General features: G+C 40.1%; 2 long non-coding RNA genes and 2 pseudogenes across 9 annotated transcripts, besides 1 other annotated feature; 2 read left to right on the top strand and 2 right to left on the bottom strand.

Moving 5' to 3' along the window:
• The window catches only part of ASNSP4 (ASNS pseudogene 4), a 1,198-nt pseudogene extending 1,109 nt beyond the window's left edge, over positions 1–89 (bottom strand).
• LOC105375811 (uncharacterized) lies at positions 41,175–56,379 on the bottom strand. Of its 7 annotated transcripts, none has more exons than XR_928829.2 (5): positions 56,186–56,379; positions 51,070–51,116; positions 46,506–46,635; positions 45,077–45,258; positions 41,175–42,098 (listed from the first exon to the last, which is right to left on the bottom strand). It is a non-coding gene; the product is annotated as an uncharacterized LOC105375811 (long non-coding RNA). The 7 variants fall into 7 exon arrangements; XR_928828.2 differs by adding an exon at positions 55,862–56,150 and having other exon boundaries at positions 45,077–46,635; positions 56,260–56,379; XR_928827.2 differs by having other exon boundaries at positions 45,077–46,635.
• Positions 79,752–80,252: an enhancer, noted in NCBI's record as "H3K27ac hESC enhancer chr8:47529089-47529589 (GRCh37/hg19 assembly coordinates)". NCBI's record gives its function as "activates a minimal SCP1, AML or CMV promoter by ChIP-STARR-seq in primed H9 embryonic stem cells {active_cell/tissue: H9 hESC(primed)}" and the evidence as "EXISTENCE:reporter gene assay evidence [ECO:0000049][PMID:30033119]".
• On the top strand, positions 80,114–118,506 carry ASNSP1 (ASNS pseudogene 1; annotated as a pseudogene). Its single transcript, NR_146077.2, has 9 exons — positions 80,114–80,171; positions 82,545–82,580; positions 83,185–83,442; positions 101,492–101,677; positions 101,939–102,032; positions 102,478–102,604; positions 104,088–104,255; positions 117,482–117,637; positions 118,168–118,506. The product of NR_146077.2 is annotated as an ASNS pseudogene 1 (transcript).
• On the top strand, positions 80,285–80,934 carry LOC124901941 (uncharacterized). The gene is made up of 2 exons (XR_007060902.1): positions 80,285–80,555; positions 80,749–80,934. It is a non-coding gene; the product is annotated as an uncharacterized LOC124901941 (long non-coding RNA).
• Positions 118,507–144,179: the final 25,673 nt, after the last annotated feature.

Genomic DNA, 144,179 nt, shown 5'->3' with positions numbered 1-144,179 from the left:
TCACCTGCCTTTGGAATTCTCATTTCTGGTGTCAGAGAAAAGTAATAGGAAGAAAATTGATGATCTAGAAATGGGACTCTCAGTTCAAGGCTTAAAGGAGAAAAGAAGAAAATCTAAATTAAAGTAGGTGTTTAGTGCCCAACAGTTTAGCTTCTGATTCAGTTTCCCATCAATTCAACCATATCCTAAGAAATGTTAAGGTCATACAGTCACAAGCCTCTGAATGACTGCTCTACACTAACAAGTGAATACAAAAATATCTTCATTTAAAATAATATATGTATCATGTCATCTAAGGAGTAAAACTAACTGAGACTATTATCTTTACTTTCCTTTTTTAGGAATAGTTAAATGCATATTTCAAAAAGCAGAAAAAGTTACAAATCATGAGTGACCCAATCATTAAGAAAATACCTTGACTGGACCTTTCTACCTCAGTGTTTTCTAGGTGAGACCATCTCTTCTAACAATTGTGATGACAATACAGTTTTTTTTTTAACCACTGGTTAACAATTGACATACAATATGGAATATAAACCAGCTTTCCACTATATTTCATCAAATGCCATATCACTGGTTACCTGAAGCCTAGTGACTCCAGTTAAGACAAGCAGATAGGATAATAACCAGGTTCAGTTCATTCCCCAAACCCATATTTAATTATATCCTAATCTAAGTGTAATTCAGCAGAGATAACTGAAACATTTAATGTCAGTTGTTTATCCTATACAGTAAAAGTCTTCAGTTCCTCAACATAACTTTAGACAACCAGAAATGATACCAAAGAAACCCAGTTCTTTATAATGAAATCAAACCCCTTGCATCTTCACTACTAACAGGCACATGACCTGAGGTCAGGAGTTTGAGACAAGCCTGGCAAACTTGGTGAAACCCTGTCTCTACTAAAAATACAAAAGTTAACCAAGCATGGTGGCAGATGCCTGTAATCCCAGTTACTCGGGAGGCTGAGGCAGGAGAATCCTTTGAACCAGGGAGGCAGAGGTTGCAGTGAGCCAAAATCATGCCCACTGCACTCCAGTCTGGGAGAAAGAGTGAGACTCCAAAAAAAAAAAAGAGTTAAATATATAAATAAGTAAATAAATGAATAAATAAATAAAATAAAATAAAAGCAGAAAGCAAAGAAATAGGAAATACAGACAGATCTTAGAGAAAATTAAATAAGCAAAAATCTGCTGCTTTGGAAAGATTGATAAGATTGATAAACACCTAGCTAGACTAATAACAACACCCAAAATGGAAATTGCTCATAGCAGAAATGAGAGAATATCACTACAGACCACACAGATATCAAAATTATAACAGAATACTATAAACACATTTTGCCAAAGAATTTGAAATTACTCTTTTGCCAATAAACTTGAAAATAAATAAATTTCATTGAAAAAAAACAAGTTACAAAAATGACACAATGGGAAACAGGAAATCTAAATAGTCATATATCTACTGAAGAAATTGTAGTCAAAAACCTTTCTACAAAGAAATCTTCAGGCCCTGCTGGTTTCACTACTGAAGTCTATCAACAAGCAGTGAAAGAAAAATTCACACAAACTGTCTACAAAACAGAAGAGGGGGAATTTTTTCCAATGTATTTCATGAAGCCAGATATAATGTCAATATAAATGCCTTACAGGCTGGGCGTGGTGGCTCACGCCTGTAATCCCAGCACTTTGTGAGATCGTGGTGTGTGGATCACCTGAGGTCAGGAGTTCAAGACCAGCCTGACCAAAATGATGGAATCCTGTCTCTACTACATACAAAAAATTAGCCGGGTGTGGTGACACGTGCCTGTAATCCCAGCTACTTGGGAGACTGAGGGAAGAGAATCCCTTGAACCCAGGAGGCAGAGGTTGCAGTGAGCCGAGATTGCACCATGCACTCCAGCTTGGGTGACAGAGTGAGACTCCATACCCTTCCCCCCAAAAATAGCAAAGACATCACAAAAAGAAAACTATACATTAATTTCTGTCATGTGCATAGCTGCAAAAATTCTTTCTCACTACCATAATTAATTTTAAATGTACAACTAGTGAATGTGCAAATAAATTTTTCTTAACAACTGAAATATTGAAATGATAAATAATATTCCATTTGACTGTTCCCCACATCCCATCCCCTTCCTCTTTACTCTATTTTTATGATTCTAGACATTAAAAATACTTTTATATACACAAATATAGAGGTATTAAATTTCAGAAACACATACATAGCTGGGTGAGGTGGCTCACACCTATAATCCCCACACTTTGGGAGGATGAGGCAGGAGGATTACCTAAGGTCAGGAGTTCAAGACCAGCCTGGACATTGTAGTGAAACCCCATCTCTACTAAAAATACAAAAAAAAAAAAATAGCTGGGCATGGTGGCAGGCACCTGTAACTCCAGCTACTTGGGAGGTCCTGAGCTAGGAGAATCCCTTGAACCTGGGAGGCAGAGCTTGCAGTGAGCCGAGATCATGCCATTGGACTCCAGCCTGGGTGACAAGAGTGAAACTCTGTCTCAAAACAAAACAAAACAAAACAAAACACATAATTCTGCAACTTGCTTTTTTCTACTAAAAATTTATATAAGTTAATTAGTTTGCTTTATTGAGGAATAATTTATATATAATAAAATTCACCAACTTTATGTGCACAATGATTAATTTTAACAAATGTGTATAGTAATGTAATCACCATCATGATCACCATATAGAACATTTCTGACATTCTTAAAGCTTTCTCTCTTAACACTATTCAGTCAATTCACAACCCTCACTCCTCAGCCCTGGCAACCTCTCATCTGTTTTCAGATAGTATAGTTTTACCTTTTCTAGAATTTCATTTAGAAGAAATCATACTGCATGGTTTTTTTAATCATAGCAAAACATTACCAAATACAATTCACTTGTATATAAAAAAGTTAATAGATTAAAATGATTGGCATTTATTCCAGAAATGCAAGGTTAGTTCAGCACTCAAAAATAAATAAATGATAAACTATAAAATATTGATGCAAGAAATTGAAGAGGACACAAAATAATGAAAAGATATTCCATGTTCATGGGTTGACTCAATATTGTTAAAATGTTGGTACCATTGAAAGCAATCTACATATTCTGCTCAATCCAATGACATTCTCAACAGAAATAGAAAAAAAATCTTAAAATTTACATGTACCCCCAAAAGACCCAGAATACTCAAATGCTGAGTATTCTGAGTACACTGAAGGAATCATATTACTTGACTTTAAATTATAATATGGAACTACAGTAACCCAAATGGCATGGTACTGGCATAAAAACAGACACATAGAACAAGGGAACGAAATACAGAACACAGAAATAAATTCGGACATGTAAAGTGAACTCATTTTTGAGTAACATGCCAAGAGCATACAGTGGGGAAAGAAGAGTCTCTTCAATAAATGGTGCTGGGAAAATTGGATATCCACATACAGAGGAATGAAAACAGACTCCTATGTCTCACCATATATAAAAATCAAATAAATTGATCCCTTTACCATTATGTAATGGTCTTCTTTGTCTCTTTTGATCTTTGTTGGTTTAAAGTCTGTTTTATCAAAGACTAGGATTACAACCCCTGCCTTTTTTTGTTTTCCATTTGCTTGGTAGATCTTCCTCCAGCCCTTTACTTTGAGCCTATGTGTGTCTCTGCACATGAGATGGGTTTCCTGAATACAGCACACTGATGGGTCTTGACTTTTTATCCAATTTGCCAGTCTGTGTCTTTTAACTGGAGCATTTAGCCCATTTACATTTAAGGTTAGTATTGTTATGTGTGAATTTGATCCTGTCATTATGATGTTAGCTGGTTATTTTGCTCATTAGTTGATGCAGTTTCTTCCTAGCCTTGATGGTCTTTACAGTTTGGCATGTTTTTGCAGTGGCTGGTACCAGTTGTTCCTTTCCATGTTTAGTGCTTCCTTCAGGAGCTCTTGCAAGGCAGGCCTGGTGGTGACAAAGTCTCTCAGCATTTGCTTGTCTGCAAGGGATTTTATTTCTCCTTCACTTATGAAGCTTAGTTTGGCTGGATATGAAACTCTGGGTTGAAAATTCTTTTCTTTAAGAATGTTGAATATTGGCCCCCACTCTCTTCTGGCTTGTAGAGTTTCTGCCGAGAGATCTGCTGTTAGTCTGCTGAGTTTCCCTTTGTGGGTAACCTCACCTTTCTCTCTGGCTGCCCTTAACATTTTTTTCCTTCATTTCAACTTTGGTGAATCTGACAATTATGTGTCTTGGAGTCGCTCTTCTCAAGGAATATCTCTGTGGCATTCTCTGTATTTCCTGAATTTGAATGTTGGCCCGCATTGCTAGATTGGGGAAGTTCTCCTGTATAATATCCTGCAGAGTGTTTTCCAACTTGGTTCCATTCTCCCTGTCACTTTCAGGTACACCAATCAGATGTAGATTTGGTCTTTTCACATAGTCCCATATTTCTTGGAGGCTTTGTTCATTTCTTTTTATTCTTTTTTCTCTAAATTTCTCTTCTCACTTCATTTCATTCATTTGATCTTCCATCACTGACACCCTTTCTTCCAGTTGATCGAATCAGCTACTGAGGCTTGTGCATTCATCACATAGTTCACGTGCCTTGGTTTTCAGCTCCATCAGGTCCTTTAAGGACTTCCCTGCATTGGTTATTCTAGTTAGCTATTCATCTAATTTTTTCAAGATTTTTAACTTCTTTGCCATGGGTTCGAACTTCCTCCTCTAGCTCAGAGTAGTTCGATCGTCTGAGGCCTTCTTTTCTCAACTCATCAAAGTGATTCTCTGTCCAGCTTTGTTCCATTGCTGGTGAGGAGCTGTGTTCCTTTGGAGGAGGAGAGGTGCTCTGATTTTTAGAGTTTCCAGTTTTTCTGCTCTGTTTTTTCCCCATCTTTGTGGTTTTATCTATCTTTGGTCTTTGATGATGGTGATGTACAGATGGGGTTTTGGTGTGGATGTCCTTTCTCTTTGTTGGTTTTCCTTCTAACAGTCAGGACCCTCAGCTGCAGGTCTGTTGGAGTTTGCTGGAGGTCCACTCCAGACCCTGTTTGCCTGGGTATCAGCAGCGGAGGCTGTAGAACAGCATATATTGGTGAGCAGCAAATGTTGCTGCCTGATCGTTCCTCTGGAAGTTTTGTCTCAGAGGACTACCCGGCTGTGTGAGCTGTCAGTCTGCCCCTAATGGGGGTTGCCTCCCACTTACGCTACTCAGGGGTCAGGGATCCACTTGAGGAGGCAGTCTGTCCGGTCTCAGATCTCCAGCTGCATGCTGGGAGAACCACTACTCTCTTCAAAGCTGTCAGACAGCGACATTTAAGTCTGCAGAGGATTCTGCTGCCTTTTGTTTGGCTATGCCCTGCACCCAGAGGTGGAGTCTACAGAGGCAGGCAGGCCTCCTTGAGCTGTGGTGGGCCCCACCCAGTTCGAGCTTCCTGGCTGCTTTGTTTACCTACTCAAGCCTTGGCAATGGTGGGCGCCCCTCTGTCAGCCTTGCTGCCACCTTGCAGTTTGATCTCAGACTGCTGTGCTAGCAATGAGTGAGGCTTCGTGGGCGTAGGACCCTCCGAGCCAGGCATAGAATATCATCTCCTGGTGTGCCATTTGCTAAGACCATTGGAAAAGCACAGTATTAAGGTGGGAGTGACCTAATTTTCCAGGTGCTGTCTGTCATCCCTTTCTTTGACTAGGAAAGGGAATTCCCTGACCCCTTGCACTTCCTGGGTGAGGCAATGCCTTGCCCTGCTTTGGCTCACACTCGTTGCACTGCACCCACTGTCCTGTACCCACTTTCCAACACTCCCCAGTGAGATGAACCCAGTACCTCAGCTGGAAATGCAGAAATCACCAGTCTTCTGCACTGTTCACACTGGGGGCTGTAGACTGGAGCTGTTTTTATTTGGCCATCTTGGCATTTAGTAAATGGTGCTGGGAAAACTGGCTAGCCATATGTAGAAAGCTGAAACTGGATCCCTTCCTTACACCTTATACAAAAATTAATTCAAGATGGATTAAAGACTTAAACCATAAAACCATAAAAACCCAAAACCATAAAAACCCAAAACCATAAAAACCCTAGAAGAAAACCTAGGCAATACCATTCAGAACATAGGCATGGGCAAGGAATTCATGTCTAAAACACCAAAAGCAATGGCAACAAAAGCCAAAATTGACAAATTTGATCTAATTAAACTAAAGAGCTTCTGCACAGCAAAAGAAACTACCATCAGACTGAACAGGCAACCTACAGAATGGGAGAAAATTTTCACAATCTACTCATCTGACAAAGGGCTAATATCCAGAATCTACAATGAACTCAAACAAATTTACAAGAAAAAAAACAAACAACCCCATCAAAAAGTGTTCGAAGGATATGAACAGACACTTCTCAAAAGAAGACATTTATGCAGCCAAAAAATACATGAAAAAATGCTCACCATCACTGGCCATCAGAGAAATGCAAATCAAAACCACAATGAGATACCATCTCACACCAGTTAGGCGATCATTAAAAAGTCAGGAAACAACAGGTGCTGGAGTGGATGCGGAGAAATAGGAACACTTTTACACTGTTGGTGGGACTGTAAACTAGTTCAACCATTGTGGAAGTCAGTGTGGCGATTCCTCAGGGATCTAGATCTAGAAGTACCATTTGACCCAGCCATCCCATTACTGGGTATATACCCAAAGGACTATAAATCATGCTGCTATAAAGACACACGCACACATATGTTTATTGCGGCACTATTCACAAGAGCAAAGACTTGGAACCAACCCAAATATCCAACAATGATAGACTGAATTAAGAAAATGTGGCACATATACACCATGGAATACCATGCAGCCATAAAAAATGATGAGTTCATGTCCTTTGTAGGAACATGGATGAAGCTGGAAACCATCATTCTCAGCAAACTATTGCAGTTACAAAAAACCAAACACTGCATGTTCTCACTCGTAGGTGGGAATTGAACAATGAGAACACATGGACACAGGAACGGGAACATCACACACTGGGGCTTGTTGTGGGGTGGGGGGAGGGGGAGGGATAGCATTAGGAGATATACCTAATGTTAAATGATGAGTTAATGGATGCAGCACACCAACATGGCACATGTATACATATGCAACAAACCTGCACGTTGTGCACATGTACCCTAAAACTTAAAGTATAATAAAAAAAAGAAGAAAAAAATCAAATAAAAATGGATTAAAGACATAAATCTAAGTCATGAAACTATGAACCTACTAAAAGAACACATTATGGAAACTCTCCAGGACACTGACCTGGACAAATATTTCTTGGACAATGCCCCACAAGCACAAGAAACCAAAGCAAAAATGGACAAATGAGATCGTATCAAATTAAAAAGCTTTTGCACACCAAAGACAGCAGTCAACAAAGTGAGAAGACAACCCACTGAATGTGAGAAAATATTTGCAAACTATCCACCTGATAAGGGATTAATAACCAGAGTATATAAGAAGCTAAAATAGCTCAATAGGAAAAAATCTAATAATCCAATTAAAAACTGGCTAATGATCAGTATAGACATTTCTCAAAAGAAGACATACGAATGGCAAACAAGTATATAAAAAGTCAACATCACTAACCATCAGAGAAATTCCAATCAAACCTACAATGATATGTCATCTCACCTGAGTTAAAGTGGTTTTTACCCAAAAGACAGGCAATAACAAGTGCTGGTGAGAATGTAGAAAAAAGAGAACCATCTTACACTGTTGGAGAGAAGTGAATTCGTAAGAAGAAAACTAAAAATAGAACTACCATATGATCCCACAATCCCACTGCTAGGTATATACCCAAAAGAAATAAATTAGTATATCAAAGAGATATCTACACTCTCATGCTTATTGCAGCACTATTCACAATAGCCAAGATTTGGAAGCAACTGAAGTGTCCATCAACAGACAAATGGACAAAGAAAATGTGGTACATACACACAATGGTGTACTATTCAACCATTAAAAAGAATGAGATCCTGGCCGGGCCCGATGACTCATGCTTGTAATCCCAGCACTTTGGGAGGCCAAAGCAGGTGGATCACCGGAGGTCAGGAGTTTAAGACCAGCCTGACTAATATGGTAAAACCCTGTCTCTACAAGAAATACAAAATTAGCCAGATGTAGTGGCAGGTGCCTATAATCCCAGCTACTCAGGAGGCTCTGGCAGGAGAATCGCTTGAACCCAGGAGGCAGAGGTTGCAATGAGCTGAGATCACGCCATTGCACTCCAGCCTAGGCGACAGAGGGAGACTTTGTCTCAAAAAAATAAAAAAGAATGAGATCCTGTCATTTCCAATAACATGAATGGAACCTAACATTATGTTAAGTGAAATAAGCAAGGCACAGAAAGACAAACTTCACATGTTCTCACTTATTTGTTGAAGCTAAAATTAAAACAACTGAACTCATGGAGATAGAGAGTGGAAGGATGGTTACCGGAGGCTAAGAAGGGTAGTGGGGGTGGTGAGGGAATGGTTAATGGGTACAAGGACATAGTTAGATAGACTGAATAAGGCCCAGTATTTGATAGCACAACAGGGTGACTATAGTCAACAGTGAATTGTACATTGTAGAAGAATGAAGAGTACAATTGAAATGTTTGTAACACAAAGAAATGAAAAATACTTAAGGTAGTGGATACCCCATTTATTCTGATATGATTATTACACATTGGATGTCTATAAGAAAATATCTCATCTCCCCCTAAAATATACAGACCTACTATGTATCCATAAAAATTAAAAATTAGGGGCTGAGCATGGTGGTTCACGCCTGTAATCCCAGAACTTTGGAAGGCTGAGGCTAGGAGGTCACTTGAGCTCAGGAGTTTGAGACCAGCCTGGGCAACATAGTGAAACCTTGCCTGTACTGAAAATAAAAATTAAAAAAATAGCTGGATGTGGTGGTGCATGCTCATAGTCCCAGCTATTCTGAAGGCTGAGGTGGGAGGATCAGTTAATCCCAGGAGTTAGAGGTTGAGGTGAGCTATGATTGTGCCACTGCAGTGCAACCTGGGTAACAAAGTAAAACCTTGTCTCAAAAAAATTAAAAATTAATTAATAAATGTGTTTAACCATATTAATGGTATAAAGGAAAATCACCATATGACTGACTCAATAAATGAAAAATATTATATTTGACAAATTGAATTGAATACCCATTTGTGATTTTTAAAATCTATTAAAGAGAACTTCCTCAATCTGATAAAAACTATATTACAAAAAAATTTAAATCTAACGTCATACTTACTAGTAAATATCTGAGTACTTTCCTCACAATATTGAAAATAAAGCAGAAATGTCAGATCTTGACATTTTTATACATTGTACTGGAGGTTCTTACAGTCAATAGGGCAAATGAAAAGCATAAATATTCAAAAGAGTTTGTTATCTTATATTGGAAAAAAAGGTAGAAAGTATACAAGAATCTACAGAGCATCCAGCAGAACTACTGAGAATATATCAAAATTACAAGATATGAAGTCAATATACAAAAATCAGTTATATTCATTTCTAATTTCTACTCAGAGATGTGGAGACCAGAAAACAAGACATCACTACTAACACTACGGGAATAAAATAATGGACTAAGGTGAGGTCGCAACTTCTTTTTTAACTCATCCTAGTACTGATGTTTCAGGTCAACCAATTGTTCCAGAATCGATGGAGAGACAGGAACTCACAGGAAAAGACAAGATGGGAGTGTCAACATTTCTAGGCAAGAAACATGCAGACATCAGTAAGAAGAGTTCTAAAGTGAGGAGCAAATTGCTAGAACATGCCTTGGCAGAAGAGCAAAAACTTTGAGCCATAAAAAGAAATCATCTGTAGCTGCTTTTTTTGTTTTTTTTATCTGTCCTTATTTGGAAATTTGTAATTCTAACTAGAGAATACAGGGTATATTAATTATATTTTTTAATTTAGTAAGCTTTGATTTAATATGTGTATTTAATTTTTATTTGTAATTTCAACTTTTAGATTCAGGGCGTACATGTGCAGGAATACTGCCATGATACTGAGGTTTGGGGGTGTGAATGATCCCATCACCCAGGTACCAAGCATAATACTCAATAGGTAGATTTTCTGCCCTCAACCCCTCCCTCCCTCACCCTCTAGTAAGCCTCAGTGTCCACTGTTGCCATCTATGGCGTGAGTCTCATACTCATAAGTCTATGAGTACCCAATGTTTACCCCCACTTATGAATGAGAATATGTGGTATTTGGTTTTCTGTTCCTGCATTAATTTACTTAGGATAATGGCCCCCAGCAGCATCTGTGTTGTTGTAAATAACATATTTCATTTTTTATGGCTGCATAGTATTCCACAGTATATATGTACCACATTTTTAAATGTAATCTGCCGTTGATGGACACCTAGGTTGATTCCATGTCTTAGCTATTTAATATAGCACTGAGATAAAAACAAGTGCCGACCAGGTCCATGGTGGCTCATGCCCATAACCCCAACACTTTGGGAGGCTAAGGTGGGTGGATCACTTGAGGTCAGGAGTTTGAGACCAGCCTGACCAACATGGTGAAAACCAGTCTCTACTAAAAATACAAACATTAGCTGGGTATGGTGGTGAATGCCTGTAATAGCAGCTACTCAGCAGGCTGAGACCCAAGAATCACTTGAACCCAGGAGGCGGAGGTTGCAGTAAGCTGAGATTATGCCACTGCACTCCAGGCTGGGTGAGAGAGGAAAAACTCCATCTCAAATTTTTTTTTAAAAAAGCAAACAAGCGTGCATGTAGTTTTTTGTAGAACAAAATATAATCTTTAGCTCCTGGAAGAATTTTTCTCCTCAAACCCAACTAGACATTCAGTGAAAGATTGATAGAACTAACTCTGAAGAAAAAAATCTCTCCCAAGGTACAGAACTGGGAGATGCAACAGCAGCAATGCTGGCAAGAAGCTCCACTGAGACCTTTCTCCTCTACAGAATAAAAAAGCCTTCATCTGTGGGGAAAGAGCCAAGAAGCACTCTCTTAGGGTGCTGGTGAAAGTACATTACTGCTGGAAGTAGGGAACACACAAAAAATGCTTGAAGCCCTAGAAGATGTGCAGAAATTCACAATGGATTCAGAACCATGTCAGAAGAAGAGAAAGAGAAGTTCATACCCCTGGGGCCCAGAGGCAGAGAGCTTGCCTAAGACTGCCAACCAGATAAAAAAGTATTCTCACCTACCCCCCAGCATCAGGCTAACTGCTGTCAAGATACATATTATTTGCAAGAGATATTGCAAGAGACATGCTGTTTCTGAGGCATAGCACAAAAGGAAAACTTAAGGTTGAGGATGAAATCATCATCAGAGAAACATCCTCTGGCAAGCCAACCCCTACCCTCAACACAAGGTATCACCAGAGGCATTCAAAGCCCATAGGAGAGGCCAGGTGTGGTGGCTCATGCCTATGCCTGTAATCTCAGGACTTTGGGAGGACAAGGCAGGTTGATCACCTGAGGATGGAAGTTTGAGACCAGCCTGATCAACATAGAGAAACCCCATCTCTATGAAAAATACAAAATTAGCCAGGGGTGGTGGCACATGCCTGTAATCCCAGCAACTCAGGAGGCTGAGACAGGAGAATCACTTGAATTTGGGAAGCAGAGGTTGTGGTGAGCCAAGATTATGCCATTGCACTCCAGCCTGGGCAACAAGGGTGAAGCTCCACCTCAACAACAACAACAAAGAAAAAAAAAAGGAAAAAAAAAAAACCGGCCCATAGGGTAGTAAGAATCACACTATAGCAACATCAAATCTCAAACCCAGCTTTACTCAGAGAAACACAAACCTCTGTACTAAAGCCCTAGTCAAAGAAAATGCATCTCAGTTTTCAGACATAAAATCTACTTATCTCAGTTTCTTTGGTTCTACATAAGATGTCCAATTTTCAGCCCCAAAATTACAAAGCTTAAAAAGAGGGGAATAAAGATATCCTGGGAGACAAAAGAAGATAAAAATGAAAGCAGTTGTGAAAGCAGTTGTGAAACCAGGCTCACATGTGAAACAGATGTTGCAACAATCTTGTAAGGAACCTAAAATATCTATGATTAATATGTTAAAATCCTAATAGAAAATATGTACAATGTGCAAGAACAGATGACTAATTTCAGCAGAGACATGGAAACTATAAGAAAATCATGTGAAAATGCTAGAAATGAAATAAGTTGACAGATATAAATAATACCTTTTATGAGCTCATCAGTAGACTCAACTGCTTGAAAGTATCAGTGAACTTGAAGGTAAGTCTATAGAATTAGAAAAAAACCACACAGAATAGAAAGAGTGGAGAAAAAGACAGAGGAATTCTATTCTAAGATGGCTGATTGGAGGCAGTGTTAGCATGCCTCTTTCACTTGGAAGAACAGAATAGTGTGTAGAGATTCACACTGTGAATTTTCTTTCCAAGAACCAATGCAGGAACTTAATAGAAAAACTGAAAGAATCCATAGACCCTTTGAAAGAAGCAGCAGGTTGCAGCCTACTCCCTGAGAGAGGCAAAAAACTGTAAGTCCCTAGAGTGTGAGAAGAAGAGAGTCTGCCTCCAGTACACATCCCCACTGGGGAATCCGAAATTCCAGGCCATGGAAGAGGACTTTACCCTACCCAGAACTCGAATGGCTTCAGGGAGCAGTGTGAAATATAAAAGTAGAAGTAGCAGTTCAGCCTGGGCAACATGGTGAAACCATGTCTCTACAAAAAATACAAAAGTTAGCCAGGCAAAGTGGTTCATGACTGTAGTCCCAGCTACTCAGGAGGCTGAGGAAGGTCAATCACCTGAGTCCAGGAGGCAGAGGTTTCAGTGAGCTGAGATTGCACTATGGCACTCCAGCCTGGGTGACAAAGCAAGACCCTGTCTCAGAAAATAAAAGAAAAGAAAAGAGAAGAAAAGAAAAAAAAAAGAAAATAAAAGGAAAGAGAAGAAAAGAAAAAAAAAAGTAGAAGTGGCAGTGGGAAGTGCAATGCAGGCATTCCCAGTCTCCAGGATAAATGAAGGGAAGCCGTTCCTGACTGTATCTAACAGGAGCCATCAGGGAAATCAGCTAAGAAGCTCAGGGAGGGGTCACAGGGTGAAAGAAGCACCCAACAGAATTTTGTGGCATAATCTCCAATAGAGATAAACTCCTCTGATCAGAAAGCAGCAAAAGGGGGTTAGGGGTGAGTATTGAGCTGCAGCTACTAGTGCAGGAAGTAGGCACCTGGTTTTGTGGGCAGATGGGAAGGGGCATGGCCTAAACGCCATGCTTGCTATCTCTGTGGGGAAGCTTATGGCCTGGGGTAGGTCTGAGCTCTGTGCACAGACTACCTGGATCCAAACCCTGCATTATCATCAGAGCACTGTGGGAGTGAGATCAGCCTCGCCAACTGCATGGGAGCTGGGTGAGGCTTACTGACACCCACTACTCCCCACTCCCTTTGCCAACTCTGCAGTGTGGCAGAGACAGTATTACTCCCCTCTGGAACATTGCCCCAGCAGCCTGAGAATCACACTCCAACCATCACAGGGCTGAAGTCCTGCCCTGCCCAAGGAGAGTCAGAGCGTAGACCCACCTAACCCTGCCCCCAACCTGGTGGTACCCCTTCCCCCACCCTAGTATCTTAACACAAAGGACATAAACTTTTGGAAGCTTAATAGCCCTGCCCATCACCTAAGACATCAGAATACTTCCCCTGGACAACTTAGGACAAGCTCAAATCTCACCGCTACTACCACAGCTGGTGCTCTTTTGCAAGTGCCCCCTCCTGGCTGGAGGCCAACCAACACAATCCTTTACAGTCCCTCTAAGTAGACTAACACTGCATCAAGGAAGGAGACAATGGCTACGTGACCTCAGCTATCACCACTGGGTACAACACCCTGGCTAACCAGAGGTCCTGAGTCTATCCATGTGACAAGTTCATTACAACTTTAATCAGAATTCATGAAAGCCAGCACACTAAGCCTATCTACAACCAAGGAATCTCGGAGTCTACATCCCTGCCCTGACACCTCCATCAGAACTGGCACTGGTATCCACTGCCGGGAGACCTGAAGACAGGTCACATCAATGGATTCCTTGCAGACAGTCTCCAGCACAAGCCCAGAGTCTGGCAGCACCACTGGGTTGTTAGACCCAGAGGAGCAATAACAATCATTGTTGTCTGGCTCTCAGGAACTCCCATTCCTAGGAGAAGGGGGAGAGCACCATATTAAGGTACCACCCCATGGGATGAAAAAATCTGAATGGCAGGCCTTGAGTCCCAGATATTTTCACTGGTAAGAACGCTTTTACAGCAGAAACACAATTGCATTGCTGAGTGCAGTATTGAAAGTCTGCATCTCTACTCCAACAGGCAGGCAGCCTCTGTGATCATAAAGGGTCTGGGAGAAGGGGTCCTTGTTTGCCCCTGGTACACCACTGCAGACAAAGCTGGAGCTGCTCCCGTGGGAATACAGCACAGATACACCTATAGACAGCCTTCCTGAAACAATCTGGGGTGATTGCATCCCCACAGGAGGAGCACACCCCAGATTCAGGCTTGCACAAGAGGCAGAGCCACAATTCCTCCCTACTTGGAATATCAACATTCCTAGAGATGAAACATGGTGCCTGTCAGATCTGAATAGCTAGAACACTGGGAAAGGATAGCTTTCTGGAAGGAGAATTGAGGTAGCTCCCATCCTTTACCCTGATAAAACCTCCGCACATCTAATTGAGAGCTCCCCTAGCCACCTTCATCAAGGCTGGGACCTCTGCCCTCCGTTGTGTATTACATCTACCCACCTACTTTAGCTACAACCACTCCCTACCCAGGGATACCTCCCCTACTGGTCTGAAGCCTGAATCATCAACTCAGCAAATAAAATAATGGGGGAAAATTAAGTAAATTCAAAAAGTGTACACCATGGGAGAATAAGAACAGTTTCAAGAGATCCTTGACATTTCAAACCCATAGGAGGTAGTAAACTTGCCCACACACCAAGTACATTATCATCATCTAGGAAAGCCGGTGCACAAAGACTCTCTATAACTAAGGAACTCATATGGAGTCTTTACCCATAAAAGCACCAAGAACAATTTAGGCTATAAAAAACTACAAACATTAAAGTCAGATCCTTAAGAGGGAAAAATAATTTTTTTAAAAAACACAGTCAAATAAAAAATGAATTCAAGAACAATTTGAAGAAATCATCTACCCAAATGAGAAAAAGCCAGAAAAGTCAGTCTGGTAATATGACAAAACAGGGTTCTGTAACACCCCCAGAAGACCACATGAGCTCCCCAGCAATGGATTCAAACCAAGATTAAATCTTTGAAATACCAGACAAAGAATTCATAAGGTTGTTAAGCTACTTGAGGAGATACCAGGGAAAGGTGAAAACAACATAAAGAAATAAAAAAATCCAGAATATGAATGAAAAATTTTCCAGAGAGATAGGTATCATAAAGAAAAACCAATCAGACCTTATGGAAATGAAAGACACACTCAGAGAAATACCAAATGCAGTGAAAATTTCAACAATAGACTAGAACAAATAGAAAAAAGAATTTGAGAGCTCAAAGACAAGGCTTTCAAATTAGCCCAATCAGAAAAGATAAAGAAAAAGAATCAAAGGAAAACAGTCTCAAAGAATATAGGATTATGTAAAATGGCCAAACCTAAGAATAATTGGTGTTACTGAGGGAGAAGAGAAGCCTAAAGTTTGAAAAACTTATTTGAGGGAATAATTGAGAAAAACTTTTCTGGCCCTGCTAGAGATTTAGATATCCAAATACGAGAAGCTCCAAGAACTCCTGGGAAATTCATTGCAAGAAGATTATCACCAAGTCACGTAGTCATCAGGCTATCTAAAGTCAGAATGAAGATAATAGTTTTAAGAACTGAGACCAAAGCATCGGGTAACTTATAATGGAAAGCCTGTTGGACTAACAGCAGATTTATTAGCAGAAACCTTACAAGCCAGAAGAGATTAGGGTCCTATCTTTAGCCTCCTTAAACAAAATAATAGTCAGCCAAGAATTTTGCATCCAGCAAAATTAAGCTTCATAAATGAAGGAGAGATAAATTCTTTTTCAGACAAACAAATGCTGAGGGAATTTGTGACTGCCAAACCAGCACTATAAGAGATGGAAAAGGCTTCTAAATCTTGAAACAGAAGTTTGATATGCATCAGAATAGAACCTTCCTAAAGCATAAATTTCACAGGGCCTATAAAACAATAACACAATGAAAAAAGCAAAGTATCTAGGTAACAACTAATATGATGAATAAAACAGTACCCCACATTTCAATATTAACATTGAATGTAAATGGCCTAAATGCTCCACTCAGTAGATACAGAATGGTAGAATGGATGAAAAACTACCAACCAAATATCTGCTGTCTTCAAGAGACTCACCTAACACATAAGAATTCATAAACTTCAGGTAAAGGGCTGGAAAAACACATTCCACACAAATGGAAACCCAAAGCAAGCAGGAGTAGCTATTCTTATGTCACACAAAACAAATTTTAAAGCAACAAAAGTAAAAAATGACAAAGAAGGACAGTACATAATGATAAAAAGTTAGTCCAACAAGAAGATATTACAATCCTAGATTCATATGCACCCATATTTATATGAACCCTCAACTTATATGCATTGGGCTCTCAGATTTATAAAACAATTACTACTAGACCTAAGAAGTGAGATAGACAAAAGCACAATAATAATAATGGGGGACTTCAATACTCCACTGGCAGCACTAGAAAGATCATCAAGAGAGAAAATCAACAAAGAAACAATGAACTTAAACTATACCCTAGAACAAATGGACTTAACAGATATTTACAGAACATTGTCCCCAACAACAGCAGACTACATATTCTTCTCATCAGCACATGGAACATTCTCCAAGATAGAACATATGATAGGCCACGAAACAAGTCTCAATACATTAAAAAAACTGATATTATATCAAGAATCTTCTCAGACCACAGTGGAATAAAACTGGAAATCAACTCCAAAAGGAACCCTCAAACCTATATGAATATATGAAAATTAAATAATCTACTCCAGAATGATTTTTGTTATTTGAGATGGAGTTTTACTCTTGTTGCTCAGGCTGGAGTGCAATGGCATGATCTTAGCTCACTGCAACTTATGCCTCCTGGGTTCAAGTGATTCTCCTGCCTCTGCCTCCCGAGTAGCTGGGGTTACAGGTGCCTACGACCAAACCCAGCAAATTTTTTTGTATTTTTAGTAGAGATGGGGTTTCACCATGTTGGCCACACTGGTCTTGAAATCCTGACTTCAGGGATCCACCTGCCTTGGCCTCCCAAAGTGCTGGGATTACAACCATGAGCCACTGCACCCGGCCTAGAATGACTTTTGAGTTAGCAATGAAATCAAGATGGGAATTTAAAAATTCTTTGAAATGAATGATAGTAGTGACACAACTTATCAAGACCTCTGGGATACAGCAAAAGCAGTGCTAAGAAGAAGGTTCATAGCATTAAATGCCTACATCAAACAGTCTGAAAGAGCACAAATTGACAAGCTAATGTCACACCTCAAGGAACAAGAGAAACAAGAATAAACCCAGCAGAAGAAAAGAAGTAACAAAAATCAGAGCAGAACTAAATGAAATTGAAACAAAAAAATACAAAAGATAAATGAAACAAAAAAGCTTGTTATTTGAGAAGATAAACAAAAATGATACACTATTAGTGAGACTAACCAAGAAAAGAAGAGAGATCCAAATAAGCTCAGTTAGAAATGAAACTGAAGATATTATAACCAATACCACAGAAATACGAAAGATCATTCAAGGCTCCTATGAACACCTTTATACACACAAACTAGAAAAACTAGAGAAAATGGATAAATTCTTGGATATATGCAACCCTCCCAGATTAAATCAGGAAGAAATAGAAACCCTGAACAGACCAATAATAAGCAGCAAGGTTGAATCAGTAATTTAAAAATTACCAACAAAAAAAGTCAGGATCAGATGGATTCAGAGCTAAATTCTACAAGACATTAAAAAGGAATTTGTACCAATATTACTGAAACTATTCCAAAAGGTAGAGAAAGGGGAATTATCCCTAAATCACTCTAGTAGGCCAGGATAACTCTAATACCAAAACCAGGAAAGGACATAAGAAAAAAAAACCCACGAACCAGTAAACGTGCTGAATATAGATGCAAAAATCTTCAACAAAATACTAGCTAATCAAATCAAACAGCACATCAAAAAGATAATACATCCTGATCAGGTGGGTTTCATCTCAGGGATGCAGGGATAGTTCAACATACAAAAGTCAATAGATGGGATACATCACATAAACAATTAAAAACAAAAACCATATGATCATCCACAATAGATGCAGAAAAAGCATTTGCTAAAATCTAGCGTCCCTTTATGATAAAAAACCTCAAGAAAATGGGCATAGAAGGGACTTACCTCAAAGTAATAAAAGGCATATAAGACAAATTCACAGCCAACATCATACCAAATGGGAAAAAATTGAAAGCATTCCCCCTGAGAAATGGAATAAGACAAGGATGCCCACTTTTACCACTTCTATTCAACATAGTCCTGGAAGTCCTAGCCAGAGCAATCAGACAGAAAAAACAAATAAACGACATCAAAATTGGAAAAAAGGAAGTCAAACTGTCGCTGTTCGCTGACATGGTTATGTACCTAGAACACGCTCAAGACTCATCTAAAAAGCCCCTAGATCTGATAAATGGATTCAGTAAAGTCTCAGGTTACAAAATCAATGTACACAAATCAGTAGCATTGTTATACACCAACAAAAACCAAGCCAAGAATAAAATCAAGAATTCAATCCCCCTTACAATAGCTGCAAAAACAACAACAAAAATACCTAAATATACTTATCCAAGAAGGTGAAAGATCTCTACAAAGAAAACTACAAAAAACACTGCTAAAAGACATCATAGATGACATAAACAAAAGAAAACACATTCCATTCATGGGTGAGAAGAATCAATATTGTGGAAATGACCATACTGCCCAAAGCAATCTACAGATTCAATGCAATTCCCATGAAAATACCATCATCATTCTTCACAGAACTAGAAAAAACAATCTTAAAATTCATATGGAACAAAAAAAGAGCCCACATAGCCAAAGCAATACTAGGCAAAAATAACCAATCTGGAGGCATCACATTACCTGACTTCAAATTATACTACAAGTCTATAGTTATCAAAATAGCAAGGTATTGGTATAAAAATAGGCATGTAGACCAATGGAACAAAATAGGGAATTCAGAAATAAAGCCAAATACTTACAGCCAACTGATCTTTGACAAAGCATACAAAAACATAAATTGGGGAAAAGACATTCTATTCAATAAATAGTGCTGGGAAAACTGACACAAGTAGAAGAATGAAATAGGTTCCCCATCTCTCACCTTATATAAAAATCAACACAAGATGAATCAAAGACTTAAAACCATAAAAATTCCAGATGATAATGTCAGAAAAACTCTTCTGGACATTGGCTTAGGCAAAAAATTCATGACTAAGAGACCCACCCCCAAAGCAAATGCAACAAAAACAAAAATGAATAATGGGACCTAATTAAACTAAAAACCTTCTGCACAGCAAAAGAAATAATCAGCGGAGTAAACAGACAATCCACACAGTGGGAGAAAATATCCACAAACTTTGTATCTGACAAAGGACTAGTATCGAGAATCTATGAGGAATTCAAATCAGCAAGAACAAACAAACAAACAAACAACCCCATCCAAAAGTGGTCAAAGGACATGAATATCATGAATAGACATTTCTCAAAAGAAGATATACAAACAGCCAATAAACATGAAAAAAAGCTCAACATCACTAATCATCAGGGAAATGCAAATTAAAACTGCAAAGAGATACCACCTTACACCTGCAAGAATGGCCATAATTTAAAAGTCAAAAAACAATAGATGTTGGCATGGATGTGGCAAAAAGGGTACCCTTTTACACTGTTGGTGGGAATGTAAATTAATACAACCACTATGGAGAACAGTATGGAGATTTCTTAAAGAATTAAAAGTAGAACTACTATTTGATCCAGCAATTCCACTGCCAGGTATCTACTCAAATGAAAAGAAGTGATTCTATGAAAATGACACATGCACATACATGTTTACAGCAGCACAATTCACAATTGCAAAGATACGGAACCAACCTAAGTGCTTATCAACCAATGAGTGGATAAAGAATATATGGTATGTATACACCATGGAATACTACTCAGCCATCAAATGGAATGAAATAATGTCTTTTGCAGCTATTTAGATGGAGTTGAAGTAATTATTCTAAGTTAAGTAACTAAGGAATGGAAAACCAAATATCATATGTTCTCACTTATAAGTGGGAGCTAAGCTATGAGGATGCAAACGAATTAAAGTGATATAATGAACTTTTGGGAGAGGACATGTGGGGCGGTGAGGGCTAAAAGACTACACATTGTGTACATTGTACACTACTCAGGTGAGGGGTAAGCTAAAATCTCAGGAATCACCACTAAAGAACTTATTCAAGTAACAAAAAAACACCTGTATCCCAAAAACTATTGAAATAAAAAAAATTAAAAAAGAATAGAAAATGATGAGTTCATGTCCTTTGTAGGGACATGGATGAAGCTGGAAACCATCATTCTCAGAAAACTATTGTAAGGACAAAAAACCAAACACCGCATGTTCTCACTTATAGGTGGGAATTGAACAATGAGAACACATGGACACAGGAAGGGGAACATCACACACCAGGGACTGTTGTGGGGTGGAGGGAGGGGGGAGGGATAGCATTAGGTGACATAACTAATGCTAAATGATGAGTTAATGGGTGCAGCACACCAACATGGCACATGTATACATATGTAACTAACCTGCACGTTGTGTACATGTACCCTAAAACTTGAAGTATAATAATAATAAAAAAAAGAATAGAACACAATATCCAAGAGTTCTGTGATATAATCAAACATGCTAAGATAAGCATTGTTAGAATCTCAGAGGGAGAAAAGAGACAGAACAAGGCAGAAGAAATATTTGTAAATAATGATCAATAATTTAGGAAGGATTAATAACAAACACCAAACCACAAATACCAGTTCAGAGAAAATCAAATCAGGATGAATAAAAACAACAATAACAACAAAAGCAACAAGACACTATATTCAAACTGGTAAGACCAGAAGGCAAAGATAAAATGTTAAAGCTAAACGGAGAAAAAAAATATACATTAAATACGGAGGAGCAAAAATCATCATTACACTGTTTCTATTCAGAAATCTCCAAGCTAGAAGAAACTTGAGCAATGTATTTTTATTGTTAAATAATATTTATACATATTTATGGGGTACATGTGGTATTTTGTTACATGCATGGAAGGTGTAATGATCAAGTCAGGGTATTTGGGGTGTCCATCACCTCACGTGTTTCTCACTTCTAGTGTTGGGAACATTTCAAGTCCTCTCTTCTAGCTATTTTGAAATATACAATAAACTGTTATTAACTGTGATCTTCATGCTCTGCTATCCAACATTAGAACGCATTTCTTCCACCTAACTGTATGTTTGCACCCATTAACCAACCTCTCTTCATTCCCCCACCACCCTTCTCAGCCTCTGGTAGCTGTCATTCTACTCTCTACCTCCGCAAGATCAATTTTGATATCGTCCACATATGAGTGAGAACACGCGATATTTGCCTTTCTGCACCTGTTTTATTTCATTTAACATAATGACCTTCAGTTCCATTTATGTTGCTGCAAATGACATAATTCCATTCTTTTTGTAGCCAAGTAGTATTCCATTGTGTATACATACTTTTTAAAAAATCTATTTACCCATTGATGGACGCTTATGTTGATTCCGTATCTTTGCTATTGTGAATAGTGTCGCAATAAACATGAGGGTGCAGATATCTATTCTGTATACTGATTTTCTTTCCTTTGGATATAGACCCAGTAGTGGGATTTCTGTATTACATAATTGATAGTTCTATTTATAGTAGAAAAAAAAAAGAATGGGAGGAAGAGAGGAAGGGAGGGAGAGAGGGAGAAAAGAAGTGAAGGAAGGGACTCAAAGAAGAGTGACTAGGGTCATAACAGAACTTAAGTTAAAACATTATGTGAAAAAAATTAAAGATTTGGAGTTTCAGAAAAAAAGGCATTTTATACAAAAATCAGCTGGGCATGGTGGCATTCGCCTGTAATCCCAGCTACCTGGGAGGCTGAGGCACGAGAAACGCTTGAACCCAGGAGGTGAGGACTGCAGTGAGCTGAGATCATGCCACTGTACTCCAGCCTGAGCAACAGAGCAAGACTCTGTCTCAAAAAAAAAAAAAAAAAAAAAAAAAGAAAAGAAAAAAAAGAAAGAAAGAAAATATGGTGCATCTACATTAGGGAATACTATCTGGTCATAAAAAAGAATAAAATTATGTCATTTGCTGTTCAGAAACTTTTTAGTTTTACACAGTCCAATTTATTTATCTTTGCTTTTATAGCTTGAGCTCTTGGAGTTATATTCAAAAAATTATTACTGTTGGGCATGGTGGCTCATGCCTGTAATCCCAGCACTTTTGGAGGCCGAGGCAGGTGGACCACTTGAGGTCAGGAGTTCAAGACCAGCCTGATCAACATGGCAAAATCCCGTCTCTACTAAAAATACAAAAATTAGCCAGGCATGTTGGTGCATGTAATCCCAGCTACTCGGGAGGCTGAGGCAGGAGAATCACTTGAACCCGGGAGGTGGAGGTTGTGGTGAGCCAAGATTGGGCCACTGCACTCCAGCCTGGGCAACAAGAGTGAAACTTTGTTTTCAAAAAAAAAAAATTGTCAAGACCAATGTCAAGGATATTTTCCCCTATATTCTCTTCTCGGAATTTTATGGTTTCAGGTCTTACTTTTAGGTCTTTTATCTATTTTGAGTTGGCTTTTTGGTATAGTGTACGATAATGGTCCAATATCATTCTTTTGCATATAGAAATTCAGTTTTTCTGGAACCATTTAGTGAAGAGATTATTTTTTTCTCATTATGTCTTGGTGCCCTTTTCAAAAATTAGCTAACCATGAATGTTTGGATTTATTTCTGGGAGTTCTATTGTGTTTCACTGGTCTATGTTTCTGTTTCTATGATGGTACCATACTATATTGATTACTATAGCTTTGTAATATAATTTTAAATCAGGAAGTGTGATGCTCTGTGTTCATTGCAACATTATTTACAATAGCCAAGATATGGAAACTTAAGCTATATTATGATTCTATTCACTCTTTTTTCAATCCCTCCCTTCACTCTTTTATCCCTCTCTCCCTTCCTCCCTCTAGTTCTCTCATCCTTTATTTCCACTATAAATGGAACTACCATACGATCCAGCAATCCCATTACTGGGCATATACCCAAAGGAAAAAAAAATCAGTATATAGAAGAGATCTCTGCATCCCTGTGCTTATTGAAGCAGTATTCACCACAGCAAAAACATGGAATCAACCTAAGTGTCCATCAACAGATACATGCATTAAAAAGTTGTATGTATACACATTTAAATACTATTTGGAGCCAGGCACAGTGGCTCATGCCTGTAATCCCAGCACTTTGGGAGGCTGAGGTGGGTGGATCGCCTGAGGTCAGGAGTTTGAAACCAGCCTGGCCAACATGGCAAGACCCCATCTCTACTAAAAGTACAAAATTATCCAGGCCTGTAATCCCAGCTACTCAGGAGGCTGAGGCAGGAGAATCACTTGAACCTGGGAGGCAGAGGTCACAGTGAGCTGAGGTCACGCCACTGCACTCCAGCCTGAGCAACAGAGCCAGACTCTGTCTAAAAAAAAAAAAGAAAAGCAATGACAACAAGAGGGGAATTAAATGTGAATTTGAAACTGGCTGATTAAAAGTAAAGGTAGGTGGCTAGGAGCAGTGGCTCATGTCTGTAATCCCAGCACTTTGGGAGGCCAAGGCAGGTGGATGATCTGAGGTCAGGAGTTCAGGACCAGCCTGGCCAACATGGTGAAACCCTGTCTGTACTGAAAATACAAAATTAACCGGGCATGGTGACACATGACTATAATCCCAGCTACTCGGGAGGCTGAGGCAGGACCAGCCTGGACAACATGGTGGAACTCCGGGTTCAAGTGATTTTGCTTGAATCCGGGAGGTGGAGGTTGCAGTGAGCTGAGACTGTACCACTGCACTCCAGCCTGGGAAACAAGAGCAAAACTCCATCTAAATAAATAAATAAATAAACAAGTAAATAAAATTTAAACAATTTTTTTTAAAAAAAGTAAAGGTGAGATAAACTATTCACTCCAGAGGAGTAACAATGAGAAGAGGAAGAAAAACATATACAGTAGTTTGCTGATTCAAACTAATAAACAAAAAAATAAAATGCATCTGTGGAAGAACAGAAAACTACAAGAAAAAAGCCGTTATTTACTGACATAAACAAACACTATTTAACATAGCTGCATGTCAAATGTATATATACTGTAAAGAATTATGAAAGTTAAATTTCACCTATTCAAACATACTTCCCTCTTGCTTAATATGTATTCATGTGAATTACCATATTTTTTCTCTAGTACAGAGGCTAATCTTAAAATAAAACTTGGTCCAACCTAGGCTAGAGGCAGTAGCTCACGCCTGTAATCCTAACACTTTGGGAGGCTGAGAAGGGTGGGTCAGCTGAGATCAGGAGTCCGAGACCAGCCTGGTCAACATGGTGAAACCCCATCTCTTACTAAAAATACAAAAATTGGCCAGGCCTGATGGCACGTGCCTGTAATCCCAGCTACTAGGGAGGCTGAGGCAGGAGAATCACTTAAGCCCAGGAGGTGGAGGTTGCAGTGAGCTGAGATTGCACCACTGCACTCCAGCCTGGGTGACAGAGCAAGATTCCATCTAAAAAAAAAAAAAAAACAAAAAAAAAAACCTGGTCCAACTTCGCAGCCATCCAACCATTTGCTAAATAGCTTCACTAAAAAATTATTTGTTGTCAATGCATATGTTCTGAAAATATATCCATCAAAACAGTACTGTTGTTCTCACTGATTGGGAGATTCAGAAGTTTTACTTTGAGTATTTTTGGTGTTAAATAGAAATAGTCTTTTGCACTACTAACAAGGTTGTCAGACTCAAAAAACATGTAACCAATTATCTAAATCACCATTGATATTCTCCAATTAATATAAAAGCTAATTCATGCCCAAACATAACAAACGAGACCTCATCATCTATGCCTACATCAGTTTAACAAGTCAATATTTTGAAGGTATGTAATCTTGTTGAAGTACAAAATGCAGAGTTATATTTGAAAGATATACTTAACTGTATCTCCATCAGCAGGTATTTGTGTGGGCATATACATTGTTCTTTCTGCCATGCCACACTAAAAGAGCTGAAAATAAAAAAAAATGAACATTTTTAAAAATTACTTACAAAGACTATATTCTTGCTATAAAATTTAGATCAATTTGGGGGCATAATATAGGTATTTTTATAAGTTTTAGTTTTTAGTTCACACTATTGATCTGTTTTAAACTGTGCCTGTCTTGCTAGATGGGGTTCTATATAATGAATAATATGTAATATTCAACTTATAATGTAGAGTAATACATTTGTCCATAAGCACACAAAAAGCATCTTAAACTCTCTTTGGAAATCAAGAGGATAAGAGCACTCTTCTTCTTTAAATGACTCTTTGGTCATAAAAAAGGAAAGTAGAAATTTTTGCTTTAAAAATGGTTAAAAAAAAAAAAAGTAAGACACTCATAAGCACTTAACTTTCCAGAGTAGCATTCCAGAGGAGGCTTGGGTATTCGAGTCTACCCATTGAAAGGAAATTGTGAAAGCAGACCTTATACAATCTAAAAGGGTCCTATAGACACTGAACTAAAATAATGATAATTCTCACTTATGAAGCATCTATTATGCACCTAGCATTGTGCTAAGGGTTTATGTGCTTTATTTACCTCCACAAGTCCTCATAGTAGATCTGAGATATACGTATTTTCATTGCCATATGCCAGGTGAAAAAATTCAAACTCAGAATGATTAAGTAACTTACTTTCCCAGGGATTCAGCTGTGCAGCAGACACAGGTCCGAACTGATTCCAAGCTGGTCTCCTTTCCACTGTCCCAAGTTGTGGACCAAATAAATATTCACTGTGTTTGTAACAGTTGGGAACAGGGAGGAGAGGTACAAGACAGCGTGCTGTGCTCATCTCCAAGCAGAACTGCCTGAGAAGGCCATGCTACCCTACTTTTGAACACAGCGCAAAGATACTAAAAATATGAGGCATGTTTCAAAAGGAAATATTATATATTCATAAAACAAATATTTGAAATATTTGAGAAGCAAACAGAATCAAAGAATGGCTCTGTGCCATAATCTCTTCACTTGCTCTATCTTGAGGATTATTGCACTTTAGTATTCAAATGTATATCATTTTCCCTAAAATTAAACAAGGTTTCCTGATATAGACAGAGTTCTGTTTTGTTGTATGGTTTACTCTATTCCAGTATATACAAAGGTTTTTTAATTTATTTATCAGAAACTTAATGGTGGACATTGCAGTAATTTCCACCCTTTAATAGAAATCAGCAATAAGCATTGTTGATTTAAGTCAACAATGTTTGGCTGGGCACAGTGGCTCGTGCCTATAATCCCAGCACTTTGGGATGCCAAGGCAGGAAGATCACTTGAGGCCAGAAGTTTGAGACCAGACTGGCCAACAAAGCAAAATCCCGTCTCTACTAAAAATACAAAACTTAGCCGGGCATAGTGGCACAGGCCTGTAATCCCAGCTACTCAGGAGGCTGAGGCATGTGTATTGCTTGGACCCAGAAGGTGGAGGCTGCAGTGAGCCAAGATCTCACCATGCACTCCAGCCTGGGTGACAGAACAAGACTCTGACTCAAATAAATAAATAAATAAATAAATAAATAAATAAATAAATAAATAACAATGTTTATTTAAATCAACAATAATATTGTTTTTGAAATATTGTAGTAATTAGAAGTAAATTACTACAAATTCATAAGTCTCTATCTCTGTATAATGGCTGAATTTTTGGCAAATCTGCCAAAATTCATTTAGGAACTAGAGACACAACTTGTCTTGTATTTAAAAGCCTAATTAAATGTCTCAGACAAAGAGGGATTTATTTCTTTCACATAAGTCTAGAGCAGAAGTTCTCAAATTACGATCACTGGGCCTTGAGGATTCCTGAGACTCTTTTGGGGGGCCCATGGGTTCAATTTTTTTTTCTAATAACACTAGGGTTTTTTGTTTTTTTGCTTTCATTTTGAGATAGGGTCTCACTCTGTCACCAACGCTGGAGTGCAGAGGCGCAATCACAACTGACTGCAGTCTTGACCTCCCAAGCTCAAGTGATCCTCCCCACCTCAGCCTCCCAAGTAGATGGGATTACAGACATCTGCCATCACACCCTGCTAATTTTTGTATTTTTTGTAGAGACAGGGTTTTGCCATGTTGCCCAGGCTGATCTTGAACTCCTAAACTCAAGCAATTCTCCTGCCTAGCCTCCCAAATTGTTGTGATTACAGGTGTGAGTAGTATGCCCTCGGCACTTGGCCAATACTAGGGTTTAATTTGCCTTTCCACTCTGTTGATATTTACCCTGATGGTTCAAAAACAATGGGGGTTAAAACTACTGCTACCTTTGGCTGGGCACGTCGGCTCATGCCTGTAATCCCAGCACTTTGGGGGGCCGATGCAGGTGGATCGCCTAAGGTCAGGAGTTCGAGACCAGCCTGGCCAACATGGTGAAACCCCGTCTCTACTAAAAATAGAAAAAAATAGCTGGGCATGGTGGCAGGTACCTGTAATCCCAGCTACTCGGGAGGCTGAGGCAGGAGAATCGCTTGAGCCCGGGAGGCGGAGGTTGCAGTGAGCCGAGATGGCGCCACTGCACTCCAGCCTGGGCAACAAGAGCGAGACACTGTCTCAAAAACAAACAAACAAAAATCTACTGCTACCTTCATAAGAAAATGGCACCAAATTGTATTATTAGTTATTGCATTATTCACCTCACACATTCACAACAACAACAAAAAACAGTAAATAGCCATTAAGTATTTATACTGTATAGAAGTATGATGGTTGTCTTGAGGAAAACAAGTTCTGTGATTGATTGTGTTGTGAGAAATAGGAACTCCTTTTTTCATGGAACATTATTAATTTCAAGTACAATTGAAAAACACTGATTACTTAAGCTTGGGGATTTCTAAGACAGTTTCTTGAAAATGAATGAGGCGTGGTTTGTAACATTAAGAAAAATAACAAGGCGGGCCAGGCACGGTGGCTCACGCCTGTAAGCCCAGCACTTTGGGAGGCCAAGGCGGGCGGATCACGAGGTCAAGAGATCAAGACCATCCTGGCTAACACGGTGGAACCCCTCTCTACTGAAAATACAAAACATTAGCCGGGCGTGGTGGCAGGCGCCTGTAGTCCCAGCTACTCGGGAGGCTGAGGCAGGAGAATGGCGAGAACCCAGGAGGCAGAGCTTGCAGTGAGCCAAGATTGTACCACTGCACTCCAGCCTGGGCAACAGAGCGACATTCAGTCTCAAAAAAAAAAAAAAAAAGAAAAAGAACAAGAAAAAGAACGAGGTGGATCCTGTAATCCCAGCACTTTGGGAGGCTGAAGCAGGGGAACTGCTTGAGCCCGGGAGTCTGAAACCAGGCTGGTCCGCATAGTAAAAGCTGGTCTCCACAAAAGAAAAATTTAAAAATTAGCCAGGCATGGTAGTGTGTGTCTGTAGTCGCAGTTACTCAGCAGGCTGAGGCAGAAAGATTGCTGGAGCCCCAGAGTTTGAGGCTGCAGTGAGCTATGATTGCGCCACTGCACTCCAGCCAGGGCAACAGAGTGAGACCCTGTCCAAAAAAAAAAAAAAAAAGAATGAAAAGAAAACTAACCGAAAATGTACTTTTTAAATGATAAAATTTACATTTTTGTAGATTTTGTGATGTGAGGTTTACTCCTAAAATAGTTTTTAGAGAACTTGTATCAATCATCATGATCTTGATAGCTTTCCAACATTTAAAAACTTTTCTAAAAAGTTTTCTAAAAACATTGGTGGTGATATTAACAATGCAAATGTTTGATATTGCATAATGAAATGTGACAACATTAAATAGATTAAGTTTATTTAATTATTAACTGTTAATTATTAACAGTGTGGAAGTTTCCCAACCTCCACACTGTTAATATATTGGTCTGTATAATTCTTTGTTCTGAAGACTGTTTAATGCACTAGAGTGCTTAGCTGCATATCTGGTCTGTATCCACTAGATGTCACTAGCAACCCCCAAGTGTGGCAACTGACATCTCCAGACATTGGCCAAATTGGAGAGCAAAATAACTCTGAGCTAAGAACTACTAAATTAGATAACTCAGTAAACAGATGTTTTTCTTTCTTTCCTTCTTTCTTTTTTTTTTTTATTGAGATGGAGTCTCACTCTGTCGCCCAGGCTGGAGTGCAGTGGCTCAGTCTCAGCTCACTGAAACCTCCACCTCCTGGGTTCAAGCGATTCTCCTGCCTCAGCCTCCGGAGTAGCTGGGACTACAGTCATGCACCACCACACCCGGCTAATTTTTGTGTGTTTAGTAGAGATGGAGTTTCACCATTTTGGCCAGGCTGGTCTTGAACTCCTGACCTCAGCTGATCCACCCACCTGGGCCTCCCAAAGTGCTAAGATTGATTACAAGTGTGAGTCACTGCACCTGGCCAACAGATGTTTTTCGAGTGACCAATGCTTGACATTACAAAGGTATACATGAGTTCAGGATCCATTTGAAGAGTCAGACTAGATTTTTTTTTAAATTGTATTATACGTTGACAAATTATCATTGTATATATTTATGGGTACAAAGTGATGTCATAAATTTTTAGTATAATATGAAATAATTAAATTAATCAAATGAACATACTCATAACCTGAAATATTTGATTTTTTTGCTAAGAACATTTGAAATGTACTGTCTTAGTAATTTTGAAATGGACAGTGCACAATTATTAAGTATATTCACCAACCTGTGCAATAGATCTCAAAAAGTCCAAACATAATTTTGCTATTTAATTGAGGCCCTGTACCCTTCGATTATCATTTCCACACTCCCACCAGGATACACTCTGCTTCTGAGTATTAAACTCAGAAGTAAAACAATTAGTGTTTTACTTTCCACCTTTACATGAGAACATGTGGTATTTGTCTTTCGGAATTTGCCTTATTTCACTTAACAGAACATTCTCTGATGTCATCCATGTTGTGGGAAATGACAGAATCTCTTACTTTTTAAAGGCTGAATAGTATTCCATGGTGTATACATACATTTTCTCTCTCCATTTATACATTTATGGACACTTAAGATGATTCTATAACTTCATTTTGGAAATAGTGCTGCAATAAACATGGGCGTGCAGACTTGTCTTTGCCATATTAATTTAAATGTAACAAAAGTGTGTGAAAATAGTTTCAGATTTCACATTGCAACTAATCTTGTCCAATTTTGGTGGAGTATGAAGGAATAATATTCACAATCATGTTGGAAGATTACTAAGTGATTCCTTTTACCAACTATGAATCTGTATGAAGCCAGATTTTCTTCAGCAACATTAAGCAAAACAACATATTTCAGGAGACTAAATGTAGAAGCAGATGTAAGAATTCAGCTGTCTTTTTTTCTTTGTACTTTTTTATTGTGGTAAAATAGACATAACATAAAATGTGCCATCTTGATTTTTAAGGGAAAGTTCAGTGGCATTCTGTATATATTCACATTCTTGTGCAACCACCACCACCCTCCATGTCCAGAACTTTAAAAAATCTTCCCAAACTAAAACTTTATATCCATAAACAATAACTACCCTTCCTCCCCTATTTCTGGGACTCACAATTGTACTTTCTGTCTCTATGAACTTCACTACTTTAGGTACCTCATACAAATGGAACTATGTAATATTTGTCCCTTTGTGACTGAATTATTTCACTTAGCATAATGCCTTCAAGGTTCCTCTCTGTTGTAACATGTGTCAGAATTTCATTCCTTTTTAGTGCTAAATGATATTCCATTGTACATACATACCATATATTGCTTATCCATTCATTCATCAGTGGACAGTGGACATTTGGGTACTTCCACCTGTTGGCAATTGTGAATAATGCTGCTGTAAATGTAAGAGTGCAAATGTCTTTTCTAGAAGCTGCCTTCTATTCTTTTGGGCATATACCCTGAGGTGGAACTGGTTAATCATATAGCAATTCTATGTTTAATTTTGTTGCTGTTGTTGTAGTTTGAGACTGAATCTCATTCTGTCGCCCAGCCTGGAGTCCAATGGCGTGATCTTGGCTCACTGCAAACTCCACCTCCCAGGTTCAAGCGATTCTCCTGCCTCAGCCTCCCAAATAGCTGGGATTAGAGGCAGCCACCTCCATGCCCGGCTAATTTTTGTATTTTTGGTAGAGGCGGGGTTTTGCCATCTTGGCCAGGCTGGTTTCAAACTTCTGGCCTCAAATGATCCTCCTGCCTCAGCCTCCCTAAATGCTCGGATTACAGGCATGAGCCACCGCACCCAGCCTCTATGTTTAATTTTTGAAGAAAACCCAAACAGAGCAGCTGCACCATTTTACATTCCCACCAGTCACGCACAGGATGCCATCTTCTCCATGCCTTCACCAGCACGTGCTACTGTCCGGTTTTGGATAGCAGCCATCCTAATGTGTGTGTGAACCCAAAAGTATCTGAGACAGGTCTCAATCAATTTAGAAAGTTTATTTTGCCAAGGTTAATGAAGTTCCTGTGACACAGCATCAGGAGGTCCCAATGATATGTGCCCAAAGTGGTCAGGGGTACAGTTTGCCTTTTTTTTTTTTTTTGAGATGGAGTTTTGCCCAGCTGGAGTCCAATGGTGTCTTCTCAGCTCACTGCAACCTCCGCCTCCTGGGTTCAAGCGATTTTCCTCCCTCAGCCTCCTGAGTACCTGGGATTATAGGCACCTGCCACCACGCCCAGCTAATTATTTGTATTTTTAGTAGAGATGGGTTTCACCATGTTGGCCAGGATGGTCTCAAACTGACCTCAGGTGATCCACCTGCCTCAGCCTCCCAATGTGCTGGGATTACAGGTGTGAGCCACTGCACCCTGCCTACAGTTTGTTTTTGTATGTTAGAGAGACATAACATACATCAATCAATATGTGTAAGATTTACATTGGTTTGATCTGGAAGGGTCAGACAACTTGAAGTGGTGAGGGGAGGGGAGGTTCAAGGTCATAAGCAGATTTTTTTTTTTGAGACAGAGTTTTTCTCTTGTTGCCAAGACTGCAGTGCAATGGCACAATCTTGGCTCACTGCTTCCTCTGCCTACCAGGTTCAAGTGATTCTCCTGCCTCAGCATCCCCAGTAGCTGGGATTACAGGTATGTGCCATCACGCCTGGCTAATTTTTTATTTTTAGTAGAGACAGGGTTTCTCCATATTGGTCAGGCTGGTCTTGAACTCCCAACCTCAGGTAATCTGCCCACCTCAGCCTCCCAAAGTGCTGGAATTACAGGTGTGAGCTACCTCGCCTGTCATGGTCATAAGTAGATTTTTAAATATTCTGATTGGCATTCAGTTGAAAGAATTATTATCAATAGAAAGGAAAGTCTGGGTTACAATAAGGGGTTCTGGAGACCAAGGTTTTATCATGCAGATGAAGCCTCCAAGTAGCAGGCTTCAGAGAGAATAGATTGTAAATGTTTCTTATCAGATTTAAGGTCTGTGTTGATGTTAATGCAGATCAGTTTTTCCTAAATTCCAAAAAGGAGGAGGGTGTAATGAGGCATGTCTGACCTGAACTAGTTTTTCAGGTTAACTTTAAAATGCCCTTGGTTGAAAGGAGGGGTCCATTCAGATGGTTGGGAAGGCTTAGAATTTTGTTTTTGGTTTACAGGTGTGAAGTCTTATATCATTGTGGTTTTTTGTTTGTTTGTTTTGAGACAGGGTCTTACTCTGTCACCCAGGCTGGAGTGTGGTGGCCTGATCTCTGCCCCCAGGTTCAAGCGATTCTCCCACCTTAGCCTCCCACATAGCTGGGATTATAGGCATGTGCCACCATACCCAGCTAATTTTTGTATCTTTATTTTTATGTTTTTAGACTGAGTCTCACTCTGTCTGTGAGGCTGGAGTACAGTGGCGCAATCTTGGCTCACTGGAACTGCCACCTCCCAGGTTCAAATGATTCTCCTGCCTCAGCCTCCCAAGTAGCTGGGACTACAGACATGCACCACCACACCAGACTAATTTTTGCATTTTCTTAGTAGAGACGGTGTTTCACCATTTTGGCCAGGCTGGTCTCAAACTCCTGACCTCAGGTGATCCACCCACCTTGGCCTCCCAAAGCACTGGGATTACAGGCGTGAGCCACCATGCCCAGCCAATTTTTTTTATTTTTAGTAGAGGTGGGGTTTCACCATGTTGGCCAGGCTGGTCTCAAACTCCTGATCTCAGGAGATCTGCCCTGAGTGCTAGGATTACAGGTGTGAGCCACTGCACCTGGCCCCTATAAAAGTTTTGAAAAAACTTAAGGAGAAAAATTTCAGTACCTGGCACTGGTGAAAAATTCTTAGACTTGACAATAAAGACAATACATACAAGAAAAAAACTGGTAAATTAAATATCACCAAGACTTAAAAATTAAAAATATTTGCACATGAAAATTCTGTGTAAAGGGTGAAAAGACAGGCTACAGACTGGGGGAAATATTTTCAAACCACACATTTAACGCTGAACTTGAATCTAGATTACATAAATAACTTTTTGAAAACTAAAAAGTAGCCTGGAATTTGAGATTGCAGTGAGCTAGGATTGTGCCACTGCACTCCAGCCTTGGCAACAGAGAAAGACCGTGTCTCTAAAAAATTACAGAGCTGCTGGGAGAGCTGGCTAACCATATGCAGAAAATCGAAAATGGATGCCTTCCTTACACCATACACAAAAATCCATGCAAGATGGGTTACAGACTTAAATGTAAAACCCAAAGCTATAAAAACCCTAGAAGAAAACCTAGGCAATACCATTCAAGACATGGACATGGGCAAAGATTTCAGAACATAGAGGCCAGAGCAATTGCAACAAAAGTACTAATTGACAAATGGGATCGAATTAAACTAAAGAGCCTCTGCACAGTAAAAGAAATTATTAACATAATAAATAGAAAACCTAGACAATGGAAGAAAATTTTTGAAATCTATACATCTAACAAATGTCTGATATCCAGAATCTATAAGGACCTTAAACAACTGTACAAGAAAAAAACAAGACCATTAAAAAATGGGCAAAGGACATGAGCAGACACCTCTCAAAAGAAGGCACACAAGCACCCAGCAAATATATAGAAAAATGCCCAGCATCACTAATCATCAGAGAAATGCAAATCAAAACCACAATGAGATACCATCTCACACCAGTCAAAATAATGATTATTAAAAAGTCAAAAAACAACAGATGCTGGTGATGTTGTGGAGAAAAAGGAATACTTTTACACTGTTGGTGGGAGTGTAAATTAGTTCAGCCGTTGTGGAAGACAGTGTGATGATTCCTCAAAGATCTAGAGGCAGGAATACCATTTGACCCAGCAATCCCGTTGCTGGGTATATACTCGGAGGAATATAAATGATTCTATTGTAAAGATACATGCACTTGTATGATCACTGCAGCACTATTCACAATAACAGAATTAGCCTAAATGCCCATCAATAATAGATTGGATAAAGAAGATTTGGTATAGATATACCATGGAATACTACGCAGCCATAAAAAGGAACAAGATCATGTCCTTTGCAGGGACATGGATGGAGCTGGAAGCCATCATCTTCAGCAAACTAACACAGTAACAGAAAATCAAATACCATGTGTTCTCACTTACAAGTGTGAGCTGAATGATGAGAACATATGGACACATGGTGGGGAACAACACACACTGGGTCCTGTCAGAGGGTGGGAGGTGGGAGGAGGGAGAGCATCAGGAAGAACAGCTAATGGATGCTGGGCTGAATACCTAGGTAATGGGATGATCTGTGCAGCAAAACGCTGTGGCACACATTTACCTATAAAACAAACCTGCACATCCTGCACATGTACTTAAAATAAAAGTTGGAAATATAAAAAAAAAATTACAGAGCTGGCCATGAATGCAAATAGCTTCAAGAGGGCTCACATGTCCATTTAAAAACCTGCAGCAACACTGCACAGCCAAAAATGAATAATAAAATCACACAGAAAGAATTGCTGGGGAGATTGACATATCTGAGATGTCTGAGGGTGGCTAGGAACAAAGAAGGGCAGAAGCTATCAGTATCAGCCACAAATTGGGTTCCACCAGAACAGTGGCCTCTTCTGCAGAGGACACCAGCGTTGCCATTGAAGTAACTAAAAGCCATTGCCACCGCACAACTCCTGGAGAGAAAGCTGCTACTGTTCCCACCAGAAACCCACTGTCATACCACCCTGGCTGGAGTCATCAACACCCACAACCCTAACCATCTCCATACTAGAGATAAAGATGCCCCCTGTGTGCCCGCACTCCAGTCTCAAGCTCTGTGGCTGCACCATGCATACCCACAACCAAGGCATCAAAACTACAACCACAGCTGGCTAGCCCTACCCCAGCTCATGAAAGCATGGCCATTCTGCATATCTGTGCTCCAGAGTTCAGTTCCACCACTGCTCCATGAGTGCCCACCGTCTCAGACATCAGAACCACCTCTACAGTGAGCTAGCCTGCACTGTGGACCCTGGACTCATTGTCACTCCATGCACGCCTATGTTTTCTTTTTTGGATTCTTTTCTTTTTCTTTTCTTTTCTTTTTTCTTTTTTGGATGCAGAGTCTCACTCTGTCACCTAGGCTAGAGTGCTGTGGTGCAATCTTGACTTTGTACAACCTCCACCTCCCGGTTTCAAGAGATTCATGTGCCTCAGCCTCCCTAGTAGCTGGGATTATAGGCGTTTGTGACCCATGCCTGGCTATTTTTTTTGTATTTTTAGTAGAGATGGGGTTTCACCATATTGGCCAGACTGGTCTCGAACTCCTGACCTCAGGCGATCCGCCTGCCTCAGCCTCCCAAAGTGCTGGGACTACAGGTGTGAGCTACCATGCCTGGCCTTGCCTATGTTCTAGACCCCAGCTCTTCAGATACTCCATAAGTACATGTACAATTGACACTGGAGTTATCTGCTACAGCTGGTGTGTGTCTGCACTACAGTCCCAAGAGAAGCAGTAACTCTGTGCATGCCTGTGTTCCAGATCCTGTTTCCATATCCACTCTGTGAGCACCTACGCTTCACACACTTTTTTTTTGTTTTGACAGACTCTCACTCTGTCACCCAGACTGAAGTCCAGTGGCGTGTTCTTGGCTCACTGCAACCTCTGCTTCCCAGGTTCAAAGCAATTCTCCTTCTTCGGTCTCTCGAGTTGCTGGGATTACACGTGTGCACAACCATGCCCAGTTAATTTTTTTGTATTTTTAGTAGAGACGGGATTTCACCATGTTGGCCAGGTTGGTCTTGAACTCCTGACCTCATGTGATCTGCCTGCCTCAGCCTCCCAAAGTGCTGGGATTACAGGTGTGAGCTGTCACACCCAGCCCACACATTATTACCAATACAGCAACAAGGCCATTTGCACCTTGGGCACTGATGCCACTGCCATTATTACATACAGGTGTAAGTTAACCACAGTCATTTTTAGTCTCTTGTAGTCTACCAGTAGCTTTTTGTCTGACTCTGAAAGCACTTGTCATCAGCTACAGGCTGTGGCACTTCATCTTAAACAAAGAAGCACTATTGGCCAGGTATCATGGCTCATGCTTGTAATCCCAGCACTTTGGGAAGCTGAGGCTGGATGGATAACCTGAGGTCAGGAGTTTGAGACCAGCCTGACCAACATGGCGAAACCCCGTCTCTACTAAAACTACAAAAATTAGCCAGATGTGGTGGCACACACCTGTAATCCCAGCTACTTGGGAGGCTGAGGCAGGAGAATTGCTTGAGCCCAGGAGGCATAGGTTGCAGTGAGCCGAGATCATGCCACTGCACTCCCGCCTGTGTGACAGAGCAAGACACCATCTCAAAAAAAAAAAAAATGCATTGTCTCAGAGCTCAATGGAAAAGGATTATACCAGGTACTTTGGGGTACCAGCTTCTGACAGCATCACTTAAACAAATTTGAGACCCTACCAGTAAACCGAGTCACAAATTCCAGAATTCTAGTTAAGAAGCAGATTGGTTCTGCAGTCTACTAAATTCAAGATAGAGCTGAAGAAGAATTAATTACACAGTAATGAGTGAGCTGATGAGGAATGACTTTTGGACTATTGCTGATGTTCTAATGTTCTAGTTTTTGCATATATAAGAAACCTCCTTTTTCTCTTAAGATATCTATGACATATAAAAATTTAATAGTCTATGATTTTGTAAATAGAAGTGAAACATTTATTTTTCTTATCTTATTTTCCCTGCCTGGCTTCTCCAGAAATTGAAAACTCTTATTTTCATGGCCTTATAATTATCCGCATAGGTTCAATAAAAATCTATACGTGGCCAGATGTGGTGGCTCATACCTGTTTCCCAGCACTTTGGGAGGCTGAGGTGGGTTGATCACGAGGTCAGGAGGTCGAGACCAGCCTGGCCAACATAGTGAAACCCCATCTCTACTAAAAATACAGAAAATTAGCCAGGTGAGGTGGCAGGCGCCTGTAGTCCTAGCTACTCAGGAGGCTGAGGCAGGAGAATCACTTGAATCAGGGAGGTGGAAGTTGCAGCGAGCTGAGATCACGCCACTGCACACCAGCCTGGGCAGCAGTGTGAGACTCCGTCTCAAAAAATATATAAAAATAAAAAAAAAATAAAGAATCTGTACTCATTGTTACCACAGCATAGTTGGAAACTTCAGTTATTCTTAAATTTGACGTTATGGAGCCAATGTTTACTAGCTCAGTTTCTGGGTTATAGGATTCAGAGCTCGGCAGACAAAATAATGCCCATCACCCCCAAAGATGATCACATCTAAATCCCCAGAACCTATGAGTATTTTATCTTACCTGGCAAAAGACAGTTTGCAGATATGATTAAGGTTAAAGATCTTGAGCTGGGGAGATTATGATTAAGGTTAAAGATCTTGACTTGGGTAGCCTACACGGATACCATTGTTAGCAGATCCAGGCAAGCCAATTCTTGGCCCACAGGTGGCTTGCTTGAGCACAGACAGTGGCAGTGGTGGCCCAAGCAGGTGGGCAGGTCCTCGGGTCCCTGGGCAGCATGCTTGACATTGGCAGTAGAGGGGGTGAGCCAACCCTTGAGCTCACTGGCAGCAATCACTGGTGTTAGCTGCAGTGACAATGAGCTGGACAGGCACTCTGTAGGCCCCCAGGTGGCATGTGAGGGTGAGCGCCCACAGTGGGAGTGGTGGCAGGGTAGGCAGGCCTGTCTTCTGTCCCCTGATAGAAGTGCATAGATGCCAGAGGGGGTAGGCGTGGGAAGGCAATCCCCAGGCCCTTGGAAAGTGCACTTGGGCACAGGGGCAATGGCATCAGCTGTTGCAGGCCATTCCTCAGGCCCTGCTATGGTGCCCATGGGTGCAGACTATGGTGTGTGGGGCAGTGTGATCCCCGGGCTCTGGGACTGCATGCTCCAGCACCATCTGCAGGCCAGCCGGGTCAATTGTCAGACCTACTGATGGTGTGCACGTGTGCCCAGGGCAATAGATGGGTAAGCAACCCCTAGGTGGCCCCCAAGATGGTCTTCGGGTGGTGTGCTTGGGTGGCAACAGCTGCAGCTGTGGTAGGCAAATAGAGCCTGTCTTCTGAGCCTGGGATGGTATCTGTGCCTGCTGGTACCCCGGCTGTATGCTGTATGCTTTATGAAGTATGCAGCAGTTCTGTTGCAGGGGGTTGGGGAGCAGCGTTGCTGTCAGTGGCAGCACCCCCAGAAGCCAGCTTGGAGCGCATGCTTCAGCTGCCTGTGTCCCAAAGGCAGCCTCCCTCATTCCCTGAAGTGTAGTACACCGTATCGGCTACAGTATGGGCTACAGTGCTGGGGATCTGGCTGCACAGTTGGGTCCAGCTGGTGTTGCATCACTGCAGCTGTCCAGGAGGACATGAAGGGGATGTCAGTGGGGCTCCAGGGATGTGGAGGCCCCGGAGCTTTTGGGCCCTGGGGCAGGATGCAGTCTGGCAAGTGCTTGCTCTCAAAATGGTGCCCTTGGAGGCTGGGCATGGTGACCCACACCTGTAATCCCAGCACTTTGGGAGGCCAAGGCAGGTGGATCACTTGAGGTCAGGAGTTCAAGACCAGCCTGGCCAACATGGTGAAGCCCTATCTCTACTAAAAAAAAAAAAAATACAAAATTAGCCAACCATGGTGGTGGGTGCCTGTAATCCCAGCTACTCAGGAGCCTGAGGCAGGAGAATTGCTTGGACCAAGGAAGCAGAGATTCCAGTGAGCTGAGATTGTGCCACTGCACTTCAGCCTGGGCAACAGAGCAAGACTCCATCTCAAAAAAGAAAAAAATAAAAACAACTCTTCAGTAGTTTTGGGCTTTCTGGGGGAGTGTTGGGGATTCTGAGAGACAGTCTTACTGGGATTACAGGCACAGGACACCACACCTGGCTAATTTTATTATTTTTAGTAGAGACACGGTCTCATCATGTTGGCCATGCTGGTTTCAAACTCCTGGGCTAAGGCAATCCTCCTGCCTTGGCCTCCCATAGTGCTGAAATTACAGGCATGAGCCACCACACCTGGCCTCTGTTTAGTATTTTTAATTAACATGCAGTTACTATATAACCCAGAAATTACATTCCTAACTATCTATTCAATGTAAATGAAAGCATATGTCCACAAAAAGACATATAAGAATGTTAATAGCACCTTAATCAAAATAGCCTAAAAATAGAAACAACATGTCCAAGAAGAGGGTGATAAACAATCTGTGGTGTATTTATTCAAAGAATACTAGTCAGCAATGGAGAAGCAGTTACTTATACATGAAACAAAGTGGATGAATCTCAAAGTCAAGATACTGAGTAGAAAAAGCCAGACACAAAATTGTCTGTACTTTTTTATTTCATTCATGTGAAACTTAAGAATAGGCAAAGTTATTCCAGGGCAAGAGGAATTTGAACAGTGTTTTTCATTAGGATGAGAAAACCTACTTGAAAGGGGCCTGAGGAAACTTTCTGGATTTAAATGTTGGTAAAACTCATTAAAATCTCTGCATTTTCCTGTGTACATAATGTGTTGATTTTAAAATGATGTTACACAAAGATAAAGAATAATTTGCTTAACATATTACTTCTCAGAAACTCAGCAGCGCTTTTTGTAATCTGTTAATCTGTTTTCTCTTTTCTTTTTTTTTTTTTACATGGAGTTTTACTCTTTTATCCCAGGCTGGAGTGCAACGGCACGATCTCGGCTCACTGCAACCTCCGCCTCCCAGGTTCAAGTGATTCTCCTGCCTTAACCTCCCAAGTAGCTGGGATTACAGGCTTGCGCCACTACGCCCGGCTAATTCTGTATTTTTAATAGAGATGGGGTTTCACCATGTTGGCCAGGCTGGTCTTGAACTCCTGACCTCAGGTGATCTGCCCGCCTCGGCCTCCCAAAGTGCTGGGATTACAGGTGTGAGCCACCACACACAGCCTAAGCCTGCTTCTTTTCTTTCTTTTATTAAAAAGATTATTTATTATAGTTGAAGTTCTGGGATACATACACAGAACCTGCAGGTTTCTTATATAGGTATACAAGTGCCATGGTGGTTTGCTGCACCCATCAACCCGTCATCTACATCAGGTATTTCTCCTAATGCTATCTCTCCTCTAGCCCTTAAACCCCCAAAAGGCCCCAGTGTGTGATGTTTCCCTTCTTGTCTCCATGTGTTCTCCTTGTTCAACTCCCACTTATGAGTGAGAACATGTGGTGTTTGGTTTTCAGTTCCTACCTGGTCCAACCCACAGACACTGACCGAGTGACAGATGAAGAAATGCACTCAGACACAGATATCCAGTGAAACAGCGAGCTAACAGACCAGGCAGCTTACATACACTGAGGAGGGTGCCATAAAGAGTCAGCAGCCATGGCCCTGACATGCTGGCACTGCAGGCATTTATTCAGTATAAATTTAATAACAAAGGCTTTGAGTTAACACACTTGTGGATAATTAACATAGTCGCCCTCCCTGGAGAGCAGTCCTGCAGATGATTAAAGGCCAGGTTCCAAGGCCTAAGTAAACTAACTTACCTAGATCAGTTTCTTTATATCCCCTTGTTATCTAACTTAAGCTTTAAGGCACAGGATAAGAGAATCTGGCTGCCTTCAGCCAAATCCTATTCTGAAGCTTTTGTAAAACCTTCCAGCCTTCCAAGGTTTCATCTTTCTACAATTTTTCCCACCACCCTGACCAATCTCCTACATCTCCCCTCTTTTCTGTTTTTAGCATCAGGTTTTGTTAATTGGAGAGTACAGATATGTGCAGCAAGAGGTCTGTCAGGTGTGGTGGTCACTGCTTGTATTCTGGCTTTTCATCCTAGAATTAGTAAATAACATAAGACAAACATGAGTATTATTAGCAACATTATTTTCCAATCAAGGAGTGACCTGGTACCTTAGTCTGATGTGTGCCATTGCTACGGAACCCCACTGAAGGTATATTAATCCCTTTTAGCCAAGCCGTCACGTTGTTAGAAGCTGGGAAGTGGGTGTTTGTCTAAGTAACAGGGCAGAAGAAAGATGGATTTAAGAGATGAGCCCAATAGAGTGTAGCAGGTACCAGTTGTAGGCAGAGTGAGAGAATAAAAATGGAACAAATTATTTGGAGTGACAGGTATTTCGGCTTGGAGCAGGATTTGCTAAGCCTTCTGCTTCTTCAGCATAATGTCTGGGGCCTGTGTTGTCCAAGGAAGCCACAGCGTCCAGGGCTGTGGGTCCTGTAGGGTCATTTTCTTCATTTCTGGTACCAGGTTGGGTCCTAGCCATGTCATGGTACGGTTCGATGCATCATGCTGGAATTCAAAGAGAACCTGAGGGGGTGTGAACATAAGCATATCCTCTTCAATTCATTTGGCCCACACCATATATTACTGTTTACATCTTTCCAAAAAACTGCGAGTTTTATGTCTTAGAGGTTTTAGCAAAGTGCTTTTCAAAAACTGATTGAAATTTATCATCTAAATTTTAAAAAATTAAGGGTAAATAAGGCTTGTGCCAATAGTGTTGCAGAGTCCTTACTCATAGTCCCCTGTTTTTGTTTACTGAGAATATTTTTAAGGGTGGAGTGGACCCGTTCTACTATGGCCTGTCCTTGAGAGCTATACGGGATGCCTGTGGAATGTTGGATATTCCACGTGTGACAAAATTATTGAAATTGTGGGCTGGCATCAGCCAGACCATTATTAGTTTTAATTTTTGTGGGCTGCTCCATAAATGCAAAAGTTAGAAGAAGATGTTTAATGACATACAGGGTGAACTCTCCAGGAAGAGCTTGAGTGCTGTATTAAATGAGAATTGGTATCAACAGATACATGTACATATTTAGCCTTTCCAAATTCAGGGATGTGTGTAAAATCCATTTGCCATAAATGATTAGGTTCTAGTCCTCTAGGGTTAACACTTGTTGAAGGAGGGGATGTGCCTGTGAGCTGGCAATCTGGGCATTGTAGGATAATTTGTTTAGCTAGTCTTTGGGTAAGTTGAAATTGTTTAGATAATTTTCTCCAGTTTTGGTGGAAAAATTGATGTGATTGGGTAGCTTGGTCAAGCAGTGATGTCATAACCTGTCGGTCTGCTTGATCATTGCCATAAGCCAATGGGCCAGGCAGTGAGCTGTGGCCCTGAATGTGTGTAATAAAAATAGGATGTGTGCAATAAAAATAGGATGTGTGCATTGATCTAGCAATTTGCTGAAGTCGGAGAAAAGTGCACACAGGGTGGGCTCCAGAGTGGACTTAATGAGGGCTGTTTCAAGGTTCTGCAATAAATAGAGTAAGCAGAGTCACTAACAGTATTAACGGGCTGAGGGGAAAAAGTTTCCAAGGCAAAATATTAAGGCTCCAACCTCAGCTCTCTGAGTGCTAGTAAATCCAGAACGAGTGAGGGAATTACGTGGTCTCTACCAAACCGCTGCTTTTCCATGTTTACCAGAGACATTACTAAACAGTATTAAAAGGTAGGCTGGGCACAGTGGCTCACACCTGTGATCCCAGCACTTTGGGAGGCCGGGCGGGCAGATCACGAGGTCAGGAGATTGAGACCATCCTGGCTAACACGGTGAAACCCTGTCTCTACTAAAAATACAAAAAAAAAAAGCCTGGCGTGGTGGTGGGCGCCTGTGGTCCCAGCTACTCAGGAGGCTGAGGCAGGAGAATGGCGTAAACCCGGGAGATGGAGCTTGCAGTAAGCGGAGATCGCGCCACTGCACTCCAGCCTGGGCGACAGAGCGAGACCCCGTCTCAAAAAAAAAAAACTTTAGTTGTGGTGGATTGAACTATTTTTGTAGGCTAAACCACAGAAGTACAAGATAAGAACTTAAGGAGTTTGACAGCAGGGAGGGCATGCTCTGTATGGCCTGTGTAATCAGAGACTGCCATTTGCAGGTCCATAGATAAGGGCATCACTACTTCAAATTGCTTTTTACTTAAAGGAATTATGATGATATCAGGGTCAGATTGCATAATCCATGGCCTGAATAGATGACTTTACTGACTAACTGGATATAGGGAGAGAGTGTTTTAGTCCCAGTATGTGAGCAAAAAACCCATTCTAGAAAGCATAGCTCTGGGACCATCTGTCCTGTTAATCATGTAGGAGCGTGTTTAGTGGGAAAAATAAACAATTGAACTGAATACCACGGATCTATGCGATCTAGTTTCCTATGAGAAATAGTTTGCTCTATCTCTTCAATTTCCCTTTGTGCTGCAGGAGTTAAATGCCTAGGAGAATCTAGGGTAGCTTTGCCTTTTAAGACAGAAAACAGGTTCTGTACCTTATCAGTAGTTATGCCTAAGGTGGGGAAAAGCCAGTTAATATCACCTAGTAATTTCTGATAATCATTTAAGGTGTATAAGTTGCTGGTATTTAACCTTTTGAGGTCTTACTGATCGAGAAGTTAGTATGTACCCAAGATATTTCCAAGGAGAAGACATCTGTACTTTTTCAGGTGCTATGATTAAACTTCTTAACTGTGTATTCTTTACTACAGAGGCATGTAACTTTAAAAGTACTGGCTCTGTTGGGGCTGCTAGTAAAATATCATCCATAAAATGAATAATCTTGCAATTAAGAAATTATTTTCTACTGGGTAGCAAAGCCTGATTTACATGATACTGACACATGGTAGAACTGTTCAGCATTCTTTGAGGAAGCACTTTCTAATGAAATTGGTGAGCTGGCCTTTCATTATTGATAGCTGGTATTGTAAATGCAAATTTTTCTCTGTCCTCTTCTGCTAGGGGAATATTACAAAAGCAGTCTTTTAAGTTAATAACGATTATAGGCCAATCTCAAGGAATCACTGTGGGGGAGGGGAGTCCTTGCTGAAGGGGCCCCGAAACTTGCAAATTAGCATTAATGGTACATAAGTCATACAAAAGTCTCCATTTACCAGACTTTTTGGGAATGATGAAAATGGGTGAATTCCAAGGGCTGTTTGGTGGTTCTATATGGCTGGCTTTTAATTGCTCCTCAACTAACTCTTGGGCTCTTTGTAATTTCCCTACCTTTAAAGGCTACTGTTCTACCCAAATAGGATTTTGAGAGAGCCACAAGAGGGGTAGAGGAGGAAAAACAGTGGCCGTTATTAGAAAGAGGTTTGCTGTTGACATAATTCATCAATTTCTGCCCTCCAGAAGAGGTATTGACTGGTGTTTAAAGTTGTTTTAGTGAGCACTGACCAGTCCGTGGAGTCATACGGGAGTTATTTGCTATAGCTTTAATTAATCCTTTTTGTAAATGGGCTAGCAGCTTTGTTATCTTTAATGCTTTTCCTTATCTCTTTATGTACCTGATTGCCTTGTTGATCTTGCATTACCGGACAGGGTAAGAGCTCCCCTTCTAATGCCACTTGCCAAAGACAGGGTCCCATAGCTGTAGTGTATCCCTTGTCTTTTATTCAGTCTATTGGAGGAGCAGGCTCAGGCACAACCTCCATTTCCTCTTTGTTATTTTGGCCCAGTGATGGCGGGGCTGAGGGATAAGGAGGCAGTAAGGTAGGTGATGGTTCTTCCTCCCTTCCCTGTCTAGGCTCTTCTGTGTAGAGCAGGACCAGAACTGTTCTAAAGCCCATAACGTTAAAGATGTTACTGGGACCCATTGCCCTTGCACATGATGTTGTTTAAGATTTCTCCGCACCTGTTCCCAGAGCTCTACATCTAGCATACCTTCTTCCAGGAACCATGGGTTATGGGATACAACAGTTTGCATTAGGTCCCTTAATTGAGCTTGTGAAACCGAGGCTCCACTAGCTTTAAGCAGCTGTTTCAATACTTTTATATACTGCTTCTATTGTGCTGATAACTGCTGTCCCATGATGAAACCCCAGCCTGAACAATGCCCTCGAACTTGGAAATCCTGAGCGGGCACCAAAGACTGACTTACTGACTGTGCAGTCTATTTACCTTCATTTTTGAGAGTTCTGTGGTGATTTGTTGCAGTGTTCCTCACATGGGGCACCACCTTCTGGGTCTGACCCACAGACCCTGGCTGAACGACGTATGAAGGAATGCACTCAGACACAGGTATCCAGTGAAAGAGCACGCTAGGGGACCAGGCCACTTACAGACCCTGAGGAGGGTGCTGTAAAGAGTCAGCAGCCACAGCCCTCACAAGCTGGCACTGTGGGCATTTATGCAGTATAGATTTAATGACAAAGGCCTTGAGTCATCACACTTGGGGATAGTTAACATGGTTGCCCTCCCTGAAGAGAGCAGTTTTGCCAATGATTAAAGGCCAGGTTCCGAGGCCTAAGTAAACTAACTTATCTAGATCAGTTTCTTAACATCCCCTTGTTATCTAACTTAAGCTTTCAGGCACCGGATAAGAGAATCTGCCTGCTTCAAGCCAAATCCTATTCTGAAGGTTTTGTATAAAAACTTCTGGCCTTCAAAGAAGATTTGCATCTTTCTGCAGTTTTTTCCACCACCCTGACCAATCTCCTACACCGAGGCAGGAGAGGAGAGTTACATTACCTAGAAGCTAGTGTTAGTGATATTTCAAAATGTCATCTGGGGGCAGGGCACAGGCTGGAGAGACATATCACCTAGCTGTTAGGTCCAGAGATATGTGATAGTATCCCGTTGCAGGGCTCAGGCAGAAGAGTCACATTATTATAATTCTAATCCAGCAATATGACACTATCCCACATGTGGAAAAAACCCAGTCAAGTTATGAGAGCCAAAACATGTACATAACCAGCCCAAGATATTTCAAAATACCTTCGGTGGCTCCAGCACAGGCAGAAGAGTCACATCATAAGGGTGCTGGGCCCAGCAATATGAAATGTGCCATAATTTTCTTTTTATGAAGAACCCGGGCAGAAGAGTAATATCATCCGGGTGCTGTGCCCTGCAATGGTCAAAAGAGCTTTTTTTGTGGGAAAGGTTTGGAAAAAAGAGTAGAGTCACATATCCTGAGTGCTGGGCTCAGCAATGTGTCAAAATCCTCCTATGGTGAAGGCCCAGGCAGAAAAACAGTCACATCATTTAGGTCATGGGCTCAGAGATATGTTGCAATGACCCCAGTAGGCAGGGATCAGGCAGATGAAGAGAGTCATATCACCCAGATGCTTCCCTAGGAATATGTCACAATGTAACATGTGGGCAGAAATCAGGCAGAAGAGCCACAACACTTGGGTGCTGGGTCCTGAGATATGTCACAAGGCTCTCTTAGGACAACACCCAGCAAAAAGAGTTACAACACCTAGGTGCTGGCTCCTGAGACATGTCACAATGCCCTCCTTTGGGCATGGCTCTGGCAAAAGAGTACCCTCGACTGTGTGTCTGTACTTGCAAGATGTCACTACCCTTCCTTTGTGCAGGGCCCATTACAGAGAGGAGAGTTACAAAACCTATAAGGTGAACACAGAAATATGTCACGATAATTTTGGTGGGCATGGTGCAGGCAAGAATGTAACATCACCTGGGTGCTAGATCCAGTATTATGTCACATACAATCCTTACTGAGAGAAGGGCCCAGGCAGGAGAGTCACATGGCTACGAGGTTGTCCTAGGTGGATATCACAATCCCATATATGGGCTTGAACAAATCTGGAGAGTCAAATTACACAGATGCTTGGCAAAGATTTGTGTCACTATCACACTGTCAGAAAACTCCATAGGTGAGATTTACAATACCACACATGTCCTGTTTTCAGGTGTGATAGTTGTCTTCATCCATGTGAGATGATGACAGTTCTTACTGTCAGCTAGATGTTCATACAAGGCTCACAATTTCACCCGTGTGGTGAGCCCTGCTTTGACCCTGTATAATCCAAAGACTTTGTAAAATATTTGTGAGTGTTATAATCTTTTGTGACCTTTGTACAAGAAGGTGATGCAGGACATCATGCATGTCTCTAAACCTAGTTATAAGAGTCATAATATCCTCTATTGGCTGAGTCCACATATGAGAGCCATTATCATTCCTGTGAGCCATGCCTAGGTATATGTTACAATTCCCTCTGTAGTTACGAAGCAGGCAGAACAGCCACATCACCTAAATGCTAGACCGGAAATATTCCAATATTCTCTTTGTAGGCATGGTCCTGTCAGAAACATCACATAACTTGTGTGCTAGGTTCAGCTCTGTGACACAATATCCCGTGTGGGCAGTGTCCAGGCAGAGAGGAGAGTCATATCGCCTAAATGATGGGCCCAAAAATATGTCACAATGCTGCCTGTTGACAGGGCCCAGGCAAGAGAGTCATATCATTTGGTGCAGTGTTTAGAAATGTTACATTTACCAAAGGAAGAAGGGTACAGGCGAAAGAGGATAGCCATGTAACCTAGATAATGGGTCCAGCAATATGTTACAACCCCTCCTGAGGACATTGTTGAGATAGCACCATCAAATCATCAAGGTGCTTGGCCCAGATATTTGTCAAAATCTGATTTGTGGGTTATACTTAGGGAGAATTATTAAATCACTCAAGAGCTGGGCAAAGGTTTATGTCGAAATTACACTTGTGCAAAGTTTTAAGAATAAGAGTCACCATCCTGAACATGTCCTGGCTCTAGGCATAAGTTGTTATTAGGCTTTTGTTATGGTCTCAGGTATATGGCACAATATCACCTGTGGCCAGAGACAAGGCCATAAAGTCACATCACCCACGTGGGTGCAGGTCCAGTGAGATGTCACAACCCACCTTGTGGGCAGGACCCTGGCAGAAGAGTTACATTACCTGGATGTTGGTTTCAGTGACATGACAAATTCCTATGTGGGCAGAACTTTGGAAAGAGAGGAGACTCACTTCACCTAGGCAATTGGCCTAGGTATATGTGACAATGTCTCTTCTGCCCAGTACCAAAGCTGGAGACTGACCTCACATTGGTGCTGGACCCAGCAATATGTCACAATCTCCCCGTGGTCAGGGCACAGGCAAAGGCAAACAAACATCACCTAGATGTTGAGCCAAGTGATATGTTTCAGTGCTTTCTTTTGGCAGAACCCAAAAAGAAGAATCACATCACCTGGGTGCAGCGCCCAGTTTTGTGTCACAATGCACTGTAAGTGCAGGGCCAAGGCAACAGAAGGGACTCATATCACTTACATGACAGAACTAGATAGAAGACATAATTTTCTTTTTTTTTTCTTTCTTTCTTTCTTTCTTTCTTTCTTTCTTTCTTTCTTTCTTTCTTTCTTTTTCTTTCTTTCTTTTTTCTTTCATTCCTTCTTTCTCCTTTCTTTCTTTCTTTTTCTCTTTCTTTTCTCTTTCTTTCTTTCTTTCTTTCTTTCTTTCTTTCTTTCTTTCTTTCTTTCTCTTTCTTTCTTTCTTTCTCTTTCTTTCTTTCTGTCAGAAAATTCCATAGGTGAGATTTACAATACCACACATGTCCTGTTTTCAGGTGTGACAGTTGTCTTCATCCGTGTGAGATGATGACAGTTCCTACTGTCAGCTAGGTGTTCATACAAGGCTCACAATTTCACCTGTGTGGTGAGCCCTGCTTTGACCTTGTGTAACCCAAAGACTTTATAAAATATTTGTGAGTGTTATAATCTTTTGTGACCTCTGTACAAGAGTAAGTTCTAGGGTACATATACACAACGTGCGGGTTTGTTACATATGTATACATGTGCCATGTTGGTGTGCTGTACCCGTTAACTCCTTATTTACATTAGGTATATCTCCTAATGCTATCCCTCCTCCCTCCCCCCACCCCATGACAGGCCCCAGTGTGTGATATTCCCCACCCTGTGTCCAAGTGTTCACACTGTTCATTTCCCACCTATGAGTGAGAACATGTGGTGTTTGGTCTTCTGTCATTGCAATAGTTTGCTCAGAATGATGGTTTCCAGCTTTATCCATATCCCTACAAAGGACATGAACTCATCCTTTTTTATGGCTGCATAGTATTCTATGGTGTATATGTGCCACATTTTCTTAATCCAGCCTATCATTGATGGACATTTGGGTTGGTTCCAAGTCTTTGCTATTGTGAATAGTGCCACAATAAACATACGTGTGCATGTGTCTTTATGGCAGCCTGATTCTTAATCCTTTGGGTATATGCCCAGTAATGGGATGGCTGTGTCAAATGGTATTTCTAGTTCTAGATCCTTGAGGAATCACCACATTGTCTTCCACAATGGTTGAATTAGTTTACAGTCCCACCAACAGTGTAAAAGCTTTCCTATTTCTCCACATCCTCTCCAGCACCTGCTGTTTCCTGACTTTTTAATGATCGTCATTCTAACTGGTGTGAGATAGTATCTCACTGTGGTTTTGATTTGCTTTTCTCTGATGGCCAGTGATTAGCATTTTTTCATGTGTCTGTTGGCTGCATAAATGTAAAAGACATAATTTTCTTTTTAGGAAGGTTTTTTGCAGATAATTCCTATCACCTCGGTGATGGGTCCAGTGATATATGAAAGTGCTCTTTGTAGGCAAAGCCATGAAAGTGTTATATATTGCTTAGGTGCTTGTTCCAAACATGGCACAATTAAATCTATGGTCTGGGCCTAGAAAAGAGAGTCAAATTATTCATGTGCTGGGCAAAGTTACCTGTCCCAATCACACTCTGAAAAGTTCAGAAATAAGTTTCACATCCGACATGAGTCCTGGTTTCGTGTATGTGAGTCAACATTTTCTATGAGTTGGGTCGAAGTAGAGGAGTCACAGTCTCCACAATGGGCAAGTTCCATGTATAAGATGCCCAAACACACTTGAAGATTGTGTTCCATTAAGGGAGTCACAGCACCACAGGTGTGCTGAATCACGGTTCAAATGTTACCAAACCACCTGTGAATCAGATCCATGTATGAGAGAAATTATTTCAACCTTCGACTGCCTTTTATGTGTGAGATTTAGTACCTCATTCCAAGGCCCTGTTTATGTATGAAAATGACAATCACGTAAGCTAGGTGTGCATATAAAAGTCACACTCTCACCTCACTGCTGGTCTCTGTTATGACACTCTTTGTAATATTTACATATTTATATGATATACCTGAGTGTTATAATCCTTCGTGAACTTTATACAAGTGAATAACCCAGGACTTTACCCATGGCCTTGAGACAGGCTATGAGCATCAAAATATCTCTACTGGCTGGGTCCAGGTATGAGAGTTATTGTTGCACATGTGTGATTAACCCAGGTATATGTCACAATTTCACCTGTGAGCAGGGACAAGGCAGGAGAGTCACATCACCTGAGATTATACAGTATAATCTCATTTGTAGGCTGGGCCTAGTCAGAAGAGTCATATAACCTGGGTACAGCCTCAAACAGTATGTCACCAAGCCCCCCACAGACAAGAAGAAAAAGAGGAAAGTCACTCTACCTGGGTGCTGGGCTCTGCAGTATGTAATAATCCCCTTTTGGCAGAGTCTAGAAAATGAAAGAGAGTCACATCACCTAGGTTTTGCAGTCAGCGATATGTCACAATTTCTTTGGTGAGCAGGACCCAGGCAGGAGAGGAGAGTCACATGACCTAGATGTTAAGTCATGATATTTCACAATGTCGCAATGTCCTCTGGGGACAGGGCAGAGGCAGAAGAGACAAATTACCTAGCTAATAGGTCCAGAGATATGTGATAAAATCTCTCATTGGCAGTGTCCAGGCAGAAGAGTCACATTATTATGATTCTAACCCAGCGATATGCCACAATGCACCAATGGGAAAAAAATTTGAACCAAAAAGTCTCAACACCTGGGTGCTAGGCCTAATAATAGGCCAAATCTCCTTGTCTTTGAGGTTGACAACATTAACTGTGAGCTGGGTGTATATATGAGTCACAATCTCCCATGTTTCCTGGGCTGCTGTATGACACTCTAAAACATTCAAAAGCTTTATACAGCATACAGAAGAGTTGAAAACCACTCTGAGGCCTTCATGCTCATATGGATTCAAGATCTTACATATTGCCTTAAACCCAGGTATAATAGTCAACGTGTCTTTTGTAGGCTGGGTTCATGGTTGAGACCCATCATTATGCCTATGAGCTAGATCCAGAAATGAGTCACCACCCCACCTGTGGCCAGATCCACATATGAAGATCACAATTCCAACTTTTTACTGTACTCACTTGTTAGACTCAGGACCTTAACAGTGGGCTTTTGACATGTGGGATGGTGACAACATTTGCATTCACCTGGGAGTGTAATTGAGAGTCCCAGTCTGAACTTTTTGCTGGTCCCTGTCATGAAACTCTCTGTACCACCCAAGGAGTTTCTACATTATGAGTTAGTGTTGTAAAGTTCTGTAAGCTTGGTACAAATATGCAACCCAGGACCTTACCTATTGCCCTAAGCCTGGTGATGAAAGACAAAATATCTCCTGTTGGCTGAATCCCAGCATAAGTTTGACCATCATGCTTGTGAACTGTAGTAAGGTATATGTCATAGTCCCACTTGTGGGCAAAAATCTAGGCAGGAGGGTAACATCAGTTAGGTGCTGTGCCAAGCAACATGTCACAATGCCCTCTCTAGGCAGGGTATAAGAATTAGTGTCACGTTAACTAGGTGCTGCACTCAGCAATCGGACTCCATCCTACATGTGGAAAAAACCTAGCCAAGGGATGAGAGCCAAAACACCTACATAATGTGCCCAGGATATGTCAAAATACCTTTTGTGGTGTTGGGACAGGTATGAGATTCACATTATCAGGATGCTGGGCCCAGCAATATGCCATAATTCCTTCTATATGCAGGACCCACACAAAAGGGTAACATTATCTGGGTGCTGGGCCCTGCAATAGGTCAATATTTCTGTTCGTGGGCATGGTTTGAGAAAAAAAAGAGAGTCAAATAACCTGAGTGTTGGGCTTAGCAATATGGCACAATAACCCATTTTAAAGACCAAGCAGAAGAAGAGAGTCACTTCACTTAGGTCATGGGCTCAGTGATACATGCCAGTGTCCCCAGTAGGGAGGGCCAAGGCAGAAAAGGAGAGTCATATCACCTAGGTGCTTCCCTAGTTATATGTCACAATTTAACATGTGGGCAGAAACCAGACAGAAGGGCCACCTTACCTGGGTACAGCCTGAAGTAATGTGTCACCATGACCATTGTAGACAGGTTTGAAGAAGAAAAAGAGAATCACACCAGCTGGGTACTGGGCTCAGCAATACATAATAATTTCCTCTCTTGGCAGAGTTTAGGACAAAGAGAGTCATGTCACCTAGGTTTTCCACTCAGTGGTATTTCATAGTATTTTTAGTGGGCATGATCCAGGCAGGAGAGGAGAGTCACATTATCTAGATGCTATATCTAGCGATATGTCACAGTTTCCCCTGTGAGCAGGACACAGGGAGGAGAGACATATCACATAGCCTGTAGGCCCAGAGATACCTGAAAATATCCCGTTTGCAGGGCCCAGGCAGAAGAGTCTAATTATCGTGATTCTGACCCAGTGATATGTTAATAATGCCCTTATGGAAAGGAATTTAAACCAAAAAGTCTAAACACCGGGGTACTAGTCCGAAGGATATGACACAATCTTCTCATTAAAGGTGACACCATTAACTGTTAGCTAGTTGTGTATATGAGAGTCACAATCTCACATGTGTGCTGGCCATTGTATGATGCTTTCTACAACATCTGAGAACTTTATAAAACATGCATGGGAGCCGCAAACCTCTCTGAGGCCTACATGCTTATATGGACTCATGATCTTACATATTGTCCTAAACCCAGGTATGACGGTCAACAATTCTCTATAGGCTGGATTCAGGGATAAGATCACTATTATGCCTATGAGCTGGGTCCAGAAATGAGTCAGCATCGCACCTGTGGCCAGGTTCACTTATGAAAGTCACAATTCCAATTTTGTGCTGTATTCATTTGTTAGACTCAGGACTTCAACAATGGACTTTGTAAATGTAGGATGGTAACAACTTTTACTATCACTGGAGTGTGTAGTCAAGAGTAACAATCTTAACTTTTTGCTGGGCCCTGTTATGAAACTTTCTGTACCACCCAAGAAGTTTTTATGATATGAGTTATTGTTGTAACTTCTGTGAGCTTTGTACAAATACGGAATGAAGGACCTTATCTATTGACCTAAACCTACTGGTGAGAGGCAAAATATCTCCTATTGTCTGAATCCCAAAATAAGTTTGATCATCATGCCTTTGAACTGAAGCAAGTTATATGTCATAATCCCATTTGTGGCAAAAAAACAAGGCAGAAGGTTAACATTACTTAGGTGCTGTGCCAAGCAATATGTCACCATGCCCTCTCTAGGCAGGGCGTAGGAAAGAGGCTCACCTTAACTGATGGCCTGAGCCAGCAATATGATAAAACCATACGTGGAAGAAACCCAGCAAAATGATGAGAGCAAAAACAGCTACAGAATGGGCCAACAACATGTCAAAATACATTCTGTGGCTCTGGCACAAGCAGGAGAGTCACATCATTAGGATTCTTGGCCGAGAAAGGTGCTATAATTTCCTTTTTATGCATGACCTGGCAGAAGAGTGACATCATCCATGTGCTGGGCCCTGAAATATGGCAAAAGTGCTGTTCATAGGCATTGTTGAGCAACAAGACAAGAGTCACATGACCCAAATTATGGGCTCATCAATATGTCACAATCTTCCCATTGTAAAGGCCCAGACAGAAGAGAATCACATTACTTAGGCTATTGGCTCACAGATATTGTCCAATGTCACCAGTAGGCTGGGCTCAGGCAGAAAAAGAGAATCATATCACCTAGGTGCTTCTTTAGGTATATGTCAAAATTTAATATGTGGGCAGAAACCAGGCTGAAGAGCCACATCATTTGATCGTGGGTCCTGAGATATTCACAAGTCCCCCTTAGAAAATGACCCAGGCAAGAGAGTTACATCACCTAAGTTCAGGTTCCACCCTTATGTCACAATGCTCCATGTGGGCAGGGCCAAGCAGGAAGTCACATCACCTAGGTGATAGGCCCAGAGATATGTCACAAAGCCTTCCTTAAAGCATGGCCCTGGCAAAAGAGTACCATCACCTTTGTGGCTGGCTTAGCCATATGTCACTATTCAAGTGGGCATGTCCCAAGCAGAAGAGCCATATCACCTACATGATAGGCCCTGTGATATGTTAAAATGCCCTCTTCTGTGCATGGCTCTGGCAAAAGAGTATCATCACCTGTGTGCCTGGCCTAGGAATATGTCACTAACCTGCCCTGTGTGCAGGGCCCATTCCAGAGAGGAAAGTTACATCTTCTAATTGATGGACACAGTGATATGTTACAATGATATCTGTGAGCATGGTGCAGGCAGAATGTAATGTCACCTGGGTGCTGGATCTAGTGATGTCACAATTCTTACTGAGAGCAGGGCCCAGGCAGAAGAGTCACATCACTTCGAAGTTGACCCAGGTGGATATCAAAATGCCATACGTAGGCTGGAACCAGTCTGAAGAGTGAAATCACACAGGTGCTTAGCAAAAATTTATATCACAGTCACGATGCAATAAAGTTCTAGGGATTAGATTTACAAAACCACACATGTCCTGTTTTCATGTATGACATTTGCCTTTATCCATCCGTGATTGTGAAAGTCCTTACTGTCAGCTGGGTGTGCATACGATACAATTTCCTCTGTGTGCTAGGCCCTGTTATGACACTCCCTATACAACCCAAGGATGTTATAAAATATGTGTGAGTGTTGTAAGCTTCTGTGATCTTTTTGTCAGAAGGAGATCCTGGACATCACTCATGTCCCTAATCCTAGTTATAAGAGTCAAAATTTCTCCCATTAGTGGGGTCCACATATGAGAGTCATTATCATGCCTGTACCTAGGTATATGTCATGATCCCCTCTGTGGTTATTAAATAGGCATGACAAATATATCACCTAAATCCTAAGCAAGAAATAATCAAATATTCCCTTTGTAGGCAGGGCCCTAACAGAAAAGTCACAAAACTTGGGTGCTAGGCCCAGCTCAATGGCATAATGTCCCCTGTGGGGAGCGTCCAGGCAGGAGATGAGAGTCATATCATCTAAATGATGGGCCTAGATATATGTCACAATGCCTCCTGTTTAAAGGGCTCAGGCAAGAGTGTCATGTGATTTGAATGCAGTGCTTAGAAATGCTACACTCTTCACTGGAAGCAGGGTACAGGCAGGAGAGGAGAGTCACATTACCTAGACAATGGGTCCAGAGAAATGTTATGATCCCTTCTGAGGAGGCTGCTAAGAGAGGAGGGTCAAATCAGCAAGGTTCTTGGCCCAGGTATATGTCAAAATGTCATCTATATGCTGTAACTAGGCAGGATTATTAAATCACTCAGGAGTTGGGCAAAGGTATATGTCACAATAACACCTATGGAAAGGTTCAGGGATGAGAGTCACCATCCTGCACATGTCCTGGCTCCAGGTACAAGAGTTGTTATTAGGTCTTTGATATGGTCTCAGGTACATGGCAAAATATCACCTGTGGGCAGAGAGAAGAAAGGAAAGTCACATCACCTGAGTGGGTGCTGGTCCAGTGAAATGTCACAATCCTCCTTGTGGGCAGGACTCTGGAAGAAGAGTCACATCACCTGGAGGCTTGTTTCGGTGATACATCTAAATCCCCGCTGTAGAAAGGGCTTAGGCAAGAGAGGAGACAAACTTCACCTAGGCAATTGGCATGGCTATATGTCACAATGGCCCCTGCATGCAGGACCAAGGTAAGAGAGTGACCTCACCTTGGTGCTGGGTTCAACAATATGTCACAATCTCTCTCATGGTTAGGGCCCAGGCAAGAGAGAAGAAACATCACCTAGTTGCTGAGACAAGTGATATGTTACAAAGCTTCCTATTGGCAGAATCACTCCCCCACAAAAAAGAATCACATCTCCTGGGTGCAGTACCAAGTTACGTGTCACAGTGCACCATAAGTGCAGGGCCAAGGCAGTAGAAGGAAGTCACATCACTTATGTGATGGACCTAGATAAGACACAATGCTGTTTGTAGGCAGGGTTCAGGTCAAGATTTCACATTAGCTGGGTGCTGGTCCCAGTGATATGTAAAAGTGCACTTTGTCGCATTGCCAAAGAAGGTGTTACACATCACTTAGGTGCTTGGTGCACATATGTCACAATTTCAACTCTGAGCCTAGAAAGGAGAGTCAAAACACTCAGATGCTCGGCAAAGTCATACTTCTCAATCACACACTCAAAAATGTTCAGAAATAAGTTTCACAGTCCCACACAAGACCTGGCTTCAGGTATGAGAGTCAACACCTCCTATGAGTTGGGTCAAAACACAGGAGTCACAATCTCAACAATGGGAAAAATTCATGTATAAGAGCCCCAATCCCACTTGAAGATTGTGTTCCAGTAGGAGAGTCAAAGCCCAACAGGTTGGCTGAATCATGGCTCAAACATCACCAAACCACCTGTGGATCAGATTTATGTATGAGAGTAACAATTTCAAGTGTGAACTGCTTATATGCATGAGATTTAGCACCTCATTCATAGGCTCTGTTCATGTGTGAGAATGACAATCGTATAAGCTGGGTGTGCATCCAAGAGTCACAACAGTACCTGGTTTCTGGTGCATTTTATGACACTCTTCATACCACTCAGGCTTTATATGATATGCCTGAGTAGCATACTTTTCTGTGAATTCTTACAGGTGGGATATCTAGGACTTTACCCATGGTCATAGGACTGCCTGTGAGTTGAAATATCTCCCTGGCTGAGTCTATGTATGAGAGTTATTATTGTGCATATGAGCTGAATCCAGGTGTATGTCACAATTTCACTTTTGCATAGAGAAAAGACAGAAGAGTCACATCATCTGGGTGCTGAGCCAGGAATATATTATAATCTCCTCTGTAGACAGGACCCAGGCAGAAGAGTCGTATCACCTGGGTACAGTCTCAAATAATATGTCATCATGCCCAATGAAAACAGGGTTGAAAAAATAGTGGATAGTCACACCCCGCAGGTGCTGGGCTCAGCAATATGTAAAAATTCCCTCTCTTGGCAGAGTCCAGCACAAAGAGGAGGGTCACATCACCTAAGTTTTGCACTCAGTGGTATGTCACAAATTCTTCAGTGGGCAGGATCAAGGCAGGAGAGGAGAGTCTCGTTACCTAGATACTGTATCTAGTGATATGTCATAGTGTCCCCTGTAGGAGGGCACTGGGAAGAGAGACACATCACTTAGCTAATAGGATCAGAGACATGTGATAATATCCCCTGTTGACAGGGCCCAGGCAGAAGAGTTACAGTATTATGATTCTGACCCAGCGATATGTAACAATGCACCCATGGAAAGGAATTTGAGCCAAAAAGTCTCAACACCTGGGTACTAGGGCCCAGTGATATGACACAATCTCCTGATCTTTGAGGGTGACACCTTTAACTTTTAGTTGAGTGTGTATATTAGAGTCACAATCACACATATGTGCTGGGCCAATGTATGACACTGTCTACAATATCCAAGGGCTTTATAAAACCTGCTTGAGAGTTGCAAACCTCTCTGAGGCTTATGGACTCACAATTTACATATTTCCCTAAATCCAGGTTTGATAGTCAACGTCTCTCCTATAGGCAGGGTTAAGGGAGAAGACCCATTACTAAGCCTGTGGGCTGGGTCCAGAAATGAGTCACCATCCCACCTGTGGCCAGATCCACATATAAAAGTCAAAATTCCAACTTTTTGCTTTATTACTTTGTTAGACTCAGGACCTCAACAGCAGGCTTTGTAAATGTAGGATGGTGACAACTTTTAATTTCACCTGGGGGTGTAATCAAGAATCCCAATCTGAACTTTTTACTGTTTCCTGTTATGAAACTCTCTACCACAAAAGAGTTTATACAATATAAGTTAGTGGTGTAAGCTTCTGTGAGCTTGGTATAAATATGCAACCCAGGACCTCACCTATTGTCCTAAGTCTAGCAATTGAGGGAAAATATCTCCTGTTGGCTTAATCCCAATATAAGTTTGATCATCATGCCTGTGAACTGAAACAAGGTATATGTCATAATCTCATTTGTTGGCAAAAAACTAGGCAGGAGGATAACATCACTTAGGTGCTGTGACAAGCAATATGTCACAATGCCTACTCTAGGCAGGGCTGGGAAATTGGGCCACATTAACTGGGTGCTGGACCCAACAATATGACACCATTCCACATGAGGAAAAAACCCAGACAAGTTATGGGAGCCCCAAAACACCTACCCAATGGGCCCAAGAAATATAAAAATACCTTCAAGGGCTTCAGCATAGGAAAGTCACATCATAAGGGTGCTGGGCCCAGCAATATGAAATATGCCATAATTTTCTCTTTATGAAGAATTCAGGCAGAAGAGTAAAATCATCTGGGTGATGGGCCCTGCAATAGGTCAAAATTCCTTTTTTGTGGGCATGGTTTGGGAAAAAGAGGAGAGCCACATATCCTGAGTGCTGGGCTCAGCTATGTGTCAAAATCCTCCTATTGTGAAGGCCCAGGCAGAAAAACAGAGTCACATCACTTAGGTCATGGGCTCAGAGATATGCCCCAATGTCCCCACCAGGAAGGGCTCTGGCAGATGAAGAGAGTCATATCACCTAGGTGCTTCCCTAGGAATATGTCGCAATGAAACATGTTGGGCAGAAACCAGGCAGAAGAGCCACATCACTCGGGAGCTGGGTCCTGAGATATGTCACAAGGATCTCTTAGGACAACACCCAGGTAAGAGTGTTACATCACCTAGGTGCAGGTTATCTGCTTATGCCACAATTCACCATGTGGGAGGGCCCAAGGAGGGAGTCACTTCACCTAGGTGATAGGCCCAGAAATATGTCACAATGTCCTCTATGAAGCATAGCCCTGACAATGAGTACCATCACTTGTGTGCCTGACCTAGAAATATATCACTCTCTCGGTTTGCTGGGCCCAAGCAGGAGAGCCACATAACTTAGATGATAGGCCCAGAGATACATCACAATGCTCTCCTTTGGGCACGGCTCTGGAAAAAGGGTACCCTCACCTGTGTGCCTGGCCTTGCAATATTTCACTATCATTCCCTTATGCACAGCCCATTTCAGAGAGGAGAGTTACATCACCTATGAGATGAACACAGAAATATGTCATAATAATTTTGGTGGGAATGGCGCCCGTAAAAATGTAACATCACCTGGGCGCTAGATCCAGTGATATGTCACAATCCTTACTGAGTGAAGGGCCCAGGCAGGAGAGTCACATCACCTCGAGCTTGGGCTAGGTAGGTATCACAATCCCATGTATGGGCTGGAATAAGTCTGGAGAGTCAAATTACACAGGTGCTTGGCAAAAATTTATATCACAATCACACTGCCAGAAAATTCCAAAGATGAGATTTACAATACCGCATATGTCCTGTTTTCATGTGTGACAGTTGGCTTCATCCATGTGAGATGATGACAGTCCTTACTGTCAGCTGGGAGTGCGTACAAGACTCACAATTTCACCTGTATGCTGAGCACTGATTTAACTCTGTATAACCCAAAGACTTTGTAAAATATGTGTGAGTGTTGTATTCTTTTGTGGCATTTGCACAAGAAGGTGATCCAGGACATCACACATGTCCCTAAACCTAGTTATAAGAGTCACAATATCCTCTATTGGCTGAGTCCACATATGAAAGCCATTATCATTCCTGTGAGCTGTGCCTAGGTATATATTACAATTCCCTCTGTGGTTATGAAGCAGGCAGAACAGCCACATCACCTAAATGCTGGACCAGAAATATTCCAATATTCTCTTTGTAGGCTGGGTCCTGTCAGAAACATCACATAACTTGTGTGCTAGGTCCAGCTCTGTGGCACAATGTTCTTTGTGGGCAGTGTCTAGGCAGGAGAGGAGAGTCATATTACCTAATGACGGGCCAAAAAATATTTCACAATGCTGCCTGTTGACAGGGCCCAGGCAAGAGAGTCATATCATTTGGATGCAGTGTTTAGAAAGGCTACAATTGCCAAAGGAAGCAGGGTACAGGCAGGAGAGGAGTGTCATGTAACCTAGATGATGGGTCCGGCAATATGTTACAATCCCCCCAGAGGACACTGTTAAGATAGCACCATCAAATCACCAAGGTGCTTGGCCCAGGTACTTGTCAAAATCTCATTTGTGGGCTATACCTAGGCATAATTATTAAATCACTCAGGAGCTGGGCAAATATATATGTCACAATTACACTTGTGAAAAGGTTTAAGAATAAGAGTCACCATCCTGCACGTGTCCTGGCTTCAGGCATATGAGTTGTTATTAGGCTTTTGTTATGGTCTCAGGTATATGACAGAATATCACCTGTGGCCAGAGAGAAGGCAAGAAAGTCACATCACCTATGTGGGTTCAGGTCCAGTGAGATGTCACAATCCACCTTGTGGACAGGACACTGGCAGAAGAGTCACATAATCTGGATCCTGATTTCAGTGACATATCAAAACCTCCTTTATGGGCAGGACTTTGGCAAGAGACTCACTTCACCTATGCAATTGCCCTAGATATATGTCACAATGGTACTAATGGGCAATACCAAAGCTGGAGAGTGACCTCATGTTGTTGCTGGGCCCAGCAATATGTCACAATTTCCCTGTGGCCAGGACGCAGGCAAAAGTGAAAAAACATCACCCAGGTGCTGAGCCAAGTGATATGTTACAATGCTTCCTGTTGGCAGAACCCAAAAGGAGAATCACATCGCCTGGGTGAAGTACCCAGTTATGTGTCACAATGCATTGTAAATGCCTCGCCAATGCAGTAGAAGGGAGTTACATCACTTATGTGATGGACCTAGATATAAGACACAGTTCTCTTTGTAGGTAGGCTTTTCGCAGATAATTCACATCACCTGGGTGAGGTCCCAGTATATATAAAAGTGCCCTTTATAGGCAGAGCCAAGGAAGCCATTATATATTGCTTAGGTGCTTGTTCTATGTATGGCACAATTTTCTCTGTGGTCTGGGCCTAGAAAAGAGAGTGAAATTATTAATGTGCTGGGGAAAGTTACCTGTCCCAATCACACTCCCAGAAAGGTCTGGATATAAGTTTCGCATCCCACACAAGCCCTGGTTTCGTGCATGTGAGTCAACTCTTTCTATGAGTTGGGTCTAAGTAGAGGAGTCACAGTCTCAACAATGCACAAGATCCATGTATAACAGCCCCAATCCCACTTGAAGATTGTGTTCCAGTAGGGGAGTCACAGCACCACAGGTGTGCTGAATCATGGTTCAAATGTTACCAAGCCACCTGTGAACAAGATCCCTGTATGAAAGTAGTTATTTCAACCTTCAATTGCTTTATATGTGTGAGATTCAGTACCTCATTCCAAGGCCCTGTTCATGTGCAAGAATGACAATCGTGTCAGCTAGGTGTGCACATAAGACTCACATTCTCACCTGGTTGCTGGTCTCTGTTATGACACTCTTTGTAACATTACGGCTTTATATGATATACCTGAGTGCTATAATTCTTCGTGAACTTTATGCAAGTGAAAAATCCAGGACTTTACCCATAGCCATGAGACTGGCTATGAGAGTCAAAATACCGCTACTGACTGGATCCAGGTATGAGACTTATTATTGCACATGTGTGATTAACCCACATATATGTCACAATTTCACCTGTGAGCAGGGACAAGGCAGGAGAGTCACATCATCTGGGTGCTTAGCCAGTGATACAGCATAATCTCATATGCAGGCTGGGCCTAGTCAGAAGAGTCACATCACCTGGGTACAGCCTCAAATAGTATGTCACTAAGCCGACCATAGACAGGGAAGAAAAAAAAAGAGGAGAGCCACTCTACCTGAGTGCTAGGCTCTGCAATATGTAATAATCCCCTCTCCTGGAAGAACCTAGAATATGGATGAAAGTCACATCACCTAGATTTTGCAATTAGCGATATGTCACAATTTCTTTGGTGAGCAGGACCCAGGCAGGAGAGGAGAATCACATGACCTAGATGTTAAGTCAAATGATATTTCACAATGTCCTCTGGGGACAGGGCAGAGGCAGAAGAGACAAATCAACTAGCTTATAGGCCCACAGATACGTGATAATATTCCCTGTTGTCAGCGTCCAGGCAGAATAGTTACATTATTTTGATTCTAACCCAGCGATATGTCACAATGTACCCATGGTAAGGAATTTAACCCAAAAAGTCTCAACACCTGGGTGCTAAGCCTAGTAATAGGCCAAATTTCCTTGTCTTTGAGTGTGACACCATTAACTGTGAGCTGGATGTGTATATGAGAGTCACAATCTAACATGTTTCCTGGGCCATTGTATGACACTACAACATTTGAAGGATTTATACTGCATATATGAGAGTTGCAAGCCACTCTGAAGCCTACATGCTTCTTTGGATTCATAATCTTGCATATTGCCTTAAACCCAGTTATAACAGTCAACATGTCTTTTGTAGGCTGGGTTCAGGGATGAGGCTTATTATTATGCCTATGAGCTAGATCCAGAAATGAACCACCATCCCACCTGTGGCCAGATCCACATATGAAGATCACAATTCCAACTTTGCACTGTATTCACTTGTTAGACTCAGGCCCTTAACAGTAGGCTTTGGACACATGGGATGGTGACAACATTTGCTTCACCTGGGGGTGTAATAGAGTCCCAATATGAACTTTTTGCTGGTCCCTGTCATGAAACTCTCTCTACCACCCAAGGGTTTTTTTTTTTCAGTGTTTTAATTTTTATTTCAACTATCAGACAATTTTAAAAACTGAGAAGAGAAGCTTACTGCTTGTGCCCATGATTTTGCTTATAGTGTTTTTCCTTCCTTCTAATTTTCCAGGCTTCCTTCTTTTATCCTTTTCTTTCTGTTTAGAACTTCCTTTAGTCATTATTTTATTGTGGGTCTGCTGGGGACACATTTTCTTAGTTTTCCGTCTGAGAATGTCTTGATTTTTTTCCTTGTTCTGAAGGATCACTTTTACTGGATATTAAATTTTGAGTTAACTGTTCATTTCTTTCAGCACCTGAAAAACTGCCACTTCGTTCCAGTCTCTATGGCTTCCTTTTATTTTATTTTACTTTATTTTATTATTATCATACTTTAAGTTTTAGGGTACATGTGGACAATGTGCAGGTTAGTTACATATGTATACATGTGCCATGCTGGTGTGCTGCACACATTAACTCATCATTTAGCATTAGGTATATCACCTAATGCTATCCCTCCCCTCTTCCCCCACCACACAACAGTCCCCAGAGTGTGATGTTCCCCTTCCTGTGTCCATGTGTTCTCATTGTTCAATTCCCACTTATGAGTGAGAATATGCGGTGTTTAGTTTTTTGTCCTTGCGATAGTTTACAGAGAATGATGATTTCCAATTTCATCCATGTCCCTACAAAGGACATGAACTCATCATTTTTTATGGCTGCATAGTATTCCATGGTGTATATGTGCCACATTTTCTTAATCCAGTCTATCATCGTTGGACATTTGGGTTGGTTTGAAGTCTTTGCTATTGTGAATAGAGCCACAATAAACATACGTGTGCATGTGTCTTTATAGCAGCATAATTTATAGTCCTTTGGGTATATACCCAGTAATGGGATGGCTGGGTCAAATGGTATTTCTAGTTCTAGATCCCTGAGGAATCGCCACACTGACTTCCACAAGGGTTGAACTAGTTTACAGTCCCACCAACAGTGTAAAAGTGTTCTTATTTCTCCACATCCTATCCAGCACCTGTTGTTTCCTGACTCTTTAATGATTGCCATTCTAACTGGTGTGAGATGGTATCTCATTGTGGTTTTGATTTGCATTTCTCTGATGGCCAGTGATGGTGAGCATTTTTTCATGTGTTTTTTGGCTGCATAAATGTCTTCTTTTGAGAAGTGGCTGTTCATGTCCTTCACCCACTTTTTGATGGGGTTGTTTGTTTTTTTCTTGTAAACTTGTTTGAGTTCATTGTAAATTCTGGATATTAGCCCTTTGTCAGATGAGTAGATTGTGAAAATTTTCTCCCATTTTGTAGGTTGCCTGTTCACTCTGATGGTAGTTTCCTTTGCTGTGCAGAAGCTCTTTAGTTTAATTAGATCCCATTTGTCAATTTTGGCTTTTGTTGCCATTGCTTTTGGTGTTTTAGACATGAAGTCCTTGCCCATGCCTATGTCCTGAATGGTATTGCCTAGGTTTTCTTCTAGGGTTTTTATGGTTTTAGGTCTAACGTTTAAGTCTTTAATCCATCTTGAATTAATTTTTGTATAAGGTGTAAGGAAGGGATCCAGTCTTAGCTTTCTACATATGGCTAGCCAGTTTTCCCAGCACCATTTATTAAATAGGGAATCCTTTCCCCATTGCTTGTTTTTCTCAGGTTTGTCAAAGATCAGATAGTTGTAGATAAGCGGCGTTATTTCTGAGGGCTCTGTTCTGTTCCATTGATCTATATCTCTGTTTTGGAACCAGTACCATGCTGTTTTGGTTACTGTAGCATCGTAGTACAGTTTGAAGTCAGGTAGTGTGATGCCTCCAGCTTTGTTCTTTTGGCTTAGGATTGACTTGGTGATGCGGGCTCTTTTTTGGTTCCATATGAACTTTAAAGTAGTTTTTTCCAATTCTGTGAAGAAAGTCATTGGTAGCTTGATGTGGATGGCACTGAATCTATAAATTACCTTGGGCAGTATGGCCATTTTCATGATATTGATTCTTCCTACCCATGAGCATGGAATGTACTTCCATTTGTTTGTATCCTCTTTTATTTCATTGAGCAGTTGTTTGTAGTTCTCCTCGAAGAGGACCATCTAGGAGAACTTCCCCAATCTAGCAAGGCAGGCCAACATTCAGATTCAGGAAATACAGAGAACGCCACACAGATACTCCTCGAGAAGAGCAACTCCAAGACACATAGTTGTCAGATTCACCAAAGTTGAAATGAAGGAAAAAATGTTAAGGGCAGCCAGAGAGAAAGGTCGGGTTACCCACAAAGGGAAGCCCATCAGACTAACAGCTGATCTCTCAGCAGAAACTCTACAAGCCAGAAGAGAGTGGGGGCCAATATTCAACATTCTTAAAGAAAAGAATTTTCAACCCAGAATTTCATATCCAGCCAAACTAAGCTTCATAAGTGAAGGAGAAATAAAATACTTTACAGACAAGCAAATGCTGAGAGATTTTGTCACCACCAGGCCTGCCCTAAAAAAGCTCCTGAAGGAAGCACTAAACATGGAAAGGGATAACTGGTACCAGCCACTGCAAAATCATGCCAAATTGTAAAGACCATCGAGGCTAGGAAGAAACTGCATCAACTAACGAGCAAAATAACCAGCTAACATCATAATGACACGATCAAATTCACACATAACAATATTAACTTTAAATGTAAATGCACTAAATGCTCCAATTAAAAGACACAGACTGGCAAATTGGTTATAGAGTCAAGACCCATCAGTGTGCTGTATTCAGGAAACCCATCTCATGTGCAGAGACACACATAGGCTCAAAATAAAAGGATGAAGGAAGATCTACCAAGCAAATGGAAAACAAAAAAAGGCAGGGGTTGCAATCCTAGTCTCTGATAAAACAGACTTTAAACTAGCAAAGATCAAAAGAGACAAAGAAGGCCATTACATAATGCTAAAGGGATCAATTCAACAAGAAGAGCTAACTATCCTAAATATATATGCACCCAATACAGGAGCACCCAGATTCATAAAGCAAGTCCTGAGTGACCTACAAAGAGACTTAGACACCCACACAATAATAATGGGAGACTTTAACACCCTGCTGTCAACATTAGACAGATCAATGAGACAGAATGTTAACAAGGATACCCAGGAATTGAACTCAGCTCTGCACCAAGTGGACCTAGTAGACATCTACGGAACTCTCCACCCCAAATCAACAGAATATACATTTTTTTCAGCACCACAGCACACCTATTCCAAAATTGACCACATAGTTGGAAGGAAAGTACTCCTCAGCAAATGTAAAAGATCAGAAATTATAACAAACTGTCTCTCAGACCACAGTGCAATCAAACTAGAACTCAGGATTAAGAAACTCACTCAAAACTGCTCAACTACATAGAAACTGAACAACCTGCTTCTGAATGACTACTGGGTACATAACGAAATGAAGGCAGAAATAAAGATGTTCTTTGAAACCAACGAGATCAAAGACACAACATACCAGAATCTGTGGGACACATTCAAAGCAGTGTATAGAGGGAAATGTATAGCACTAAATGCCCACAGGAGAAAGCAGGAAAGATCCAAAATTGACACCCTAACATCACAATTAAAAGAACTAGAAAAGCAAGAGCAAACACATTCAAAAGCTAGCAGAAGGCAAGAAATAACTAAAATCAGTGCAGAACTGAAGGAAATGGAGACACAAAAAACCCTTCAAAAAATTAATGAATCCAGGAGCTGGTTTTTTGAAAGGATCAACAAAATTGATAGACCACTAGCAAGACTCATAAAGAAGAAAAGAGAGAAGAATCAAATAGATGCAATAAAAAATGATAAAGGGGATATCACCACCGATCCCACAGAAATACAAACTACCATCAGAGAATACCACAAACACCTCTACGCAAATAAACTACAAAATCTAGAAGAAATGGATAAATTCCTCAACACATACACCCTCCCAAGACTAAACCAGGAAGAAGTTGACTCTCTGAATAGACCAATAACAGGATCTGAAATTGTGGCAATAATCAATAGCTTACCAACCAAAAAGAGTCCAGGACCAGATGGATTCACAGCCGAATTCTACCAGAGGTACAAGGAGGAGCTGGTACCATTCCTTCTGAAACTATTCCAATCAATAGAAAAAGAGGGAATCCTCCCTAACTCATTTTATGAGGCCAGCATCATCCTGATACCAAAGCCGGGCAGAGACACAACCAAAAAAGAGAATTTTAGACCAATATCTTTGATGAGCATTGATGCAAAAATCCTTAATAAAATACTGGCAAACCGAATCCAGCAGCACATCAAAAAGCTTATCCACCATGATCAAGTGGGCTTCATCCCTGGGATGCAAGGCTGGTTGAATATATGCAAATCAATAAATATGATCCAGCATATGAACAGAACCAAAGACAAAAACCACATGATTATCTCAATAGATGCAGAAAAGGCCTTTGACAAAATTCAACAACCTTTCATGCTAAAAACTCTCAATAAATTAGGTATTGATGGGACGTATCTCAAAATAATAAGAGCTATCTATGACAAACCCACAGCCAATATCATACTGAATGAGCAAAAACTGGAAGCATTCCCTTTGAAAACTGGCAGAAGACAGGGATGCCCTCTCTCACAACTCCTATTCAACATAGTGTTGGAAGTTCTGGCCAGGGCAATTAGGCAGGAGAAAGAAATAAAGGGTATTCGATTAGGAAAAGAGGAAGTCAAATTGTCCCTGTTTGCAGATGACATGATTGTATATCTAGAAAACCCCATTGTCTCAGCCCAAAATCTCCTTAAGCTGATAAGCAACTTCAGCAAAGTCTCAGGATATAAAATCAATGTACAAAAATCACAAGCATTCTTATACACCAATAACAGACAAACAGAGAGCCAAATCATGAGTGAACTCCTATTCACAATTGCTTCAAAGAGAATAAAATACCTAGGAATCCAACTTTATTTTATTTTTTAAACCTTTATTTTAGGTTGAGGGGTACACATGCACGTTTGTTAAATAGGTAAATTATGTGTTGCAATGGAGGGGTGGTTGGTGTACAAATTATTTCATCACCCAGGTAATGAGCATAGTAACTGATAGGTAGTTTTTCAATTTTCACCCTCCTCTCACCCTCCACCCTCAAGTAGTTCCCGGTGTCTGTTTTTACTCTCTTTGTATTCATATGTACTCAGTGTTTAACTTCCACTTATAAGTGAGAACATGGGGTAATTGGTTTTCTGTCCCCGTCTGTGTTAGTTTGCTTAGGATAATGGCCTCCAGCTGCATCCATGTTGATCCATGTTGCTACAAAGAACATACTTCATTATTTTTATGGTTGCATAGTATTCCATGGTATATATGTACCACATTAGCTTTATACAGCCCATCATTGATGGACATTCAGGTTGATTCCATGCTTTTGCTATTGTGAATAGTGCTGCAATGAACATAGGTGTGCATATGTTTTTATGGTAGAATGATCTATATTCCTTTGGGTATATACCCAATAAGGAGATTGCTGGGTCAAATGGTAATTCTGATTTAAGTTCTTTGAGAAATCACCAAACTGCTTTCCACAGTGGCTGAACTAATTTAACTTCCCACCAACAATGTATAAGCATTCCCTTTTCTGTGTAGCTGCACAAGCATCTGTAGTTTTTTGGCTTTTTAGTAATAGCCGTTGCTGCTGGGCATGGCGGCTCATGCCTGTTATCTCAGCACTTTGGGAGGTCAAGGTGGGCAGATCACTTGAGGTCAGTAGTTGGAGACCAGCCTGCCAATGTGGCAAAACCCCATCTCTACTAAAAATACAAAAATTAGCCAGGTATGGTGGAACACACCTGTAGTCCCAGCAACTTAGGAGGCTGAGGGATGAGAATTGCTTGAACCTGGGAGGTGGAGGTTGCAGTGAGCCGAGATAGCACCACTGCACTCCGGCCTGGGTGACAGAGACTCTGTCTAAAAATAATGATAATAAAATAATAATAATAATAACCATTGTGATGGGTGTGAGATTGTATCTTATTGTAGTTTGATTTGCATTTCTCTAATGATTAGTAATGTTGAACATTTTTTCATATGCTCATTATCCACTTGAATGTCTTCTGTTGAAAAGTATTCATGTTATTTGCCTATTGATTTGTTTGAGCTCATCATAAATTCTGGATATTAGACCTTTGTTGGATGCATAGTTTGCAGATATTTTCTCCCATTCTGTCGGTTCTCTGTTTACTCTGTTGATAGTTTCTTTTGCTGTGCAGAAGCTCCTTAGTTTAACTAGGTCCCATTTATCAAATCTTGCTTTTGTTGAAATTGCTTTTGGTGTTGGGACCCTTTTGAATGGAAGACGTTCAACGTAGAGATGGGGTCTTGCTATGTTGCCCCAGCTTGTCTCATTGTCTCCTGGATGAGGAGAATCCAGGTGGTGCTATAGTGACCATGGTTTACAGAAAAGTGTAATTTACATAGTTAAATGCATTGGTCAAACCTTATCGTAGACTGGGCATGGTGGCTCACACCTATAATCCCAGCACTTTGGGAGGCTCAGGTGAGTGGATTGCTTGAGCCCATGAGTAATCTGCCCTGGATTCATAAGCCCAGCCTAGGCCACATGGTAAAACCCCATCTCTATAAAAATTAGAAAAAAAAAAAAAGCCAGGCATGGTGGTGTGTGGCTGTAGTCTCAGCTATTCCGGAGGCTGAGGTGAGAGAATTACCTGAGCCAAGGAGGTTGAGGCTGCTGTGAGCCAGGATCACACCACTGCACTGCAGCCTGGGAAATGAGAGTGAGACCTTGTCTCAAAAAAAAAAAAAAAAAGAAAAACCCAAAACAACAACAACAACAACAAGAAAACACAAACTTTATCATAACTCAAATAATAGAAATGATAGAGAAAAGAATGCCCCCAGAATCCAACCATCTTAGCCAGATAACATGTCTTTGTGTGTCTGTGTATGCAGTTTCTACTCTATTCATATCCTTTGCCCAATTTTGTGATATTTTAAATCATGAGTCATTGGTTCTCAACTCTGGCTCATGTGAATCTCTAAGGGAGTTTTTACAAGGCCGGGATGACCATGCTCTACCTTGACCTAGAGAATCAGAATCTCAAGAAACTTCTTAAAATGAATCCCAGGACAACATTCTATTTCTGGAGGCAACATCAGTCACTGTGCAGCAGCTACATTGTGTGAGGTAAATACCCGGGGTTCTTTATCTCACGCCAAGAAAATTTAGTACATGGACACACATGAGGAGTTTAGGAGTGGAGGTTTAATAGGCAAAAGAAAAAGAAATAAAGAGAAAGGAAAATAGCTCTCTCTCTAGTGAGAGATTGGGGACTTCTGAGGAAAAGATTTGCCTGTGGCAGATATGCTGGATTTTATAGACAGGCTTGAGGAGGCGGTGTTTAATTTACACAGGGCTCACAGATTGGCTCAAACAGGTATGACATGGGGGAGCTGGCTGCCCCACCCTAATCTTATTATGCAAATGAACTTTCCCATTGGTGGCACCATCTTGTCTGCTCCTTACTGTACACCTGGCTGACAAAGAGAAGGGAAGATGGAGCCACCATCTTGAACATGATTGGTATAAACTGGCAGCATCATCTGCAGCTTGATTTTACAGGCTGCTCTTTGTTAGAAAGGAAAATAATTTGGGGTTGCCTTTCATTAAAAGGAAAATGTTACCAAGGACTTCCGTACTCTCACTATGTGCCTAAGTAATTTCTTCCTAACTCTTGTATCAACCGCATTTAAACAATTTTTTAAATTGAGGTAAAATTCACCATTTTAAAGTGTACAATTCAGTGATATGTAATGCATCACAACATTGTGTGACTGAGGTATTCTCGTAAGAAATTTTCAGTTACATCTGCTTATATTGTGTAAAACTAGAAAGTTACATTTGCAAGAGATAAAATTAAACACTAAGAAAGTTAATTTTTTCAAACTATTATTTTCTAATGGTTTTTGTTATTTCCATCCCCAGTTCAGTGAGATAGAATTGTAGAAATCTCTCGGAATATTGGGAGTGTTCTGTTCACCTCTTCAGGTCTGAAAGAGTGAGCAAGGCTGCCTAGGGTTCAGCAAGAACTCCTTTCTGGATTAAATGCTATGAATTTGGAGGCCAAATATGAATATAGTCCAATGATAACAAAAGCTGATACATTTTGAAATTTTATTGTGTTCCAACTATCCTGCCAGTTTGCAAATCTTCACATTATTCCTAAATCTCCCAACAAGCCTGCCTAGTTCTTATCTTTTTTCCGCTTGGCAAGTGAAGAAACAGAATCTGAGGGGACTTGCTCAAGGTCATATAGTTTAAAAGTAATGTAGCTGAGGTTTCCATATTTGATCTGTATGATGCCATAGCCCAGATCCTCACTCCCTCAACTCTCTGGACTCCAGTTGGGTGTCCAAGCATTCAGTTCCATTCTAACCATTTACCTAGAGTAAGCATGAACCCCAAAGGTTAACGGCTCAGTCCCACAAGACTGCCCTCATTTCAGAAACGAATCCCAAGTCCCAGGCCTCCCATACTTCTGACTGATTGGTTGCAAACTCGGGTTCACAGGACTCCCTCTTCATGTTTGATAATTTGCTAGAATAGCTCACAGAACACAGAAAGTCACTTTACCTAATATTACCAATTTGTTTTAAAGGATATGACTCAGAAACAGCCAAATGGAAAAGATGCATAGTGTAAGGTATAGGGGTACATGGAGCTTCCATGCCCTCTCTAGGTGCACCACACTCTCAGTCCCTGGCTGTGTTTACCAATCCAGAGGTATTCTGGGACCCATAATTTAGGTGTTTTATGAAGGTTTCATTACATAGGCATGATTGATTAAACAATTGGCCATTGCTGATTAACTCAATCTCCAGCCCCACTCTCCTCCCAGGATGTTGAGGGGTGGAGCAGAAAGTTCCAACTCTCTAATCATTTCATTGGTTTCTAGAAAAAGGACTCCTTATGCTCCAAGAGTTACGTTGTTAGCATAAACTCAGATATGGTTGAAAGGTGCTTACTATGAGTAACAAAAGATGCTCCTATTACCCCTGTCACTCAGGGAATTCCAAGGGTTTTAGAACTCTGTCAGGAGTCAGCATGGTGGCAAGCACCTGTCATTTTAGCTACTCAGGATACTGAGGCAGGAGGATCACTTGGGCCCAGGAGTTTAAGGCTGCAGTGAACTATGATCATGCCACTGGTGAGACCATGTCTCTTAAAAATTATTATTATTATTATTTTAAAGCTCTGTGTGAGAAACCAAAGACAAAGACCAAGTACATATTTCTTACTATCACACTCCCAAAACACAGCATGAGAACTTGTGAGCCTAACATTAAGTAGAGAAGCTGATTCAAACACTAAGAGACAAGACTTCCAGGTGTCTGAACCCAATGCATGGAACCAGGGAGGCCAAAACAGAAAAGAGGCAGGGGCAGAATGCTAGCCAAAAAGTAGAGGTTGTGCTTGAAGTTTTGCTTGTTCACCTGGTAAACTCCTCTTCCTTTGGCAGGAAGAGTTTGCCTGAAGCAAGCTCAATGTGTCCACTGTGGGGAGCCCAGAATAGGTTTCCACCATCACTAGGTGACAGGCATCAAAAATAGGGTCAAGCTAAGAAGAGTGGTGAAATGTATTAGGAAGCCAGTGGTAGCAGTGCCTGTGGGAAAGTGTTTAGAGCATTCTCTGATGTTTTTGTGGGTTCTAGGTTACCCTCCTGGGTGTTCCTAAGCTGCCTGGCCTCTAGTTATTCACTTGGCAAGCATTTATTGGGTGCTTCCTATGTGCCAGGCATTGTGCTTGGCTTTGAAAGGTGTCAAGAGCAGCAGAGACCTGAAAAAGGGTAGAGGAGGAAATGATACCTTTCAGAGAAATGGCTATTCTGTAAGAGGAAAACAGCAATTTACTGATTCACTGTAGCCATTTCTATGTAGTCTGAGCAGGTAAAAGAACCAAGGTGTCTGGAGGGGTGTACCAGAAGGGCATCTGGTAATTGCATGGGCAGTTTTGAATGGCTTCTTGCAAAGTGTGGGCATCCATTGGAATGGAAGGTTGGAGGCTGACTGGCTGAATAGTCCATGAAGATGGGGAATCTCTTTAATGATTATGTAGTTTGCTTCAACCTGGGTGGTTGTTGGGTGGATGGAGGTGCAAGAGATCCCTTAATTTAAATATGGCAGGCAGTGCATCTGAAACGGAGGCCATGACAATTGGAGAGGCATTTAGAATTGGCAGTGGTGCTGCTACCTGGGCTGCTTCTTGTCTTGGTGGTAGGCATCAAAGGTCAAGCTAAAGAGTCATCAAGTGTATTAGTTTCCTAGGACTACTGTAATGAATTACCACAAACCGAGTGGCTTAAAACAACATAAGTTTATTTTCTTGAAGTTCTAGGGACCAGAAGTCTCTCTTCAGGGTGTCAGCAGAACCACATTTCCTAAGAAGCATCTAGGGAAGATACTTTCCTTGCCTTTTCCATCTTCTGGTGGCTCCAGATGTTCCTTGGCTTGTGACTGCATGACTCCAATCTCTACCTTCACATGGCCTTCTCCGTTTCCCTTCTGTGTGTCTCTTTAAGAACACTTGTCCTTGGATTTAAGGTCCAACTGAATAATCCAGGATGATCTCATCCTGAAGTCCTTCACTTAATTACATCTGCAAAAATGCTTTTTTCCAAATAAAGTCACAGTCACAGGTTCTGGGGCATGTGTATATATTTCTGGGGGGCCACCATTCAACTACTATATCAACTCCTCTACATACTATGTTCAGAGATATAAATGGACAGAGGTAGCCTCACAGAGAAGCCCAAATTTCAGACTGTTATTTGCTTGCTCTGATAAATTCCTCTCAGTCTTCTCACCTTTGTTCTGTCACCAGATATTCTGGATCACAGCCAAATGCTGTGGGGAGATGTGTTTTTCTGTCTATGCTGGGGCCTGATGGCTTAGACATGCCTGGTCTGAAGGATTTCCTGAGGTTGAGACTGACCGTGCCATACCCTGTGAGTTCAGCTTCTAAGACGGTTACTTAGCAGTAGACAAAAATAAATCACTTTGAAAAGGTGACCCAAAATGCTCTCAACAAACAGTATCTATGATTGTTATTTTGAGGTCTGCCACAATTGATCTGGACAGTCTGCATATAGCCTACATTAGGTGCCAGTTTTTTAAAGGAAGCATTCAGAACATAGAGGCAGCCTTGATATCTCATCACTTTTGCTCTCAGCTTTCTGCACTGCAGATATAGCAGTGAGTATAATTTGTATCTGCAGTCTTTGAAACCCTTCAGTACCTGCTAGGAAGCACTGGTCCCCATTATGGTGTTAAGAACCTAGCTTTGGAATATTGGGCTGGGTGCTGTCACGATGGCCAAATTAGGGTAAAAGTGAAATGAGTCTTCAGCTGCTTCAAGGATGTACTGATGGCTGGATTCCAGCAAGCCCTTTTCCCCTTTGGTGGGTGTTGTTTAGAGTAGTTATGACTGAGATGCAGTGGATGGGTTGGTCATATCTAACAAGCCTCAGGAATGACTAGATGATTCCCTTCTGAGGATCTTTCACTACAGCAATGCAGAATGTTTTTGTTTCATCCCAGAGAGATGTTCACAACATTTTATTCAATGAGAAAACCAAATAATAGCAGACTATTCAGACTATAGCAGACTATATAGGATATTACGTAATGCAATATCCGGGCCCCATTATAATATTTTCTCCTTTATTTTTCTCCATAGCACTTGTCTTCATTTATACATGTAATTTATGTGTCTCATTAATTTCTCCTGTTCCCCTGCACCATGAATGCAATAAGCTCCATGCCCCAGAACATAATACATGCTCAAAACATGTTGTTAGTTTAATGAAAAAATTAAACCCTTTGCCCTCTGACAATCCTAATCATAACCTCCAAAAGAAGGAAAAAGGGTTAGTCTGGTCTCTAGCCACAAGTGTAACTTTCAGCAGCTAAAAACCATGTTCACCTCTGCTTGTTGTGTTCAAGAACAGCCAAGAGATCAATATGACTGGGATGCAATGAACTAGGGAGAGGGAAGTAAGAGATACAGTTGGAAGACAAGGAAGGTGGATATTTGTTAAGCTTTTGGGCTCACAATTCGACTCTGATTTTGTTGGGGCCTGTTACTCCAGGGCTCCTGATTCCTAGTTCAGAAGCTATAAACAGTATCTATGACTGGACTGGGCATATCTGTGGCTGGACAGGCCATAACCTGGAAATGCTTAGGGGAATTCTGTTAGAGGAAGGCTTTTGTTTATTTAACACACATTATATTCAGGAACCTGGGCTCGATAATCTTACATTCACCATTTTATCTAATGCTATAAAATTATACATTCCTTGCCCATGAAAATGTCCAGTTCATCTGTCTTTTTCAGCCCTATACTTCTCTAGCCTGCAACCAAGCCTCTAATCATCAGCCCCTGTTACACTTTCAACAAATTAGGTCACTTCTGGCTTTACTTATTTCCCTTCCAACTTAAAATATTTAAGCTCTATTAGCCAGTTTAGATTGGGTTATGCTGCGGTTACAAATGACTCCCAAGTCTCAGACACATACACCCAGAAAAGTTTGTTTGCTTACTTCAGCTACATATTGATCATGGGTAGGCTGTGACCCTTCTCAACATAATTCTCATTCTGGGCCCTTGGTTGGTGGAGTTGCTCCTACCTGGAATGCTGGCAGAGGAAAAAGAGATGGTGTTGAGCTACATCATGGTTCTTATAATTTCTGCTTACAAGTGACACCTGTCACTTCTGCTCATGTTTCATTGGCAATAGCAAGTCACCTGGCTATGCTGATATCAATGGGTTAGATATAGTATAATCCTCCCCCAGAGAGGTGCATTGCATATTTTTGAGCAATAATAGAACATACCAAAAGTGTATCCCTGCAGAAGCACACTCACTGCACCTGTGCTCCTGAGCCCTCTTATCCTTCTTCCACACACACTCTTCCAAACACAGAACCTGGATCCATTCCCTCCATGTCTTGACACTGGCTCTCAGACTGCCCTGTGTTGTTGGAGGCTCTGCCCTCCCCGACGTCGCCAGTCCACATTCATGCTTGGGTTTTCCTCCTTTGCTGGACCACCATGATGCCCACCCATCTTTTCCTTTTCCCCTCATTAACTCTGATATTTGCCTGTTATTTTCAAGTTCACCCTCACAACATCTCAAACCCTTCAGTACCTGCAGAAGATGAGCCTCTTGTTTTTTATGAAAAACAGTGGCCTATAAGTATGAATTATTCTAAAACTTGTAAACTCTCCTTCGCATTTCTTTTCTCTTCTCAGCTGTTTTTCTCCACAGCACTTATTTATCATCATCGACATACTTAGCTTATAAATCTTGTATGATGGTAAATATTAGGTGTCAACTTGATTGGACTGAGAACTGCCTAGAGTATTGTTCCTGAGTGTGTTCGTGAGGGTGTTGCCAGAGGAGATTGACTTTTGTGTTGGTGGACTGGGAAGGAAGACCCACCCTCAAGGTGGGTGGGCACCAGTCAATCACATGTCAGAGCAGCTAGAACAAAGCAAGTGGAGGAAGCTGGGATAACTTTGCTAGCTGAGGCTTCTGGCTGTCCTTTTTCCTCCTTCCCATGCAGGATGCTTGCTTCTGTTCCTTCTGCCCTTAGACATCAGACTCCAGGTTCTTCTGCCTTTGGACTCTGGGACTTGCACCAGCAGCTTACCCAGGACTCTCAGGCCCTCAGCCTCAGACTGAAGACTGCACTGTGGACTTCCCTGGTTTTGAGGCTTCTGGACTTGGACTGAGCCACTACTAGCTTGTCTCTTTCCCCAGCTGGCAGACAACCTATTGTGAGACTTTGCCTTGTAATCGTGTGAGCCAATTCTCTCTAGTAAACTCCCTTTTACATATACGTGTATCCTATTGGTTCTGTCCCTCTGGAGAACCCTGACTAATACACCTCGTTTATTTTTTCCCCGCTGCCCTTTCCTTTTCTAGGTTTACCGAGACCACTACCATTCTTTCCCTCTTTTCTGTTCTAAAGTAAAAGTTATTTTTTCTCGCTAAATGCATGGTGTTCTGCCCATTTCCCATGGCTTCTCTCAGTCCTGCTCTGTTTATTCTTCTTGCTCTCTTAAGAAGAAATCCTTGCCCATTCCTTGGCTTTTTCCGCCTGGTCTACTTACTGGTTTCTGTTGTTCTCAGAGACACACTGAGACCTTTCACATCTCACTGTCACTTCTTGGAAGGGCTCTCTCTACCTGTTTTGCATGCTACGGAACCTCTTGGGAAGACACGGGCAGTCCTGAGTCACGGAACTTGAGTTGTTTGGTATTGGTATGTTAATTTATCTTCTTAGACCACTTACCACTTCCTTAACTTCACAAGAGAAGAATAATTATTATTTTCCACGGTTGATGTGAAGAGTGGAAATAACATATACAAAACGCACTGCAGTTAAGAGATAATAAATGACAGCAAATGTCCTTATTAGTGTTATTCTATCAGTCTCAGCTCAGATACCTTCTGCTCTGTGAGCTCTACTCTGAATCGTATCTAGTTCTTCTCTGGGTTCATTGTGCTCTATTCTTAAATACTTTAAAGCAGTAATTATTCTGATTCTAATTAGTGGTCTTTCCCAATAACATTTTAATGTTTTAGATCTCTTCCTCCAACCCCTGCCCCAGCCTAACCAGTGTTTTCTTTTGTGTGTGTGTGTGTGTGTGTGTGTGTGTGTGTGCAGGCTAAATCACTGGTCTTCGTTTATTTGTGGCTAAATAAATGTTTTGTTCAAAGAGTAAAGCGTTCCCAGTTCTATGGGATCTATAGTTCTCCAAAATGAATACATACGTAATCCATGTAAATATTTCACTTTTAAAACAAATTTCTAATTTTTAAATTAAATTTAATTTGTGCACGTATGTATGTGTGTGAGACCAGGGATGGGGGTGGGTCTCACTATGTTGCTCAGGCTGGTCTTGAACTCCTGGCCTCAGGCCACCCTCTTGCCTTGGGCTCCCAAAGTGCTGGAATTATAGGCGTGAAACACTGCACCCAGCCTCAATTTTGTTTTAACAGATCCTAGAGCGAGAAAGCAAGTAGCATTGTGATAGAGTAGCTGAATAGGAAGCAGTTCCTAAAATCTGAAGAAAAGGAGGTGTGGGAAGGGTCAGGTAACAGGAACTGTGGTCTTCTTGAGATGAGCTTTGACGTCAGGGAGCCAGGCGGCTAAATGTCCTGAGACTACTCCATCCCACCTTTTGCATCTCCTTGAAATGTCTTCTTTCACACACTCTCCCTGAAAGAGGAGGGCAAGGGAGCCAGGACAGAAAGTGAGGTGGAGAACAGTAGAGCTCTGGAGGGACAAGCAGGAGATAAGCAGCACAACCAACCACACCAGATAACACATGAAGTAGGAGAACCCATCTTCCACTACATAGGCAAGGTGCTACGGGAAATGGACACCTTGGAAATGGGTTTACACAGATTATGACACAATTCTTTATTGTTCTGAAACTGTGTTTGGATAAATCCCTCAACTTATCTGAGTCTTGTTTTCTCATCTTTAAATGTAGATAGAAGACCTACTTTCCCACATTGCTCTCAGGTTTAAAATACATCAATTAGGATACAGCAAAATCTGTTTGATGCTGAAAACTTTCCAGCAAGAATGAACCTTAGAACAAGTCATCTCTTATCTTTACTCTTGCCTATAACTACCAAAATCTACTCCATCTTCTGTGCTTAGGGATTTTATATCGTTGGCATTTTTTATTTAGTGGGGAATGCATTGTATGGGGATATCAAACCTGCATTCTCTCCAAGCATTGACTGTAGTCTGATCTTAGTAGGTCGTGCACATATAATTTTACTATTTCTCAATTTATTTTGGTGCTGATGTAATTAGTAAAATATGATTTAAGAGTGTTATGATACTTTTTAAAAATTGTGATGTCTTTTGTTCATCAAAGAGATACTTAAAAGCACATAATCATCTGTGGATGTAGGTTGACAAAATCCTTTTTGAGATTGTAAAAGGAATCTTTGTACTTAAAATGTTTAAGGACCACTGATGTGTTTTGGCTTCATGAATCAATTAGATTTAGATTTTCTTTTATTGTTTTAGAGATGGGAGTCTCACTTTGTCACCCTCGCTGGAGTGGAGCTCACCGCAGCCTCAAACTCTTGGGCTCAAGTTATCCTTCTGCCTCAGCCTTCTGAGTTGCTGGGACTAAAGGGTGTGCCACCATTTTTTTGTAGATGTGTGATCTCGCTGTGTTTCCCAGGCTGGTCTTGAACTCCTGGTTTCAAGTGATCCTCTTGCCTTGGCCTCGCAAAATGTTGGGATTATGGGCGTGAGCCACCACTCCTGACTCCGATTTATTAATATATTTTATAAGGACATTTTAGGCCTTACGCATCAGTTTCTGAGGACAAGCTTTTCTCTGCACTCCATAATAAATCAGACGGTAGTGCAACAAAAAACGGTGACGATTTCCCTAAGAACAAACCAAGTGCAGAAGACTCCCTAATTGTCAGAACAGCGGGTAACCTGGGCAGATCTCTGAGGCTGTCCTTTAACACGCGCACTGAGAAACAGAAGGCGATGGAAACAAAAGAATGCCTTCTTGCTGCCTCCCGCCGCCCCTCTTAGTCCCGCCCCGCCCCAGCCGCCCCGCGAGCCCCGCCTCTGCACGCGCTGGTTGATCCTCGCAGGCATGATGAAACTTCCCGCACGCATTACAGCAGCCCAGCCGGTATAAGCGCCAGCAGCCCCGCCGCCGGCATGCTGTCCACAGCCCTGGCCTCCACTGCCCACATCGCCCTGACCTGTTTGCGCCCTGGTGAGCCGACCCCCGCGTCCCGCGCAGCACCCTCCTCGCGTGCTCTGGGGCTGCCCCGGGAGGAAGGAGGCGAGGATGCGCTCTTCAGCTTGGCACCCGGCAGACGCGGCTTGGGGGCGAGGGCGGACGCTGTGGCTCCTGCGGTAGAGAGGGCGGGGCGGACGCCCAGCTATTGTTGCGCACCTGGCAGCAAGAGGGTGCGGAAGGACCTCTCTGTCCTGGTACACTGAGGCATGAAGGGAACCATGGCCGGGAGGCAGAGCTACTCCAGAGAGAAGGCAGCGGCGGCCTGAGCCCCTGTAAATGTTATATATGTACTTTTTTTACTATGTGGCATCGAAGCCTGTGGACATTTTCCCAGTCCAGAGCCTCTGTTTCGGACAGGTGGGAGCGTGCACATGGCTAGGGCACAGTCAGGTGTCTGTGGTCCTGATCTAGGAAGCAGAGACTCCGGCTTTATCACCACCTCGGTGTCTGTGCTTTCCCCTTAAACTGCCTCCCTCCTCACCTGGACTCCCTCACCATGCCTCCTTTCCTCTCACTCCTCTGCCACCCCGGTACCCACCCCTCTCTGTAGACTGCAAGACTCAACAAGTGACGTGCTGAGCAAACCCTGAGAGAAGAGGTCTGTTTAGGGACACAGGAAGCCAAGTACAGAAAAAGCAAAAGAATTAGCATGGCTTTTTCAATGGATGTCTATTTTACAGGACTGGCTGTAGATTATTGTTATAGCTTTAAATAAAAGGATAGTTTTCGTCTCGGCCCATGGCCTACATTATTTCTTTACTGTCCGTTGCCCTGGGCGCTTGACTAATAATTTAACAGCAGTTTTTTTTTTTTTAATTTTAAATCACGATTCATTGCATTGCTGTAAGAGTAATTAGAGGTAAAGTAGGGCTTGAACCTGTCTGTAGTTCGTTACTTACTGAGATCTTAACATAAAAAAAGTAAGGTGAGAGGGTGAAGTTTTAAGTAGCGCTAAGTGGAATAGAAATTAAATGCACTGTAAGTGCGAAGTCCAATTCGGTAGGCGCTAGCCACCTGTAACTGTTGAGCACTTGAAATGGTGGCTAGTCCTAATTGAGATGTGTTGTGTTAAATACATTGGATTTTGTCATTGGAGTAAGAAGAACAGTGCAAAATATCTGCTTGATAATTTTTTATATTGATTACATGTTAAAGTGATACTATTTGGGACATATTGAGTTAAGTATACTTAAAATTAATTTCACCTTTTTTTTAATGGGGCTACTAGTATATTTAAAATTACATACGTGACTCACATATTTATTGGACAGCCCTGCTCCAGAAGTTTAGGAAGAAATAAGAAAAATATTGAAAACAGGTAGCGGCAGTAGGAAGTTTGCCAACCTTTAAGACTGATTACAATAAAAATAGGTGACAGTTTTAATTGGCTTTTTCCTACTAGAAAAAATAAGTATATTTTACATGCCTCTTTGTTCTCCCTCCTTCCCCTCCAATTTAGTGGTTAGCTTGTATTTACTATAGCACGCTAAATATTCACTAAGCAGCATTAAGAAGACTTAGGTAAATGATTCCCTGATGACCACACTTGATTTTCAAAGCAATTTCCTAACCCATTTTTAATTGGTACAGAGTCAAAGACAGATGGCTTATTAGTAGTCATCTCATTTAAATCTCATAGAATTTTCCCACTAAATCTCAAAGTAAGTAATTTGTTATAGGCTATTATAGGCTATTTGGTCAAGTGCATGGAAGGGACAGCATTAGGACATGTGGTAGTTCATTTCCAAATTACTTGAGATGATTTTCATTATAATCATATATTATTTGGTTCTGGTTTTCCAGAAAAGCCAGCTAAACCTTTGTTTTATTTAGATATAAATGAAATATCTTCAAAGGATTGCTCAAACTGACTTATGCAGCTTGAATATATATTTTTTCCTTAGGGTGTTTATCCCAAATTATCTGGCTATTTGCTGCAATTTGCAGTTAAAAAAAAATAGTTATTTTTCAAGTTAGAGATGTTTTAGTAAAAGCAGTCATTTTGAGCTGGCAGCAGCCAAATAAAACAGCCCTTTATTTCACAGTTGAGAGTTTGAAATTGGAAGTTAATTGATGTATGTAAGGATGATTTATTTGCTTCCAGGTTTATAGGAAGGAGCCCAGTTGTTTTTTTTTTTTTTTTAGAAATGTTGTTGCTGTATATGTCCCACCTACTTGGCTTCCTTCCTAAACAATGCAACTTTCAGACAGAAATATTTGAGAACATTTTTGTCAGTCAGAATATTTTGATAGCAAACATTTTGTATCTTCTGTCAACTTAGAATGTTTTATTTGTTATAGCCAGGATATCTGATATCAAATTAAATTGCTTTATTTTCCCTTTAGACTTTCTTCAATCACACCTGAATAAATCACTTAGAGGTAAGCTAGATGTAATATAGTGAAATACTTAAAAGACCTGTGTATCTTAGTATTGCATTTACAGCAGTATGATTTTCTGTTGTACCCATTATATTCTACCTGCAGCTAGTTCAGTAAAGAGAGGGCATTTAACTGTCAAGAGAATCTGAGAGGAGACTCTAGTAATCTGGAAAGTCTCTTGGATCTTTGAGGGATTTGGGGATGGAGAGAGTGGGGCTGGGATCTCTGGCTAGGTTGGAGCCAGCCTGCATTTGTATCTGTATCTTGGAAGCAGACTTAGAATGCAGAGACAGATGTGGCCTGGATGCTGCCAGCTCTAGCCAACCACTGAATCCTAAGGTGGGAGAGATGCAGGCTTTGGCTGGGTGCTAAGCTGCTATAGCTGGTTGAATGTAGAGGTCACTATCTTTTCTGAATACTAGTTAAGTAAATTAAATTATTCTCTACTCCCGTGTGTCTACCAACCTGATGGGAGATCGCTACAGAAAAGATGGTTTAAATTTTAGTCTTTGAAGTGGTTTAAGCACGTTTCTGGAATCAAGATTGAATGCAGACTTGGATTGGATATTGAATATTTTTTATTTGTCTGCTTTTCTCTCCATAGAGAGCTTATAGCTTCATTCCACCACGTGTGGCATTTGGCCCTGTTTGGCAGTGATGACCGCCTTTCTGTTCAGTGTCTGAGTGCTATGTAGATTGCACACAGGGGTCCAGATGCATTCTGTTTTGAGAATGTCAGTGGATACACCAATAGCTGCTTTGGATTTCACCAGAACCGCTGTTTGGAATGCAGCCAATTCAAGTGAAGAAATATCCATATTTGTGGCTCTGTTACAGTGGTGAAATCTACAACCATAAGAAGGTGAGGAAAGAGACACCAGATGTCTAGATGTGATTAAACTTAAGATCTTGTTGATAATGATGATATTATATATTCTGTATCATGCGTTTTACTTTGCAAAGCACACTATGTTCACTATCTCATTTGCTCAAGTATGTAGATAGGGAACTCATGAATGAAATGGTGAGTGAAATGACTTGATCACAAAAAAGTGATAAAAATGGGGATTACAGTTCAGTTTCTTTGACTCTTAATTTTTTTTATTTTTATTATAATGTAAGTTCTTGGGTGCATGTGCAGAACGTGCAGTTTTGTTACATAGGTATACACGTGCCATGGTGGCTTCCTGCACTCATCAACCCGTCATCTACGTCAGGTATTTCTCCTAATGTTATCCCTCCCCTAGCCCACCACCCCCTGACAGGCCCCGGTGGATGATGTTCCCCTCCCTATGTCCATGCATTCTCATTGTTCAACTCCCACTTATGAGTGAGAACATGCAGTGTTTGGTTTTCTGTTCTTGTAATAGTTTGCTAAGAATGATGATTTCCAGCTTCATCCATGTCCCTGCAAAGGACATGAACTCATCCTTTTTTATGGCTGCATAGTGTTCCATGGTGTATATGTGCCACATTTTCTTTATCCAATCTATTATTGATGGACATTTAGGTTGGTTCCAAGTCTTTGATATTGTGAATAGTGCTGCAGTAAACATAAGTGTGCATGTGTCTTTATAGCAGCATGATTTATAATCCTTTGGGTATATACCCAGTAATGGGATTGCTGGGTGAAATGGTATTTCTAGTTTTAGATCCTTGAGGAATCACCACAGTGTCTTCCACAATGGTAGAACTAATTTACATTCCCACTAACAGTGTGAAAGCACCCCTATTTCTCCACATCCTCTCTAGCATCTGTTGTTTCCTGACTTTTTAATAATCACCATTCTAACTGGCATGAGATTGTATCTCATCGTGGTTTTGATTGGCATTTCTCTAATGACCACTAATGATGAGCATTTTTCCATATGTCTGTTGGCTGCATAAATGTCTTCTTTTGAGAAGTGTCTGTTCATATCCTTCGCCCACTTTTTGATGGTGTTGTTTGTTTTTTTCTTGTAAATTTGTTTAAGTTTTTTGTAGATTCTGGATATTAGCCCTTTGTCAGATGGATAGATTGCAAAAATTTTCTCCCATTCTGTAGGTTGGCTGTTCACTCTGATGATAGTTTCTTTTGCAGTGCAGAAGCTCTTTAGTTAAGTTAGATCGCATTTGTCAATTTTGGCTTTTGTTGCCATAGCTTTTGGTGTTTTAGACATGAAGTCTTTGCCGATGCCTATGTCCTGAATGGTATTGCCCAGGTTTTCTTCCAGGATTTTTATGGTCCTAGGTCTTAAGTTTAAGTCTTTGATCCATCTTGAGTTGATTTTTGTATAGGGTATAAGGAAGGGGTCCAGTTTCAGTTTTCTGCATATGGTTAGCCAGTTCTCTGAACAACATTTATTAAATAGGGAATCTTTTCCCCATTGCTTGTTTTTGTCAGGTTTGTCAAAAATCAGATTGTTGTAGATGTGTGGTTTTGTTTCTGAGGACTCTGTTCTGTTCCATTGGTCTATATATCTGTTTTGGTACCAGTACCATGCTGTTTTGGTTACTATAGCCTTGTAGTATACTTTGAAGTCAGGTAGTGTGATGCCTCCAGCTTTGTTCTTCTTACCCAGGATTGTCTTGGCTATGCAGGCACTTTTTTGGTTCCATATGCAGTTTAAAGTAGTTTTTTTCCAATTCTGTGAAGAAAGTCATTGGTAGCTTGATGGGGATGGCATTAAATCTCTAAATTACTTTGGGCAGTATGGCCATTTTCATGATATTGATTGTTCCTAATCATAAGCATGGAATATTTTTCCCTTTGTTTGTGTCCTCTCTTATTTCCTTGAGCAGTGGTTTGTAGTTCTCCTTGAAGAGGTCCTTTACATCCCATGTAAGTTGTATTCCTAGGTATTTCAATCTCTTTGTAGCACTTATGAATGGGAGCTCACTCATGATTTGTGTCTCTGTTTGTCTGTTATTGGTGTATAGGAATGCTTGTAATTTTTGCACATTGATTTTGTATCCTGAGACTTTGCTGAATTTGCTTATCAGCTTAAGGAGATTTTGGGCTGAGAGGATGGGGTTTTCTAAATAGATAATCATGTCACCTGCAAACAGAGACAATTCGACTTCCTCTCTTTCTATTTGAATACCCTTTATTTCTTTCTCTTGCCTGATTGCCCTGGCCAGAACTTCCAATAGTATGTTGAATGGGAGTGGTGACAGAAGGCATGTTGAATAGGAGTGGTGTCTTGTACCAGTTTTCAAAGGAAATGCTTCTAGTTTTTGTCCATTCAGTATGATATTGGCTGTGGGTTTGTCATAAATAGCTCTTATTATTTTGAGATATGTTCCATTGATACCTAGTTTATTGAGAGTTTTTAGCATGAAGGGTGTTGAATTTTGTCGAAGGCCTTTTCTGCATCTATTGAGATAATCATGTGGTTTTTGTCATTGGTTCTGTTTATGTGATGAATTATGTTTATTGATTTGCATATGTTAAATCAGCCTTGCATCCCAGGGATGAAGCTGACTTGATCTTGGTGGATAAGCTTTTTGCTGTGCTGCTGGCTTCAGTTTGCCAGTATTTTGTTGAGGATTTTTGCATTGATGTTCATCAGGGATATTGGCCTGAAATTTTTTGTTTGTTTGTTTTATCTCTGCCAGGTTTTGGTATCAGGATGATGGTGGCCTCATAGAATGAGTTTGGGAGGATTCCCTCTTTTTCTATTGTTTGGAATAGCTTCAGAAGTAATGGTACCAGCTCCTCTTTGTACCTCAGGTAAAATTCAGCTGTGAATCTGTCTGGTGCTGAACTTTTTTTGTTTTGTAGGCTGTTAATTACTGCCTCAATTTCAGCACTTGTTAGTGGTCTATTAAGGGATTCGACTTCTTTCTGGTATATTGTCTTGGGAGGGTGTATGTGTCCAGGAATTTATCTATTTCTTCTAGATTTTAGTTTGTGTGGAGGTGTATTCTGATGATAGTATTTTCTGATGATAGTTTGTATTTCTGTGGGATCAGTGGTTATATCCCCTTTATCATTTTTTATTGCATCTATTTGATTCTTCTCTCTTTTCTTCTTTATTAGTCTGGCTAGTGGTATATCTATTTTGTTGATCTTTTTATAAAACCACCTCCTGGATTCACTGATTTTGTTGAAGGATTTTTTCATGACTCTGTCTCCTTCAGTTCTGCTCTGATCTTAGTTATTTCTTGTCTTCTGCTAGATTTTGAATTTGTTTGCTGTTGTTTCTCTATTTCTTGTAATTTTGATGTTAGGGTGTCAATTTTAGATCTTTCCTGCTTTCTCTTGTGGGCATTTAGTGCTATAATTTTCCCTCTACACCCGGCTTTAAATGTGTCCCAGAGATTCTGGTACATTGTGTCTTTGTTCTCATTGGTTTCAAAGAACATCTTACTGCTGCCTTCATTACATTATTCACCCAGTAGTCATTCAGTAGCAGGTTGTTCAGTTTCCAGTAGTTGTGTGGTTTTGAGTGAGTTTCTTAACCCTGATTTCTAATTTGATTGCACTGTGGTCTGAGAGACTTTTTGTTATGATTTCCATTCTTTTACATTTGCTGAGGAATATTTTACTTTCAATTATGTGGTCAATATTAGAATAAATGTGATGAGGTGCTGAAAAGAATGTATATTCTTTTGATTTGGGGTGGAGAGTTCTATAGATGTCTATTAGGTCTGCCTGGTCCAGTGCTGAGTTCAAGTCCTGAATAATCTTGTTAAGTTTCTGTCTTATAGATCTGTAGAATATTGACAGTGGGGTGTTAAAGTCTCCCACTATTATTGTGTGGGAGTCTAAGTCTCTTTGTAGGTCTTTTAAGAACTTGCTTTATGAATCTGGGTGCTCCTGTATTGGATGCATATATATTTAGGATTGTTAGCTCTTCTTACTGCGTTGATCCCATCACCATTATATAATGCACTTCTTGTCTCTTAATATTGGCCCCCAGTCTCTTCTGGCTTGTAGGGTTTCTGCAGAGAGATCCACTGTTAGTCTAATGGGATTCCTTTTATGGGTAACCCGACCTTTCTCTCTGGCTGCCCTTAACATTTTTTTCCTTCATTTCAACCTTGGTGAATCTGACAATTATGTGTCTTGAGGTTGCTCTTCTTGAGGAGTATCTTTGTGGTATTCTGTCTATTTCCTGAATTTGAATGTTGGCCTGTCTTGCTTGGTTGGGAAGTTCTCCTGGATAATCTCCTGAAGAGTGTTTTCCAACTTGGTTCCATTCTTCTCTTCACTTTCAGGTATACCAATCAAACGTAGATTTGGTCTTTCCCATAGTCCCATATTTCTTGAAGGCTTTGTTTGTTCCCTTTTGTTCTTTTTTCTCTAATCTTGTCTTCTGTCTTTATTTCATTAACTTGATCTTCAATCACGGATATCCTTACTTCTACTTGATCGATTTGGCTATTGGTACTTGTGTATGCTTCACGAAGTTCTTGTGCTGTTTTTCAGCTCCATCAGGTCATTTATGTTCTGCTCTACACTGGTTGTTGTAGTTAGTAATTTGTCTAACCTTTTTTCAAGGTTCTTAGCTTCCTTGCATTGAGTTAGAACATGCTCCTTTAGCTCAGAGGAGTTTGTTATTACCCATCTTCTGAAGCCTCCTTCTGTCAATTTGTCAAACTCATTATCTGTCCGGTTTTATTTCCTTGCTGGCGAGGAGTTGTGATTCTTCGTTGGAGAAGAGGCATTCTGGTTTCTGGAATTTTCAGCTTTTATTGTGCTTGTTTCTCCCCATCTTTGTAGATTTATGTACCTTTGGTCTTTGATGTTGGTGACCTTCGGATGGGGTCTTTGAGTGCATGTGCTATTCCTTTCTGTTTGTTAGTTTTCCTTCTGACAGGCCCCTCTGCTGCTGGTCTGCTGGAGTTTGCTGGAGGTCCAATCCTGACCCTGTTTGCCTGGGTATTACCAGTGGAGGCTGCAGAACAGCAAAGATTGCTGCCTGATCTTTTCTCTGGAAGCTTTATCCCAGAGGGGCACCTGCCAGATGCCAGCAGAGGTCTCCTGTATGAGATGTCTGTCAACCCCTACTGGGAGGTGTCTTTCAGTCAGGATACACACGGGTCAGGGACCAACTTGCAGAAGCAATCTGACCCCTAGCAGAGATCAACTGCTGTGTTGTGAGGTCCACTGCTCTCATCAGAGCTGTCAGACAGGGATGTTTAAATCTGCTGAAGCTTCACCCACAGCCACCCCTTTCCCCAGGTGCTCTGTCCCAGGGAGACGGCAGTTTTAACTATAAGTCCCTGACTGGGGCTGCTGCCTTTTTTTCAGAGATGCCTTGACTGGAGGAGAAATCTGGCAGTCTGGGCACAGCAGCCTTGCTGAGCTGCTGTGGGCTCTGCCCAGTTTGAACTTCTCAGCAGCTTTGTTTACACTCTGAGGGTAAAACCGCCTACTCAAGGCTCAGCAATGGCAGATGTCCCTCCCTGCATCAACCTGGAAGTTCCTGGGTGGATCTCAGACTGCTGCTGTGCTGGTAGCAAGAATTTCAAGCTAGTTTGCTGGGGTCCATGGGAGTGGGACCTGCCAAGCCAGACCACTTGGCTTCCTGGCTTCAGCACCCCTTTCCAGGGGAGTGAACGTTTCTGTCTCACTGGCATTCCAGGCGCCACTGGGGTATGGAAAAAAAGAACTCCTGCAGCTAATTTGGTGTCTGCCCAAATGGCTGACCAGCTTGAAACCCAGGGCGCTTGTGGGGTAGGAACAGGAGGAAACCTCCCGGTTTGCAGGTTGCGAAGACCATGGGACAACTGCAGTGTCTGTGCCAGAGTTCCTCAGGCTCAGTCCCTTACGGCTTCTCTTGGGTAGAGGAGAAAATTCCCTAACCCCTTGCCCTTCCCAGGTGAGGCAACACTCCACCCTGCTTCAGCTCTCCCTCCATGGGCTGCACCCATTGTCCAACCAGTCCCAATGAGATGAACCAGGTATCTCAGTTGGAAATGCAAAAATCACCCACCTTCTGCGTCAACCTCGCTGGGAGCTGCAGACCAGAGCTCTTCCTATTCAGCCATCGTGCCAGCCTCCAACTCTTAGGATTTTTTCTCTTTCTCCCCAGACTTTTTTTTTTTTTTTTTGAGACGGAGTCTCGCTGTCACCCAGGCTGGAGTGCAGTGGCGCGATCTCGGCTCACCGCATGCTCCGCCCCCCAGGGTTCACGCCATTCTCCTGCCTCACCCTCCTGACTAGCTGGGACTACAGGTGCCTGCCACCTCGCCCGGCTAACTTTTTTGTATTTTTAGTAGAGACGGGGGTTTCACCGTGTTAGCCAGGATGGTCTCGATCTCCTGACCTCATGATCCACCCGCCTCGGCCTCCCAAAGTGCTGGGATTACAGGCGTGAGCCACCGCGCCCGGCCTCTCCCCAGATTTTCATTTTGAAAAAAATTCTAACATACAGAAAATAACAGAAGCACCCAGATTGAATACTCATTAATGTTTTGTCATATTTGCTTGATTTTTCTTTCTACCCCACCCCCCTACATGCACACACATCTTTTTTGCTGAATCATTTGAGACTATGGTGCAGATATTATGACACTTACTCCTAAATATATAAGCATTTATCTCCTAAGAATAAGGACATTCTTCTACATAACATCAATACCCTTATTAAACCTAAGAATCCATAATACCACCTCATATTCAGTTTATACTTAAATTTCCCTAAGTGTCCGGAGATTATCTTTTTTTTTTTTTTTTTGACAGTGTCTCACTCATCCAGGCTGGAGTACAGTGGTGCAATCTCGGCTCACTGCAACCTCTGCCTCCCAGGTTCAAGCAATTCTCCTGCCTCAGCCTCCTGAGTAGCTGGGAGTACAGGCACTTGCCACCATGCCCAGCTAATTTTTTGTATTTTAGTAAAGACGGATTTTCACCATGTTGCCCAGGGTGGTCTGGAACTCCTAAGCTCAGTCAATCTGCCCACCTTGTCCTCTCAAATTGCTACCAGGATTATCTTTATAGCTGGTTTTTGTTTGTTTTGAGCCAGATGTCATTCAAGTTTCATGCATTTGGTTGTGATATTTCATGGTATTTTTTGAGACTTCTTGATACATACCTGTCATGCATTGATAGAGATTTATATTCTAACCAAGTTTTGGACATTTTTATCTCAAACAATAGCTTTTGTCATTGTTGCCTGCTCATAGGAACACTCTTAATAATAGTCTCATTTAAAAAGTTAAAATATTCATGAAATTTCATTCACACATTTCTTTATTCCTTATTAAGAGCCTGCCATGCACTAGACATCATTTTTCTAGGTGATTGGAGATGAAATGGTGAAAAGGAAAGGCAAGAATGGAATTTCCTGCTAGTGGAAAATAGAAGGAGAAAGTAAGAAAATTTTTTTTCTTTCTAAGTCAAGTCAGTGTCATATACAAGAGAATGCTAGGTGGTATTATGGCATTATCAGCTTGGCTTTCCCTTAAATGAAATAGGAAGTGCCCTGTTTTACTTGAACAGTGTTGTTTCTTTTGTTAAAAAGTTATAAGAAGTTAAATATTTTGAAAATAATTAATTTCTATTCTAAATTCGTCAAATGTTATATTTGTAAAAGTAGAGAAGTTCGTTCCATTGCTTCTACCAAGCATCTAAGATTGTGTACTTGGGGAAGCTAGAAATCTGTCTAATTAGCAAAATGTATATTTTAGGCTTATATAAAGTATTCTGCAACATAAGCTCAAAAATCCCCCCACCACCTTTTTGATAAAAATAAAGTTTACCACCACAATAAAATACAGCCAGAGGTGTGCTGGGAGTGGAGGGAGACTGAATGAAAGAAAGGAGGAATGGGGTAAAGGCTGGGGCAAAGAGCAGGCCCTCTCCCTGCAGGGGAGTATCAGGGGCCTGCAGCCAAGTCAAATGACAGCATCACTTCAGGAAGCAAGATTAGAGGGCTCCTATCTAAGATGCAGCATTGGAGTTTGGTTTAAGAGAGTAGGACATGATACATCCATTACTCAAAGGACCCTTCTCTTTTTAAAATAAATTACTTGCAAAGATTAGGCCAAAGAGATGGGCAAGGTAGATTTGGGAAGCTGTTGCTTGCTAATATCACCGAATGCTTGATGGTCACTTATGCTTCAGGCAGTTTAGCCCAGAACAGTCAGCAGAAGATTGTTTCCAGACCCCAACTGCTAGTTATAGGATCATTCCTCATACAGCAGAGAGGGGTGACCAGGTAGTGGCTTTATAGTCGCTGCAGACAAAGCCCATTTTTGGACAGTTCAGTGAGGGCTTATAGACAAAAGTTTCACAAATTATGGAGTGAGCTGGATGGAGTGTGAAGTGTATTTACGGGTCATGCAATAAATAATAGGTTTACTTTTTGAAATTCAAAAACATGTTTTAAACTTATCTAGGACTTCCACCTGTTTTAAACCTCTTCTTTCTCTAGTGTCAGCCAGAAATGTACAATATACAAAGAGGAATACATCAAGGACCTTTTTGTCCTCATAGTTTGCCAGTGATGGTGGAGAGTGTCAGAATTGGGGAGTAGCCTAATCAAACCTTCTTACTCTGCATGCAGTGGCAGTCCCTTTGCTGTCCCTTTGGGGCATGCTGACTAATAAAGCACCACCATCATTTTATCTGTCAGTGAGGCGTAGCTTTAATGCTACTGCATTGGTGGAAGCACTGGGTGTTGTCATCCACCTCTGGGGACCAGCAGCTTTGTTTTGGATCATGTATCTTTTATTTTGATGGAGCTATTTATTTTTCAGGGAATGATGCCAAATGATGTTTGTCCCTTTGCTTTACATTTTTATAGCTAGGTCTTCAAAGCTGAACTGGAGAAACTTCTTAGCCAATACTATTTTCTCAAACCAAAAGTTTACAGTTGCAGAAGTCATGTTTTTTAGTGTCATGGCAACCAGGCAACATATTGTCTTAACTTAAATTTAGGGGTTGAGCATCCCTAATCTGAAAATCTGAAATTTGAAATGCTCCAAACTGTGAAACTTTTTGAGCACTGACATGACACTACATGTGTATTTTGATGTCACAGTCAAAATGCAGGTCTACAACACACAGTTTATTTGGCATTCTCTAGGGAAAAAAGACCCTCTCATCCTGCTTCAGCTGCAGTATAACTTTTCTACACATGCTCAGATTTCCCCATGCAAGCACGTCCACAAAGGGTAATAGAATGGCTCATGTGCAAGCAGGACACGCCAATGGCAGGATCCCCACAGATGGGACCTATGTGCATTACCCGTGGTGTATTTTTGCTTATTCTCTGCTCTGTGGTGTTAAGATACTGAAAATGTCAACAAGGCCTGTAGATATCCCTATAAGCAGCAATGATAAGGAAAAGTAGAAACATTTATAACACAGAAAGTTAAGCTGTTGGAGAAATTGGACTGTAGTTTAAACGTATAGATGACATGCTGAAAATGTGTGATAGAGATTTTGAAGGACTAGAGCTACCTGCATTCATAACAGAATAAGAGGTCATGTCAGTTTATAAAATCAAAGATTTCCTTTTTATTTATTTATTTATTTATTTATTTATTTATTTATTTTTATTATTATACTTTAAGTTTTAGGGTACATGTGCACATTGTGCAGGTTAGTTACATATGTATACATGTGCCATGCTGGTGCACTGCACCCACTATCTCGTCATCTAGCATTAGGTATATCTCCCAATGCTATCCCTCCCCCCTCCCCCCACCCCACAACAGTCCCCAGCGGGGGATATTCCCTTTCCTGTGTCCATGTGATCTCATTGTTCAATTCCCACCTATGAGTGAGAATATGCGGTGTTTTGTTTTTTGTTCTTGCAATAGTTTGCTGAGAATGATGATTTCCAATTTCGTCCATGTCCCTACAAAGGACATGAACTCATCATTTTTTATGGCTGCATAGTATTCCATGGTGTATATGTGCCACATTTTCTTAATCCAGTCTATCATTGTTGGACATATGGGTTGGTTCCAAGTCTTTGCTATCGTGAATAATGCCACAATAAACATACGTGTGCATGTGTCTTTATAGCAGCATGATTTATATTCCTTTGGGTATATACCCAGTAATGGGATGGCTGGGTCAAATGGTATTTCCAGTTCTAGATCACTGAGGAATCGCCACACTGACTTCCACAATGGTTGAACTAGTTTACAATCCCACCAACAGTGTAAAAGTGTTTCTATTTCTCCACATCCTCTCCAGCACCTGTTGTTTCCTGACTTTTTAATGATCGCCATTCTAACTGGTGTGAGATGGTATCTCATTGTGGTTTTGATTTGTATTTCTCTGATGGCCAGTGATGATGAGCATCTTTTCATGTGTTTTTTGGCTGCATAAATGTCTTCTTTTGAGAAGTGTCTGTTCATGTCCTTTGCCCACTTTTTGATGGGGTTGTTTTTTTCTTGTAAATTTGTTTGAGTTCATTGTAGATTCTGGATATTAGCCCTTTGTCAGATGAGTAGGTTGTGAAAATTTTCTTCTGAAAGGATCAACAAAATTGATAGACCGCTAGCAAGACTAATAAAGAAAAAAAGAGAGAAGACTCAAATAGACGCAATAAAAAATGATAAAGGGGATATCACCACCGATCCCACAGAAATACAAACTACCATCAGAGAATACTACAAACACCTCTACGCAAATAAACTACAAAATCTAGAAGAAATGGATAAATTCCTCGACACATACACTCTCCCAAGACTAAACCAGGAAGAAGTTGAATCTCTGAATAGACCAATAACAGGATCTGAAATTGTGGCAATAATCAATAGCTTACCAACGAAAAAGAGTCCAGGACCAGATGGATTCACAGCCGAATTCTACCAGAGGTACAAGGAGGAACTGGTACCATTCCTTCTGAAACTATTCCAATCAATAGAAAAAGAGGGAATCCTCCCTAACTCATTTTATGAAGCCAGCATCATTCTGATACCAAAGCCAGGCAGAAACACAACAAAAAAAGAGAATTTTAGACCAATATCCTTGACGAACATTGATGCAAAAATCCTCAATAAAATACTGGCAAAACAAATCCAGCAGCACATCAAAAAGCTTATCCACCATGATCAAGTGGGCTTCATCCCTGGGATGCAAGGCTGGTTCAATATACACAAATCAATAAATGTAATCCAGCATATAAACAGAGCCAAAGACAAAAACCACATGATTATCTCAATAGATGCAGAAAAAGCCTTTGACAAAATTCAGCAACCCTTCATGCTAAAAACTCTCAATAAATTAGGTATTGATGGGACGTATTTCAAAATAATAAGAGCTATCTATGACAAACCCACCGCCAATATCATACTGAATGGGCAAAAACTGGAAGCATTCCCTTTGAAAACTGGCACAAGACAGGGATGCCCTCTCTCACAACTCCTATTCAACATAGTGTTGGAAGTTCTGGCCAGGGCAATTAGGCAGGAGAAGGAAATAAAGGGTATTCAATTAGGAAAAGAGGAAGTCAAATTGTCCCTGTTTGCAGACGACATGATTGTATATCTAGAAAACCCCACTGTCTCAGCCCAAAATCTCCTTAAGCTTATAAGCAACTTCAGCAAAGTCTCAGGATACAAAATCAATGTACAAAAATTGACAAGCATTCTTATACACCAACAACAGACAAACAGAGAGCCAAATCATGAGTGAACTCCCATTCACAATTGCTTCAAAGAGAATAAAATACCTAGGAATCCAACTTACAAGGGATGTGAAGGACCTCTTCAAGGAGAACTACAAACCACTGCTCAAGGAAATGAAAGAGGATACAAACAAATGGAAGAACATTCCATGCTCATGGGTAGGAAGAATGAATATTGTGAAAATGGCCATACTGCCTAAGGTAATTTATAGATTCAATGCCATCCCCATCAAGCTACCAATGCCTTTCTTCACAAAATTGGAAAAAACTACTTTAAAGTTCATATGGAACCAAAAAAGAGCCCGCCTCACCAAGTCAATCCTAAGCCAAAAGAACAAAGCTGGAGGCATCACACTACCTGACTTCAAACTATACTACAAGGCTACAGTAACCAAAACAGCATGGTACTGGTACCAAAACAGAGATATAGATCAATGGAACAGAACAGAGCCCTCAGAAATAACGCCGCATATCTACAACCATCTGATCTTTGACAAACCTGAGAAAAACAAGCAATGGGGAAAGGATTCCCTATTTAATAAATGGTGCTGGGAAAACTGGATAGCCATAAGTAGAAAGCTGAAACTGGATCCCTTCCTTACACCTTATACAAAAATCAATTCAAGATGGATTAAAGACTTAAACATTAGACCTAAAACCATAAAAACCCTAGAAGAAAACCTAGGCATTACCATTCAGGACATAGGCATGGGCAAAGACTTCATGTCTAAAACACCAAAAGCAATGGCAACAAAAGACAAAATTGACAAATGGGATCTAATTAAACTAAAGAGCTTCTGCACAGCAAAAGAAACTACCATCAGAGTGAACAGGCAAAATCAAAGATTTCCAAGACAAAAGCCATTGTTAATGAGGTAGATGACTCTGGAGAAACATTTTAAAAAGCCATGTGGCAGAATGGCTCCTCAACCTCAGAGGACTCGCTTCCTAGTCCCTGAAGTCTTCTGATATTTCTTCTTATCTAAAAAAAAGAAAAAAATACAGTGTATAGTAACATTTTAATAAAAAAACACAGAATTGTAGGTAGAGTTTGATTGCCTGCCATTGTTTGTACAGCTGTTTAACAGCTGATGCGGGTATTCTGGTGAGCTACTATGCTGCTTATTATTTTTTAGTGTATTAATGGTATGTCACATTTTTTACTTATGTGTGAATAAGTGTATGAAAATGATTGCTCATCAGTAGCATATAAATTCAGAGACAGGAATCATGGCCAATGATGTCAAACAGCCATAGGTTTTCCCATGGTAGCTGAGATAGTGACACCTTTGCTTTCTGATGGTTCCATGTACACAAACTTTGTTTCATGCACAAATTTATTTGAAATATTATATAAAATTACCTTTAGGGTATGTGTATAAGATATATGAAACATAAATGAATTTCATGTTTAGACCTGGGTCTTATCCCCCAGATATCTCACATATATGCAAATATTCCAAAATCCAAAAATAAACAAATAAATAAAAACCAAAAACCTTTCTGGTTTCAAACATTTGAGATAAGGGATACTCAATCTGCATATACATAAACATATATGTTTTACATGTATAGTATGTGTATTATATGCATTTCCATTCTTCCACAGGTTACATTTACAGGTTACAGGTTCTGATACGTTCCCATTATATTCTGTTTATCAGACTGCAACTACAATTTTCATGGGTTCAGCTTTATGTTGAACAGAATTTGCAGAATTATGAGTTGAAGCAAATCCTAGTTTGATATTGCTATGATTCTCCTAAATCACCAAAGTGCATGAAATGATTATAGAGCTCAGAAATACTGAAGCAACTTTGCAATAAAAATATTATTAGTGAATGTACAAGGAGTGTAATATTTTGGTTTTGCTAGTGGTTCTTAAGGTACAACAGCATTTTGAATTTGAATATCAGACCAAAATGGATGGTGAGATAATTTTTCATCTTTATGACAAAGGAGGAAATGAGCAAACAATTTGTGTGTTGGATGGTGTGTTTGCAATTTTTTTCTGGATACTGCCAATAAGAAAGTGTTCCTGGGCAGAGATACATAAGGATTCAGACCTTTGTTTAAAGCAATGACAGAAGACGGGGATTTTTGGCTGTATGTTCAGAAGCTAAAGGTAATAATAAATTCTTCTATAGATTTTCATTATTATCTTGGTTGTGTGTTTTCTTTTAAATTATATTTGAAAATCTCTTAGAGAGCAATCCAGAAGCTTACCAGTAACTAATTAAGTTATGAGTCTTTACCTTTTTTAAAAATAACAGAGGAGTTGTACTCTCCTTTTCAGCACTTCAATTCTGTAATCCTTGAAGGATGAGTTTTTAGTGCAATCATTTATTTTTTGCTGTGCTAATAGATGCTCTGCATCTAGCTTGATCCTAAGTGCTGTTTTAAGTTTTCCTGTGCCATACTGTAATGGAAGGGTTGGCTCTGCAATTATTGCACTGCAGTACTTTGCTGAAGTTATAGCACAGCAAATATTAGGATTTCAAAAACAGCTTTATTGGTAATTCACATACCATGTATAATTCACTCACTTGAAGTATACAGTTCAGTGGATTTTAGTATATTTACAGATGTTGGTAACCAACACTCCAATCAATTTTAGAATTGTTTTTCCACCAAATCCTATGCCCTTTACCTTATTTTTTACTGGAAGAGTCAACCAGGGTTTTTTTTTTATTATTATTATTTTTTTTGAGATGGTGTCTTGCTCAGTTGCCCAGCCCAGGCTGCAGTGCAGTGGTGTGATCATAGCTTAGTGCAGACTTGAAATTTTGGGCTCAATCAATCCTCCCACCTCAGCCTGCCTAGTAGCTAGGAGTGCAGGCACTCACCAGAACTCCCTGCCTCCTGTGCCCTTTAGCTTTCAATTCCATCTCTCTCTATCCATCATCTGCACTCCCGAAGTTGTAGCCCTGGCAATCACCAATCTTTCTGCCTCTGGATTCCCTATTCTGTATGTTTCATATAAATGGGATTATATATCATATGGGCTTTTGTGACTGGATTCTTTCACTTGGCATAATGCTTTCAAAATTTGTCTATGCGGTGACATGTATCAGTACTTACTTTATGGCCAAATGATATTCCACTACATGGATACACTGGATTTTGTTTATCCACTTGACAGTTGATGGATATTGAGGACATTGTTTACCCCTTTTGGCTATTACGAATAATGCTGCTATAAACATTCGTGTACAAGTTTTGTGTAGACATTTCCCTTGGATGTATATCTAGTAGTAGAATTGCTGGGACACATGATAACTATGTATAATTGAGGAACTGCCAGACTACTTTTGAAATGGCTACATTATTTTTTATTCCCTCCAGCAGTTTATTAAAATTTCAGTTTCTCTACATCTTCACAAACACTTACTGTGTCACTTTTTAATTCTAGCCTTTCTAATGTATGTGAAGTGGTATCTCATTGTGATTTTGATTTGATTTTCCTGTTTACAATGATGTCCAGCATCTTATCTCATGCTTATTGGCCATTTGTATAACTTCTTTGGAGAAATATTTCTTCAGATCCTTTGCCATTTTTTTTTCCTGCTAGGGATCATTTTATTTTGGAAACATAATAGACTTTATTTTTTTAGAGCCGTTTTAGAAAAAATTGAGAGAAAAGTGCAGAGAGTTCACATATGCTTCCGCTACAGTGCCCCTGCCCAATTTTCCCAACTCTTAACATCTTGCATTACTCTGTTACATTTATTATATTTGATGAACTGATACTTATATATTAACTGAAGTTCATAGTTTACATTAGGGTTCACTCTATGTGTTTTATAGAATTTTGGATTTGACAAATGTATAATGTCATGTACCCACCATTAAAGTATTATGTAGAACAGTTTCATTGCCCTAAAAATCTCCTGTGCTCCACTGATTCATTCCTCTCCCTCTTCCTCCTAAACCCCCAGTCATTACTGATCTTTTTACTTTTCTAATTTTGCTTTTCCCAGAATGTCATATAATAGTTGTAGTCACATAGTATGGAGCCTTTTCAGACTGGCTTGTTTCACCTAGCAGTATACACTTAGGGTTCTTCTGTGTTTTTTCATGGCTTGATAGCTCATTTTTTAAATTGCTGAATGATATTCCATTTGTTGGCATGTACTGCAGTTTGTTTATCCATTCTTGAATTATCAATCCCTAATTGGGTTATTTTGTCTTTTTATTACTGAACTGTAATAGTTCCTTATGTATTCTAGGTACAAATCCCTTGTGTTCATCAGGGTTGCAGAATACAAAATCAATATACAAAAATCAGTGGTATTTGACACACTTTAACTGAGTACTACATACTTGCAATGAGCAATCTGAAAATGAAATTAAGAAAGCAACTTCATGGCCAGGTGCAGTGGCTCATGCCTGTAATCCCAGCACTTTGGGAGGCCGAGGAGGGTGGATCATGAGGTCAGGAGATCTAGACCTTCCTGGCTAACACGGTGAAACCCTGTCTCTACTAAAAATACAAAAAATTAGCCGGGTGTTGTGGCGGGCACCTGTAGTCCCAGCTACTCAGGAGGCTGAGGCAGGAGAATGGCATGAACCTGGGAGGCAGAGCTTGCAGTGAGCCGAGATCCTGCCACTGGACTCCAGCCTGGGCGACAGAGTGAGACTCCATCTCAAAAAAAAAAAAAAAGAAAAAAGAAAAAGAAAAAAGAAAGCAACTTCATTTATCATAGTATCAAAAAGAATAAAATACTTAGAAATCAATTTAAGAAGTATAAAACATGTACTCTGAAAACCATAAAACATTGTTGAAAGAAATGAAAGAAGATCTAAATAAATGGAAAAGTATCCCATGATCATGGACGAAGGCTGAACATTGTTAAGATGGCAGTCCTCCCTAAACTGATCTACAGATTTAACTTCATCCCTATCAGAATGCCAGATGAGTTTTTTGTAAAATCGACAAGCTGACTCTCAAATTCATATGGAATTGCAATGGACTAAGAATAGCCAAAATAATCTTTTGAAAATGAGGAACAAAGTAGGAGAACTCATACTTACGGCTTTAAAACTTACTACAAGACAATGGTAATAAGGACAGCATAATACTGGCAGGATAGATGTATAGACCAGTGGGATAGAATTCAGAGTCAGATATGAACTTATACATAAATAATCAACTGATTTTTGACAAGGGTGCCAAGATTATTTAGTGTATATATGTATATGTATATGAATATGTATATCATATATTTGTCAGTTGCCAGGACTGCTGGGCAAGCCTGGCAAAGAGAACACTGAGGAAAAGCAGCCACCTGCTCCCTGTACCTTCTCTGAGCCTGATGATCACTTGATATGGAACTATAATCACATCCAGTTTACCCTCTGAAATTCCTTGATTGTTCTTTTTTATATCCTTGACACTGTCCTTTTCCAGACCAAATGATCTTATCTGAAATACTGCAACAATTTTCCTTTCTCAGTGCTTTTAGAATAACCTGTCATAAACTCATCTGATTATAGTACTGCCTGCTTAAAACTTTTTAATTACTCCCCATTCCCTACCCGGCCTGTGTGGCTCACTTGAGCTCTGCTAGCTGGTGAGGGAATCTGGGTCCTTTTCCTGGTATTTGAATTCAGTGTTACACAGGTTACTGCCTGGGTTGACAATCTCAAATTGTAAATCACGAGTATTCCATGTAGGTAGTCTGTTACGATTTACAATAAAACATTGATGTTTGTATCAAAGATCATGGTGATGTGATGTTGGGTACTGTCTGTGAGAATTAATTGAGGAAATTTAAATTATATGGTTTTATTTACATATATGTATAACAACTAGTTAAGGGATAGATGTCTTCTCATCTGACTTTAAAGTAGCTAAGAATGGATCATTGTGATTGTTAAAGGTCTGGGAACCATGGCTATTTTCTGAAAATACCTCAGGGATGACAAATAAATGACTGCCAGCCTATCATAACATTAGGACTCCAGTTCATCCCTTTGCTTCATAAGTGTGTTTTTTCCTTTTGTGTATATTTGCTTTAGTATAGAAAATAGGTTTTCTTGATTAGAAATCTATCTAAGAAGAAATTGAACACTGGAGATTTTTCTATTGCTTTGAATTACTAAAAGTTAGTGTAATTTGGCAGTATATCCCTGTGTCATTATTTTCTCTTTGGTAAGTAGATAGTTGGGCTTTGGGTGATTAAAATTTTTTTCCCATTTTGCTTATTGAATGGACATGTGTTTGTCTTAAAAAAGGGAAAATAAATAGGAATGTAGAGGATGTTAACTAATCGTGAAAGTTATTGGGAAGGGTTACCTAATTTGAATAAATGTATCATTTTGAATTTGTAGGTCTTGTTACATTGAAGCACTTCAAGACTCCCTTTTTAAAAGTGGAGCCCTTTCTTCCTGGACACTATGAAGTTTTTGATTTAAAGCCAAATGACCAAGTTGCATCCGTGGTAATGGTTAAATATCATCACTGTCGGGATGAACCCCCACACGTGCTCTATTACAATGTGGAGAAACTCTTTCCAGGTAGCAGACACCCACCCACCCACCTATTCCCCATCCTTCTCTAAGGGAAAAAGTTATAAGCTGTACTTTCACATCAATTGAATGATTTTAGTTTCAAGACCTACTTCCTATTTTGTTTGGAGGGAATACATAAAGATTTGGCAGACTCCAGCATTGAGTAAATGCCATCATGATAGATGTTGATGATTGTGTATTTTATTTCAATAACTCATCCAGCCCAAGATTTTCTGGAGCTGTTTGATTTATTTGCCGTGTTTATAGGTTTTGAGACAGAAACTGTGAAGAACAAACTCCGGATCCTTTTTCATGATGCTATAAAGAGGCGTTTTATGATAGACAGGTTGCCTTTTATCAGGTGAAGTCAATTAAGAAACCTAATTATACTTCGTGCATGTTTAATTGAAATGATGTGCAGCCATCCCTTTGGTTTTTACTATAAAATATTTACTATATGATTTAATCTTTCCTTCATTATAGGATGGAAACAATTTTTTATAAGCTGCATTTAATAGTCATAGTAATACTCCAACTTGAGTTACACTATAGCTATATTATTGGTGTAAAAGTGAGCCAGTGAACATTCTTTAGAATTCTGTGTAGTGATTTTTAACCAATTCAAATACTACTATTATCACAGTTTATATACTTTTCTCTTCTTGAAGTTGATTTCAGTTTATAAAACTTGGGGATTTTAAATGGTAAAACTATTATCTTGGTGTTTATCAGGATTGTACATCCTCTGTCCCTGTCTTATGCAAGACACATAACTAGGACACTTCCACTTCCTCTTTTGCATGTAGAGGGCTTGGACTCCAGCTTGTTGCTGCTACCCTGTTGAAGCAGCTCAAAGAGGCCCAAGTACAGTATCCTCTCCAGACATTTGTAATTGGCATGGAAGACAGCCCTGATTTACTGGCTGCTAGAAAGGTAAGGTGTTGTCTCTTTCCCTTGTGTAGTTAGAGTAGGCTTGTTATTAGAATGAAAGTGGAGTCAATAATGGATGACTCTACTTCTGCTACTGTATTGACTGGGGCAGTTGTTTTAAATTAAATGTATTAAAATGGAAGGAAATGGCTGTTGAATATGCCCTGTGTTGTACATTGTCCTCTATGTACTTTTATCTATTATGACCCATACAATTCTCACAAAGACCCTATGATGATAATTATGCTCTTTTGAAAGTAAAGGTGTCTGAGCATGGTGACTACACCTGTAATCCCAGCACTTTAGGAGGCCAAGGGAGGTGGATTACTTGAGGTCAGGAGTTTGAAACCAGCATGAGCAATATAGTGAAACTCCATCTGTACAAAAAAATACAAAAATTAGCCAGGCTTGGTTGTGCATACCTGTAGTCTTGGGTTTGTGGGAGCCTGGATGACAGAGTGAGACCTTGTGAAAAAAAAAGAAAGAAGAAAGAAAGAAAGAAAGAGAGAGAGAGAGAGAGAAAGAAAGAAAGAAAGAAAGAAAGAAAGAAAGAAAGAAAGAAAGAAAAGAAAAGGCGTAAGTCAGGTGCAGTGGCACACACCTATAGTCCCAGATACTTGGGAGGCTGTAGTGGGAGGTCTGAGCTCAGGAGTTCAAGTCCAGCCTGGCAACATAGCAAGACCCCATCTTGAAAAATTCAAAAAAGAGGTTTTTCATGTGTTTATTTGTTTTTTGTTTTTTAAAAAATAACGTAAAGGCTTGGTATCGTGATGAAGACTGCAGGTTTTGGAGCCTGAATTGTGGTTTGAAAGCCTGGCTCTACTCATTTATGTAAAAAAAAAAATAGTGTCTTCTGTGGGGTAGTTTTAAGGTGAAATGGCATAATTCATGTAAAGTAAGTAGGGTAGAACTTAGTATGTAGTAAGTACTTAGTAAGTGTTAGCTGTTATTATTATTTTAAAAAGTGCTGTATTTAGAATACTGTGGGCAGAGGGCAGCTTGTCTGTATTCAGTGAGCAGGAAACCTTGTTCCCACTATGGAGAACTTTTGTAGCATGGATGAGAAAGAGCTAGAGAGCACTCTCAATGCAAGGTGAGCAATGCTTAGAGAATCCAAAATAGCCAAGGAAAGTAGAATAAGGGGAGGAGCCATTCTATGTAGCAATAACATCCTGGATATAAAATTAGGCATTGCCGAAGGACCAAAAAAGACCAAGCTTAGTGTGGGACCATGTTGGACTAGAGAGAGATGAGGTGGGTTAGGTAAAATAGGTGGGGAGGGAGGCGCCAACTGGGAGAATGGTTAAAGTCTTGGCACCAGAGGAGCTGAGGGGAGACTTACTTCCTGGTGGTGGAGTTGAAGCAGGGCCTGGATGGGGTTGTATGTAGTGGCCTGTAAAATCATTTTTCCCTTTTTTCCTTGTTTAATTTTCACCGTTGTTAATTCATAAAGCTTTGTGAACTCTTGTCATGTTTGATTTTCAAGGGAAGTTATTTTCTTTAACAAGTAAATGGGCATTTATATAATAAGGTGGCAAATCATATTGGAAGTGAACATCATGAAGTTCTCTTTAACTCTGAGGAAGGCTTTCAGGCTCTGGATGAAGTCATATTTTCCTTGGAAACTTACAACATTACAACAGCTGATGCTTCAGTAAGTAAGGTATTATGATTATTAAATAAACAGATTTTTTAATACTGAAAAAATGTAAGGTTTAAAAAAAATTTCAGGCGATAATTTAAAATATTTAGCTATTTAAAATAATAGTTATTTAAGGATGAATGCAAATTAAATCCCTATGTTACTGATTATTTAAGACCACTTAAGAATTCTCTGAATCTCTTTTGGAGTAAAGGGAACGATAAATATATAGTTCAACCTCCACATTTTTGGTATCACTGTTGGTGTTTTCCCAGGAAGTAGATACATATTTTCTGCCCTCTACCTCCCATTTCTCTTATAGTTTCTTGGGGTACAGTCTGTAGGAAATAGGTCTATTTGGTAATGCATTTTTGATAAGAAGTACTCATTTTAGATAAATTTTGGTAAATATTGCATCACACAACTTGCCAGTCATTAGCTATCCTTGCTCTGCAAACAATACTAATTTTATCTTATAGATAGTGTATCTACTGAGATTGGAAGTATACTCCAAATCAGACTGATCCAATGTTATTGAGCCTTTATATGCTACTGCCTCTCTCTCCAAGAAACTTGCCTTGGAGGGCAAAAATATCTTAGGTATTACAATGGTTTATGGCCCTCCAAAGCATCACAATAAATAAACGGATAGACAGGATAGTTCTGGTATTGGAATTTCATGGGGCTGGGGTGGGGTTAGGAAAATAAATGTCTAAAAAGTCTCTCTAGCTGTGGTGATGATACAAGCAAGGTTGAAAAGAAACACTGGTTTAGAGAGATGTGGTGCAGAACCAAGGAGTTAGGTTTAATAACTTATATAGTCTCCCCAACTTCATGTGAAGTCTGGTGAATGGGGAGTGACAGGGACAAGATACCTAACAAAATTAACACTAAACCACCAAAATGCTTATTCTTATTTTTGTGTTGTAATACCACCATAAAAGGCATGATTTTTAGGTATTTGAGTCATTGTTTAGCTCAGCAAAGTTTTGAGGTGGACATTCTTGGTCTAAAATATTAGAATTTTAAAACCTATTTATAAAATGACAGAATGGTTCTGGGTTATTTTATTTTACAGTAGTACTTTTGGATTAAGTACATATAAATTGCTTGTAAATATAAGGTCATTATTGTGGAAACTACTTTATATTAATATGAAGTCCAGTATAGTAGTAAAGTTTTCAATTATTTCCAAAAATCACATCAAGGGCATTTTTGGTGGAAGGTTATGTTGGCATTAAAGTTAATTTCTCTCTCTCATTTAAGGTATGTATTTAATTTCCAAGTATATTCGGAAGAACACAGATAGCGTGGTGATCTTTTCTGGAGAGGGATCAGATGAACTTATTCAGGGTTACATATATTTTCACAATGTAAGCACTCTGAAGTGGAAGGATATTCGTGCTATATTAAGAAAAGTATGAATTATTTGACTATTTTATATCATCTTTCAGTATGACAGTAATATTTTTGAGTCTCTTGTGAGGTTACAAAAGGGAATCTGATAGTGTTTGTTTTCTATCTCTTGGGGAAGAAAGAAATTTTAATAGCGTCAGATAATTTTTATTCTTTAAAAGTAGTCACTGCCGGGTATGGTGGCCCATGCTTATACTCACAGCTACTCAGGAGGCTGAGGTGGGAGGATCACCTGAACTCAGGAGGTCGAGGCTGCAGTGAGCTGTGATTGCACCACTGCACTGCTGCCTGGTTGATAGAGCAGACTCCGTCTCTACAAAAAGAAAAAAAAGTTAAAAATAAATAAATAAAACTAGTTAAGCTTAAGAATCACCTTTCTGCTGTTTCTTAGCCCCCTGTGGAATTATGACCATTGTCCAGTGTGTTCATTTTATTCTAATACTAGCAGTTTGGTGGGGAGGAAGGTATGTTTTGTAAAGCATTGCCTTCCTCTGTTCAGTTATTACTCCCTTCCGTAAATTTGTTTTGCTTTTTGTCTTATCCACCTTTAGGATTAGAGAGGGAGAAATAAAAACTGCTTTATGGGCCAAAAGCAAAACTCATGGTGCTTTTGTTTGTGAAATGGGCTCCTTCTGAAAAAGCCAAGGAGGAGAGTGAGAGGCTTCTGAGGGAACTCTATTTGTTTGATGTTCTCCATGCAGATCAAACTACTGCTGCCCACAGGTAACAGAAGCTATTGTAAAACAAAAACAAAAACAAACAAACAAAAAACACCAAAAAAAAAATAAAGCCCAATGCCCTGAAAAAAATAAAAAAAAAATAGCTAATTGGCTATATGTTACATAGAGTTGGCTATATGTTACCAAGTGAGACTTTTATAGAAAAAATGAAGCTGTTTCTTAACTTAGTCCCAAAAGAATTAGGCCACATTTCAAAGTGTTGTTGTGGTACATGTAGAGACGTCTTCTTCCACAGGTTGTTTGAGGTGGAATTTTCACCTTAAAGGGTAACAACATTCTACTCACATCTGAACAACCAAGAGGGAAGAGGGAAAGTTGTTACAGCATTGTTAAGTGTTTTAAAGAGAGGTAAAGATTGTAAACATTATGTGACAAGTATTGAGTGCCCACCATGCCTGTTTGGTGCTGTAGTGACCCTGAGGGGATAGGGTTGTGAACCTGCAAGGGGTTTGATTTCATTATAAAGAACTGGGTTTCTTTGGTATCATTTCTGGTTGTCTAAAGTTATGTTGAGGAACTGAAGACTTTTACTGTATAGGATAAACAGCTAACATTAAATGTTTTATTTCTCTCTGCTGAATCACACTTAGATTTGGATATAATTAAATATGGGTTTGGGGAATGAACTGAATTCGGTTATTATCTTATGCTTGTCTTAACTAGAGTCACTAGGCTTCAGGAAACTGGTTATATGGCATTTGATGAAATATAGCAGAATGCTGGTTTATATTGCATATTGGATGTGAATTATTAACCAGTGGTAAAAAAAATACTGTGTCGTCATCACAATTGTTAGAAGAGATGGTCTCACCTAGAAAACACTGAGTTAGAAAGGTCCAGTCAAGGTATTTACTTAATGATTAGGTCACTCATGATTTGTAACTTTTTCTGCTTTTTGAAATATTCATTTAACTATTCCTAGAAAGGAAAGTAAAAGTAATAGTCTCAGTTAGTTTTACTTCCTAGATGACATGATATATATATTATTTTAAATGAAGATTTTTTTGTATTCATTCATTAGTGTAGGGCAGTCATTAGGAGGCTTGTGACTTTATGACCTTAACATTTCTTAGGATCTGGTTGAATTGATGGGAAACTGAATCAGAACCTAAACTGTTGGGCACTAAACACCCATTTTAATTTAGATTTTCTTATTTTCTCCTTTAAGCCTTGAACTGAGAGTCCCATTTCTAGATCATCAGTTTTCTTCCTATTACTTGTATCTGTCAACAGAAATGAGAATTCCAAAGGTAGTAAATCAACTCAAGATAAAACTGTTATTGGGGGAACCAGCCCCCAATATTTCAACATAGGTTCTTTTCTATTTTCACTAAGTGTCAGCCAGTCTGAGAAATAAAGAGAAAGAGTACAAGAAAGAAATTTTACAACTGGGCCTCTGGGGGTGACATCGCATTTTGATAGGTTCTGTGATTCCCCCGAGCCGCAAAACCAGCAAGTTATTATTAGGGATTTCAAAAGGGGAGACGGGTGGGAACAGGGAGTAAGTCACAAAGATCACATGCTTTATTTATTTATTTATTTATCTGAGACAGAGTCTCACTCTGTTGCCCAGGCTGGAGTGTAGTGGCATGATCTCAGCTCATTGCAAGCTCTGCCTCCTGGGTTGATGCCATTCTCCTGCCTCAGCCTCCCCAGTAGCTGGGACTACAGGCACCCGCCACCTCGCCTGGCTAATTTTTTTGTATTTTCAGTAGAGACAGGGTTTCATCATTTTAGCCAGGATGCTCTCGATCTCCTGACCTCATGATCCACCCACCTCAGCCTCCCAAAGTGCTAGGATTACAGGCATGAGCCACCGTGCCCAGCCAATCACATGCTTTAAAGGGCCATAAACATCACAAAGCAAGGGCAAAAATTAGAATTACTGATGGAGGTCCATGTCCTGCTGGGCACACATTGTCTTGATAAACATTTTAACAGGAAACAGGGTTCAAGAGCAGAGAACCAGTCTGACTAGAATTCACCAGGCTGGAATTTCCCAATCCTAGCAAGCCTGAGGGCACTGCAGGAGACCAGGGCATATTTCATCCCTACTCTCAACCGCATAAGACAGACACTCCCAGAGCAGTCATCTATAGGCCTAACCCTGGAATGCATTCTTTCCCCAGGGTTATTCCTTGCTGGGAAAAGAATTCAGCAATATTTCTCCTATTCCCCTTCTGCAAAAAAAAAAAAAATATGACTCTGTTCTGCCCAGCCCTGCAGGCAGTCAGACCTTATGGTTATCTTTCCTTGTTCCCTGAAAATCGCTGTTATTCTGTTCTTTTTCAGGTTGCCCTGATTTCATATTTTTCAAACACACATGTTTTACAATCAGATTTCATGTAAGACAGGCTTAAGAAATTATAAAAGTATTAATTGGGGAAGTGATAAATGTCCATGAAATCTTCACGATTTATCTTCTTCTGCCACGTCTTCAGTCGGTCCCTCCGTTCAGGGTCCCTGACTTCCCACAACATCTCTCCCTTTCTTTTTATATAAATGTGCCATGGCAATGAAGGCTTGTTAATTCTCTCAATTTTGATGCAGGATTCTTTGACTGGTCCAGCATACTAAATACAAACCAATTAAACAGATAAACATAATTCCAAAATTTACTACAGTGGAGCCCCCAATAGACTTAATCCAAGTCATGGGGTTTAATCCAGAAAGATTTTCTGCCACCTGATCTAACGCCTCAGCTCCAGGCACAATGGATAAATGAGCTTGACAGGCTTCAAAAATTTGATTCTCTAATTTAGTATAATTATAAATTATCTTCCCTACCCAGAAGGTGTCCTTTGGCCATTTCCCGTGAATTATCAGTCTCATTGTAGGAATATGGCATGATACAGAAATCAGAAGTGTTCCAATCGCGCTGCATTTGCATGCGATGTTTGAGACTCACTACCCGATCTCCAAGCCAAATAACAGACTGTCTTAAAACGTTAATGTGATTAGCCAATTTTTGATCAATGCCTTGTTGAGAATTCCTCATTTGGGTGGAATTGGCTTGCCAATCATTAACAAAATGAGCCATTTGAATAGATTGATGTAACACCATTCCAGCAGTGATGGCCATTGCAGTGACTGTAATTAGGCCCATGATCACAGCCATTAAAGTGAAAACAAATCTCTTAGATCTTTTTAGAATTCACTGTAACACTTCATTAATCAAATGTATTGAGGAGGAGGATTCCCAAGGCCTGGGCAAAGTTACTGGAATCCAGATTCCTTCTTGAGCTCGAACCAACATTACACTTTTCCTGGAGTCAAAACGGGAGTTAATACAAGTGTATAAATGACAATTAATTTATTGGATTGATTGTTCGTCCAAATTTTGATATTTCCCACTAACAGCATGTAAGGTGGCTTAACACAACTCTGTATGGGAATAGTCAGATTGGAGGGAAGCAAAGCAGAATGTCTGAATCTATGTTGATACTGAGCGAGGGTCATGGTGGTGGGGACAGCAGACAGAAAAGTTTCACCTTCCTATACTCACAGTCCAGACATGGCAATAGCCAATTTCCAAAGTTCTGGGTTTTCTGGGCTCAGAATGGGGAATATCATATGAGGCCTCAGGGGGTAATGCCTTTATCTTCCCATTTTAAGAGAAAGAATGAACTGAACCTCTTGTGCAAAGTAGAAGGATGATTCTCGTTCTCCGTATAAGAAATAAAATAAGTAGCCTCAGGCATTCCCTTCTGCCAGAGGAGCAATTGTTTTTAAATAGCCCTTTGGTGCCCAGTCTGTTACTAAACCATATGAGTCATTTTTTAATATTACTGCATGTGAGTTAACACAGTCATCCCAAATTAAAGTTTTAGATGGGCCCTCAAAATTTTTAGGGCATGGTTTTCCTGCAGGTTTATATTGAAAGTATGGGGTATCTCCCATTACTTCCCCTTTCATTTGTCTTAAAGGAGAAAGGGAGAGGCCAGAGACCAAATGTCCTGGTTCCTCTGTAGCTGAATTTTCTGGAAGATAAGCAGCCCAGACTTGAATTTCTAGATAGATACAACCAGGTGCATATCCGAGGCACAGAGGGGGGTATTTATAACTCATAGTAACATTAAATGCAGTGCCTTCTTCTCCTGGTTGAGCGGGGCAATGGTCTTCTGTAGCTCCAGGCATCCACACACTATCATTAGTATAGATTTCTGCAGGAGCATCCATCCAGGTGAGAGTTCGAATAAGTGGAGGAAAAGGCACATAAGCCCAGTAAGAATAATTTTGTGTAGCAGGTAAGTCAGTGTGAGAGGAAACTGGTGAGACAGAAGGTGTAAGGAGGAGAATCATTAAATAAAACCTATTGTAAGAGAGATCCAGTGCTGAAGGAGGAAGAGAAGAACAGAGGGATGTTATTTTCAGGCTAATAGAAATGGTGAGATTTTTAGGTTTGTAAGGGGAAAAAGAAAGGTAATTAGGAGAAGTGGGATTAGTTACAGGGGTCTTCATTGCCATTAGGGAGGATTGAACCAGACCCATTTTGATTTGGTGTGCCAGCTTCTGGGGAGTTGGCACAGTTCTCACCATGTCTGAGGGCAGTCTCTGACATGGACATCTTTTCCCTGTGGTTTTCATTGTCAGTATTTACACGAAGTTTAAGTCTTGTAGTGGGCACCCGGACAGGGGATTGATGATCTCCTGGTGAAACACAAGCATATCCTCTTTCCCACGTTAAGCAGAATCGGAGACAATATTTAAAGGTTTGGGGAAATCCTGTAAGGCAGTAATTACAGAAATTAACTCTGCCTTTTGAGTAGAAGTATAAGGGGTAGAAATGAGCTTGTCTGTAGGACCCACATAACCAGCATTTCCGTTACTGTAGCCATCAGTGAACACTGTAACGGCCTCAGGAATGGGCTGATCTTTGCTCAATCAAGGGACCACCCAAGAAGTCATTTTTATAAAATCAAACAGTTTGTTTTTTGGATAATGATTGTCCATAATGCTGATAAAATCAGCCAAGTGAATTTGCCACAGTATGTAACGTTGAAAAGTGGCTTGAATTTTGAGCCAATTTAAAGGAACTACAATTAAATTCGGATCAAATCCAGAAATTTTAAGTATTCTACACCAAGCTTGTCCAATTAGGATGTCAATTTGGTCCAGATAAACAGACAAAGTTTTTGACACAGAATGAGGAAGAAAACATCACTCCATTAAATCATTATGTTGAACTATTAGCCCAGTAGGGGAGTGCAATGAAGCAAAAACCAAAAGCTGAAAAGGCTGAGATGGCTGTACTCTAGATAACTGGGCAGTCTGGATTCTTTCTTCCACAAATTACAGTTCTAGTGAAACCTCAGGGGTCAAAGTCCTGGGACTGTGGAGATTGGAATCTCCCCACAGCATAGAAAACAAGTTAGCGCATAGGTTGGAATGCTGAAAGTAGATCGTAAGTAATTAATGTCACCCAAAAGTTTTTGGAAGTCATTTAAAGTTTTTAAAGAATCTCTCCTAATCTGAACTTTTTGTGGTTGAGTATATTGTTTATCGACCACCATTCCTAAATATTGAACAGGAGCAGTCTGTTGTATTTTATCCTGAGCAATGTATAATCCAGCCTCTGTGACACAGTGGCTCAAAATTTGATAACAGTCAATTAATTCTTTATCAGTGGGGGCAGCAATGAAAATATCATCAATATAATGAAGAATATAGGCATGGGGAAATTGAGCTCGAACTGGTGAAAGCACTTGTCCAACATAAAGCTGGCAGATTGTAGGGCTATTTAGCATTCCCTGAGGAAGCACTTTCCATTGATAGTGAGCTGCAGGCTCCTGATTATTGATAGATGGTACAGTAAAAGCAAATTTTTCACAATCTGATTTATATAAAGCAATATGAAAAAAAATCTTTAAGATCAATAACTATGAAAGGCCAATTTTTAGGTATTAAAGCAGGGGCAGGCATGCTGGATTGGACGGCTCCCGTAGGTTTAATTACAGCGTTAATGGCCCTTAAATCGGTTACCATCCACCACTTGCCTGATTTCTTTTTTACTAGAAACACAGGAGAATTTCAGGGGGAAAGAGAAGGTTCCACATTTCCAAGTTGTAACTGTTTAGAAACCAATTGAGTCAAAGCCTCCAGTTTTTCTTTAGAGAGCAATGGCTGCTCAATCCAAACAGATATGTCAGATTTCCATTGTAAAGGGATAGGATCAGGAGGCATGACAGTGGCCACCATTAAAAAGGATAACCTAAACCAGCCCTGTCTTCTTTTACAGTAACTGGGAGGGGTTCAGTAATCCCTTCATGTTTTGGGCCAAGACTGAGTCTGGGGACAAACCCCATGTTTTCCATCATATGTTGACTGGGAGCAGTATAGGAGTTATGTGGAATATTAATTTCAGCCCCCAATGTGCTAGCAAATCTCTACCCCAAAGATTAATGGGGATTGGTGTGATACAAGGCTGAATTGTACCCTTTTGACCACCTGGGCCAGTGCAAGCCAAGATAAATGTGCTCTGGTAAACTTCATCAGTTTTTCCAACACCTACTAGTCCTATGTTAGTGGGATGTTTAAGCCAGGAAGAAGGCCATAAATTAGAGGAAATAATAGAAACATCAGCCCTAGTATCTACTAGGCCCTCAAACATTTTTCCTTGCATGTGTATGATGCAGGTGGGCCATTGTTTAGAAATTACATTAATCCAATAAGCAGCTTTTTCACCACCGGAGCCCATCCCAGGGCCACGTGTCTCATCTCCTTTGTTTAAAATGATATTAGATAGTAAAAGCAATTGAGCAATTGACTCACTGGCCAGAATGGAAACAAGGAACCTTGGCAGACATGATAAGTTTAATGTTGTCAAAGGAATTAGAATTAATGAGACCAGTATGAATGGTGATTCCTTTAGCAGAGTTGGATGCCCTACCTAACACCAGGCTCACCAAACCTTGAGGTAGAAGGCCAGTGACCCCTGTGGGGACAATTAAAGGCAAAGAATTAGGTAGTAAATTTAGAGGAATAGTACTACAGAGATCGACCGCCCTGCCCCCTATTGTGGAGGTGGGCAAGCATTGTACTGAGGCAGAAGAAGAGGCTGGGACCCATCTGGGTTGGCTGTAGGTAAATTTGTTTGTGCTGGGGGCTGCGTTTTGACTGCCTGAAGTGGAAACACAACGTTGGTCTGAGTCTGAAGCATCCCATTTGATATTGGGGCCTGGGACTGGCCCCACTTCCCGTTTCTCTGGTTCTGTGGCAGGGGGTTTACATCTATATCATACTTAGAGCAGCAAGTACTTGCCCAATGTTTACCTTTGCAACAACATGGGCAAACAGTAGCAGCAGTATTTGGCTGTGTTTGTTGAGCCGGCTTGTCTGCTTTTAAGTTTTTAACAGTGCGATTTTTTTTTATTATGACCAAGTTGACCGCAATTATAGCAGGCTCCAAGAAAAGAATCAGTCGAGCCAGTCTGATTGCTGTCTTTCATGGCCCGTGCCCACAGAATAGTTTTGTGGGTCTCTGATCCAATGCCTTCACAAGCTTTAATATATGCAGGCAACATCTTGTGATCAGGTAAATTTTGTTGTTGGATGGAACACATGGCCATTTTACACTCATGGTTCGCATTCTCAAAAGCTAACATACGAAGGAGAATACCTTGAGTGCACTCATCAGAGGTAGATTTTTCCACAGCATCTTGTAATTTAGCTAAAAAATCAGGGTATAATTCAGTGTGACCTTGTTTAACAGTAGTAAAAGAAACAGGAGCTTGGCCTGGGGCACATAATTTATCCCAAGCTCTCATACACACCTTGGTTACTTGTTACATGGTAAGAGCATCAAAGCCTAATTGGGCATAAGTATCAGACAAACTATCAGAGCCTGTGAGCTGAGCCTGAGTAATTAGAATGCCATTAGTCCGGGCCAGGCATGGCGGCTCATGCCTATAATCCCAGCACTTTGGGAGGCTGAGACGGGCGGATCACCAGGTTGCGAGATGGAGACCATCCTGGCTAACACGGTGTAACCCTGTCTCTACTAAAAATACAAGAAAAATCATCCGGTCATGTTAGCAGGCACCTATAGTCCCAGCTACTCAGGAGGCTGAGGCAGGAGAATGGCGTGAACCCAGGAGATGGAGCTTGCAGTGAGCCGAGATCACACCACTGCACTCCAGCCTGGGCAACGGAGGGAGACTCCGCCTCAGAAAAAAAAAAAAAAAATGCCATTAGTCTGATTTAGCTGAGCCTGCAGACAGGCCTGCTCTGACCACCAGGTACAGAATTGTAAATGCTGAGCTGGGGTTAGAACAGCTTTTGCCAAAAGGTCCCAGTCTAAAGGAAGCAAAATGACCTCAGTACAAAAAGTTTGTAATACCATTTTAACGTAAGGAGAAGTAGGACCATGCTGAGTACAAGCATCCTTAAAGTGTTTTACAAAGGTAACATTGAGAGGTACATAACCCATTTGTACCCCTTGGATGTTAGGAGGTTCTAGCGGGACCGGATAAGCCCATGCATCTAATCCACTTATTTCTTTGTTTTGGCATACTAAGCGTTGCATTGAAGTTTCAAGAGTAGGCATCTGAGATGGAGTTGGCATAGAAGTGACAGGAAAAGCATGTGTAGATAAAGGAAACTGAAGGTGAGGGGGTTGGACTGGAATGAGAGAGTGAGAAAGGGGCATTGGGGGAGCAGAAAGAGCAGAAGTATACTGGTGATTACTGGCATCCATGTGTGAAGAAGGGTACAGAGAAGCAGGCTGAGTGGATGGCAAAGTGACTGGTTGAGGAACCGAAATGACAGGAGGGTGGGGGGCTGCAGTGGATGGGGTAGGGCCTGCAGAATTATAGGTAAATTGCAGTTTGGTCCCCGAGCCATTAGCTGACTCTGGAGGCAAATGCTGCAAAGGTTTGAAAAGGGAAGAATTAGCATATATATGGTCCTGGGCTGACTGAGTCAGGGCTGCGAGAGCTACAGGTACCAGCTCTTTGTGAAAAGAAATAAGATCATCAGGGGATGACATTAAGCAAGAGTCACCAGAGTTAGATATTGAATTCTCAGAATCGTTAGGTGGGGGAGGAGTAGGCGAAGGGAGAGGCTGATCAGATAATGAAGGCCGTGTGGGAAAGGAAGGTTGAGGAAGAGGTGGAGGGTCGTCAGATTCAGAAAACTGTGGTAACTGCAGGGGGTAAAGGGATTGGTATGTCATTAGGACAGCACATACCAAGGCCCAATCACCCCAAACAGTGATGGGAACAAAATTCCCTGTCAAGACCAATTCCCGGAATGTTGCACCACACGATCCCATAGTTCTACATGTAAAGTTCCTTTTTTAGGAAACCAAGGACAGCATTTTTCCACTGCCCTGAATAGAGTGACCATATTTTCCACAGGCATTTGAACCGTTCCCTGTTTTAACAGGTCTACATCTAAGGTTACTTTTTCAGGAACCAAGGACAGTGTTTTCCCACTGCCCTGAATAGAGTGACCATATTTTCCATGGGCACTCGAACCCTTTTCTGTTTTAACTGGAATTTAATACGGAAGAGATAAGTATAATGTTTAGACTCTGCGTGACCCAAAGTTAACCCGGATAAATTCACAGACTACTCACCAATTGTCAGGGAGTCGAACACGCGTTTCTGTGGACCAAACCGATGAATGTTTCTCTGCACCTACCAAAGGGAATCAGGTTCCCACATGCACTTAGGAAAAAGAAAAACCATGCTGGGTGCCAGATATCGGGGGAACCAGCCCCCAATATTTCAACGTAGGTTCTTTTCTATTTTCCCTAAGTGTCAGCCAGTCTGAGAAATAAAGAGAAAGAGTACAAGAAAGAAATTTTACAGCTGGGCCACTGGGGGTGACATCACATTTCAGTAGGTTCTGTGATGCCCCCTCAGCCACAAAACCAGCAAGTTTTTATTAGGAACTTCAAAAGGGGAAGGGGGTATGAACAGGGAGTAAGTAACAAAGATCACATGCTTTATTTATTTATTTATTTATTTATTTTTTGAGATGGAGTCTCACTCTGTTGCCCAGGCTGGAGTGCAATGGCGTGATATCGGCTCACTGCAAGCTCTGCTTCCTGGGTTCACCCCATTCTCCTGCCTCAATCTCCCCAGTAGCTGGGACTACAGGTGCCCGCGACCTTGCCTGGCTAATTTTTTGTATTTTTAGTAGAGATGCAGTTTCTTCATGTTAGCTAGGATGGTCTTGATCTCCCGACCTTGTGATCCACCCACCTCAGCCTCCTAAAGTGCTAGGATTACAGGCGTGAGCCACCGCACCCAGCCAATCACATGCTTTAAAGGGCCATAAAGATCACAAGGGAAGGGCGAAATTAGAATTATTGATGAAGGTCCATGTCCCACTGGGCACACATTGTCTTGATAAACATTTTAACAGGAAACAGGGTTCAAGAGCAGAGAACCAGTCTGACTAGAATTCACCAGGCTGGATTTCCCAATCCCAGCAAGCCTGAGGGCACTGCAGGAGAACAGGGCTTATTTCATCCCTTCTCTCAACCGCATAAGACAGACTCTCCCAGAGTGGTCATCTATAGGCCTAACCCTGGGAATGCATTCTTTCCCCAGGGTTATTCCTTACTGGGAAATAATTCAGTGATATTTCTCCTATTCGCTTTCTGCAAGAAGAAAAATATGACTCTGTTTTGCCCAGCCCCGCAGGCAGTCAGACCTTATGGTTATCTTTCCTCATTCTCTGAAAATCGCTGTTATTCTGTTCTTTTTCAGGGTGCCCTGATTTCATATTGTTCAAACACACATGTTTTACAATCAGATTTCATGTTGTTCAAACACACATGCTTTACAAACAATTTGTACAATTAACACAATCATCACAGGGTCCTGAGGTGACATACATCCTCAGCTTATGAAGATGACAGGATTAAGAGATTAAAGTAAGACAGGCTTAAGAAATTATAAAAGTATTAATTGAGGAAGTGATAAATGTCCATGAAATCTTCACAATTTATGTTCTTCTGCCAGGGCTTCAGCGGGTCCCTCTGTTCGTGGTCCCTGGCTTCCCGCAACAAACTGTCCACTGCCATCAGATTATATTTGTAACTTTTACTGATGCTCCTTTTTTTCATGTTAGAATGAGATAGAAAAACATCTCCTGAGAGAGACATTTGAGGACTCCAATCTGATACTCAAAGAGATTCTCTGGTGACCAAAAGAAGTCTTCAGTGATGGAATAACTTCAGTTAAGAATTCCTGGTTTAAGATTTTACAGAAATATGTTGAACATCAGGTATATTGTCTTTAAAAACATTTTCAGGAATAGGACACTTTGGATGCAGAGCTGTCATTGCTGTTCATTTTGTATTTAGTTTGAATGCTTTGTCCCTTTAAGAGAGATTCATAGTCTCTGGAAACAATTATCTCTTTTATAAGAATTATATAAGAATTAAGTAGCATGAAGGATTATAAAGTACCATCTGGAATTGAAAGAGAGAGGAGACTTACTACTAATCATCACTGACCTTCATTTAACACATTTTTGGGCACCTTCTGGGTGCCAGATCTTGTTAGGCACAAATTACTGAAACAGAGCCACCAAGAATTAAAAATATGCATATGAATGTTTCTTAAAAGTCACTGCAGCTATGCATATTATGAATACTTTAACATTTTCTAAGTGATGGGTGATTCAAAGGGTCTCATACAATTTACAGTCATATCTTATCTTTACGTTTTCTGTTCTGTGAAACTAGAGTAAATACAAGTATTTCCATGCCATTTTAAAGAAACTGTTCTGCTCTTATATTTTTATTCTTACAGGTTGATGATGCAATGATGGCAAATGCAGCCCAGAAATTTCCCTTCAATACTCCTAAAACCAAAGGATACTACTACCATCAAATCCTTGAACACCATTTCCCAGGCCAGGCTGACTGGCTGAGCCATTACTGGGTGCCCAAGTGGATCGATGCCACTGACCCTTCTGCCCACACACTGACCCACTACAAGTCAGCTGCCAAAGCTTAGGTGCTCTTTATGCTGTAATATGAAAGCAAATATTTCTTCTTATTGTATGGGGACTATGGGTAGATAGGGGAACAATGAAAGTCAACTCAGGCTAACTTGAATGTGAAAAAAATAAAAGTCCTAAATCTAAAACATTGCTATAGTCATTTATGTTCATACAGTCTCCTCATAAGAGGTAACTAGAAATTTTTTGCTGTATCACAGTGAAGCAAAGGGTAATCTAGGAGAAGGGAAAATGCTCTGATGTCTACAAGAACTCACAGCACTCTCCTGGCAGAGCTGCTTTAGATGACATTTGCGTCGTGTGCCCACATGGCTTCCTTCCAGTCCTTGCCTCATCTTAGGGAAGTCATCAAAGGACTACACTATTTTTGTTCTGCCTGCATTCCTAACAGCTGCCTAGGCAGACTTGAGACTTGAGTCTTGTATAGGAGTTCATGACAGCTCTATTTAGCAAGATAATAGTTCATTTTTTTCTTTTATGTTGAGCCAAAGTCACTTCTGGAGACTTGTCCTAGAGCAGGGGTCAGGCTTTTCTTTTAATAAAGAGCCAGATAGTAAACATTTTAGGCTTTGTGGACCTCTTTTGGAACTGTTCAGCTCTGCCCTTATAGTGCAAAAGCAGTTACATAGACAATGTGTAAAGAAATGAGCATGGCCATGTTCTATTAAAAGTTACTTATAGAAGCAGATGGCGGGCCACATACGATCCATGGGCCATAGTTTCTTGATCTCTGTTGTAGAGGGACAACCAAGCTAACTAAGCATTTCTGGTAAAAGTCTAAACCTACTTGAAAGAGAGCGTAGTAACACATTCAAAGAACAGGTAGAAGATTTTCATTTGAATGGTAATTTGTTGTTTAGGGTGAACTTAGCTCTTAAAAACTTTTGAAAAGGGAACTGCTGGTGTACAGATAAATAAAATTGGAAGAAGAATGTATTTTTTGCTAGCTGTAGGCCTTTACAATTTAAGAATATCTCTAAGAAACTGAGGAAATGTCATTAGTATTAGATGATTTTGGTTTGCTTGTTTGTTTATTTTGTTTTAGATAGACTTGCTCTGTTACCCAGGCTGGCGTGCAGTGGCACTATCTTTGCTCACTGTAACCTCCACCTTCTGGGTTCAAGCAATTCTTGTACCGCAGACTAGCAAATAGTTGGGATTACAGGCAGGTGCCACTGTGCCTGGCCAATTTTTGTATATTAAGTAGAGATGGTGTTTTGCCATGTTGGTCAGGCTGGTCTCAAACTCCTGGCCCCAAGTGATCCACCCACCTTGTCTTCCCAAAGTGCTGGGATTACAGATGTTACCCACTGCACCCAGCCCTAGTAGATGACTTTTAATGATTATCTTGTGTTTGCAGTTGCTTAAATTGCCTAAACCTAGAATGATTTGATTCTAGGCACATTTATTCCTGGTAGAGCCTCAGACAGCCATGGTAAATGACATCGAAAATACTTGGGAAATTTGGTTGATAATGATTACACAGTGTATACGACAAGATTAAGGTATAACATGAACCCCAAACTGCCAGTTTTCCAGGGAGTGGGGTTTGGCTCTACATTTTTAACTTTAGTGACTGAGATCTGGCATATTTAGTTACCACCCAGAAGTTTCATAGTAAAGATACTTAGTTAAGGCTATTTCATAGCAGCAAACTACAGGTCAAGTATAATGGCAGCAACTTCCTGGATTTCAAGCCACACACAAGATTTACACAGGTTTTTGGCACAAAGAATAAAGATAGCTTTTTCTCTTCTTTTGCAATTTAAATTGTAGAAGTTTCAAAGAAATGGTGGCCCTTGGGTTGTTGTATACATGACTTAATAGCTCACTTACTGGCCAAGGCTGTTTTCCTGGATATTGGTAATTTAGTGCCAAGGAGACACTAATCTACACAGCATCTCTAACAACCAATAGTCCAGTCCTTTTAAGCAAAATTAAAAGATTATTAGGTGATGTCATTCTGCCATTTCAGTCTGATGTGAGAACTATTGTGAATGACCTGCCCTTTGGAGGTTCATTTCACTTTCTCTTAAAATCTGCTAAAAGGTACCATATAGTTTGACAAAATGATACACTTCTATTTAAAAAAAAAAATGAAAAGTAAAATCCACCAAAATGTACTTTTAAAATTTTAACATTTTCTTGAAGATCTCTTCCTATAAAGGGACAATTGTATATGTGTGAGTAGATTATTTTGGTTAACATAAGGCCAGAAATCTTAAGTCCTTTACAAGGAAAATATAAAAAGGAGTGAATCCTAAGCCTATCATAGCCCAGCCTCCAAATGATTATACTTTGTGGGAAATTAGCTTGAATTAGACTGTGATATGACCATCTTGAGGCCACAGAGTCAGAGCATGCTCCTGAATGCCTCCTGTCTTGGAATTGCCTTAGTTTGGTCTAGAATCAGTGATAAAGGATCCTTGGAGTAGGTCCCTAGGAAGGGAAAGTCTGGCTATGAGGAAGCAGAGTGGAAGCTGCGCAGGGAGGCAGTTACATGTGGTTCTAGACTGTGCAGTGGAAAAAACAATACCAAGCAAGTACTTAGCAGCTTTTCTAAGAACTTTTATTGTCTTAGCTCATTCCAATCTTAGGAAGTGTGGCAGATTTTCTTTTCTAAAAGTAGCCATAGCAGTGTTCCTGGTGCCATGAACTTTTCCAGAGCCTGGCTAGCCCTATGAAGAAGCAGCCTATTTCCTCTCTCCTTGAGCCTGGTCAGAATTTTGCAATTGCCTTCTAGTAGAATACAGTGGAAGTGATGCTATGTGACTTCTGAAATTGGGTCACAAAAGGTGATCTGGCTTCTGCTTTCTCTCTTTTGATGTACATTATAAAAATGCCCAGACTACATGGAGAGGCTGTATGTGAGTTTGGGCTGACTGCCCTAGCAAAGGGCTCAGTCGACAGTCAACAATAGCCACTAACAACTGCCAGCTGTGTCAGGTGCCAGCTGTCAGGAGTGAGCCTCCAGATGACTCCAGCTGCCAATTTTGAGTCTTCTACTGGGAGCCCACGCATGGGAAGGAGAGATGAGCCATCCCTGCTGTGTGCTCTGTCAAAGTTCTTCATTCACAAACAAAAGCTTGTTTGACAACATTAAGTTTTGTAGTTTCTTACACAGGCATAGTAACTGGAACAGGTAAACACTGTTACCACCATTTTACACATATTAAATACGTCGCTCAGTCACTTGGCTAATGAGTAAGTGGTGGAACCTCAAATTATCCAGGTAGGTTGACTGCAGAGCCTTTGAGCTGTTCTTTTCTAAATATTGTCTTGCAATATCAGCCTGAAACTATAGCCTGGGTCTCTGGTGTGAATCAGGAGACTAAGGGAAAAGGCTTTTATTGGGAGCAAGAACAGGGAGTTCAGGGAATCTCCCAGGGACTGCAGTGAGGCTAATCATTTTCTGTAATGGCATAGGCTAGGTGAACTGAGGAAACAATCCCCAAATTTCAGTGCATTACCACAAAAGGGTTTTTTGTTTGGTTGTTTGTTTTTGTTTTTTTGGTTTTTTTTTTTTTGCTCAAACTGTATGTCCACCTTGGCCTAAATGGGGGCTCTGCACATTGTTGAAGGAGTTTTACATACTCTGGAACCCAGGCTGATGGAGGCACAACCTTGACATAATTCCACCATCAGCAAGGCAGGGGATGGAGAAAGTGGTGAATTATTTACTGAAACTAAAACTTCCACTCTGAAGTGACACATCACTTTTGTTCACATTAGATATAAGTCATGTGGCCACACCTAACTTCAAGGGAGCATGTACAAGAAAGGAAAATAAAATATTTGAAGAACAGCACTAGTGACTCCCCAAATCTGCTCTTCAGTAACAAAATATTGAATTCACTCTCCTATGCAAGAAATATATTCACCCCTTTTTGAGGGTTACAACTGGGGAATTCCATTGTGCAAGGACACCAAGCCCAGAGTTTAGGACCTTTGGGTCATGTCCTTATGTGCAAGTCTATTTCAGGGCTGGAGACGGCACTTCATAAACTAAGAAAAAATTAATCTGCTCCCCATCTGTCCAATATATAATTCAGCAGGAATAGAATAACTGCGACAACAAAACATATTTAAAAAGAATAAAACAGAAGAAATATGGGAAACCCTACTCAGGAGCAATTTTGACATCCTGAAGTCAGTCATTTGAGGGCTTCCAACTCCAGCAGAAAATTGCCCTTCAGGGGTCACCAGCAGCCATGACATCAGTGTTTTGGGAGAAGGAGGCAGATTGAAAGAAATGGGGGAATCAGTGTCTGATCACAGGTGAGAAATGGAACAGTTTGAAGGGGAAGGGCTGATTTCTAGCAATAAAGCCAATTTGGCTCATACCACTATAATTTTGGTTATACAGAGTAAGTGTTAACATTAATTGGATACCCTTCCTGAGTGCCAAGGACTGCTCTAAAAGCTATAATCAGTCTTCACAACAGCTTCTGAAGTTTGTTCCTTTGAGCTCATCCATGTTTTGTGGATGAGGAAAGCAGCATACAGTGGTGTTACGTTGCATGCCTGAGATTACATAGCTAACACATAATAGAAGTGGGATATTGGATCCCAGGTTCAGGGTTTTTGGCGCCTTATGCTTAACCCCTACTCTGTGTTACCTTTCAAAGGGATAGACTATAGAATATAATTATGTACATTGAAAAAATACAACTCCTTATTTTTTTTTCTTGTTAATGGGAGTATGTGGTCTATTTTATGGGTAGCTCATAAGTTATTTAACACAACTATAAATTTAAGCATAAGATACTATTTTAATTTTTTAAAGTTGTCATGAGCATGTATATGTATGCATCAGTGGTGCAATTTAGCTCTTCTGTGACTTAGCTGTGATTTTGATCTCTGTGAGTTTTTACCTGATTTCAGGCCCCACTTAGTCAATAACTGATACCAATAAATTAATTCATAGTCCTCTTTGCAACTGGTGAATTTTTAATAATACTAGGAAGAAAGCCATACCTAGAAATTGCCAGTATATTTTAGAAATTGGTTGTGGCTATATAAAACGTTTATTTAATATCTGAGGGCTACAATATAAAACAAAACCACAGAGTGGCAGCCACAACACGTTTTTCTCTGGAGGCAATTTTATGCCTTTTTTGAAAGGTAGTGGTGTGGGGAAAATATTTTATGCTAAATTGAAGAGATGACATCTTTATTTCATAAAATGATCCAAGCACAGAAGTTCTATAATTTGCTATAGGTACTTGGTGAGCAGTTTTAACTTGTAGATATCATATGACTGTTGTACAGGCCACTATGAAGTTGTATATGTATTGTTTTTGTGAACCTTTTGTCTCCCTCTTCTTTGATCCACTAGCCTAAAGATACCTGCACAATGTGTATTCTTACATAAGTGAGATCCGGAAGGTAAGGAAAGATGTGAACAACCTCAAATCTGCTATTTGCTTTTTGAATGTAGCAAAAATCTACATAAACTCATTTTCATAATCACCCACTCTACTGACCCTGACTTGTCACAGTTTATGCAAATGTAGCTAAAAAACAGAATGCATATTTGAGCACTTAGTTTACACATAATATCAGCTAAAGTGTGCTGATGACTTACTGTGCACCTAACACTGGTGTAAGACCATACTCAGTCTCTATGACAATTCTGAGAGGAACCCACTGTTGGTACCATCCCCATTTTATGGTTGAAGAAACAATGTACAAGTAGCCCAAACATTAAACAACAAGATGGTCAATTTGTGGCCAATGAAATCGTCTATTATAATGGATAGCACAGAAAATAGTTCTATATTACAAGGCAATTTTCATATGTAGATAGATGACTCGTAGAACTTGGTGAGCCACCATTACGATGACCTTTTTTTCTGGGCAAGAAGTGCTTTTAGTTCCTACCAGTAAAGAACTCACAGGCAGTAGTTTTAGTGGAAAAGTTGGAAGTAATGGAGCAGCAGGTATGAAAGCGGAGGGGCAGGGAAGAACCCGGCATATGTGTTGGTCCATTTCAGGGAGTGAGAAGAAAACGCAGTTAAAAAGAATGATTCATTACTGGATTAAGTGGCTGGGTTTCTGGGGCTCTGTACCAACTGACCAGATCAAATTCAGTGAACTGCTAGCTTGGGAGATTTGCTCAACACACCAAAGGCAACATTATAGCAATGCTATTACATTATCCTGTGAGCAAGGATAATGTAAGACATTATCTGTTGTATTTAGCACGGGAGTTATCTAGGTTGTATGCTCCCAAATGACCACAAGGTGGGGCAAGATGATACTCAACTGACTGTTCCACAAACTTTGGGGAATTTTTGTGTCAGTTTTAACATCTAAATCCTGTGCATCTGTTAATTTGTAGTTTAGTACTTTTTGTGGTCATAAATTAAAACCAAAACCCCAGCTAATAACCTTGTACACATCTTTGTCGTATTGTGCTATGTGATATGTAATGTCACAGACCTTGGACTGCATTGCAAAGCCAGCCTTCTTCCATCTTCTTGACATTGAAATACACTATGCCCAGTGGTTCACCCTGACTGTGATTCATCTTGGATAGTGGTGGCGGAGGTGGTCTCCCAAGCTGAGATAGGGAATACAGGAGAAAGCAAGGGTTGGGGAGGGCCAGTGTGGAAGGAGGGGGAAATGTGTGTTCCTCTTTGGGCAGTAATATTGTGTCCGGAATTGGTGGGTTCTTGGTCTCACTGACTTCAAGAATGCAGCCGCGGACCCTCGCACTGAGTGTCACAGTTAAAGGCGGCGTGTCCGGAGTTTGTTCCTTCTGATGCTGCAATGTGTTTGGAGTTTCTTCCTTCTGGTGGGTCCATGGTCTCGCTGGCTTCAGGAGTGAAGCTGCAGACCTTCGCAGTGAGTGTTACAGCTCATAAAGGCAGTGTGGACCCAAAGAGTGAGCAGGAGCAGCAGCAAGATTTATTGCAAAGAGCAAAAGAACAAAGCTTTCACATTGTGGAAGGGGACCCGAGTGGGTTGCCACTGCTGACTCTGGCAGCCTGCTTTTATTCTCTTATCTGGCCTCACCCTCATCCTGCTGATTGGTCCATTTTACAGAGAGCCTAGCGGTCTGTTTTGATAGGGTGCTGATTGGTGCGTTTACAATCCTTGAGCTAGACACAAAGGTTCTCCACGTCCCCACTAGATTAGCTAGATACAGAGTGTCCACACAAAGGTTCTCCAAGTCCCCACCAGAGTAGCTAGATAGAGTGTCAATTGGTGCTTTTACAAACCCTGAGCTAGACACAGGGTGCTGATTGGTGCGTTTACAATCCCTGAGCTAGATACAGAGTGCTGATTGGTGTATTTACAATCCCTTAGCTAGACATAAAGATTCTCCAAGTCCCCACCAGAGTCAGGAGCCCAGCTGGCTTCACCCAGTGGATCCTGCACTGGGGCCGCAGGTGGAGCTGCCTGCCAGACCCGTGCCATGCGCCCGCACTCCTCAGCCCTTGGGTGGTGGATGGGACTTGGTGCCGTGGAGCAGGTGGCGGGGCTCATCGGGGAGGCTTGGGCCGGCACAGGAGCCCACAGAGTGGGGGAGGCTCAGGCATGGTGGGCTGCAGGTCCCGACCACAGGTATGCACCACCATGCACGGCTAATTATTTTATTTTTTATAGGGACAGAGGTCCACCATGTTTCCCAGGCTTGTCTTAAACTCTGGGGCTCAAGCTACCCTCCTGCTTTGGCCTCCCAAAATGCTTGGATTAAAGGTGTGAGCCACCATGCCTCACCTGGAATCACATTTCTATGGGAGAAAAACCCCAGCAGGTGAGTAGGCTTTTAAATTAGCTCAAAGTATGGCTAAGAAAGAGTTGATCATGACCAATAGAGGCAAACTTGCTGTACCATGACTGAAATCCTTCCCTTTAAGATCCACATATTTCTTTCCAACCAAATTAAAGGTTTCCGTAGGACTTACGCTTTTTTTGAAGTCACAAAAGTAGTCCATGCTCATTCTATAAAACCCCCAAAATAAATATAAACAAAAAGAAGAAAGAAAAATATAATTAATCTCAGCCTCAATAACCAATAGCATTTTAGGGAATGTCCTTTATTACCAATTTATTTATACATGTGATTGACCTGGTACACTCTGTTCCAGGCACCATGCCAGGTTTTAAGTTTGCAAAGAACAAGACAGATCGTCTTTCTCTACAAGACAAATATATCCCCTCTGTCTCTGATTATATAAACACATGCATATATAAGTTTTACAAAAAGAGTGTCATATTTTACAAACAGTCGGCCCTCTGTGTCTGCTGTTGTGCATTCATGAGTTCAACCAACCACAGATCAAAAATATTTGGAAAAATTTTTTTACAGTACAATAGAAAATAATACAAATATAACCCAATATAGTATAACAACTACTTACATAGCAATTGCAATGTGTTACATATTATAAGTAATTTAGAGGAGATTTAATGTATCTCAGAGATTGTGTGTATGTTAGATGGAAATACTATGCTAGTTTATATCAGGGACTTAAGCATTCTTGAATTTTGATATCCACTGGGATCCTGGGACCAATCTCCATGGATGCGGAGCCTTGCTTTTTCCCACTAATGATATACTAAGAATATTTTTCCATGTCATTAAATAATTTTGAAAGGCATTATTTTAAATTCATAATATTTTATTTTCTAGATATATCATAGTTTATTCATTAAATTTCCCTATTCTTGAAAATATATGTGTAAATCTGCTTTTTTACTATAAAAAATGATTCATGGCTATAAAAATATACTCAGAATGAATAACATCTAGTATTTGATAGCACAACAGGGTGGCTACAGTCAATAATAATTTATTGTACATTTCAAAGTAACTAAGAGTATAATTGGATTGTTTGTAACATAAAGGTCACATGCTTGAGACGATGGACACTTCCATTTACCCTGATTTAGTTATTACGCATCATATGCCTATATCAAAATATCTCATGTACTCCATAAATACATACACCTACTATGTACACAAAATATAAGAAAAAGAGATTCAGTGAACAATATTTTAGTCAAATTTTTGCCTGCAACCACAATTATATTCCTAGTCTAAATGCCCAAAGTTGGGGTTGATGAATTAAATGACTTGCAAAGGCTGGATGCAGTGGCTCACACCTGTAATCTCAGCACTTTGGGAGGCTGAGGTGGGCAGATCACAAGGTCAAGAAGTTGAGACCATCCTGGCCGACATGGTGAAACCCCGTCTCTACTAAAAATACAAAAAAAAAATTAGCTGGGTGTGGTGGTGCAAGCCTGTAGTCCCAACTACTCGGGAGGCTGAGGCAGGAGAATCTCTTGGACCTAGGAGGTGGAGGTTGCAGTGAGCCAAGATCATGCCACTGCACTCCAGCCTAGGTGACAAGAGTGAAACTCTGTCTCAAAAAAAAAAAAAAAAAAAAAAATATATATATATATATATATATATATACACACACACATATGACTTGCAAAATTTTAAGGCTTTGCTAGCTATGGCTAAATTTCCTTCATAAGGGCAACATCAATTTTGTCCCTGTTCTCACACTTCTGTGAATCCTCACCAATACTGAGTACTTTCATTTAAATATATTTTCACCATAGGTAAAACATATGAATATATTTAATTGTTTATATGCATATTATTTATACTTGATTACTAATGAGGTTGAATATGGTTTTTCTATGTTATTAGCCATTTTTCTTATTGTTTGCTTGCTAATTCCTCAGTTCAGTTTTTTATCAGACATTAGTTTTTTTCTCATTGCTATATAGGAATTTTTTGTATGTTTAAGTTATTAAACCCTGCAATTATGTTTCTAGTTTCATATTTGTATTTTATTTTGTATTCTATTTTTGTCATACAAAATTTAACATTTTATAAGTCTTTTTATTTTATTTATCTTATTTTGTGATAAGTATTTTTCCTTTAAATTTCTAATTTTAGATTAGAAAATCATTTAGGCATCATTTAGAAAGAGGTAGAAGCAAGGATGAGCATTTTTATGGCTCATTAGAAATTATCCTATAGAATTAGCTCTCTTTTCTTTGATTTAGAATTTCTCTAAAGAATACTTGACCATGCAATAGGGAAATGACGAAATCCTTTAACTTTTTTGGGGAAGTCTTCCCAAAGGTTCTTAACTGGGAGAGAGGGCAGCACTGTTTCCTGGGGGGCCGTTCTGAAATATATGGGAGCATTTCTTGTTCCCATACATATATGACTGGGACAATCTACTGGCACTTAGTGGGTGGGATCCGGGAATGCTAAACATCCGGCAATGTACAGAACAATGAAGAGTTGTTCCTCCTGACTGTCAGGAGCAGCTCCCATTGAGAAAAACTGTTAGACTACCCAAGGACATCTTTAAAAAGTACTGTTTTTTGAAAGCATTGCATCAAAACACATTTCCAGCTGAGACGTGGTAGTATTTTTTCCACAGTGTATTTATATATGTAAACGTAGTGGATTGGAATACATGAAACCTTTGTTTAATAAGGTTTAAATTGCTTTATCCAATCTGTCAAGATAACAGTCTTGAGATGTGTATGGACACTAGACAGGTGACTGGTTATCAATTTGACTTATCAGGTAAGTTAAATTACTGATTTTCTCAGAAAGAGTTGCAGAGGGGGTTGGAATTAATTAATTGGACTTATAAACTGAGAGTAGTTAAAATCTTGTGATGCTAAAAAATACTACTGGGGATACCTCTATTTCGCATTTCCTCAAGTTCTCATTCTGTACTTTTTAGCACAAATTGTGACCTCATGTTTGCCAATGCAACTGCTTTTGCTCAATATTATTCTTATTATTCTTCTGATTGCTCTGGATGCTGTTTGCACCAATGGAAGTGTAGAAGGGAGGAAATAGACAAGTGTCTTTTTTATCTATGAGTGCATTGTTCCCTGGAAATATAATTATTTTGTTCACTTGAAATTGCCTTTGATCAAACAAGTTGGTATAAACCAGATTTTTTTTTGTTGCCTGCAGATGGCAGTGATTATTGACTTGTCATTCTAAATACAAGGTGTTGATTTTACCCAGGAGCCTCAAATGCTATATTAATGGCAGTGTTTATTGTGTTCTAATAAAAATTAGTAAAAGTCACACACTGCCTTTTTGGGAGAGGACTGAATTTATATGTTTGATACAATGTCATTTAAAATATTAGTTTACCAGACATGGAACACAAAAGATTTATGAAATTAACTTCACCTGAGTATGCAAAATATTGAATAGTGCCAAGGATTTAAGAAAAAAATTTGATTATTGTTACTGAATCAAGTAATGTGTCGTGGAAAATCAGATTCCAAAATATACTTAAAATATAATAAACTTTGTTGTCTAAGTTTTAGCTCCAGAACAGGATGTGGCTGTTCAACTACTGAGTAGTTGATTGTTCTTTGCAGACACTGGCAAGAGATATCCTGGAATACAAACAACAAATGATGCAGTCCAAATGGAAGGAATCATCAAAAAGGTAATGGAAATCCAACTACAAACACCACTTTTCTGTTATGTAAGTTCTTGGATAGTGTATGCACATCTGAGGAAGATATAGCGGAAATGCAGAAGTCTGGGAAGAGTACACTAAAATGGTCAAAAGAAATGAACAGGAACCATGTTAAGGGGGACTCAAAAGATGAGTCTTCATCAAACAATAAAGGGGAAATGGGAATGTGATCAGAATCATTTTTTCCATGGTCATTGGGAATTGCTTTACCTTCTAAAGGGGTTAATATATGCTTTCAGATGTGTATATTCATGGAATTTGCATATCAAGAGTGTGTAGAAGATAAAAATGCGAACATGTTGAAGGTGATGCATCTAAATAAGGTGTTTTCTAATAAGTTTCAAAAGGGAGAAAATGAAAGTTTTGGAGATACATCCCATCTTCTGAGGTTGAAGTAACTGAGTGAAGGTAGGTCTGACTTTTTACAAATGACTGTGGGTTACAGAGGCAGGTCACTTGAGCTAGAGAAACTCAAACCCTGTGCCAGAGATTATGTTTCTATTTTTATCAGAATTACAATTCAGTTTGGAAAGGTAAATGCAAAGCATTGTGCTACCATGAGTCTAGAAAATTCATAGACTGAATTGACTATTCAATTCATATATTGAATAGTTTTATTGGAGGCGTTCAGAGGAAGTTGGACAGATCTTATTGGAGATGCTAGAGCAGACTTACACATTTGATGTGGTTAGATTAGATTTGTGATTCTATGAGTTAGTCTTTTGAAAGGGCTGTTAAGAGAGGAAAATAAAGATCAATCTTATGAGTAGTATGAATCTAAATATAAAATGTTTTGATTTAGCAATAGACAATGGAACTGCAAGTTCTCTTTATTTCTTTCATTTCCCTGTCTCCAAATTGAAATTTCCTCATTTATTTTTTCAGTAGATATTTGTCAAGCTCCTACTCTGAGCCAGCACTATAGGCCAACAGTAGTTTCTCAATACATGTTAATTTAGTGGACAAATTATAACTAGTAGGAGAACAAAGATCAAACCATAGTTTCCTTCCTCATGTGGGCAGAAAGAAAATAATGAGGAAGAGAGAAACAGAGTTGAAGAAATGCACTATAGATCTCCTAAGGAAATAACTATAATTTAAAGTGCTAAAAGTTTCCCTAAATAATTCTTTAACATTATCCCATAAATTTTGAAATGTATTTTTATTGTCACCTGTTCAAAATACTTCCCAATTTCCCTATTGATTTCTTCTTTTACCTGTGGGTTTCTTAGAAGTATGTGATTTAGTTTTCAAGTATTTGGGGAATTTTCCAGCATTTCTTTATTTGTTGATTTCCTATTTTATTTCTATTATGGTCAGAAAGCATTGTTTGTATGAATTATTAAAAGTTTATTAAGTTTTTTAAACTTTCATTTTAAGTTCAGGGGTACATGTGCATGTATGTTATATAGGTAAACCCATGTCATGAGGGTTATTTTGTCATCCAGGCTTTAAACCTAGTATCCAATAGTTATTTTTTCTGATCTTCTCCCTCCTCCCATCCTCCACCCTCTGGTAGGCCAGACACCCCAGTGTCTGTTGTTCCCCTCTATGTGTCCATGTGTTCTCATTTGTTTTTCTGTTCCTGTATTCGTTTGCTGAGGATAATGGCCTCCACTTTTATCCATATTGTTGCAAAGAACATAATCTCATTCTTTTTTATGGCTGCAGAGTATTCAATGTTGTATATATACCACATTTTCTTTATCTAGTCTACCACTGATGGGCATTTAGGTTGATTCCATGTCTTTACTATTGTGAATAGTGCTGCAATGAACATGCATGTCCATGTATCTTTATGATAGAAGGATTTATTTTCCTTTGGGTATGTACCCCGTAATGGGATTACTGGGTCAAATGGTAGGTCTTTTTTAGCTCTTTGAGGATTTGCCAAACTGCTTTTCCCAGTGGCTGAACTAATTTTCCTTCCCACCAACTATGCATTTTAATTTCTCTGTAGCTTCACCAGCAACTGTTGTTTCTTGGCTTTTTAGTAATTGCCATTGTGACTGGTGTGAGATGGCACCTCATTGTGTTTTTGATTTGCATGTCTCTAATGATCAGTGATGCTGAACTTTTTTCTTATGCTTGTTGGCCACATATATGTCTTCTTTTGAAAAGTGTCTGTTCATGTTTTTTGCCCACTTTTTAATGGGGTTATTTGTTTTTGCTTGCTGAATTTTTAAGTTTCTTATAGATAGTGGATATTGAGCCTTTGTCAGATGCATAGTTTGCAAAAAATTTTTCCCATTTTGTAGGTTGTCTGTTTATTGACAGTTTCTTTTGCTGTGCTGAAGCTCTTTAGTTTAATTAGACCCCATTTGTCAATTTTTGCTTTTGTTACAATTACTTTTGGCATCTTTGTCATGAAATCTTTGCCCATTCCTATGTCCAGAATGATACTGTCTAGGTTGTCTTCCAGGGTTTTTATAGTTTTGGGTTTTACATTTAAGTCTTTTATCCATCTTGAGTTGATTTTTGTATATAGTGTAAGAAAGGGGTCCAGTTTTAATCTTCTGCCTATGGCTAGCCAGTTATACCAACATCACTTATTGAATAGGAAGTCCTTTCCTCATTGTTTGTTTTTGTCAGCTTTGTGAAAGACCAGATGGTTGTAGGTGTGTGGCCTTGTTTCTGGGCTATTTGGACCAATTTGTCTATGTGTCTGTTCTTGTACCAGTAAAATGCTGTTTGGTTACTGTAGCCCTATAGTATAAAGTTAGGTAGCGTAATGCCTCCAGCTTTGTTCTTTTGCTTAGGATTGCCTTGGCTATTGAGGCTCTTTTTTGGTTCCAAATGAATTTTAAAATAGTTTTTTCTTTTCTTTTGAATGACTGTACAGAATGGGACTTTTGGATTTGGGTAGTCACTTAGTATATTATAAGGTTAAGTAAAACTAGCTGCTAGTGCTGCTATAACAAAAAACCCACAGATCTCAGGGCTTAACATAATAAGTGTTTTATATTTTTCGTAGCCTAAATAGTGAGGGGAAACTGTTTCTTTAATGATTGAGGTACTCAGTCTCCTTCATTTAGTGGCTTTACCATCCTCTATGTTCTTTTCAAATTTCTGCACTGGAACCTCTTCATTCAGCTGCCTAATGAGCAAAGAGAAAGAACATGAAAGATTATACAAGAAGTTCTAGGATTCAATCTGAAAGTGTTTTACAATAGCTCTGCTCACTTTCCATTAATTGGACTCCAACTTCTTGGCCCAACATTGTAGTAAGGCGAGCAGATTTTTTAGGGGAGTTCTCAGGAAGAAGAGAAACAACATGGATAATGAGGAGTTCTAGTGTTCTCAGCTGTAATAAGTTTAGAATTATGATCTAGGCTATGAGATAAAGGCACAAGTTCCTTGAATATTTATACTTTCTGGAGTTATTGGTTACTTTCATCTCTAAACAGAACACCTTAAGCTTTCTTCCTGTAAAACTGCAGAAAGTTTCAATAAAGTCTTTATAGGATTGCTGATTGTCACCTCCCACCCAATAGCTGTTCCTGGCTTTTGATGTTTTGCCTCTGCTACTGCAGGCTGACTCAATTTGCTATAAACGTCAGCACAGCTCCCTTTCTTCATTCTCTAAGACCACACCAACACAGGCTAGACAACAGGTAGTAGTGATTATTAGCAAAGATTTATTGAAGGCCTAAATGTACAATCAAGGGAGCATTCCAACATGGAAAAGAAAGAAATTCAATTTGCTGTTTGAAAGCTCAGGCAACCAAACCCTACCATGGAAGTTTCTCTCCAGATTTTAGGATTTGACCCATTGGAATGAATGTAGAGGCCATTCAAAGGCCGTTTCCCTATATCTTCTTTCTCTTTTCCCAAAGTCATTCTGTAAACAAAGAAATCAAACAAATAAGCAACAATTTCTCCACTGTAAGAAGAAATCACCAAAATTCGCACTTAAGAATACCATACCTGTTGGCCAAGCAACGAACCAAGCAACAACAAAACCTATAGGAAATGGCTTTTCTGCCAAAAAGAAACATGTTTTACCTCATTATGCTGGAAAATTTCAACCACTTTGAGACTCAGTATTTCCCAAATTAGTCTTTTGTTCTTGGTTTGTCCATCTAAAAACCTTATTTAATTAATTATTTATTTATTTAGAGATGAAGGCTTGCTCTGTTGCCCAGTCTGGGGTAGGGTGGCACAACCTTGGCTCACTGCAGCCTCCACCTCCCAGGTTCAAGCAATTCTTCTGCCTTAGCCTCCTGAGTAGTTGAGACTACAGGTACTTGCCACCACACCAGCTATTTTTTTTTTTTTTTTGTATTTTTAGTGGAGACGAGGTTTCGCCATATTGGCCAGGCTGGTCTCAAACTGCTGACCTCAGGTAATCTGTCCACGTCAGCCTCCCAAAGTGCTGGGATTAAAGGCATGAGCCACCATGCTTCACCATAAAAAGCCTTTAAATAATTTCCCAGAATAACAATTTTCTCCCTCAAGTGCTCTCCTACTTCCTAGAAAAATGATTCCTCATACCCCCTTGCTTTATTTTTTTGTTTGATTACCTCTGACATTATTTCTCTTTATACCAGTGGTGTATTCTAATAAGGCTTTTATTATAACTTTAGGAAATGTTTAAAAAGTGAAAGGAAATCTGAACTTTCAGAGAATCATTAGGAAAATGGTGCAGAGATTCTCAGCCTTGTCTACCCATTAGAATCACTCGGGGAGCTTCTAAAAATCTTGATCCTCAAACCACACTCCAGAACAATTAGAGTAGAAAGAGGAAGAAGATGAGAGCTAGGTATTAGTATACTTCTGAAAGTTCTTCATGAGATTCCAATGTGCAGTTAAGATTGAAAGCTACTGGATTAGGGAGAACCATCCTCAATTTAAAGGCGTTAACTTTTAGATGATGGTTAAATTACAACAAGATATATGTGTTTTCAAAAGTAGAGAGCTAGGTATACCTTTAGGGTGATTTCTCTTGGCAAATAGCCTACAATTCCCTTGGATTATCACTGTTTGAAGATACTGACACTAGGTTATGATATATTGGCTTCCATGTGGATTTAGATTGCTGTTTTTTAGTATCAACCATGATAATAACTTGTCTGTCAAATATGCACTTTCAAACCTGGAAAAGATTTCCATTATCAGTTAAATTTATCATGTAGGGGTAATTAAAACCTTTAACAATAAGTATAACTTAAAGTAAAGGAAATTGTATTAAATTTCCCATGGCTAAGAGTATTAGACAACTAGTAAAGCTTTTAGAAGCAGTGACATGAAGGAAATTCAAGAATGATTAAATAACTCTACAGATATTCTAAACTCTCAGCCCACCCAGTATATAGCTCTATGTGGTATTAATAAATTAACTTTAACATTAATTTTCTGTGTCCAGGATTATCTTCACAAAACAATGAAAATTGTCTGAATTCCACCTTTTTTACAATGAAATATGTACGTACAAAGCATATTAGTCCATTTTCTTACTGCTATGAAGAAATACCCAAGACTGGGTGATTTATAAAGAAAAAGAGGTTTAATGGACTCACAGTTCCACATGGCTGGGGAGGCCTCACAATCATGGTGGAAGGTGAAGGAAGAGCAAAGTCACCTCTTACATGGCGTCAGGCAAGAGAGTGTGTGCATGGGAACTGCTCTTTGTAAAACCATCAGATCTCCTGAGACTTATTCACTAACACAAGAACAGTATGGGAAAACCTGCCCCATGATTCAGTGTAAGACTCCCACTGGGTCCCTCCTACAACATGTGGGGATTATAGGAGCTAAAATTCAAGATGAGATTTGGGTGGGTACACAGCCAAACCATATCACAAAGGAACTGGAGAATTTTGTATGTATATATGCATTGCTTTCAAGATTTTTATTTTTATATTTTTAAGATTGGGCCTCACTCTGTTGCCCAGGCACTACAGTCTCCAACTCTTAGGTTCAAGCAATTCTCCCACCTTAGTGTCTTAGGAGTTTGGGTTCCTGACTAGCTGGGACTGCAGGCAAGTGCCACAATGGCTGGCTACAAGGTGTCTTCCTTACCCTAAAAGTACTTTCAACTCCTACTTATCAGGGACTTATTAAATGGCTGCCTTCCTTCTGTTATTCCCATTCTTATCATTCACATCTGTCTGGGATATCAATACATTTTAGTCTTCCAAATCAGAAACATTTAAGTCATCTTTGACTTTTTATTCTGCTCCACTCCTAAACTCCAGGACCATTAAAATAAATGATTTCTCCCTTTGGAATATCTTTCAGATGCTGTGCATCCTCTACATTTCAGCTCCCACTTTGTAGAATAGGCTTTTATTACCGAACTTCCTAGCTGGTCTCCCGGCCTTCATCACTCTCTGTCTTTTGAATTAACCCTGCTTTTCTATGAATTTGACCTTCATGGTGATCCCTTTCAGCAAAGCCACAAATTCTAAATCCCTTAGTCTGCTTCTTAAGGCCTTTCATAAGCAGATTTTTCTCTGATTCTCCATCTTATTTCCTGCTATTCCAACACTCATCTGGGATGACAGTGTAGATTTTCCACAGGAAAGTCTTAAAAATGTTTTAAAGGGGAGATGATGTTTACAGATAATTATTAGGTTGCTTGAAAATTGTTTTTGATGCAGCACAATTCCCTGAAGATGCAGTCTAGTTGATATACAAAATGCAATTTATTTATTTCCCCTAGAACCAATTGCTCTGTGCATTGGGTAAATCACTTGGCCACTTGCCTTGATTATAAAGAAATGATAGTAACTTCTGATTCTCATTTATTTCTTGAAACAATGAGAAATCAAAGGAGATAGTAGGTAAATAGATGTGGGACTCAAGAGAAGTTGATAAGTCAAAAAGATGTTATTGTTGGTTTTGAAATGCATGTGAAACTGATCGATTAAAGAATCAGCTCTTCCCACCCTCAGGAAGATAGCACTAGAGGTGCTGATTAGTGTGTCTGCTCCCCTCTGTTTCTTCTACTCTATGGAATCGCCCTAGTCTTCAAGCCCTGCTGAAGAAACAGGCCCAGGGGATTAAGTTTTTTTACTTTGTAACCTACATTTCCCAGTTTTTTGGACCCAGGGTGAGTGGGCAATGTCTGTTTGGACTGCTATAACAAAATACCATAGACTGAGTAGCTTATAAACAAAAAAAATTTATTTCTCACCATTCTGGAGGCTGGAGTTTCAAGATCAAGGTGCTGGTAGATTCAGTGTCTAGAGAGGGTCTGTTTCCTGGTTCATAAACCTTCTAGCTGTGTCCTCACATGGTAGAAGGGGGCAACTGTGGTCTCTGCAGCCCCTAATAAGTATACTAATCCCATTTTTCTTCAGGTTTCCACCCCTATGACCTAATTACCTACCAAAGGCCCTACCTCCTAATACCTTTACATTAGGAATTAGATGTCAACATATGAATTTGGGGAGATGCAAACATTCAGTCCATAGCCAACAGTAAACCCAAAGATAGCTCAACCACAGACCCCAGCCAGTGGCTTATGGCTTAGCTGACTCACTTGTATTTACTCTTCAGGGAGTTTAAACTAAGTAACATCAAGATGCTTGGAAAGTTAGGGTGGTAGCAGAAAGATGCAAAAAAAAATATTTTCAAGAGCAGTTTCATCAACATTTTGCTCATTTTATTTCATTCACCACCTGTGCTTTCTTCTCTTACATTTTAAAAGCAAATCCTAGATAACATGTTATTTCATCTCTAAATATTTTGCGATGAACCTTGAACAGATAAAGATTTTTAAAATGTTTTTACAGAACTAATAGTAATTTTTAAACATTGTCTGATAGCCAGTCCACATTAAGATTTCTCCAATTGTCTCAATTATGTCTTTTTAGTTTGAGTTAGAATTCAAACCACACCTTCATGTTATATTCAGTTATTCTCTGACAGCTCTCTCTGGTTGTTTGGTCCTCTAGAATTTCTCACATTCTCACATTCTGATTGCTTCTTTAACCTTTTAAAAGTTAAACATTTCCTTCTATCCCTTATATTGCCTAGAAACTGAGAGTTAGAGGCTTGATTAGACATTCAAGTATAAATTTTTAGGCAAGATCACTTTGCGTAACTACTGTCGTATACTTTTTAGTATGCCCTGTTATGAAGCACATCAAATCTGGTTGTCCTGCTTTTAGAAAATCTGTCCATATATTGTTTGTCACACTTCCCATGGAGAGTTGGAGTCTCTTTCTCCTCCCTTCAGTCTGGGCTTAATCTTGTGCTCTGCTTGGCCAGCAGAATGCTCACAGCCAGTTACAGGCCCAGACTCCAGGAATGCTGGCCAAATTTACATCTAGGGAAGCTTCTGTCCCTGGCTCCTTCAGCCTCTTTTCTCCCTCCCACTATAGTGAAGCATTTTTTAAAATTAATTTTTTACTTATTTCATTATTTCTTTATGAAAATATAAATAAATATGTATATTTACATTTTTATTTTCCTTTTTACACAAAAATTAAAATACTGGAAGTAGGATACTATACAAGCCTTTTTTCCCTTTACAATATAACCTAAAGATCATTCCCTATCAGTATATATTGTTCTCATTACTTTTTATGGATACACAGTCTTCTATCATATGCATGTATAATAGTCTACTCAATTAGTCCCTTTTTGATGGAAGTTGGGTTGTTTTCACCTTTATGCTTATGCAAATGATGTTACAATGAATAGCTTTGTATAGATATCATTTGGTGTTTTTTGCCAACATGTCAGAGCTAGATTTCCGGGAGTGAGGTTGATGGGTGAAAGGGCCCATGTATAACTTTGCTAGGTGAGGACAGCTGAAATTGAAGATAGCAAAGGAAATCTAATGGGAGAAGTGAGAAGGCAGTAGAAGCACTGGGGAAAGTGAAGACCCAGTGAGAGCAATGAATGGTCCCTTAGTGGCCACTGGGAGAACATGCAGGTCCTAGAGCCTCCTGAATGTCCCTTGAGTGTCAGATTCCAATTTTAGGTCCGATTCACCTGTATCTTTAAAAATATTTTCTTAAGTTAACTTGAGTGGGATTTTGATCTTTGGAAACAAAAGAGTCTAACTAGAATAGTTAGTGGAACTATATTGAAAAGCTTTTGTCATTACAATATTTATACATTTTATTTAATCTCTGATATTTTATTATGAAAATTGTCAAACACAGAAAAGTTGCAAGAATTGTGCTATGATCACCTCTATAACCACTATCCAAATATGACAATTAATATTTTTCATATATACTTTTATTCTGTAGGATAATTGAGACTAAATTTCAGGTATCATTATACTTTGGTTCCTAAATACTTCAGTATGCATTTCCTAAGAATAAGGACATTCTCCTAAGTAACTATAACACTATTATCAAAACTAAGAAAATTAGCAATATTTTACTAACATCATCTAATATTTTATAGGTATTTAAATTTCTGCATAATTTCTAGAATGATTTTATAAATTCCTTTTTTTTAAGGCATAACCAACCAGGATACATGTACTGCATTTGAAATATATATGTAAACACAAATTCATGTTAAGGAAATATGCTTCACTTTATAGTTCATTAAGTTTTATTAGAAGAGTTTTATACTTTTGTTGGATAAATTTTAGCATCTTTGTGGAAGATCAAGTGATTTTTTTCACCCCCGACCTCTGAGTATGATGAATTTTATATTAATGGGTTTTCAATATTAATTTTCTCTTTAATTTCCTCAATAAGCCCCACTTGGTCATGATATATTTTTAGAAGGCTGCTCTTGTATTTTGCTTGCTAATATTCTATTTAAGGTTTTTGCATTGCTATAAGTGCCAGTGGTCCATGATTTTCTTCGGTGTGTGTGTAAATAAACAATGTTTATTAGATTTTGTTGTCAATGTTATGCTCACTTCAAACTCTTGGAGTTTCTTTTTCTTCTTTATGCTTTAGAACATTTTAAATAGATTGATATTATCCACTCTTTGAAGTTGGTATATTTCCCTTGGGATGTTTTGTAGGCCTGGTGCTCTCATAGGGGTAGGGATAGGTCTTCTATTTTTGCTATTGCTTCTGTAAAATGTGATATACTTAAACAACTTGATTAATAGTCTTTGCTGGGTTGGTTTCTGTATATTAAGTTTTCCTGGAAAATTACTTACTACATTGAGGTTTTCAATGTGTTTGTTAGTTTTTTTGGCATGCATGCAAGTAATCTGTTATAATTTTTAATATTCTGTATTTGATGGTTACTTTCTCATTGAACTTTTTATTTTCAGTATGTGTGCTTGGAGTCTTTTTTTTTTTCAGTGAGGTGAGCTAGTGCTTTTTCTATTTTTTTGATCCTTACACATAACCTTCTTTCATTTAAAATTATTTACACTAATGTTTTTATGCTTTTACCAAGCATGGATATCTAGTTAATTTTTCTTTCATTTAATTGACTTAATTGATATTTAATGTTACTAATTTTCCTCTGGTTACTTTTAATTATGTTCCATAGATTCTAAAATGTCATATTTGTATACATATTTTTTAGAAATTCTGAAATTTCAGTTTATTTCTACTTTGATCGAAGAATTATGTAATATTAAGTTATAAAATTTCCAGATAGAAGGGTGTTTTAAAATTTTATTATGAACTTCTGGTTTATTACATTGTAATTAGATAATAGTTTTGATTATCCTTACTATGATGAGACTTATAAAGCTTTTCTTTGTTTGTTTTGAGATGGTGTCTTGCTCTGTCCCCCAGGCTGGAGTTCAGTGGCTCAATCTCGGCTCACTACAACCTCCGCCTCCTGGGTTCAAGTGATTCTCGTGCCGCAGCCTCTCGATTAGCTGGGATTACAGGCACATGCCACCATGCCCGCCTAATTCTTTTTGTATTTTTATAGATACAGGGTTTCGCCATGTTGGCCGGGCTGGTCTACAACTGCTGACCTCAGGCAATCCACCTGCCTCGGCCTTCCAAAGTGCTGGGATTACAGGTGTGAGCCACCGCACCTGGCCTAAGGTTTTCTTTATGAGTTAATACATGATTAATTTTTATTAGTGTGCCACGTTTACTTGGAAAACAGAATGATATTACCTAAGTTTTTGTCTATTCTTGCTTGTCTTGTAGCTTCTGAGTTTTGAAGTTTGTTTTTATGTCATTTGGGTGCATAGGATATTATAGCTTTTTGTAAATTGTAGCGTTTAGCATTAACACTAGCCTTTTTTTGTCTTGTTTAATGTTTTCTGGTCTAAATTCTACATTACCAGGTATTAAATTCTACATTACCAGGTATAATGTTTTCTGGTCTAAATTCTACATTACTAGGTATTTGTTTTTGTTTTTATTTTCCTGGTATACCTTTTTTGGTATCCAGTTTTTGTTTATATTTTCCTGGTATACCTTTACTGTCTCTTTATGTTCAGCCTTTCTGAATCACTTTAAGTATGTCTTGTATGCTGCAATTATGTTTTGATTTTTTGTGAGTCTGTCTGAACATTTTTTTAAAAATCTCTTTTTGATTATAAAAGTAATATGTGGCTACCGTAAAATAACTTGGAACTGCAGAGGTATAAAAAAGAAAAAAAACAAGCACTTCTAATCTTCTACTCCGAGGCCAACTACTAGCATTAGGTTGTATTTCATTTAGTTGTTTTGCCCTTCTTTATAAAACATTTGTTATAAAATATTTCTATTTTATTTGTTTCCTCTTTTGAAAGGAGTGTTATTCTTCAGGACATGAATTTCTTTTTTATGTGCTCCAACATTCAAGTTTTCAGAATAACCACTCTTGTATATATACTGAAGTTCACATTTTTTATAAAGAACTGTCATCAGATTTCTCATAAAAATTTTGAGTGCCTTACATTTTGTGATTATGTAGAAGACACTCTCTATGCTCTGATCTGAAAACCACTTCAAGAGTGGATCAACATGAGTTGAACAACCATGTAATTTGTTCTCTGAACTGCAACTCTTTTGAAGTGAAGGGGGTGCTATTAATATTTAGTTCAAAATAACTGGCATAGGAAGTTGATGCTTTGATTATTAATGCTGCTTTATGGTTGAAGGATGTGAAGCACAGAGAGATTAAATAACTTACCTATGGTCATACAGCTTATATATTAGAAAAATTTATTTTAGAGATAGAGTCTTGCTCTGTCATGTGGGCTGAGAATACAGTGGTATGATGATAAGCCACTGAAACCTCTAACTCCTGGGCTCAAGATATCCTCCTCCTTAGCTGGGACTACAGATGCACACCACCATGCCCAGCTAATTTTTTAGATTTCTTGTAGAGGCAGAGTCTTGCTTTGTTGCCCAGGCTGATCTTCAACTCCTGGTCTCAAGCAGTCCTTCCACCTTAGCTTCCCAAAGTGCTGAGATTACAGGCATGAGCCACTGTGCCCAGCCTCACACAGCTCATAAATGCCACAACTGGGATTTGAACCCAGGCAGTGTGGGTCAGGCATCTGCAGCACTAACTGCTATGTGACCTAGTCTCCTGTAATCATTTTTTAAGTTTAATATTCGGTGGCATTTATTATATTCATAATGTGTAACCATCACTACTATCTGGTTTCACACGTATTTTCCCCCAAAATGTAATTTTTTATTTTATTTCTTACTGATAAATAATATATGCACATATTTATGGGATAAATGTGATATTTTGATACATACATACAATGTCTAATGATCAATTCAGGGTATTTAGGATATTCATCACCTTAAACATTTATCATTTCTTTGTGTTGGGAACATTTCAAATATTCTCTTCTAGCTATTTTGAAATATACAATATATTATCATTAACTGTAGTCACCCTACCGTGCTATTGAACACTAGAACTTATTCCTTCTATCTAACTCTTTATTTGTGTCCATTAACTAACTTCTCTCCCTATTCTCCTCCCCCATAAAACCTTCCCAGCTCCTGGTAGCTATTATTCTACTCTTTACCTTAATGAGATCAACTTTTTTTTAGTTCCATCATGTCATTGAGAACATGCGATATTTTTGTCTTTCTGTTCCTGACTTACTTCACTTAACGTGATGACTTCCAGTTCCATCCATGTTGCTGCAAATGACAAGATTTTATTATTTTTTGTGGCTAAATAGCATTCTATTGTGTACATATGCTACATTTTCTTTATCCATTCATTCATTGATGGACATGTAAATTGTGTTCATATCTTGCTTATTGTAAGGAGTGTTGCAGTAAACATGGAGTTGCAGGTATCCCTTTGATAGGTTAATTTTTTTCCTTTGGGTAAATAATCAGTAGTGAAATTATCAGTAGGTGGATCGTAGGTAATTCTATTTTTAACTTTTTGAGGAGCCCCTGTAGTATTTTTCATAATGGCTATAATAAATTACATCTCCGCCAGCAGTGTATAAGAGTTTCCTTTTCTCTGCATCCTCCACAGCATGTTTTTCATAATAGCTGTTCTAGCTGGGGTAAGAAAGTATCCCACTGTGATTTTGATTTATGTTAGTGCTGTTAAGCATTTTTTCATTTAGCAGTTGGCTTTTTGTATGTCCTTTTTGGAAAATATCATTTTACTCTGTTGATTGTTTCCTCTGCTGTACAGAGCTTTTTAGTTTAGTATCATCTCATTTGTCTATTTTTGTTTTAGTTGGCTGTGATTTTGAGGTCTTACCATAAAATTTTTCCTAGACGAATGTCCTGAAGTGTTTCCCCTGTGGTTTCTTCTGGAAGTTTTATAGTCTTGGGTCTTTGTTTAAGTCCTTAATCCATTTGAGTTGATTTTTGTATTTTGTGTATGGGAAGAGACAGGGATCCAGTTTAATTCTTCTGCCTATGAATATCCAGTTTACCCAGCACCGTTTATTTAAGAGACCATCCTTCCTCTGATACATGTTTTTGACACCTTTGTCAAAAATCAGTTGGCTGTGATGATTTTCTGTTAGATCTAATACTGTTTGCTTTATATATCTGGTTCCCCTGGTGTTGGGTATACATATATATTTAGAATTATTATATCGTCTTGCTGAATCAACCCCTTTGTCATTATATAATGACCTTATTTGTCTCTTCATACTGTTTTTGACTAGAAGGTCTGTTTTATCTGATATACATTAGATACTTCTGCATGATTTTGGTTTCCATTTTCATGGAATATCTTGTTCCATCCCTTCACTTTCAGTCTACATGTGTCTTTACAGGTGAAGCAATTTTCTTGTAGGCAGCAGCATATAGTTGGTTCATTTTATATTTATTTTTATTTTTTTGAGATGGAGTCTTGCTCAGCCACCCAGGCCGGATTTCAGTGACATGATCTCAGCTCACTGCAACCTCTGCCTTCTAGGTTCAAGCGAATCTTCTGCCTCATCCTCCCAAGTAGCTGACAGTACAGGCATGTGC

This window comes from Homo sapiens, chromosome 8 (genome assembly GCF_000001405.40).
Source record: "Homo sapiens chromosome 8, GRCh38.p14 Primary Assembly".
In the NCBI taxonomy this organism is placed as follows: domain Eukaryota; kingdom Metazoa; phylum Chordata; class Mammalia; order Primates; family Hominidae; genus Homo; species Homo sapiens.
The sequence above is the reverse complement of the archived record's forward strand: the minus strand, read 5'-3'. Positions and strand labels throughout refer to the sequence as shown.